The following is a 131,467-nucleotide window of genomic DNA, read 5'->3' on the forward strand; positions in this document are numbered from 1 at the left end:
AACTTTTGAACCGTTTGTCATAGAGAACTATGTGTGGCGACATTGGACTCAGTAAAGACCTAGCAACCGCCTAGAACTCCATAGCAACCCCCTAGCAACACCCTAGCAACCACCTAGAACATCCTAACAACGGCCTAGAACTCCATAGCAACCACCTAACAACACACTAGCAACCACCTGGAACACCATAGCAAATGCCTGGCAACACCCTAGCAACCGGCTATAACGCCATAGCAACCACCTAGCAACACCATAGTAACAACCTAGAACACCATAGCAACCACCTAGCAACACCCTAGCAACCACCTGGAACACCATAGCAACCACCTAGCCGCACGCTAGCAACAATCTGGAACACCATAACAACTGCCTAGCAACACCCTAGCAACCACATGGAACACCATAGCAACGACCTAGCAACACCCTAGCAACCACCTGATACACCATAACATCTGCCTAGCAACCCCCTAGCAACCGCCTAAAACTCCATAGCAACCACCGAGCAACATCCTAGCAACCACTTAGAATACCCTAGCAACACCCTAGCAACCACCTGGAACACCATAGCAACCACCTAGCAACACCCTAGCAACAATCTGGAACACCATAACAACTGCCTAGCAACACCCTAGCAACCACATGGAACACCATAGCAACGACCTAGCAACACCCTAGCAACCACCTAAAACTCCATAGCAACCACGTAGCAACACCCTAGCAACCGCCTAGAACTCCATAGCAACCACCTAGCAAGACCATAGCAACGGCCTAGAACTCCATAGCAACCACCTAGCAACACACTTGCAAACACCTGGAACACCATAGCAAATGCCTGACAACACCCTAGCAACCGGCTATAACGCCATAGCAACCACCTAGAACACCATAGCAACCACCTGGAGCTCAATAGCAACCACCTGAAACTCCATAGCAACCACCTAGAAACACCCTCGCAACTGCCTCAGACATCATAGCAACTACCTACCACTGTTCACTCCGTTCAGCACAAAGTCGACTTTGCGTTGGCGGCAACCACACTTCACAATTTCTGCAGGAATTGTCTAGTTATTATTATTATTATTCCACCCATTTTTTGGACCGCTACTCCTCCCAGAGTTTTCGCACCACATACATGTGCAATATGTCAAATCGAGCGGCCTGATCGGGAATGGTGTGCTATTACTTTGTGGAAAGTTTGGGTGGACGGTTTTTGAAATATTTGAATTTTTGTGGGCAATTTTTCCCATAGAGAATGAATGGCGGAATGTTCACCTTTGTGATGTCACAATGCTCTGTCTTCTCACCCTTGTGATGTCACAGTGCCCTGTCTTCTAGCAGCAGTACTCTGGTCTCTCTCTAGATTTGAACATTCTGCCATTCATCTCTATGGGGAAAAATTACCCACAAATTGTGCAATGCCTCATTGGACATAGTAGAGAATCCTTTGTCCATTGGTGGAGATCAGCCTTGCCCCCCTTCCTGATTGGCCGATGTTTGATATTTCATAACTTTTGAACCGTTTGTCATAAAGAACTATGGGGCGCGTCATTGGACTCAGTAAAGACAACCGCCTAAAACTCCATAGCAACCCCCTAGCAAAACCCTAGCAACCACCTAGAACACCCCGGCAACCGCCTTGAACTCCATAGCAACCACCTAACAACACACTAGCAACCACCTGGAACACCATAGCAAATGCCTGGCAACACTCTAGCAACCGGCTATAACGCCATAGCAACCACCTAGCAACACCATAGCAACCACCTAGAACACCATAGCAACCACCTAGCAACACCCTAGCAACCACCTGGAACCCAATAGCAACCACCTAGCAACACCTTAGCAACAATCTGGAACACCATAACAACTGCCTAGCAACACCCTAGCAACCACCTGGAACACCATAGCAATGACCTAGCAACACCCTAGCAACCACCTGGAACACCATAACAACTGCCTAGCAACACCCTAGCAACCGCCTATAACTCCATAGCAACCACCTAGCAACATCCTAGCAACCACTTAGAATACCCTAGCAACCCCCTAGCAACACCCTAGCAACCACCTAGAACTCCATAGCAACCCCCTAGCAACACCCTAGCAATCACCTAGAACACCCTAGCAACCGCCTAGAACTCCATAGCAACCACCTAGCAACACCCTAGCAACCACCTGGAACACCATAACAACTGCCTAGAAACACCCTAGCAACCACCTGGAACACCATAACAACGACCTAGCAACACCCTAGCAACCACCTGGAACACCATAACAACGACCTAGCAACACCCTAGCAACCGCCTATAACTCCATAGCAACCACCTAGCAACATCCTAGCAACCACTTAGAATACCCTAGCAACCCCCTAGCAACACCCTAGCAACCACCTAGAACTCCATAGCAACCACCTAACAACACACTAGCAACCACCTGGAACACCATAGCAAATACCTGGCAACACCCTAGCAACCACCTAGAACTCCATAGCAACCACCTAGCAACACCATAGCAACCACCTGGAACATCATAGCAAACACCTAGCAACACCCTAGCAACCACCTATAACTCCATAGCAACCACCTAGCAACCACTTAGAATACCCTAGCAACACCCTAGCAACCACCTAGAACTCCATAGCAACCACCTAACAACACACTAGCAACCACCTGGAACACCATAGCAACCACCTAGCAACACCCTAGCAACCACCTGGAATACCACAGCAACCACCTAGCAACACCATAGCAACCATCTAGAACTCCATAGCAACCACCTAGCAACACCCTAGCAACCGCCTATAACTCCATAGCAACCACCTAGCAACATCCTAGCAACAACTTAGAATATCCTAGAAACCACCTAACAATGTCCACCTGGAGCTCCACAGCAACCACCTGAAACTCCATAGCAACCACCTAGCATCACCCTATCAACCACCTAGAATTCCATGAAACCACCTAGAACTCCATAGAACCACCTAGCAACACCTTAGCAACTGCCACAAACATCATAGCAACTACCTACCACTGTTCACTCCGTTCAGCAGAAAGTCGACTTTGCATTGGCGGCAACCACACTTCACAATTTCTGCAGGAATTGTCTAGTTATTATTATTATTCTTTCCGCCTGTTTTTTGGACCGCTACTCCTCCCAGTGTTTTCGCACCACATACACGTGCAATATGTCAAATCGAGCGGCTTGATCGGGAATGGTGTGCTATTACTTTGTGGAAAGATTGGTTGCACGGTTTTTGAAAAATTTGAATTTTTGTAGGCAATTTTTCCCCATAGGGAATGAATGGCGGAATGTTCACCCTTGTGATGTCACAATGCTCTGTCTTCTCACCCTTGTGATGTCACAATGCCCTGTCTTCTAGCAGCAGTACTCTGGTCTCTCTCTAGATTTGAACATTCTGCCATTCATCTCTATGGGGAAAAATTGCCCACAAATTGTACAATGCCTCATTGGACATAATATCGAGTCCTTTGTCCATTGGTGTAGATCAGCCTTGCCCCCCTTCCTGATTGGCCGATGTTTGATATTTCATAACTTTTGAACCGTTTGTCATAGAGAACTATGGGTCGCGTCATTGGACTCAGTAAAGACCTAGCAACCGCCTAGAACTCAATAGCGAACCCCTAGCAACACCCTAGCAACCACCTAGAACACCCTAGCAACGGCCTAGAACTCCATAGCAACCACCTAACAACACACTAGCAAACACCTGGAACACCATAGCAAATGCCTGGCAACACCCTAGCAACCGGCTATAACGCCATAGAAACCACCTAGCAACACCATAGTAACCACCTAGAACACCATAGCAACCACTTAGCAACACCCTAGCAACCACCTGGAATACCATAGCAACCACCTAGCAACACCCTAGGAACAATCTGGAACACCATAACAACTGCCTAGCAACACCCTAGCAACCACATGGAACACCATAGCAACGAGCTAGCAACACCCTAGCAACCACCTGGAACACCATAACAACTGCCTAGCAACACCCGAGCAACCGCCTAAAACTCCATAGCAACCACCTAGCAACATCCTAGCAACCACCTAGCAACACCCTAGCAACCACCTAGAACTCCATAGCAACCACCTAGCAACACCATAGCAACCACTTAGAATACCCTAGCAACCCCCTAGAAACACCCTAGCAACCACCTATAACTCCATAGCAACCACCTAGCAACATCCTAGCAACCACCTAGAATACCCTAGCAACACCCTAGCAACCGCCTATAACTCCATAGCAACCGCCTAGCAACACCCTAGCAACCACCTAGAACTCCATAGCAACCACCTAGCAACACCCTAGCAACCGCCTAAAACTCCATAGCAACCCCCTAGCAACACCCTAGCAACCACCTAGAACTCCATAGCAACCACCTAGCAACACCCTAGCAACGGCCTTGAACTCCATAGCAACCACCTAGCAACACCCTAGCAACCGCTTAGAACTCCATAGCATCCGCCTAGCAACACCCTAGCAACCACCTAAAACTCCATAGCAACCACCTAGCAACACCCTAGCAACCGCCTAGAACTCCATAGCAACCACCTAGCAACACCCTAGCAACACCCTAGCAACCACCTAGAACTCCATAGCAACCACCTAGCAACATCCTAGCAACCACTTCGAATACCCTAGCAACCCCCTAGCAACACCCTAGCAACCACCTAGAACTCCCTAGCAACCACCTAGCAACACCCTAGCAACCTCCTAGAACTCCATAGCAACCACCTAGCAACACCCTAGCAACCACCTAGAACTCCATAGCAACCACCTATCAACACCCTAGCAACGGCCTAGAACTCCATAGCAACCACCTAGCAACACCATAGCAACCACCTAGAACTCCATAGCAACCACCTAGCAACATCCTAGCAACCACTTCGAATACCCTACAACCCCCTAGCAACACCCTAGCAACCACCTTGAACTCCATAGCAACCACCTAGCAACACCCTAGCAACCGCCTAGAACTCCATAGCAACCACCTAGCAACACCATAGCAACCACCTAGAACTCCATAGCAACCACCGAGCAACACCCTAGCAACCGCCTAGAACTCCATAGCAACCACCTAGCAACACCCTTGCAACCACCTGGAACACCATAGCAACCACCTAGCAACACCCTAGCAACCACTTGGAACACCATAACAACTGCCTAGCAACACCCTAGCAACCACCTATGACTACATAGCAACCACCTAGCAACATCCTAGCAACCACTTAGAATACCCTAGCAACCCCCTAGCAACCACCTGGAACTCCATAGCAACCTCCTAACAACACACTAGCAACCACCTGGAACACCATAGCAAATGCCTAGCAACACCCTAGCAACCAGCTATAACTCCATAGCAAATGCCTAGCAACACCCTAGCAACTGCCTATAACTCCATATCAACCACCTAGCAACATCCTAGCAGCCACTTAGAATACCCTTGCAACACCCTAGCAACTGCCTATAACTCCATAGCAAATGCCTAGCAACACCCTAGCAACCGGCTATAACTCCATAGCAACCACCTAGCAACACCCTAGCAACCACCTGAAACTCCATAGCAACCACCTAGCACCACCCTAGCGACCGCCTAGAATTCCATGAAACCACTTAGAACTCCATAGAACCACCTAGCAACACCCTAGCAACTGCCTCAGACATCATAGCAACTACCTACCACTGTTCACTCCGTTCAGCACAAAGTCGACTTTGCGTTGGCGGCAACCACACTTCACAATTTCTGCAGGTTATTATTATTATTCTATCTTTCCACCCATTTTTTGGACCGCTACTCCTCCCAGAGTTTTCGCACCACATACACATGCAATATGTCAAATCGAGCGGCCTGATCGGGAATAGAGCGCTATTACTTTGTGGAAAGATTGCTTATACGGTTTTTGAGAAATATTAATTTTTATGCCCAATTTTTCCCCATAGAGATGAATGGAGAAGGTGACGTCATTCATATGCGAACGGTGAAGTTACAGCATTGGTCGGCTTTGCGCACGTGATGCGGTCAGATCTGTGGTCTCAGCGGGCAGGATAGGACATAGCTGATTGCGGAAGTGAAGGGTAAAACGGTATTCCAACTGAAAAATTACAAATGAAAACGCTGTCAGCTAGGTATATCAACAAACATATGGCTTAGGCATACCCAGAAGTCCTCAATAATAATAGTATTTCAAGAGATATTACGCAAATTCGTTGACGACGTTTCGTCACATGCAGCGTCTTAGAATGCTAGTGCTAACAAACAGTGAATGGCTTTAATGCAATAATGAGAGCACTTTCGGTTGACCTAAAAAAACGATATTAAAAAACCAAAAATAGACGTGCTGTTATACCTGGTTAGAAAGCTTATGCTCTCAGCTACTGAATAAACGAATTTTCAAACAAGCCAGACTTTGCGTATTTGCATGCTAGTGCTAACAATGAGCGAATACGTTCTATGACATGATGACATAGCTTTCGGTTGACCTAAAAAAAACGATATTAAAAAAACAAAAATAGACGTGCTGTTATACCTGGTTAGAAGGCTTATGCTCTCAGCTACTGAATAAACGAATTTTCAAACAAGCCAGACTTTGCGTATTTGCATGCTAGTGCTAACAATGAGCGAATACGTTCTATGACATGATGACATAGCTTTCGGTTGACCTAAAAAAAACGATATTAAAAAAACAAAAATAGACGTGCTGTTATACCTGGTTAGAAGGCTTATGCTCTCAGCTACTGAATAAACGAATTTTCAAACAAGCCAGACTGTGCGTATTTGCATGCTAGTGCTAACAAAGAGCGAATACGTTCTATGACATGATGACATAGCTTTCGGTTGACCTAAAAAAACGATATTAAAAAACCAAAAATAAACGTGCTGTTATACCTGGTTAGAAAGCTTATGCTCTCAGCTACTGAATAAACGAATTTTCAAACAAGCCAGACTTTACTAAAAAGTGCAACAACGCCGTCAACAAAACGTGTGCAGCAGCTTCAGGTCCGGTCTTACTCCAGAAAAAGACATCAGCTTGTAATACCACACATACTGCATTGAGTGTTCTGTAACTTTGCAGTACAAACTGCCTTTATCTACACTTCATCGATCCAACAGGTGATAGAATAAGCTTTCTAACTATGTATAATATGTCACATTTTACTTTTGTAGTACCGTTTTATATTCCAGCGAGTTGGAAACTTTGGTCTCTTTATAACTGCATTGAGGCTAACAGGTAATAGACTATCCTCTGTCTATGAGTTGGTATCTAAGGTAACAGATTAAACTCTGAATTGCAGCCCAGTTAAATGTTTTTAGTTGAATGGTAAAAATGAGCTGAACTTAATGTAAAACCATCAATCAATCAAATTAATCTCCCTAGACCTGACTTGCTTTTTAAAATGGAGCGGTTGTGCAGTGCAGATATAACGTTTTTCCAAGACCGTCTGAAGTGGCCAGCTAGCTTTATGATTCGCCGTCACTCGTCAGCATACCGTGAGTAAATCGCTGATCTCAAGTATTGATGAAGGGTTAATTTAGCTCTGAATATGTGTGTTGCAAATAAACTGGTTGCCGTGATGTTACAGCATGTATATAGCATACCCTGTCTCTGCTTATACTACAGAAACTGTTCGCTCCGTTGAGCACAAAGTCGACTTTGCGTTGGCGGCAACCACACTTCACAATTTCTGCAGGAATTGTCTAGTTAGTGTGGTTGCCTTAGGGCAACTACACTATTATTATTGCACATATTATTATTATTATTCTATCTTTCCACCCATTTTTTGGACCGCTACTCCTCCCAGAGTTTTCGCACCACATACACATGCAATATGTCAAATCGAGCGGCCTGATCGGGAATAGAGCGCTATTACTTTGTGGAAAGATTGGTTGCACGGTTTTTGAAAAATTTGAATTTTTGTGGGCAATTTTTCCCATAGAGAATGAATGGCGGAATGTTCACCTTTGTGATGTCACAATGCTCTGTCTTCTCACCCTTGTGATGTCACAATGCCCTGTCTTCTGGCAGCAGTACTCAGGTCTCTCTCTAGATTTGAACATTCGGCCATTCATCTCTATGGGGAAAAATTGCCCACAAATTGTGCAATGCCTCATTGGACATGGTAGAGAGTCCTTTGTCCATTGGTGGAGATCAGCCTCGCCCCCCTTCCTGATTGGCCGATGTTTGATATTTCATAACTTTTGAACCGTTTGTCATAGAGAACTATGGGTCGCGTCATTGGACTCATAAAGACCTAGCAACCGCCTAAAACTCCATAGCAACCCCCTAGCAACACCCTAGCAACGGCCTAGAACTCCATAGCAACCACCTAGCAACACCATAGCAACCACCTAGAACTCCATAGCAACCACCTAGCAACATCCTAGCAACCACTTCGAATACCCTAGCAACCCCCTAGCAACACCCTAGCAACCACCTAGAACTCCATAGCAACCACCTAGCAACACCCTAGCAACCGCCTAGAACTCCATAGAAACCGCCTAGCAACACCCTAGCAACCACCTAGAACTCCATAGCAACCACCTAGCAACACCCTAGCAACCGCCTAGAACTCCATAGCGACCACCTAGCAACACCCAAGCAACACCCTAGCAACCACCTAGAACTCCATAGCAACCACCTAGCAACACACTAGCAACGGCCTAGAACTCCATAGCAACCACCTAGCAACACCATAGCAACCACCTAGAACTCCATAGCAACCACCTAGCAACATCCTAGCAACTACTTCGAATACCCTAGCAACCCCCTAGCAACACCCTAGCAACCACCTAGAACTCCATAGCAACCACCTAGCAACACCCTAGCAACCGCCTAGAACTCCATAGCAACCACCTAGCAACACCCTAGCAACCACCTAGAACTCCATAGCAACCACCTAGCAACACCCTAGCAACGGCCTAGAACTCCATAGCAACCACCTAGCAACACCATAGCAACCACCTAGAACTCCATAGCAACCACCTAGCAACATCCTAGCAACCACCTGGAACACCATAGCAACCACCTAGCAACACCCTAGCAACACCGTAGCAACCACCTAGAACTCCATAGCAACCACCTAGCAACACACTAGCAACGGCCTAGAACTCCATAGCAACCACCTAGCAACACCATAGCAACCACCTAGAACTCCATAGCAACCACCTAGCAACATCCTAGCAACTACTTCGAATACCCTAGCAACCCCCTAGAAACACCCTAGCAACCACCTAGAACTCCATAGCAACCACCTAGCAACACCCTAGCAACCGCCTAGAACTCCATAGCAACCACCTAGCAACACCCTAGCAACCACCTAGAACTCCATAGCAACCACCTAGCAACACCCTAGCAACGGCCTAGAACTCCATAGCAACCACCTAGCAACACCATAGCAACCACCTAGAACTCCATAGCAACCACCTAGCACCATCCTAGCAACCACCTGGAACACCATAGCAACCACCTAGCAACACCCTAGCAACAATCTGGAACACCATAACAACTGCCTAGCAACACCCTAGCAACCACATGGAACACCATAGCAACGACCTAGCAACACCCTAGCAACCACCTGGAACACCATAACAACTGCCTAGCAACACCCTAGCAACCGCCTAAAACTCCATAGCAACCACCTAGCAACATCCTAGCAACAACCTAGAATACCCTAGCATCCCCCTAGCAACACCCAAGCAACCACATAGAAATCCATAGAAACAATCTAACAACACCCTAGCAACCACCTGGAACACCATAGCAAATGCCTGGCTACACCCTAGCAACCACCTAGAACTCCATAGCACCCACCTAGCAACCACCTGGAACACCATAAAAACAGCCTAGCAACACCCTAGCAACCGCCTATAACTCCATAGCAACCACCTAGCAACACCCTAGCAACCACCTAGAACTCCATAGCAACCACCTAGCAACACCCTAGCAATCACCTAGAACTACATAGCAACCACCTAGCAACACCATAGCAACCGCCTAGAACTCCATAGCAACCACCTAGCAACACCCTAGCAACCACCTAGAACTCCATAGCAACCACCTAGCAACACCCTAGCAACCACCTAGAACTCCATAGCAACCACCTAGCAACACCCTAGCAACCGCCTAGAACTCCATAGCAACCACCTAGCAATACCCTAGCAACGGCCTAGAACTCCATAGCAACCACCTTGCAACACCATAGCAACCGCCTAGAACTCCATAGCAACCACCTAGCAACATCCTAGAAACCACTTAGAATACCCTAGCAACCCCCTAGCAACCACCTAGAACTCCATAGCAACCACCTAGCAACACCCTAGCAACCACCTAGCAACACCATAGTGCCTAGAACTCCATAGCAACCACCTAGCAACACCCTAGCAACCACCTAGAACTCCACAGCAACCACCTAGCAACACCCTAGCAACGGCCTAGAACTCCATAGCAACCACCTAGCAACACCATAGCAACCGCCTAGAACTCCATAGCAACCACCTAGCAACACCCTAGCAACCACCTAGCAACACCATAGCAACCGCCATGAACTCCATAGCAACCACCTAGCAACACCCTAGCAACCACCTGGAACACCATAGCAACCACCTAGCAACACCCTAGCAACCACTTGGAACACCATAACAACTGCCTAGCAACAGCCTAGCAACCGCCTATAACTCCATAGCAACCACCTAGCAACACCCTAGCAACCACCTGGAACACCATAACAACTGCCTAGCAACACCCTAGCAACCGCCTAGAACTCCATAGCAACCACCTACCAACCACTTAGCATACCCTAGCAACCACCTGAAACTCCATAGCAACCACCTAGCACCACCCTAGCGACCGCCTAGAATTCCATGAAACCACTTAGAACTCCATAGAACCACCTAGCAACACCCTAGCAACTGCCTCAGACATCATAGCAACTACCTACCACTGTTCACTCCGTTCAGCACAAAGTCGACTTTGCGTTGGCGGCAACCACACTTCACAATTTCTGCAGGAATTGTCTAGTTATTATTATTATTCTTTCCGCCTGTTTTTTGGACCGCTACTCCTCCCAGAGTTTTCGCACCACATACACGTGCAATATGTCAAATCGAGCGGCCTGATCGGGAATGGTGTGCTATTACTTTGTGGAAAGATTGGTTGCACGGTTTTTGAAATATTTGAATTTTTGTGGGCAATTTTTCCCCATAGGGAATGAATGGCGGAATGTTCACCCTTGTGATGTCACAATGCTCTGTCTTCTAGCAGCAGTACTCTGGTCTCTCTCTAGATTTGAACATTCTGCCATTCATCTCTATGGGGAAAAATTGCCCACAAATTGTACAATGCCTCATTGGACATAGTAGAGAGTCCTTTGTCCATTGGTGTAGATCAGCCTTGCCCCCCTTCCTGATTGGCCGATGTTTGATATTTCATAACTTTTTTACCGTTTGTCATAGAGAACTATGGGTCGCGTCATTGGACTCAGTAAAGACCTAGCAACCGCCTAGAACTCAATAGCAACCCCCTAGCAACACCCTAGCAACCACCTAGAACACCCTAGCAACGGCCTAGAACTCCATAGCAACCACCTAACAACACACTAGCAAACACCTGGAACACCATAGCAAATGCCTGGCAACACCCTAGCAACCGGCTATAACGCCATAGCAACCACCTAGCAACACCATAGTAACCACCTAGAACACCATAGCAACCACCTAGCAACACCCTAGCAACCACCTGGAACACCATAGCAACCACCTAGCAACACCCTAGCAACAATCTGGAACACCATAACGACTGCCTAGCAACACCCTAGCAACCACATGGAACACCATAGCAACGACCTAGCAACACCCTAGCAACCACCTAGAACACCATAACAACTGCCTAGCAACACCCTAGCAACCGCCTAAAACTCCATAGCAACCACCTAGCAACATCCTAGCAACAACCTAGAATACCCTAGCAACCCCCTAGCAACACCCTAGCAACCACCTAGAAATCCATAGAAACAACCTAACAACACACTAGCAACCACCTGGAACACCATAGCAAATGCCTGGCTACACCCTAGCAACCACCTAGAACTCCATAGCAACCACCTAGCAACCACCTGGAACACCATAAAAACAGCCTAGCAACACCCTAGCAACCGCCTATAACTCCATAGCAACCACCTAGCAACACCCTAGCAACCACCTAGAACTCCATAGCAACCACCTAGCAACACCCTAGCAACCTCCTAGAACTCCATAGCAACCACCTAGCAACACCATAGCAACCGCCTAGAACTCCATAGCAACCACCTAGCAATACCCTAGCAACGGCCTAGAACTCCATAGCAACCACCTAGCAACACCATAGCAACCGCCTAGAACTCCATAGCAACCACCTAGCAACATCCTAGAAACCACTTAGAATATGCTAGCAACCCCCTAGCAACCACCTAGAACTCCATAGCAACCACCTAGCAACACCCTAGCAACCACCTAGCAACACCATACCGCCTAGAACTCCATAGCAACCACCTAGCAACACCCTAGCAACCACCTAGAACTCCATAGCAACCACCTAGCAACACCCTAGCAACGGCCTAGAACTCCATAGCAACCACCTAGCAACACCATAGCAACCGCCTAGAACTCCATAGCAACCACCTAGCAACACCCTAGCAACCGCCATGAACTCCATAGCAACCACCTAGCAACACCCTAGCAACCACCTGGAACACCATAGCAACCACCTAGCAACACCCTAGCAACCACTTGGAACACCATAACAACTGCCTAGCAACAGCCTAGCAACCGCCTATAACTCCATAGCAACCACCTAGCAACACCCTAGCAACCACCTGGAACACCATAACAACTGCCTAGCAACACCTTAGCAACCGCCTAGAACTCCATAGCAACCACCTACCAACCACTTAGCATACCCTAGCAACCACCTAGCAATACCCTAGCAACCACCTGGAGCTCAATAGCAACCACCTGAAACTCCATAGCTACCACCTAGCACCACCCTAGCGACCACCTAGAATTCCATGAAAACACTTAGAACTCCATAGAACCACCTAGCAACATCCTAGCAACTGCCTCAGACATCATAGCAACTACCTACTACTGTTCACTCTGTTCAGCACAAAGTCGACTTTGCGTTGGCGGCAACCACACTTCACAATTTCTGCAGGAATTGTCTAGTTGCACATATTATTATTATTATTTCTTTCCACCCATTTTTTGGACCGCTACTCCTCCCAGAGTTTTCGCACCACATACATGTGAAATATGTCAAATCGAGCGGCCTTGATCGGGAATGGTGTGCTATTACTTTGTGGAAAGTTTCGGTAGACGGTTTTTGAGAAATTCCACTTTTTGTTGGGAAATTTTTCCCATAGAGAATGAATGGCGGAATGTTCACCCTTGTGATGTCACAATGCTCTGTCTTCTCACCCTTGTGATGTCACAATGGTCTGTCTTCTAGCAGCAGTACTCTGGTCTTTCTCTTGATTTGAACATTCTGCCATTCATCTCTATGGGGAAAAATTGCCCACTAATTGTGCAAGTGCCTCATTGGACATGTTAGAGAGTCCTTTGTCCATTGGTGGAGATCAGCCTCGCCCCCCTTCCTGACAGGCCGATGTTTGATATTCATAACTTTTGAACCGTTTGTCATAGAGAACTATGGGTTGCGTCATTGGACTCAGTAAAGACCTAGCAACTGCCTAGAACTCCATAGCAACCCCCTAGCAACATTCTAGCAACCGCCTGTAACTCCATAGCAACGACCTAGCAACCACCTAGAACACCCTAGCAACTGCCTAGAACTCCATAGCAACCACCTAGCAACACCCTAGAAACCACCAAGAACACCATAGCAACCACATAGCAACACCCTAGCAACAATCTGGAACACCATAACAACTGCCTAGCAACACCCTAGCAACCGCCTATAACTCCATAGCAACCACCTAGCAACATCCTAGCAACCACCTAGAATACCCTAGCAACACCCTAGCAACCGCCTATAACTCCATAGCAAATGCCTAGCAACACCCTAGCAACCGGCTATAACTCCATAGCAACCACCTAGCAACACCATAGTAACCACCTAGAACTCCATAGCATCCACCTAGCAACACCCTAGCAGCCACCTAGAATACCCTAGCACCCACCTAGCAACACCCTAGCAACCGCTTCAAACTCCATAGCAACCACCTAGCAACTCCCTAGACACCACCTAAAACACCCTAGTCACCACCAGAACATCATAGCAACTACCAACCACTGATCACTCTGTTCAGCAGAAAGTCAACTTTGCATTGGCGGCAACCACACTTCACAATTTCTTCAGGAATTGTCTAGTTATTATTATTCTTATTTTTTTTCTTCGCTAAAAGTGTCTGAGGCTCAGCAACCATAAGTCCTAGAGCAACCAAATTTGGCAGGTTGGTTCCTATGGCCCCCCACTACTCAGGCACTAAAGATCACCTATATCGGCCAGATGGTGGCGCTATAACAAAGAGTCATGTTTAAAAGGTCATAACTCCCACACCGTGAGTCAGATCAACACAAAACTTCATCGACCGATGCATCTGAATGTGCTCTACAACTTTGCTATTGGGAGTACCTATGTCTGCCATATTAGTTGTCTTTTTATTAGTTGGGGTGCGGAAGAGCTGGAGCTCCAAATCTAAACGGTTACGACATCTAGTAAACTTCTTTACGGCAAGCGACATCCATGGCGACGCAAGTAATCCGACACCGTAGGGTCTAGTTTTTATCAGTGAGGGGACGATCTGAATGTCGGGGAAGGAATGGAAGACAGTGCCACCCAGAGTGCGTGCTACGATAACAAAAGTTTGTTAGTAAAAGCGTTTTGAGAGGATGAATAATTACTTTTCTTTGGCATGGATCCATTTGAAGACAGTATCGGGTGAGTTCGTTAAGTCTTTAAATCTGTCATTATGGAGAAATAGCTAAACCATTTTATTGGTAGGTTTTGAGTTTCTGTGCAAACGCGCGAAAACACGCTGGTATAATAAAACAACGACGGTAATACATATATAGTCCGCTTCGTTCCGTTGCTACCATAACATAACACACTATCTTGTGTCTACAGCTGCAGTTTCTCGCTGCAATTTCTAACATTGAATATTCACAAAAGACGCAATTTATGCTGTACTCTGCCAATGACTAAATAAATAATACGCTATGGTAAAGCTTTGAGAGGATGAATCATTACTTTTCTTTGACATGGATCCATTTGAAGACAATAACGGGTGAGTTCGTTTACTCTTTAAATCCGTCATTATGCTGAGAGAAATCTTATTCTCAATTTAATCTCTAAATTGACTGTAAGCTTAGGGTTGTAACTAGGTAGCTGTTTCGTGGGTGACTTAGTTAATGCACTCATCTTAACTATTGCTTGTATTTTTGCATAGACTGCGTTGTTGCTGTTCTTGTTTGTGTTAGTGTTAATCAGTTTAACCTACTGGGTCCAAGTTGAACTATGCAGTTCCCTGCACTTAGAACAGTAGGCTACTTCCCTCTAGGGTTTTCGACACACTAGTTCCTGATTATGATTATACACTTTGTTGCACATCGCTCTAGATAAGAGCGTCTGCCAAATGCCTGTAATTTAATGTAATGTGATATTCCGTAGCAACAAGATAAACCCGACATTAGCCCTAAAATATGCCAATACAGCAGTGAAAACGCTGCTCACTGAATAACGAAATAAGCGAGACTAACTTAAAAAAAAAATTATACTATGTCATTCTATAGTCAATATCTGGGACTAAACATTGAATAAATATACAATCTTACCATTGGTTTTACGCGTAGAGATGTCCCTTTTGCGAATGAGTGGTCATATATTGTGGGTCGGCTATCTTCAATAATAGCTGTGCGTAATACCACACCTGTTGCTTACGGCGTTATCGCCCTTTTTAGTGCAATTTGGCTTGATTGACAACTCATTTATTCCGTAGGTGAGAGTATAAGCTTTCTAACGATGTATAACATGTCTGATTCTGCTTTTGGAATAGCGTTTTATAGGTCAGCATAACCGAAAATTTTCTCATCTGCCAATGTCTAAATAAATAAAACGGTAGGCTGCTCTGCGGCCAGCAAGCAGGTCGCGAGTTAATATTTCAACTTTTGTTTCGTTTTTTCTCAATGTCGTCTTTATTATTTGAAATGCGTATTTATGTGTTATTATTCTATCTGTCTCTGAGGCGCTCTGAAATGTGTATTCTCTGCTAAGCTGAGCAATGGATTGGAATATGTGTCTGACATAGTGTTGCACCGTATACCGAAACTTCAGCACTTTTTCGGTCCTTAAAAAAGAAACTGTTCGGTATTAGAATATTCCGACGTTCGGTAGTTTTGAGTTAAATGTAAAAGCCAGGGAAATTTTTTCTCCCGCGTTACTGATTGAGAGGATGAAAAGTGTCATTTGTCAGAATCTTCGCTAGATGGCAGTAGCAACTAAGGTTGCCAAGTGAGGTGACGTGTGCTTGTGCCTTCACTTCGCTGATACAGCGCAGGCTTCGACTCAGTTGACTTCAGTAGCAATAGCTGTTCTAATTTGTCAATATTTAATTATAGGAAAATGCTGTATTGTTATTGAAATATGCTGTTTTTAGATCTATTTTAAAGTGAAAGACCTGTTTAAAGATAATTTACTTTACAATTGTTTAATTTTTGAAGTATATTTAATATAGTTTTCTATGGTTTAGTGTTGTAACACTATAGTCCTATGCTTATTGATATGTTTAACAGGCTTCAACTTAAATGTTGTTAATAAACCAGGTTTTTAATAAATTGTGAATTCGAAAATGAGATCAACCCTTGTGGATATTACGTTTCTGATCTATTAAGGTAATTTCAGTATCGTTAGGTACCGAGTATTGAATCAGTATCGTTTCAGTATCAATTATCATGATACAAAACCTGGTATCGGTATCAAAGTCAAAATTTTGGTATCGTGACAATACTAGTGTGACACCTTTTTTAGTTGCGGCATAGAAGCGCTGCAGCTGTACATACACGCCGGGCCACATATGTGTTACGACATCCCATCTAAGTGTTGCCACATCCCATCTAAGCGTTACGACATAGTAAATGCTTTCACGGGAAGCAGCCAGGACACATCTATGGCGACGCAACTAAGTCATCCGGCAGCATCCCTTAGCACAAAATTGGCCATAAGTCATTAATCTTTTATACAATCATCATGATATTCAATAGATATGTTGGGTGAAGGCATATGATCACGAGGGAAAAGCCATTTTAAAATCGCTCCATAGGGGGCGAGATAGTGCCAATGCTGGGACCTCTCCCAACGCCGCTTGCGGCTTTAATTTGAATCTGTATTTGTTTCCCTGAAATCTGGATCTTTTTTGAAATATCATAATTTTTGTTTTTGTCATATTCACTGTCAGGGCCCAGGCTTGACAGTGTTTCTCTACCAGAGCCAGGCTCTGCTGCAGTCCATGTTCTGTGGACGATAGCAGAACCAGGTCATCTGCATAGAGAAGGAATTTTATTTCTTTGTCATCAAGGGTGATTCCAGGTGCTGCAGATTGTTCCAATGCTTTGGCCAGTTCATTGATATAAATGTTGAACAGAGTGGGAGTCAAGCTGCAGCCCTGCCTCACTCCCCACCCCTGGGAAAAGAATTCTGTTCTTTTGTTTCCAATTTTGACTCCACATTTGTTTTTGGTGTACGTTGATTTGATTATATCATATACTTTACCCCCCACTCTGGATATGTGTGTAGAACAAACCACTGTGCCAAATTGAATCAAATGCCTTCTCGAAATCTATAAAACAGGCGAAAATTTTGTTTTTATTTTGGTTGGCATGTTTTTCTACTAATGTGTGTAGGGTGTAAATTAAAGCCCGACCGATATATCGGTATGGCCGATATATCGGCCATTATTTGACTTTTTTGACGACATCGGGATCGGCAGTTATGCCGCCGATGTGCCCCGATATTTTAATAAGTATAATAAACAAAAAAACAATGATTATTTATCTGTACTTGTCTGTTCGAACGTTGTAATTGCTATTTACTAGAGTTATCCAGTAGAGGGAGCTCTAATACAAGTGTGAACTGCAGCAGCTGACGCGTTACTTCTCTAATAAGACGTTTGTCACTCATGCCTCATCCAATATTCTCCACTGCAAGACTTGTCTGCACAGATTCGATTGCCGCAATAAAGGTATGTATATTTAGTGAACGTTTTTAATTAAATGCGTTTATACGACCACTATGTTTATCAATCCTCATTATCAAGCGAGCGAGCTAGCTAACATATTTGGTTCACTTTAGCAAGCATTACATTACATTACATTACAGGCATTTAGCAGACGCTCTTATCCAGAGCGACTTACACAACTTTTTTTTACATAGCACTTTACATTGTATCCATTTATACAGCTGGATATATACTGAAGCAATGCAGGTTAAGTACCTTGCTCAAGGGTACAACGGCAGTGTCCTTACCCGGGAATCGAACCTACGACCTTTCGGTTACAAGCGCAGTTCCTTACCCACTGTGCCACACTCCGCTAGCTGGCTAGCAAGCCTTTATGAAGTGGCAGTGAGCACATAAGCAGTGTAGGATCTACATTTCCAGAGGACATCGCTGTATTCTCAAATAAATAACCAGGTTAAAAAAAATGGTGATTGAATGTATCACACATTTGTTTTTTTTATCTGAGATAATGATATTAGCTACTATATGATGCTGTGTAAATAGCCAACGCGTGATTGCAAGCGAGTGTGTCATCTAGTCACTCGTCATCGTAGCAAGCTAACCAGACAGTAAAAACGCAGAAAAAACACTTCTAACATGGATCATTTTAAGCCATGTTATCTAGCTTTGTCGTGATAACATGAGAGAAGGATTACTGCTGGAGAAGTGAATCAACCAACAGTTAGCCCGGGTAACCTGCACGAAAGTGCTTTGTAGTTTTTTTTCATGTAGGCTAATTCATCCAGTCAATTTAATTTCATCTAACGTTACACTTGATTCACTCTTTAGCTCCGCTAGATAATGTCTTACTCTTTGAGATCATGTTGTAGAAATAAAATAAGAAAATATAATTCATTTAACTTACTGAGAATATATAATAAGAAATAATGAGGCTGTGTCAATAGCTAATGCGTTATTGCGAGCGAGTGTGTCATCTAGTCACGCGTCAGGGCGCATTGTAGTTATTTTCACCGCCTAATTCTTATGGACAGGGAAGCTCGCTAGATAGTCTTACTCTTTGAGATCATGTAGTAGGAATAAAATAAGAAAATATAATGAATGTACTGAGAATAGATACTAAGAAATAATAATAACAAATTAATAACAACAACAACAATAATAATAATAATATTCATAAAAATACATGTTTGAAACTGGAAAACTGATTTTTTTAAATTAATTTTTTATAGATGGCTGGAAAAGAAAGGAGTAAAAGCAAGGTGTGGAGTTGTTTTGATTTCACACACTTAAAGATGGTGTTAATATATATATTTAATTTAATATCATCTTTTACTTTTTTTATCTAAAAAGTTCTTTGTGTGTTTATATTTATTTTTATTTGTTTGCTTATAAGTTAAGTGTTCTTAAATATAGAAACTTTAATAAAATACAAGTTTTTCAAATTGATTTGAAAATGTTGCACTTTTTGACAAAATATCGGTCAAAACATCGATAATCGGTGGGCTAGGACTCTCCAAAATCGGGATCGGCATCGGACCCAAAAATCTGGCATCGGTCGGGCTCTAGTGTAAATATGATCAGTTGTACAGTGTTTAGGAAGAAATCCAATTTGACTTTTATTCAAGACATTGTGCTCAATAAGGAAGTCTAGAAGTCTTGTGTTTATTATACTACACAGAACCTTCCCCAGATTACTGTTCACACAAATGCCTCGGTAGTTGTTGGGGTCCAATTTGTCTCCACTTTTAAATATAGGAGTAATTAATCCTTGATTCCAGATGTCAGGGAAATAACCCATGCTCAGAACCAAATTAAATAGCTTCAAAATGGCATTTTGTAATTTTTGGTTGCTGTATTTTAGCATTTCATTTAAAATGCCATCTGGTCCGCTGGCTTTTCCAGATTGGAGCACGTGAAGTTTGTCAATCAATTCCTGCTCAGTGATTGGGGTGTCTAATGGATTCTGATTGTCTTTTATGCTTAACTCAAGTTTGTTTAGTTTTTCACAGATCTCTTTCTGTTCCAGGTGATTTTTATGTGGTATGTTTTTGTAGAGATTTTCAAAATGATCTTTCCATATTTTACCATTTTGGATGGCCAATTCCTCTTGTTTTGTTTGATTTAGTTTTTTTCCAATTTTCCCAAAATTTGTTGGAATTGATTGACTCCTCAGTTATTGTAAGTTGTGCCTGTGTTTGCTGTTCTTTTTTGGTTCTGAGAGTGTGTTTATAGTATTTTAATGTCTCAAAGCAAGGCATAAATCTGGGTTTTGTTGATCTCTGTGTTTCTGATTAGATAATTTTCTAAGTTTTTTCTTATTTCTTTGTCAAACCATGTTTCTGCTTTGATTTTTTAGGGTCATTGTGCTTTTTCTTTAAATTTGATATTAAAGCTGCCTTTTTAAGTAGGCCTATGTTGTTCACATTTTTGGCTGCCATATTTAATCCTTCTTTACTTTGAGGGTATGTAGTGACCAGAAAGGTATCTAATAGTGTCTGGATTTCTTGATTATTGATTGCTTTCTGGTATTCCTCTGTGCTGTTTGGCTCCCATCTGTATGATTGGTTGATGTTGTACAGCGTACTGGGAGGATTGTGGGTGCTGATGTTAGGTTCTGTCCTTTTATAGATTGCTCATAAATATAGATCATTTTTGGATGCAATTCATTTTTTGCTTAATTTAAACCGCCAGAATCTCCACGATTAGTCAGGGGCATTTTAACTGATGGGACAATTGTTTCTTGGTATTCTGGGGGACAGTGAGTAACGGTATTGGCTCTACACCAAGATTCCTGAAGGATTATCATGTCGATGTTTTTTATCGTCTCTTGGAATTCCAGGGTTGAACTTTTTAAGCCAAAAGCAGATGAGTTCAGGCCCTGGATATTCCACATGCTAATGGAAAATGTTTTATGCATTTATTGTACTTAAGGAACTTAGGCCTATTTGTTTTAAAACAGACAAACAATGTTGGAATATATAAATTATTTATATAATTATTGAGATGGTACTAATATTTATACTAATCTACTTAAAATATATTTTTACATTTGTTATTTTAACTATTAGAAATAAAATTGGTACATTACATACAGTATATGAAGTTATTTAGCTCATCAGTCTAGTGCAGATGAGACTGAGGAGATTTCTTATCTTGCCCAGGTCATCTGTCTTCCCTGGGGCCCTGAGTGCTGCTGCGCAGCTGGGGTACCGCTGCTGTGTTAGCCCAGGTCTGGGCTGGCTGGGTTTCTGCTGCCAGGGTATTGGGTGCGGTGAGTAGGCTCCCGGCAATCCTGGTTGGCTGGGCTGGTGTTGCTGATGCTGTGGGTGGGATGGGTAGGCTACAAGCATCCCTGGTTGGCTAGGCTTGTGTTGCTGATGCTGTGGGTGGGATGGGTAGGCTCCAGGCATCCCTGGTTGGCTGGGCTGGTGTTGCTGATGCTGTGGGTGGGATGGGTAGGCTCCAGACATCCCTGGTTGGCTGGGCTGGTGTTGCTGATGCTGTGGGTGGGATGGGTAGGCTCCAGACGTCCCTGGTTGGCTGGGCTGGTGTTGCTGATGCTGTGGGTGGGATGGGTAGGCTCCGGGCACCCCTGGTTGGCTGGGCTGGTGTTGCTGATGCTGTGGGTGGGATGGGTAGGCTCCAGGCATCCCTGGTTGGCTGGGCTGGTGTTGCTGATCCTGTAGGTGGGTTTGCCGAGCTGCAGCAGGCCTTGGAAGGATATGCTGGCCTCTGGGTGGTCCGGCGATGTGGGGTCCAGGGGGATGAGTGCTGGGCGGCCTCCTGTTCCGGGGAGTGTTATTTGAGGGTCTGCCCAAAGCTGTGTCCTTTAGCATTTTGGCAAAGATGGGAACTGCCTGTTTGTGCAGGTGCACATGGTCGTGGAGGTCGTAGGTTGCGAGGGTAGAGTGGTGTGCCAGGTGGATGTTGACTATAAGAGCATATCCTCGTGAAATTTCAGCATTCACCTTGTGGACTGTGATGGGATGAAAATCTCTTCGGGGCAGGAGGGTGGAAATTATAATTTTACTATCTGGGAAGGCCTCTGTTGCCCTCTCTGCCACTTTATCTCTGAGCCAAGTAAAAATTTCATTTCTTTTGATATAGTTTGCCTGCCCATTACAGTTACAACTGGCGATACATAATTCATTGTTATTCATAGTTGGGTTATTAATTGTCATTTCTTAAAATAAGCATAAATGCAAAGAAAAGTCCATATGATCCAAACTAGGAAGTGGCGGAACCATGATACATATATGGTGGTTTTGGAAACATGATTAGATGAGGAGAAAAACAAAAAACAAACAAATACGCACACAAAGACACACAAAAGACATACACAACACATAAAATGTCTAGAGTATTTTAGGCGTAGCATCAGGACGCTCACTGCCGTTTTACAGCAAAGCTGTGCACTTCAGTAAAGCCATGGTGTCCTTTCTGCTTCTCTATACAGCTGACCGTCAATGTATAGTTTGTCAACTATTATGTAAGCGTGCAGCCCTTTCTGGCGGTTCTCTTTTTGAATCGGGTATAGCCGCTTGCGTCTTTCCATTTTTTCTTTTAACTCGCATCTTGTTTTTATAATGCCCGAACTTGGAAATCAGTAGACATGAGTATGCTCTTTCCCACGACGTGCAGGAACTGGCGCCGTGGGCTATGCGTGGCAAATTGTGGTCACTCTCTCACTCACTCACTCACTTACTCACTGACAACCTTTGAGCGAAATTTGGTGGGACGCATGCGCAGGTGGTGCTTTATTTAGTAGGACGCATGCATAGGTGGTATGGCACAACATTTTTAAGCACAGCTTTATCGCCTCACGTTACTTTAGCTATCCCTAACATGTTCGCGTTTTGCCTACTTTAGCTAACCTAGTTAGCGCGTACGGATCGCCTACTTTAGCTAACCTAGTTAGTGTGTACGGATGCTATCCTGCACGCATCAGTAGGAGCTAAGGACACACAGCTACAGCCACCGATACAGATGTATCGACACAAGGAGGACAACAAATAACGTTACAGAGGTGAGGACATGCCATAGCTCACTAGCTATATAGTACGGATGGCAAAACAGAGCTTTAGAATGTCGCCAGCAGTGTATGCGCGTGAGCTTGATAACACATTTCTCAGAGAAAAGGTAGTTTGTAGCCTTTTTTTGTTCATTACAGTGGTGGTAGTGTTGTAAGAAATGGATAGATGCCAGTTTACCATCAGCTGTATTTATTGCAACTCCACCGAGTTGCACACATCCAACATGCCGATAGCTTTTTCCCTAATTACCCCACCTGGTAATATACATCATGACACTGTCCCCGCCTCCCTGCGTATGAACTCACAGGTAAAATAGTCCGCTCATGACATCTCCCTCACTTTGAGTCGAAGACATAGGTATGTACACAAATAATTTACTTTTAGCAGATATCTCTTGCAGTGTCATTTCTAGAGGTAGCCAATGAAGTCATGTCATTACATTAACAATCATGAATTATCATTACTACGATTATTTTACAATTACATTACTAACCCTAACTAACAGTATCTTCAAAATGTTGTTTTTTTTCCCTACAATGTAGAACAATGCATTCATATATATATATATATATATATATATATATATATATATATATATATAGTGGATAGAAAATGAATACACCCCTTTGAACAATTCCAGGCTTTGACCTATAGCCTGGAATTTAAATGCAATAAATCTATGTATTTTTCCTACTAATCTACACACAATATTCTAACATTAAATAAAAATAAACAATTGCAATAACTTGGTTTGATAAGTATACACCCCTTTACTGAAGCACCCCTTAAACTATCTCAGGAATAACCAATTGCCTTCAAGATCAAACAATAACTCATTGTCCTACACCTGTGTGGAATCACAGCAATTAACTTGATGACGTGAATAAAAACAGCTGTTTACCATGGTCCCTCTGTTTGGAAGTGCAGTCTCACACAAAGGCAGCAGCATGGGCTCCAAAGATCTCCCAAAACAAGTCTGTGACAAAGTTGTGGAAAGGTACTGTAAGGAATTAGATTTAGTTGCAGGGAGGGAAAACATGTTTATCTGACTCCATTAACTTCAAATCCTGTAAAGTGAAGATGTATGTGAATACGGGATCGCGTATACGTGCATTGGCTGCTCTGAAAAAGGAAAAAACTGTTTATTATGACACAATATGATCGTTGGCAATAACCAAGGATAGGCAGTTTCAACGATGGAAAACTTTATTTTACAAAGCAAGACAAAAGAATGCTATGAAAAGTAAAGACATACAAACTTACAAACTAGGACAAAGAAAAGGAACACAAAGTGAGTATTGATGAATGCCCAAATATTCTGTACAGCGAAGACTATGGTACCAGGAGAACTGTTAAGCAGATTCTCCTGGTTTCTTTGGACTTCCCTTAAATCCAATCCTGAGAAAGCCTTCCACACCCCACAGCTCCCTGGGTTTGCTCAAATAAGGTCTGGACACGAATAGGCCGGTAACATCTGCCCCACCAAGAAACCCCCCTACTCCTCCAGAAAAAGAGAAACTGCACTTCCCCCCTACTCTGTAGACAAAGGAGAAGTATCAAAATCCAGTGACAGTAATAAGATATTTTGTACAATGGCACATGATCCTATGATTTTACCTATCAATTCTCCAAATACTTCTTTATGGGAGTCCATGGTGGTGACCCATCTGTGACCCAGACACTTGTGTAGGCATACCTATGTATAAATATACTATGCTTTACATACTTGTGATCATAACCCCACATACCATGCCATACCCGTTCAGTGCGCTTGTCTATGTATGATATTATTCACAGTCCCCCACATTTATCATATCATCCTTAGTTATCTGCATGCAAATACATATGATGCATTCTTTCAGTCCATGGTAGTGGTTTTGTCTGACCCAGGAGAGCCTGGGCCATTGTCCATGAATTGCAGAGCAGCCATTTATAGCCCTCAATTGAAATTCTTCTGGACCCTCCACCTTGTATGGCCACAGCTCCAAGAGGGTAATATCCTGTCACCTGATTCCTCTAACTCTTCCAGGAGGATAAGCCATTTGAAGATTGCTTCCCCATGAGTCAAAAAAGACAGGCCCATGCAGCTTTCACCTGCTGTCCCCATCCTGGGGCATTCTATGGCTCCACTCAGCTCCACTCGTATGGCAGTGGAATTTTTACAACTCCACCAGTGTGCGTGCCATGGAAGAATATATCCAGTTGTGAGGGGACAACAGAGTCGATTGGGAAAACTGAAATTTTACCTTACAGTACACGTCAGGTGAGGGATATAAAAAGATTTCCAAGGCTTTGAAGATGCCTTTGAGGACTGTTAATACCATCATTAAGAAATGGAAAGTGTATGGCACCACCTACAGTCTACCAAAATCAGGGTGTCCATCTAAACTAGATGACCAGGAGAGAAGACAATTAGTCAGAGAGGCTACCCGGAATCCAATGGCAACCTTGAAAGATCTACAGGGATTTATGACCAACAGAGGGAAACATGTGCATCACACAACAATATCAAAGATATTGCACACATCTGGCCTGTATGGAAGGGTGGCAAGAAAAAAGCCATTTCTCAAAAAGGTCCATCTGGAGGCCCGTTTTACATTTGCAAAAAAACACCTTGAGGAACCTGCAACAAACTGGCAGAAAGTTTTGTGGTCAGATGAAACCAAAATAGAACTTTTTGGCATAAATGCCAAACGTTATGTTTGGCGAAAACCCAACACTGCCCATCACCAAAACAACACCATCCCAACTGTGAAGGGACTGGGGAACTTGTCAAGATTGAAGGGAGGATGGATGGAGCTAAATACAGGGAGATTTTGGAGAAGAACCTGAAGAGGTCTGCAAAAAGACTGAAAATGGGTCAGAAATTCATATTCCAGCAGTGTTACGTTCCACGTTGTGTGTGTTGTTTTTCCCCCCTCTGTAATGCTGCAGGAGAGCCATTCATCATTTAATTTGCTGTGCCCGCTGTCAATCATCATTAACCTGGTCCCGCCTCCACCAATCACATCCCTCCTCTGGAAGATAAAAGCTGTGTGGCTGCTGCTGCTCGTCGTCTCTCTGTTATTGATCTCTGTTCGTTTTCGCTGTGTGGTTGTGTATGTGCGGTAGAGATTTGAGACCTGTGTGTGTGCGTGTAAACGTTTCCCCTGCTTGTGTATGTGTGGTTGTCTGTGTGTGGTTCAGGCCCTGGGGCAGGTAAGACCAGTGCTACACGCAGGAGGAAACTTGTATAGACATATTAGAAAAGGGGTGGTTGCCAACTGTGTATTTTTGTTTGTAAGAGTAGCTAGACAGTCTTTTGTTATGCTTAGTTAGTCAGATTATCTTTTGTTCTAGCGCTGTTTGGTTTTGTTTATTTCATTTCTTTAGCTACATCCATGTCCCTTGGCCTTGTGACCTAGTTGTGTCTTGCTTTGTGTTAACTTGTACAAATGTAAATATCACTTCACTTGCACTCTTATAATAATAACACCTTTAATATCACCTGCAACTTTGTCTGCCCTGATTATTTATACTAAACGTGCACAACACCTTTTCACCCGGACACTTTATTTCAATATATATGTTACGTACTCCCTCCTACTCCTGGACACATTGAAAGACCTAACACATTGGGGGCTCGTCCAGGATCGCACGTATTCCGTGTGAATAATCGTGTTTTGCAGTGTACATTGTTGCATCTCTAGATCGGTGGGTTGTGTAGCTCTACGGTTGTGTATTGTTGGTGTACTGTGTGTGTATTTCTTGCTGTGCATAGTGAAGGAAATAAAAATGGCATTGTTTGATTTAGGTGAGTTTATTGCAGAACCTTCGGTTATTGTTTTCGACCACTGTCGTAAAGCAGACTTGGTATTTTGGTTTCGAGGAGTCTTATTAAAAGGGAGATTAAAGCCGCATTTCCACCAAAAGTACCCGGAACTTTAGTCCCAGGAACTACTTTTCAAGGAACTAAAAGGTTCCTTCAGCCCATTGTTGTCTGCGTTTCCACCGCGGTCTAAAGTCCCGCGAAGATTAGGCAAATTAGCCCACTGACGTATGAAAAAGCGACGTTGTCGTCGGTCCATCTGTCCTATGATTTCTTCTGTAACCCCATACTACCACCGAAGTAGCCTACATTATTTTCTAATAATCGGGACAGCCCGGAGGGGTTTATTCCACTTATATACAACGGGTTACCAACAATGACTATATATGGTTACTTTTGTATTTATTGATTTTTATCGATTTAATCACCTGAAATTGAAATGTTCTTCCGCGGGCCGTTTGGGCATATTTTACCGTTGTCAAGCAAAACTGTCGTTGGTAGTTGGACTTGGACCGTTGTTATGCAACAAATAGGATATAACAGGCCAATCGTCAGATTGTAACTGTTTTATATATCCTCTCAAACACATTCATTATGTTTTTATGCGAACATTCACTTTCATGTCTTGACATCCGAGGCGACAGAATGTATTCACATTCCACAAATAACTGGCAACAACAGCAGAAAACATGCACACGTCGTAAACAATTTGCTGTTGAATTGATTACTTTCTCATCGTCAATTCCATATAGGCTAATCGCAAAATGACAAGAATAGAACGAAAACTCGGACTTGCGTGAAAATTTAAATTAACAGTGGTACAGCCACTGTTTGTTTTCCTTCAAAGTTACTGCTAGCCGAGCAGCGAAGTGTGCCCTCCAGATGCGAACCATGCACCATAAATTAGTCCATAGTCTTCCTGGTCTTTTTGTGGAATTGAAGAATGGCAGAGTAAAATTATGGCAGTCTGAAAAAGCAAAAGGGACGATTACTAGAATTAACCTGTTATTTTACCCTGACAAAAAGTGCGGAAGGTGATTTCCAGTTTGCTTTTACTGTATCACCAATGTAAATTACGCAGAACTACCGCATACCTCGCATAACTGTATCAAACGTTTTGAGTCAATTACAACGGGCTAACAAAGAAAACCCGGAAGAAAATATTCAGCAACCGAATTAAACCGTTTGAATGTTTTACGTAATATGCTGTCCCAGTACGAATGCTTAACAATTTATAAAACGAATACTAAAGCAAGAAAAGAACAGAAAAGCACACATGTTATAATTCCAAGACGTTGGCAGGCTATAACCAAAAGTAGGCTACTGCGCCCCATAACATACAAGTTTGATTTCAAGTTATTAAGAAAATAAATTGGTTTGCGGCTGCAGATTTTTAAAAATGGCGGTTGAAATAAAACACTACGAGTCATCGACCAATCAGAAATTTTCAGCGCTTGCGCCCCACCCCAAAAGTTCCGGTACTTTTGGAAAGTACTACCCCCCGAGCAGGGACTAGTCCCCGGAACTTAATTTAGACCCTAGTTCCTGCGGTCGAAACGCACTGACTTCCTCAAAAGGTTCCTAGTTCCGGGGTAAAGTTCCTGCGGTGGAAACACGGCTTAAGTCCGTGGTATGGGACAAACTGGTGGAGTTGGGAGTCTTTACCTTGCCTGTCCTGTTACCTCCCAGCCAGCTTGACGTGTCATCCCTGGTGTCTGGGAAAGATCCCAATCCACCGCTGAGCGCTGGGGGTTCCACCAGAACGGAGGTGAAGGCGGAGAATCCCCCAGCTACCTTGCCAAGGTTCGAGGCTTTCTGCCGAGCTCCTCTGGGTCGAGGGTTGATGCACGGCTGAAGGTCCGTTTGGCCCGTCTTCAACTGGAGGCCCAGGAGAGGGCTTGAGAATCCCAGGAAAGAGCTCAGAAACTTGAGTTTGAGCATAGGCTAGCCATACGTACACTAGAAATTGAGGCGGAGACAAAGCTAAAGCTGTGTAAGTTGGAGTTGGAGAACGCCGCTACGCAAGCTGTTACGGCCCCCGCCTCAGGTATGCCCGCACCACTTGCTGACCACTATGATGTGCGGAGACACGTAGCAATTCCCCCATTTCAGGAGACAGAGGTGGACACTTATTTTAATACTTTTGAGCGCCTTGCCACTGTACTTAACTGGCCAAAAGATATTTGGACCACCTTGCTGCAGTGCAAATTAAGAGGTAAAGCGCAGGATGCAGTGGCTGCCTTATCGCTTGCCGACAGTTTAAATTATGAGGTGGTGAAGGCAGCGGTGCTCCGTGCGTATGAGTTGGTGCCGGAGGCTTATAGACAACAATTTAGAAATTACCAGAAAGCCCCGTCCCAGTCCTTTGTTGAGTTCGCTAGCGAGAAGGGAACTCTTTTCGATAAGTGGTGTGTTGCTAGCAAAGCAACAGAGTATAGTTCGCTCCGGGAGTTAATTTTATTGGAGGAGTTCAAAAAGTGCACGCCAGAGCGTTGTGTAGTGTATTTGAATGAGCAAAAGGTTTCTTCCTTAAATGAGGCGGAAATCTTTGCCGATGAGTTTACCCTCACACATAAAAGTGTGTTTGTGACGTCCCGTGGGAAAATTTCTGATGCTGCTCCACCTGTTGCGTCACTAGTTAAACCCCCTAGATCTCCCTCTTCGCGCTTTAAGGAACAACGAGAGTGTTTCTACTGCCACAAAAGGGGCCATGTTATAGCGGACTGTTTTCTAGTAAAAAAGAAAACTCCCGACACCCCAAAACCTACCGATTTTTTTAGAACCGTATCCAAACAGTCCCCCAGTACCCATGAAAAAGGTAATGTTGGCTACGGGCCATTCATATTTGAGGGCTTTGTGTCTTTGGTTGGGAAACCGAATGTCCAAAAGGCAGTCCGAATTCTAAGAGACACTGGGGCATCCCAGTCCTTCTTATTGGCGGAGATCATGCCTTTGTCAGATGCGTCCTCTTGCGGTGCGGACATCATAGTTCAGGGAATCGAGATGGGCTTTATTAGTGTTCCGTTGCATCAGGTACAAATTAAATCTGATTTAATTTCTGGCTGTTTTAACGTAGCCGTGCGTTCTGCTCTGCCAATTCCAGGGATAGACCTCATTATGGGGAACGATATCGCAGGTGGTAAAGTGCACCCTGTACTGGAGGTTTTGAAATACCCCGAGACGCACGCTACGCCAGAGATCTCGAAATTTCCCCCTGATATTTTCCCTGCCTGTGTGCTTACCCGAGCACAAGCACGAAAATGGGGCGAGCAGGTGAATTTGTCTGACTCCCTCCTAGCCACTTCATTTGCTAGCGATGTTCCAGTCCCTGAGTGCCCGACTAAAAAGGTGAATGAGAAAGCATTGTCCGTGGATATGCCTTCGATTAAGCTGCCAGTCACACGTGAACAGCTTATTGTCGCTCAGAAATCGGATCCATCTCTCACTCATTGTTTTAAATCAGCTATCACTCCTGAAGCTGCGAAAGACAGGCCGGTAGCTTATTTCATGGAAAAGGGCCTGTTGATGAGGAAATGGGAGTTACCTGTTGCAGCTGGCATGGATTGGGGTGTGGTGACCCAAGTAGTTGTACCCATACCTTATCGCCAGCAGGTGTTATCGTTGGCACACGAGAGCCCTTGGTCTGGTCACCTGGGTATAACCAAAACCTATAACAGGGTGTTGCAACATTTGTTTTGGCCCAAGTTAAAAACCACGGTTACTCTGTACTGTCGAACCTGCCATAGTTGTCAGGTTACAGGCAAGCCAAATCAAGTAATTCCTCCCGCTCCCCTCTGTCCTATTCCTGTTATGGGCGAACCTTTCACTCATGTGATAGGCAATTGTGTGGGCCTGTTACCGAGAAGCAGAACCGGAAACAAATTTCTGCTTACCCTCATGTGTGCAGCTACACGATTTCCAGAGGCTATTCCCCTCCGTGCAATTACTGCAAAAGCAGTTGTGAGGGCTTTAACTAAGTTCTTCTCTACATTTGGTTTCCCTAAGACTCTCCAAACCGATCAGGGATCTAATTTTCTTTCAAAGATTTTTAAACAGGTTTTAGGTTCCCTGGCAATTAAGCACAAGGTCTCTTCCGCATACCATCCCGAATCGCAAGATGCGTTAGAACGCTGGCATCAGACTTTTAAATCAGTGCTACGCAAATACTGTCTGGAGACCGGAAACAGCTGGGATGAGGGAGTACCTTTTGCATTGTTTGCACTAAGAGAAACTGTGCAGGAGTCACATGGCTTTAGCCCAGCTGAACTGGTTTTTGGGCACACAGTGCAAGGTCCCCTTCAAGTTCTTAAAGAACAAATACTGTCTGATGACTCATCCGCTAAGTCCACCAATGTGTTGGACCATGTTTGTCAGTTTCGAGAGCGCTTACATCGGGCTTGCTCTCTTGCCAAAGAAGCGCTTGCCACCTCTCAAAGCGCTATGAAAAAGCGTTATGACCGGAAGGCTGTTGCACGCTCATTTGGCTGGTCTTAATGCCCGTTCAAGGTTCTGTGCTGTCTGCTCGCTTCTCAGGTCCTTACACTGTGGAGGAGAAGCTAAGTGACACTGACCACGTCGTTCGCACTCCTGACCCCAGACATCAGTCCCGTATGTGTCATGTAAACATGATCAAGTTGTATCATGCCAGAGCTCCAAAGTCGGAGGAGAGTAATGTTTTGCCAGTTTCGGCTATAGGTTCCGTGTCCACGGTGGTTACTTCTGATCCTGCTGGGGATGAGGATGGTCTGCTACTCAGAAATGCGCCACAGAAGTGCGCTAGACTACTGAATTCAGAGGTGCTAGCAGACCTGTTTTCTCCTTTTGCCCACTTGCCCAAAGAGCAACGTTCTGATGTTATGCAGTTAATCACAGAATATCCAATGCTCTTTAATGACACCCCTACTCAAACACAAGTCATACGGCATGACATAGATGTGAATAACTCTGCGCCCATCCGACAGCATCCGTACCAAGTCAATGCTGCCAAACGTGCGGCCATGAAAAAAGAGGTACAGTATCTTTTATCCAACCAGTTAGCCAGTCCTAGTTCAAGTCCCTGGAGTTCGCCGTGTTTGTTGGTGCCCAAGCCGGATGGTAGTCCCAGGTTCTGTACGGACTTTCGTAAAGTCAATGCAGTTACTGTACCTGACTCCTACCCTCTCCCACGGATGGAGGACTGCATTGGCTCCGCTCGGTATGTGAGCAAACTCGACTTGTTGAAAGGTTATTGGCAGGTTCCCTTAACCTCCCGTGCTTCTGACATCTCTGCCTTTGTCACCCCTGACGATTTTCTTCAGTACAACGTCTTAGCTTTTGGTATGCGGAATGCTCCGGCCACCTTTCAAAGGTTGGTCAATATTGTATTATCTGGTGTTCCGAACTGCAACGCATATCTCGATGAACTGGTTGTATATACCAGCACTTGGTCCGAACATATACACATTCTCAGAATGGTGTTTGACAGATTGGCATCGGCTTCGTTAACTGTCAACCTTGCCAAATGCAAGTTTGGGAAAGCCACAGTCACCTACTTAGGTAAGCAGGTTAGCCAGGGTAGGGTTAAGGCCTGTAAATGCTAAAATTATGGCCATTACCGGTTTTCCAGCACCTACGACCAAACGCGAGTTGCGTAGATTCATTGGAATAGCAGGCTACTACCGTAGTTTCTGAAGGAACTTTTCCTCAGTCATAGCTCCCCTGACTAGTTTGCTCAGCTCTACACGACAGTTTATCTGGACCCCCGATTGTCAACATGTCTTTGAAAGCGTCAAAGCTTTATTGTGCAGTGCTCCTGTGCTCGCCGCTCCGGAGTTCGCAATACCGTTTAAGTTAGAGGTAGACGCGAGCGCCTTGGGAGCTGGCGCTGTGTTAATTCAAGAAAGTGCAGATGGAATTGATCTCCCCATCTGTTTCTTTTTGAGAAAGTTCACCAAGCCTCAGATAAATTACTCCACCATCGAGAAAGAAGCACTGGCTTTACTGTTGGCATTACAACATTTTGAGGTATACGTTGGATCCAGCTCTGTCCCTGTCGTTGTATATACGGACCATAATCCATTAGTTTTCTTGTCAAGAATGTACAATCAGAACCAGCAATCAATGCGCTGGTCCCTCATAATTCAAAATTACAACTTGGACATAAAACATAAAAAAGGTACCGACAATGTTATGGCAGACGCATTATATGATGTCTCGTATATGAAGTAGCCTTTTCAGAACGAAAATGATACACTGCAATTGTACATATGAACAAACTTAACTGATAAGTTCGTTCTTGTTGGTGGGTGTGTTATGTTCCACGTCGTGTGTGTTGTTTTTTCCCCCTCTGTAATGCTGCAGGAGAGCCATTCATCATTCCATTCGCTGTCCCCGCTGTCAATCATCGTTAACCTGGTCCCACCAATCACATCCCTCCTCTGGAAGATAAAAGCTGCGTGGCTGCTGCTGCTCGTCATGTCTCTGTTATTGATCTCTGTTCTTTTTCGCTGTGTGGTTGTGTATGTGCGGTAGAGATTTGAGACCTGTGTGTGTGCGTGTAAACATTTCCCCTGCTTGTGTACGTGTGGTTGTCTGTGTGTGGTTCAGGCCCTGGGGCAGGTAAGACCGGTGCTACACGCAGGAGGAAACTTGTATAGACACATTAGAAAAGGGGTGGTTGCCAACTGTGTATTTTTGTTTGTAAGAGTAGCTAGACAGTCTTTTGTTATGCTTAGTTAGTCAGATTATCTTTTGTTCTAGCGCTGTTTGGTTTTGTTTATTTCATTTCTTTGGCTACATCCATGTCCATTGGCCTTGTGACCTAGTTGTCTTGCTTTGTGTTAACTTGTACAAATGTAAATATCACTTCACTTGCACTCTTATAATAATAACACCTTTAATATCACAACTAATATTAATATGCAACTTTGTCTGCCGGACGGAGTGTGGCACAGTGGGTAAGGAACTGCGCTTGTAACCGAAAGGTCGCAGGTTCGATTCCCGGGTAAGGACACTGCCGTTGTACCCTTGAGAAAGGTACTTAACCTGCATTGCTTCAGTATCTATCCAGCTGTATAAATGGATACAATGTAAAGTGCTATGTAAAAAAAAAAAAAAAATTAAAAAAAAGTTGTGTAAGTCGCTCTGGATAAGAGCGTCTGCTAAATGCCTGTAATGTAATGTAATGTAATTTATACTAAACGTGCACAACACCTTTTCACCCGGACACTTTATTTCAATATATATGTTACGTACTCCCTCCTACCCCTAGACACCTTGAGAGACGTAACAAGCAGGACAATGACCCAAAGCACAAGGCCAAAGCTACCATGGAGTGGTTTGCAAAGAACAAGGTGGATGTTCTGGAGTGGCCAAGTCAAAGCCCTGACTTCAACCCAATTGAAAATCTGTGGAATAACTTGAAGGTTGCAGTCCATCAGCGAAGACCAACAAACCTCTCCCAGCTCGAACAGTTCTGCACAGAGGAGTGGGGGAAGATCTCCAAATCAAGGTATGCCAACCTTGTGCAGAACTACCCAAAAAAACTGGTAGCTATAGTTGCTGCCAAAGGTGCTTCCACCAAGTATTGACTCAAGGGGGTGTATACTTAAAAAATGAGGAAATTTCAGTTTTGTTCATTAAATGCTCTCTTTTTTAAATAAAAATTATTTCACTGCATTCATATGGTATGTTGTATACTTTGGGTCAGGGCAAAACAAGTCCCATTTGAATGCATGAAATTTACAGACCACGACACAACAAGATGTAAAAACTTTGAAGGGGGGTGTATTCATTTTCTACCCACTGTATTTTATTAAATTCTTTTTACACAATATATATCAATGAAACAATGTTGCCCTAATCTTAGGTTATGGCGTAGACTGCCCAATCACCTTCATAGCTGCTGGAGATTATTTTGCTGGCTATGTGTTAATTACGTTGTCTTTCAGTCTTTTAGGTAGACGGATGACTCTTCCCCTGGAAGTCACCCATACTGGTTCAGAAGGATGTCCAACAAGCTCTGCCGAGACAGTTTCTTTGATAGGTGAATGCACATGTGAAGGCTGAAGTGTTGTTTGTTGTACAACAGGCTCTGCTGAAACAGTTTCCTTGATAGGTAGCGAGAAAAAGAACAGCAACAACTGAAACAAGCGGAGAACGACAAACAAAAGTGCCGAGAACTAAGTCAAAGGTTTCAGAATGCTGTCTTTGCAAGAAACAGGAACCTGTTTCATCGCTTAGACAAGCCATGACATTGAAACTGAATGATAGACTGAATGAGTGAACTTGAAACCTGGGTGATGGAAGACTGTTGGCAAAGCTCAGTCGGGGAGATGTTGTGGCCCTGGAATTAAAATATCATCCTGCTTGTCTGGTGGCTTTGTACAACAGAGAGAGGGCTCATTTCAGGAAACAAGCTCAGGAAAATGAAAATGAAACACCACAAAATCAAAGCTATAGCATTTTCTGAACTAGTCACATATATAAATGAAACAAAATCTGTTGGTGAGGGTACTGATCCAGTAATATTAAAGCTCACACAGTTGACTAAACTGTATAAATAGCCACTTGAGCAATTGGTATTTAAGGGCCAAAATGTCAACTCTTCCAGGCTGAAAGACAAATTAATGACAGAAATGCCTGAACTAGAGGCTCATCATAAGGAGCGAGATGTACTCCTTGCCTTTCATAAAGATATTAGTTTTGTTTTAGGTAATACTGTTGACTACACTGAAGTGATAGTTCTTGCTAAAGCTGCAAAGATCATAAACAGGAGCATGCTTGGTCACAAGTCCAAATTTGATGGAAGTTTACAAACAGGATGTCTTGAATCAGTCCCTACAACACTTCTCCAATTTATCTGCATGATTGAGCACGGAGCAGACATTAAATCACAGTTGCAATTTGGTGCATCCAAACAGCTATTGCTACGGCCCAATTACTCCAGTATAACTGTCATGTTAGGATCAAAGACGCAGCAGCATGTCACAGGAATTCAAAGCCCGAGAAACACCATTTCCTGTTTATGTTGGTTTGTCTGTCTTTGCAAAGACCAGAAAAAAACATCTCATTGAAATGTTGCATGACAAATGTTTCATATGACAGTGTGCTAGAAATATCAGCACAAGGATGCTGTGACCACCAAGTATGTTGAAGAAGGTGTAGTATGCCCTCCTGTCTTAAGGGTTATTCACAACAGCTGCCATAGACAACATTGACCATAACCTAACTTCCACGACAAAAATGATGAATAAATCCATCCTACAAACCCAGATGTTGCGAAAATAGAATCTCCGTGTTTCAAATCATAGGAAAGTTGAATGTTAAACATATAATAATAATAATAATAATAATAATAATAATAATAATAATAATAAAAACCTGCATCCATTCATGTAAATCAATGAAGCAAAGAGATGGTGGAGGCGGAGCTAAGGCCAATACATATTTTGAGCAACGAGCACTCTTTGAGAAGGCATGAATTTTAAGGCGACAGCTCCTAATTAAGGGGGTTATTAAAATTATGTTTAAAAATTGGCAAAAAACATAGGAATTGACCCCTCAAATATTAATTTTGGACAGTTTGTTTTGATTATATGAAGATTTGCATCCAGTAGCCATAATTTGGTGGCCATCTTGAAAAATGGCGACCATATTGGATTTTCGTTTGGCTAACGTTAATTTCTTAATAAGCAGCCTAAAGGTGAACCACATGCAAGGATTTATGCTTGTAGCACCATCTGAATGATTTTGCACTTAGCTGTCCCACTATAACAGTGGTACCATAGACATATATAGGCCTACATAGACGCCGCATTGGCCTTTAAATCGTACGTCAACGTCACCGCCATATTGGTCCAGGCAAGAATGGCCTGTAAACAAATACAAGTAAACGGGGGAGCTGCGGTTTTTCTGGATAAAAAGCGCTATAACGTTTACATTTCTCAACCGATTTCAATGAGTGATTTTTATATTCAAGGGTTTATGATCTACGTGGAGTACAAAAAAAAGTTTTATCTCCAGTTACTTAGAATCTCGATAGTTAGGCTGCTAGACACTCAAGAGAGGAGTGTGTATCAATGTTAGGTTTACATGAACTGAATTACTTACGTGGTGGAAAATAACTCATTGTCATAAGGAATTGCCACAGTTAACCCTCTGGGGTCGGGAGCTCCGCTGGCGGAGCTCGGCAAGATTAAATGAACTTTCGTTTCTATTTGGATGATTAACTTCACGAGTTGTTATCATACAGACGCAACAAAAACATTCAGAATCAGAATCAGAATCGGGTTTATTGCCAAGTAGGTTTACACATACAAGGAATTTGTTTTGGTCAGGTGGTGCGTAACAGTGAACATAAAATAAGATAAATAGAGTAAGAAAACCTTAGAATCGACAGAAACCTTAGAATCGCGACTTTCCAATGAGCCCATTGACAAATAATATGAATTGTTTTAAAAGTTCTAAATTTGATTAATTAAAGCATGTATGCTTCGTTAATCTTTACTCATTACTATGTGAATTTCGCTCAGCAGGAAGTCCGCCCAAATCGCATTCACATGTTAACGACATTATAACTACTCTCCATAGAAGGAGAGTAGGGGAGGGGCGATGCGAGATCTATTTTTTACAGTCTCTGTGCAAGATCCATGTGAGAAATGCCAAGCCTGCTAAAGCAGGATAGAATGTCAAAGTGTAGCCTAATTCACTTCTTTTGAGGTAAACATTTTGTTTAATTTTGAAAAATGGTCCGTCCGGAAGCCGACATTGATGAAGAGCGGTGTCATTTCGAACAGCGAACTGATCCAGCTTCGGATCAACTTCATGAGTAAGTATATTTCTTATGATCATATTGGTAAATATGTGTACTGTATTGCAACGTATCTCTGTGTTTGTAGGAATATCCAGCAATATGCGCGTTTGTAAATTCCCACACTACGAACGATTCAAACTATTGCATCTCAGAATTATAGGCTAGGCTCTCTGCGTCTGGTTGTGTGTTAGAAGTAGCAGGCAGACTGTATTTTTTTCGATCATATTGGTAATAAATAGCCCATGCCTGGCGTGTAGTGACGTGGCTAGGATTCTAAAACTGATGTCCTCGCACAGTCGATATTAGCATACAGTAAGTAAATTCGGGAAATAGCAATATAATAACCACTTAGCTAAACAGACCTAGCCTACTTCAGATTGAGGCATTGTTATTGATGAGTTGCGTGTAGTTGAGCTGGAATATCAATGTTTATTTAGTTTAGCTAATGTTGTTTCGTTGATAGCTTGCATTATTTGTAAATGTGTGCTGTATTACATTCTCTGTGTGTTTGTAGGAATATTCACTAATATGCGCGCTTGTAAATTCCCACACTACGAACGATTCTAATCTTTGCTTCCAAAATTATAGGCTACCTCTCTGAGTCTGGTTGTGTTTGTTTGGTTCTTTGTTTGTATATTCTGTAACCATGTTTTGTTTTCATTAGTTAGTGGTTTGCCCCTTTTTTGTAAAGCACATTTAATTTTCACCTGTTGAAGGAAATGTGCTATATAAAGTTTGATTTGATGTCCCATTTCCTAACAATTTTATTTTTATCATATTTACAGAGATGCTGATCAGGAAACACGGCCTAGTTCACCACTAGCTAAGAGGCCACGCAAGCGTTGCAAGAGTACACCAGTCTCATCTCATCTTCCATGCGTATAGTTTGCTTCAATAAATGTTCTGAAAATCAAAAGATGTCTTTGTTTCTGTCTTCTAAATGGATCACTGAGTCTTTGTCTTAGTGGTGGGGAGGCATGCTGCCAGGTGTGAATAGCCTACTTAGCTGGCAGGTCCTCCTACCCAATGCATATTCATTACAGAAAGGCCATTTGCCCTCCCATTCTCACCTGGTGTTGAAAAATAGTAGTCACAACACTAACTTTTAGCAATTTATTTTATATTTCTCTTTGGATTTGCTAAAATATTTTGTCATCTTTTGATACCCAAGACCTTGATGAACACATTTCAGTGACCAAAAATCTTAGTTACAATTGTTTAGTGTGTTTCATTACAACATTCCTGTGCATGTTCAAAACTACTGTTTGCAGTTTGTGTGTTTTTAGAGCAATTTGCAATCCACATATGATTATGACCTACTTACTGCTGCCATATTATTGTAGCTGAGTTTGTGCTGAAAACAGAGATATATAACACTTTGGAATCACTGCACATAAAGTTTATGAAATTTACACAAATGTCAGAGCATGGAACATGAGTGTGCCTCATTTTACCCTCAGACCCCAGAGGGTTAATTTTAACCTGGCAAGCTGGCTAGAAAGAAATAAATGCATTGCTAGCTAACTTGAGTAGTATTGTAATAGGGCTGCCACTAACGACTATTTTTCTATCGATTAATCTATTGACTATTTTACCGATTAGTCGATTAATCTAAACGATTAATTTTCCTCAAAAAAAATATCAAATTGACCATTTCAAGTTGCGCGTGTGTTGTAATGTAAGAATGTCAACATGTCCACATGTTCTGGATTTAGGCTAGCTCTTTCCTTCGAAAATTTTCACTACTAACTAACGCTTACATTGCAGCGTGAAATATCCACGTTATATAATACCACTAACCTAAAAACACTCAATTTCAAAAATAATGTATATAACCGAAATATTTTGAGCAGTACCCAGATAGCACACATACGTCTCGCCGATGTCGGCCTGAGATCGTAACGTTACATTACATTCATAACGTCTGACAAGCATCGGCCCATAGGCGGATTTCTTCTAATCTCTGTGCTCTATTTCAAACGTCTCAGATAGGTCGGCCAATAGGCCTCAGAAGTCTGATGTAACGCAGAGCAAAAACCTTGCCCATATATGGAATTCCGGTTCAAAGGGAAATTTCCCTATGGAAAAAATGAATGGATTTTCATATAACCGTCCCTGTCACAGTCTGTGATTTAAGCTGGCGTTTAAAACTTGGACATTTTTATCCGGACACATTTCCCTTTTAAGTGGCACTGGATCCGCTGAATTCCGATGTCGTTTTTCAACCAAAACAATTATTTTGCTAACAAAAAGCTAACACTGCTGCGCATGTTTACGTCACAGCTCTTGCTCTCACTAACGAGAATACCAACGATAACAACAATAGCAACAATAAATATGCTTACAACAATATATACAACTGTAAAAAATAGAAAAATGTATAATGTATTACACTAACGGGAAACAACAGGAAGAAAACGGTTTTCGCTCGTGTATCGAAACAGCTCTGTGTGTGATGTTGTAATTGTGTGACGGGCCATCTCGGGTGGCTAACCACTTAGCCGTTAGCAATTGGCTTTTTAAATTGACACAAAAAAATTTTAGATTATAAAAAATGGGTGAAAAGCATCATTCAGCCCAACATTACTCACCATTTTCCTGACTAAATTGTACCTAGTGCTCTGATTACCTGCAGATTCGTATTATCTAACACTGTATCAAGCCTGGTCTTGAAGAGTTCTATCCAGCATAGAGTCAGATTAGTCTCTGAAACATCCAGGGGCATTTTAAGGAGGGGGGAAACTTACAGGCGCCCTCAAAAAATGTTAAAACACAGGATTTTCTGAGGTGGTGAGGCTCAGTGTGAGATCTTTCATGAGGCCCAAAATCTCCGGTGGTACCCCAGGCCACACCTGGTGGAGTGAGCACACACACCTGGGTTGTGCTAACTAATGAGCCCAGGTGTTTAAAGATGTGGTCCCCTCCGCAGTATGGGGCTGAGAGCTGGGGCACGTACTCCGAGAGAGAGCAGGTCTGTTTTGTGGCAGAAAGATTATTTTTTAAACAACATTTAACGAACACAACTGTCTGTCAAAAATAGGTGACACACCCACAAACAGCCGACTGTGGGGACGCGGCGCGGCCACAGGCGGCCGTCACCGCGTATAGTGTGGCTTCACGGTAGTTCTACGGTACAAATGCGGTCAAAATACAAAGTCAATAATTTTTTCTCATGAAAACAAATAGTCACAATGTGTGTATTTTATTCGTCTTATGACTGTCCATGGGTCAATTTCATGATTTATTGTGTCATTTTGGCACTGTTATAATATTTGTTGTGGACCAATGAGGTACAGTTTGCGTCACTTCCTGATTACTGCAGAGGACTAAGCTACAGTAGGGGCTACAGTCTGTGGTCACTGGGGTGGGAGGTGGCGCCTCTTGGCCTTGACATTGCGGCTCCGACCCAAGCGGCCAAAACCAGACTTCATTTTTGAAGCTCATTTCCTGGTGTTGTAGTTCCTGGTTGCTCACTAGCGCCACTACGGATGGCTCCAGTATATGTGTTTTCATATCCGGTTTCCATGTAAGTCTACGGTACAAATGCGATCAAAATACAAAGTCAATAATTTTTTCTCACAAGAACAAATAGTCATAATAGGTGTATTTTATTCGTCTTATGACTGTCCATGGGTCGATTTCATGATTTATTGCGTCATTTGGGCACAATGCCAATATTTGTTCTGGACCAATGAGGTACAGCTTGCGTCACTTCCGGATTACTGCGGAGGACTGAGCTACAGTAGGGGCTACAATCTGTGGTCACTGGGGTGGGAGGTGGCGTCTCTTGGCCTTGGCATTGCGGCTCCGACCCAAGCGGCCAAAACCAGACTTCGTTTTTGAAGCTCATTTCCTGGTGTTGTAGTTCCTGGTTGCTCACTAGCGCCACTACGGATGGCTCCAGTATAGGTGTTTTCATATCCGGTTTCCATGTAAGTCTACGGTACAAATGCGATCAAAATACAAAGTCAATAATTTTTTCTCACAAGAACAAATAGTCATAATAGGTGTATTTTATTGGTCTTATGACTGTCCATGGGTCGATTTCATGATTTATTGCGTCATTTGGGCACAGTGCCAATATTTGTTCTGGACCAATGAGGTACAGCTTGCGTCACTTCCTGATTACTGCTGAGGACTGAGCTACAGTAGGGGCTACAGTCTATGGTCACTGGGGTGGGCGGTGGCGCCTCTTGGCCTTGACATTGCGGCTCCGGCTACGGTCCGCCTGTGCTAAGTCTGAAAATGCAGGCATCCCATTTCGTGGTGATTTCATTTTATGGCGTGTGCTATTTACAGCTGCACTAGACGACCATAAAATAATCCTCCTCTTAAGTTTTTCGGTAGCCGAGTCATTTTTACTATTTCCTTTAGCCTACTTAACCAAATAATTACTTGGCAGAAAGCGTAATCAGCTTGCTATATTTGGTAGTCCAGTAGTAGCCTATGCTAAAACAGTTCGCAACTTCGGCTACCAAGCCATTTGACTAGCTAGCTAACCTTAACCGACAAACATTCAATCTGTCAGACCTGTTTGGCGGCTTGTCAGTCGTGTACATTCCGTAAATGTCTACCTGGGCCATGCTTCACGCATGTGACAAAGCTACTATAATCCAGATTTTGGGATAAACACTGCAAAATTTTCAGTTTCACGAAGCGAATCTTAAGGTCTTAAGGTTTATTTGCTGAATAACATACAACACACGATGAAATCACACACACAGAATTTAACGAAATTAACCATCTTTGTAAGACTGGCATTTAGAAAGGAACATGTTTTTAGCATTTAAGAAACCGACAAGAGTATTTAAGACAGTGGTTCTCAGAATCGCTCCTGGGGGCTCCTTGTGTATATTGGCTTTTCTCCATTGGTTTTGATGATTTACAAGAAAAAAAAAATAGCCTAATAATAATTAGAAATTCAATGTACATTATTTTTGTCTTCATGCACCAGGTGGAAAACTTGCTGTACAAAGTGCGTTGTCATATTTACACGCCTGCAGATCAGTTATTAAAATACTTGGTAGATTTGTTAATCACCGCTGACAGTATTAATTTTTATTCGGTAGAAAGTGACTTGCGAACGATCTAGCGTCACCCAGCAAGTGAACACCACAAACGGCGATGGAGTAGCCTAGCTAGTAGCAGTTACTGGCTCATTAACTGACTGTGGCGAAAACCTACGACGATAACTTGCTCGGTTAACAGCAGGTCTACCAGACAGTTATACGAAAATTAGCCTAGCCAAATCACCAGTAACCTACACACAAAGGTGGGTAACCCGGCTTCAAAGAGTAAAAAGACTGACCATGTATTTGCTCCATCACCATGCACTAAACCAGCTGATTCTAATTAGCATAACTCTTCAGCATGATAGGAGAACTAATTATTGTAATCAGCTGGTTTAGTGCATGTTGGTGGAGCAAATTGTCAGGCGAGGTGCGGGAATGGACCCAAACGCAGAGTAAAAATGCCAAAAGTCCAAAATGGGGAAAACCAAAGGACTTTAATAAACAGAACAGAGAACAAAGGGAGCAGAACGCCTCGCTGGGCGGCGATAACAAGGGCAACGAAAATCCTCCAAAACAAAGGAAAACAAAAATACAAAATTTCCAAAACACGTGGAGAACAGAGCAGGCAGGGAACAGGCAACAGGTGACAAACAAACAGGCAGGCAGGCAGGTAGCAAACAGGTAACAGACCAAAAAACAGGTACAGAAACAAACAGGTCACGGAAACAAACAGGCAAGGCAGGCAGGCAGGTAGGTAGGAACCAGGAAACAAACCACAAACAGGTAACGAAACAAAAGGATCCAGCGCCTGAGTGAGGGAGAGGGAGACTTAAATAGGAACGACGCAGACGAGACACAGGAGGGCACAATGAGCAATCAAGCCACAGAGAGGGAGGGGAACACGAGACAAAACGCAACTAATAATAGGATAACGAGAACCAATAAAACAATTAACAGAACAGAAAACCGAGGTGCCGCCATCTGGCGACCCAACAGAGAAACAACACAGGGGGAAGACACAGAACCCTGACACAAATACATGGTCAGTCTTTTTACTCTTTGAAGCCGGGTTACCCACCTCTGCCTACACAATCTCTGATTGATTGACCATCAGTGTAGTCGATGTTCTTCCCCCGTGGTTCATATTGCTAATGCGTGAGCTAACCACGGATAGCCTACCTAGCTCACTGGCAAGCTGATATGCTAGCTAAGCATAGGCCTATTCGTTTTGCTGAGAAACATAAATTGAAGATAACTGAACATAATTGTATTATTAATGTCATACATATAACGTGATTACATGACACACAGTCACGGATGAAAATTAAACTCCGTAAACATTTGATAATATATTTTAAAACATAACGGCAGACAGTCAGCTAGAGTCAAGTTCGTTCTGCAATCGTTCGTTCAGGTTGATGGGCTTTTCCGCACCGGACTGTCAATCACATTGTAAAAATCACGAGACCGCTTAACTCTATGGTTTTGGCTCCAAATCGACAACATGGCCGCGCCCGCCATTGAGCTTCAAAACGTGTTTTAGAGACCCACGGAGAGTAAATGGGTGACGTCACAGTAGCTTTGTCCATATTTTTTACAGTCTCTGATCCCGCCACACACCAGCGTTTAGGCATCTTTCTGTCGTTTGCTAGCAGACGAAAGTGACAAGGAGGCACCTTCACACAATACAAAGTCAATGGAGAGCGATGAATCGTTTTCCCCATAGACATATATACATATGTTTTCCCCTCCAGTGTGGGGGGGACTTAATTGCGCTCTGTCTCTAAGGAACCGGTAAACGGAAGCTGTCTCCAGTTCTTGTACATCTCGATCGGCTCTGTAGAGTTCAGTGCTGCCAAACGATGCCTACTCGAACATGGCATTCTTGTCTCCACTCGCCACTGACCCCACGTCGGGCGAGACTCTTTTTTTGGTCTGTAGTATGTTGTTCTGTATGCCCAATCGTATGCAGTTTTTTGACAGGTACATTTAATCTGCTTGTTAAACCGTGACGTATCGACCTTCCGATTATACTGTTTCCGGGTCCAAGCCTGCTCTACTGCGTTGGCTGAGGCTCTCGCTATTTTTATACGGTCTATGGGCTCTCGTCTTTTCAACATGCCACATTGCTGTGTCCCTTGTTGTTTGGATATATCTGAGTCCAAAAAAAACTATTCAATTGTCATTCTACCACTTTTCTTGCGAAGAGGAAATGGCTGCAGTTGATAATTAAGTTACAATTCTTAATCTAATGAAGAAAAACAAAGTTTGGCACCAGTGGGTGCTAACGTTAGCTAGCTGTTTACATCCTGTTCTTACCTGTCCTTATCAGTTCTCATTATGCATCTACATTAGTGCACAACCTGTCTACATTGCAGTTTATCATTACTGTACACCTGCTACCATATATTCTTACCACTGTATTATATGTAAGGAATAAACCACGATGGGCTGTGCCGTTATTGGAAAATAATGGTAGTTCTATTTGCACCGTTGTTAAGCAAAAAAAAAAAATTAATTCTGTGAAACCAACGATTCTATCAAGAAAAATTGTTCCTTCTTGTTTTGTACCATACAAATAACACCAATTTTAGTCATGTTTGCCATTACATTATTTAAGAAAACTACATGAAACCATAACTCAATTGCTTTTTCAAATGTTGCGGTCTAGCAGTGTACATTGCCTTTTTCCAAGACACTCTGACCGGGTTTGAATGCCAGTTAGCTTTATCAACTAGCCAATATTAAAATTCTGGGTTTTAGGTCAGAATGGTCTCACGACATGCTTATTATGCCGGCTAGCTAGCTAGGCTAGCTATGAACTGTATTCAAAACAGCGGTTACTACAAACGGAATTGTTTACGAAGATACAGATGAAAATGCATCCCGTAGCCATGGGTTAAATACGGAACACCTATTCTACTGTCCAAATAAGGGACGATTTTGCGGGATGGTTGGCATCCCTAAATGAAGTAACTAGAACCGTGATTCAACGTTGCCATCTACTGCGAAACTGGACATTGAAAAGGGGAGGGGACAGTGGTGTAGTGGTGCCTGGAGAAGTACTCTTAATTTATGGCCCCAATTTTTTTTTTAAGCGGCCTGACCATAAAAGGATAAATGCCCTGTGTTATAAACAGTGACATGTAAGACTACTCATGCATATTTAGTTCACCCAAAAATGGGCCAGTAGTATTTGCACATTGTCACTTAACTTCTGCTGCTTGACTTCAGGGAGTAAGGATCATTATGAAATTAACATTACCCACAGAAGAGGTGCATATTTTTTAATCAATACTGGCCCACAGACTGTAGGGATAGACAACTACATAATTATGCATTTTGAGTGAACTATTCCTTATTCCTTAGTCCATCCACACATGAAAATTGGACAACTATTCTCTCACCTTGCAAGTAGCCTATGGGCCAGCAGTTTCTTTTGTAAACTGTCTCTTGGAACAGCTGATTTGCAACAGATAGTGTGTGCCACCATTATAAAATTTACATTATTTTTCAAGGGGCAGTTTGCAAATATTACTGGTCCTACACATGCCTAATGCATGAATATAAGATATATTCAAGATAAGGTAAACATGGTGTTTCAGTCAGAGATTAGTTATTTTTACCAAACATTCAAATACCATCATCATTCAAAGAATTCAACAATATATTCAAAACAATATGTTAAAAAATAACAATATTTAGTTACCAATTAACAAAAATATATACATTTTACAACATATTCATGAAAACCACAGTGATATACTCTCTCAACCCAATGCTGGGTTTCTAAATAAGTGCTCATATTTTTGGCTCAAGGGACTTAACATCAGGTAGGTACTTAGGTAAGTAGTGCAATACTTATATGAACATCAAATAACAAATAACTGATTTTGAACACAAGATTTATCGTCAGTGCAGGTTTTTAAACCTGTCAAAAGCCTGTCTACCCCTGTACTACAGTATATTCCAGACAGACTTGCTTTCTGCAGGGGTTTTCACACTGCACTGTCTAGAACGCACAGAGGAGGCAGCACGGTGGCTCTTCAACCAGGTCCTTGTATACTCTCTAGGATCAAACTTCTCTCTAGGAAGTAGGGGGGCCGTTGATGTTTATGTAGTTGCTTGCTGGAATTTACAACGCGCATGTCTCCTTTTCATCGTAATTAAAAAAAATAAAAAAAAAACCATTCGCAAAACTAAAGTTCTTTATGCCACACTGCAGACAACATATTGCTTAAGATATTCATGATAAAATATCCTTGCTCAAACTAGATTTACTGGTCTAGCCATGTCAGGAAACATTTTGGAGAGCCTCTTTGCCGGCATAACTTGGACGGATCAGAATTGAACAATCGGGATGATGAAAAGAGAGGGCTTGACTGTAATTTGAATGACATTTCATTTCACCAATACAAAATCCCTCCTGGGGTTATTTCGAATAAAATAGCGAGCGATTTTTTGGTGCCATTTCGCTTCTAAAGTGGCTGTAGAAGTCCCCCAGGATGCTGGCAGCTGTAATGTTTTTAGGACACCGAAATATATGAAAGTATGAATAAGTAATAGCCGATTAACTTATAATTCATTTCTCAGTGAGTTTTTCTTGTAATAAAATGTGTAAGAATGCCTTCAGTGCGTATAGATTTTTTATAATGACCAACTGATTTCGGTGCAGCGTTAAGTGCATACACAAATGCTCGTAAACAAGGCCAAATTAGCATAATAATTTCTGACTTTCTAAAGAAAGAAAGTGCCATTGCTGAACTGTCAGTGTACTTTGGAAACGATTTAATAGCTTTGTCGACTCTTATTTTGTATATTTCCTTGTTAAATTACTGTTAAAGTGAGCCCAGATGCCAGTTTTGTTTTATGTTTGTGTGTGGAACGCTCATTGTGATTACATTGCGGGCAGAACGTTCGACCTCCCTAATACTGAATGATGCGCATCAGAGGGGATTTAGAAGTGGGTATACGCAATGCCGACTGAAAAATAAGTAGGTATACGCCGTATACCTGCGTATACCCTGCACTACACCACTGGGAGGGGACGTAACAACAATTCAAAATCGAAAGAATAATGTTGCTGTTTTAACTGCTTTAGAATGCTGGATTTTGTAGCGCATTGATTTAATTTGAGTTGAAAGAATTTAGAGCCTTTTTAACCCTCAATAGTGCCTCACTAAAGAAGGACGTGATCGTGAAAAGGTTCACAGGGTCGGGATCTGAAGGAGCGTTTGGATCCGGAAATGGAAAACGTCACGCGTGACGTCAGATTTAATAAGCGGATAATGTCCAATGATAACACGGCTGGTCTGTCTCGTCAGAGGTGTTTGCCATGCGAAGGCGGGTCTTTCCCGATGGCTGGCAGTGTGTGTGTGTTTTGTGACGGGTTGAAAATGGCGGCGAAAGGTAGCTAGAGCCCACTAACTTTGACGGATGACAGCAACAAGATCAGCAATTAAAAACACAAGATTATATGTAAGTGACAACTCCTTGGGCAGAACTGAAACGTATTCCCTCATTTCTTTGAGACAGTGATAAGGAACACAACACCGCAAGAGCTTTCTGTCTGATGTGGTAGAAGGTTAGCTATTAGCTTTGCGTGATGTTAGCCAGCTTGCTAGCCCCCATATAACAACTAGTGGAGCTTGCTGTGAAATTAACCAAGATAGGTTACGTTAGTTAGCCAAATTAACCAAAGCGTCAGCTAACTACCGAGTTATATGGCACACCATGGGTAGCTGGCTCTAGCATCTTCTAACGTCTCAGCGATATAGCTACAGCACTCAGGAAGTGAGTAGGTTAGCCAGCTAGCTATGTAGAAAAGAACATATCCAGCTAACATAAGCGCTGCAAATACATGTTTAAACGGACAGCAGTTGGCCAACTGCGAGACATTCCGTCAGCTAGCTTGGTAATGATGTACTATCAAACGAATGTTATCGCAATTAAATAGCTAACGTAGTGTTTGATAAGTTATCGGTGGCTATAGTCTCGCTTTCGTCGTTATCTTTAGCTGGTAAATTCTAACGAGCTGCACACTTGTTTGGACAAACAATGTTTCTTTTTTAACGAGCTAGCTATCTTGCAACAGTCGCGGCTGTAGAATGGGATACTTGGCTAGCTGGCTCATACTAGTACTAGCCAGCTAATTTATATTTTCACAGTTAATGGGCACCACGTGATATTTTTGTCTTCTTGAACATTCAGTTAACGAATCAGGCTGTATTATTTGCTCATTCGCATTTTATGTGTGATTAGTTTATGTTGATGTCACCTAAGTTGGCTAACTAGTGTTTCCTGTGTGCTTAGCTAACATTCGCTAAATACATTATCGTTAGCCAGAAGTGTTTTGCGGGAGTTGGCTAACTTTAGCTAGCTAACTTAGCTAAATCGTTTTGTAATGTAACCTGTTTATTTAGCCACCTGATAAGGGAATTGCGGTAGCTAGTCAGGTACCGTTAGAGTTCCCTAGCTAGCTAGCTAACTACCAGCTAACTAACTTCGGTAGCTTTGGGTTTAACCATATGTTGTTTTTTTAAGATCATGGTGTTCAGTTGTTTATAATATTTAATCCACCAAAATAAGCGATTTTGGACAACTATTGCGTAACATAGAGTTTGAGCCACGCTTCTTGGTGGTGTCGGTAATTCGCCGTGGGAATAGCTACCACTGTCACCGCAACTTGAACATGGAAGACGCCCGTCCTCGCTACAGCAAGAGATTGGTAAGTCTTCATTTGTCCTAAATTGGTTGGCTAACTTGCGGGAAGTGTTTTCAGGAAGAAAAATCGGATACACTGTCCGCCAGCTCACGTCACTTTATTTACAACTTTTCAGTAACAGTGTTGTCATGGAAATTGGCTGATTATTGTGGAAGACGTGAACTTGAAGTGCAAGATCACGGTCTTAACTGTTAGATATATACATGTTGGCACTCCTCATCGCTTAAAGGTTAAAAATTGGTGAGGCCGGATGAAAACCCTTATTTGGTTGGTCTAATTTGTGTCCGTAAATGCAGTAAGTGCTGCTGTTAAATGTGGCTTTTGCCGTATTCGTAGAAACTTCTACGTACTGTTTTTAATAAATGTGTTTTGGCATACAAAGTTATTTAATATTACGCCGAGGCTGTGCGTACCATTTATAAAACAAAGGTTTGCAGGAAAAACACCTAAATGAATTGTGTCTGGGAGGTGTAATGTGACTGTGTGTGTGAGTGTGATATTCCCGTGTTGTGTGTAGTGGAGGTGCTGGTACTTGATGGGTCTTTAAAAAAAAAAAAAAAACAAGCACGAAACCGTGCAGTACCACGGCGCACCTATACAAAGTGTCATGAGTAAAACTTGGCTAGCTATATAGCTAGCTAGCTAGCTATGGCATGTCCTCACCTCTGTAACGTTATTTATTGTCCTCCGTGTGTCCATACATCTGTATCGGTGGTACTCGCTAAGTAGGTTAACTAAAGTAGGCCAAACGCTAACATGTTAGGGTTAGCTAAAGTAACGTTATGCGATAAAACTGTGCTTAAAAATCTCGTGCCGTGTGAAGTGGTGATTTTGGCAGATGCACCTGCGCATGCGTCCTACTAAACGAAAACTAAAATTTGCCACCATAGCCCACGGCGGAAGTTCCTGCGCACTGTGGGAAAAAGAGTTTTGATACAGAAAATATGATTGGAAATGTCCAAAAGACAGATACAGAGATTTGAATCTTTTTCTCCCACTCTTGAAGATGAAGGGAGAAAAGTCTGTCTTTCTCGGGTGGGGTGGGGTGCCTGAGAGCGGTTGAGAGAGATGATGCTAGTGAGGTGATGGAGAGTGATGGACTGATGCTGAGGAGGATGGAGGGAGGGAGAGATAGACAGTGAGCAGACTGAGCAGACTGGGAATGGTAGAGCTGAAAGAGCATGTGCTCAGCCGCCTCCCCCCTATGATACCAGTGCAACTATGCCCAGGTGTACATCTTCCCTGTAGGTCTGTACAATGTAGTGTTGTATAAGCCATGTTTATTATCAATCTGTTGGAGCCAGATTTAAGTGAGTGAGTGCATATTCATGTTTGTGCGTGAACGTGTGTTTGTTGGCTGGTCTGTGCATGTGCGTGTCAGCCTCCTCAGGGGCGTTGGTTGAGCATCTTGAGTACTTGGCTGCATCTTCAGATAGTAGTGTGTATGTGCACCGCAGTCTTTCTGCCCCAGCATGGTGTCATCGTGCCAGGAGGCTCTGGGCCTTATGTGGTACTCTGACTTGAGACGAACTGCATGATTGGTGGGGGATACTTTTGTGATGTCATTCATTAACTTATCCAAACAAATTAAGACTTGGCTCTCCAGAGCTAAACACTAAGTCTGGGTCTTGTTAGTGACTTGATGGCAAATTGATGGCTATTAAACTGTTTGCAGACCCTTACTAAACATGTAATGGACTGCACTTACAACAATAACCTTTATTTGACTAGGAAGTCACATTGAGATTAAAACCTCTTTTAAATGGGTTAAATGTAGTGCTCTCTGCTGTACTGTCATTATCACTCAGTCATAAGGGATCAGAAACATGAGTGATGCGTAAAAAAAGCTCAGCGTTCCCGACTCACCTGAGCCAGGTGTGGGTGCCTAGAGCCCAGAAACACAAGGGAGTGAGGATGCATGTAATATTTGGGTCTGGCTCCCTCGTTCACCGGGATAGAGAGCTGGAGATGGAACGAGGATGGGGTGGGGGTTGGGGAGCTGGAAGAGGGGACATTGTTGGATGGATGGGGGATTGGGGGTTTATCCCTCCTCCATCTGGCCTGCTAGTCAGAGACCCTGCACATCCCTTTGAACTAACGGCAGCCTACAGAGGAATGCTGATACTTATATGGTAGCCTTTTCCAGAGGGACTTACAAGAACATTACAGCAACATACATTATTCATATTTGGCATTGGAGCAACACATGCAACCAGAAGGATAACAGCAGGGCTGCTGCTTGGCACATCCTGTTAAGGCACTGTGAAAGGATGGGCTCCAGACTGTGATGGTGTCAGCTGTGGGTGGCAACCCAATAGGCCGTCCAGCATCGCCCAGGAGAGGGATTGTTTCAGGTGACCAGGATTATTGCATTTCATTACACGCTAACAATCTTGGTTAGAATAGTGGCAACATGCCTGTCTGTTGAGTTTCACACAAAGTGTCTTCCTCCAGCTTATGTTTTTATGCATCACTTCTGTTTCTCCTCTGATTCCTTGTGAAGGTTAATGTGACTGCAGCAGAGAGCTGCTTTAACCTGCTTTAACAAGTCTGTTAGAAGGTTTTAAGGGTTCACTGTGTTAATGTTTTTTAAAATCACTGTGTTGTTTTGCGATTTAAAAAAAATAGCATGAATAAGTAAGCAGAGCTGTGAAGAGGGTGTTTTGGCCTTTTCCCGTGGGTAACATTCATCCCCATTAATTCTCCTCTGTCCTCCTCAGCGGTCAGGTACACGGCGGCGTTACCAAGATGATGGTATCTCTGATGACGAGATTGAGGGGAAGAGGAGCTTTGACCTGGAAGAGAAACTGCAGAGTGACCAGTTCAGTTCCTGTCTGGTCAAGCGCATGGAGGGCAAAGGTTAAAAAATCACGACAAATGCTGGGATCACTGGCTCCAGTGTGGCAGAGTCAGAAAAGACTTTCACTGCGAACACAGGCCGGGCTCTATGTAGTGGCTCATTCATTAAAGACTTGCCATGACTGCTGGCTGGACTCTATAGAGTGGCTCAATCAGTAAAGTTGTACCCTTGAGCAAGGTACTTAACCTGCATTGCTTCAGTATATCCGGCTGTATAAATGGATGCAATATAAATGCTATGTAAAAGTTGTTCAAGTCGCTCTGGATAAGAGCATCTGCTAAATGCCTATAATGTAATGTAAAGGCTTTCACCATGAGCTCAGGCTGGGCTCTAGAGAGTGGCTCAGTCAGTAAAGGCTCTCACCATGAGCTCTGGCTGGGCTCTATAGAGTGGTTCAGTCAGTAAAGGCTCTCAGCACAAATTCAGGCTCTGCTTTAAAGTTGGTCTTGCTCATCAGCGGTAGGGAGGGTTTCAGTCTGTCGGGTTGTCTCCACAGGCTACCTCATCGTGTTTATGGGAAATATATTGACCTATAGTACTGTGTGACTTGTAGGGTGTAAAATAGTCACTGACTCTCCTGTAGTACTGTGTTTGGACTGTAGGTATAAAATAGTCACTGGCGGTCCTGTATTACTTTGTGCACTGTAGGGTGTAAGATAGTCACTGGTTCTAAGTCTGCATAGACTTTGAGGCCTTCTACATGTGTTGTGTTTCTGCAGGAAGTGTGCTTTGGCTGACTCATAAGGTCTGCTCTGTTCTGCCCCCTGCAGATTTCACTTTTGAGTACATTCAGAGGGAAGGGCTGAGGGACCCCATCATCTTTGAGAAACCAGACGGCCTGGGCATTCAGTATGTACCCCACACACGCAACCACTGACCAGTTTTAATGTATGCTGCCTCCATGAATCCCCCCTAGCCCCCTCACCCCCTCCACCTCTCACTTCATGTGTCACTCTTGTGCTGCCTTACTCTCAGTGTGGAGCAGACTGAGGCACTTCCAGACATATATCTTACTGAACTTGATTGCAGTGAGTGGGCTTGACCCACAGGGGGCTCTTCATCCATATACAGTAAAGCCTGCCACAGTATAGTCTGGTGTGCACTGGCACTGCTGCTACACATTTATGCTCACTCAGTTTGTGAAGAGATGTTTTTGTTGATCTCTCTTTAATATGGTCTCTCTCTCTCTCAGGATGCCAGATACAGATTTTAGTGTGAATGACGTGAAGCTGTTTGTTGGTAAGTTTTGTCTCATAAATTCTAATGCCTCCTTTAGCAGGAAATGCATTGCTTTCAATGCCAAAAGGTACTGAAGTCAAATGAAAGGTGACTACAGGTGAATAAATAATACACAGGAATAATGTAATAGTAATGAAAACTACTATAACTAGAAACAACACTACATTTCCAAAAGTATGTGGACACCTCATCTAATCAGTGGTTTTGGCTATTTCAGCCACACCCATTGATAACAGGTGCATAAAGTCAAACATACAGCCATGCAATCTCCATTGACAAACATTGTCAGTTCGTCAAATTTGTGCCCTGCTAGAGCTGCCCCAGTCAACCGTAAGTGTTGTTATTGTAAAGTGGAAACGTATTAGTGCGACAAAGCACCGCTGGGATGCGATAGGCCACACAAGCTCACAGAATGGGACTGGCAAGTACTGAAGCTTGTAGCGCGTAAAAATCATCTGTTCTTGGTTGGAATACTTACTACAGTTTCAAACTACCTCTGGGAACAACGTCAGCACAAGGTACTGTTTTCAAGAACTTCATGAAATGGGTTTTCATGGCCGAGCAGCCGTTTACAAGCCTAAGATCGCCATGCGCAATACCAAGCATTGGCTGAAGTGGTGTAAAGCACACTGCCATTGGACTCTTGAACAGTAGTAGTCTGGACAAACGCATGTACTTTCCGGGGCAAAAGGGAGGAGCCTCTGCCGCGCGGAGCCAGCAGCGGCTTCCCTATTGGTTAATCGAACTGTCCGTCTCAGTGTGCCGGTTCTCCTCCCCCCCAACACTTCCTCTGTTCCGTGTGTGCTAAGTCCCGACTGAAAACGAAACGGACAAAGCTATCGAGCTAACCCAAATTATCTGCTAAAAACAGAATTATGGACAAATTATGGAAGATTTTAATTCTGTTGTATCGCAGACTTGCCAAATACATGGCGTGACTTCATTGAAAGACCTTCAGTGCGTGTGTTTGGATAAAAGTTTAATTTTTCAAGCGTGACCTACGGTATGCAGTCTGCTATCAAATAAATACCGAGAAAAATGGCCAGAAGAAGCAATGGTTTCGATTGTTTGCCCGTTACAATCAATAATGGAGGAGCAAGTGGAATTGTTGAACCAAAAAGGAATTAAATAAATAAATCATCACCGATAAATAAATTATGTTTGTTTCTTTTATTATCGAACCTCGAACCGCAGACTCTGCATATCTCGGTGATAAACTTTGATGGTGTGGTCGGTACTCTGACGTTAGCGTTAGCCATTTTCCCCAAATAGTGGCAAACTGATGCAGGTCTGTGGAAAAGTTTGCCTCCAATAGAGGTTTTTCGGTGCATGCTTCAGACTATATCTGGCCAAAATTGTCACCACATTTGGAGCGCTGGCTGTCTGCACTTTGATTGTTTGGGAAAATACAACTATCCCGGGAAGCTTCGTTTATGCCTAGAACGTCAAGAACACCAGGCTCTGTTGAACGAAGTGAAAAAAGAGACTAACTCGCGAGGCTAGAGCAGTAGAAACACATTCTGTGGAGTGTTGAATCATGCTTCACTATCTGGCAGATGAATCTGGTGTCCACATACTTTTGGAAATGTTACAACTGCGTCTAATAATAGTGATAATGCTTCCCTTGATAGTACTAACGCTGAATGAACCCCTACAGGCAGTCGGAGGGTAGTAGATGTGATGGATGTGACCACTCAGAAGGGGATAGAAATGTCGATGGCGCAGTGGAGACGGTACTATGAGACTCCACCTGCCCAGCGGGAGAAACTCTACAATGTCATCAGCCTGGAGTTCAGCCACACCAAACTGGAGAACCTGGTCAAGAGGCCTGCATCGGTGCGTTACGTTACATACCTGTGTATAATTGAGTCTTTCTCTCTGTCTCTCACTCACACACACACACACACACACAGACACGTGCGCATGCATACCTGAGGCGCACACACAAAAACAACAAAGCCACCAACCACCGCCCGCGAGGCTCAGGCACACCCACATGTCTGATGCTGAGACACTTGAGGCACACACCTGTTCCATGAGTCAAGTTTTGTGTGCGTGCGTGTGTGTGTGTGTGAGCAGGTGGATATCATCGATTGGGTGGATAACATGTGGCCACGACACCTGAAGGAGAGACAGAGAGACTCCACTAATGCCATCATCGACATGCAGTACCCCAAAGTACAGAAGTGAGTACTGTAGGCCTGTTTGCGCCCGTTTGCCCTCTCACCTGTTAGCACTGTTAGCCCTCTCACCTGTTGCCACTCTGGCTTGCTAGTGCCTAATAGCGCTCTGGTCTGTTAGCTTGTGCTCTCTGCCTTCTCCTCATGGTGTCCTGTGTGCTGTGTGCAGGTACTGTCTGATGAGTGTAGAGGGCTGTTTCACAGACTTCCACGTCGACTTCGGGGGCACCTCGGTCTGGTACCATGTATTGCGTGGGGGCAAGGTGAGCCACACCGACCAACCCATCGTATGCCACTTTCGCTCAGGTGTTTATGAAAGGTGTGGCCCAACCGTGCCCCCACCTCCATACAGGTGTTTTGGATAATCCCGCCAACACCCCGGAACCTTGAGCTGTACGAGAACTGGGTGTTGTCAGGGAAACAAGGCGACATCTTCCTGGGTGACAAGGCCACGGAATGCCAGAGGATTGAGTTGAAGCAGGGGTACACATTTATGATCCCCTCAGGTAAACACACTTCCCCTCTTTCCCACTTCTCTCACTCTCTTTCTGTTCATCCTCTCATTACTCTCTTTCCCTCACTTTCTGTTCCTCCTCTCATTTCTTTTTCTTTCCCTATCTTTCTGTTTCTCCTTGTTCATCTGTTGTCTTTCTCAACCTCTTTTTCTGCTTTCTCTTCCACCTTGTTCCTCTCTTTCTTGTTTCTGTCTTTGTCTCTTTCTGTTCCTCCTCTCATTTCTCACTCTTCCTTTTACTGTTCCTCCTTGGATCCACCACTGAACAAATGAAAGAAGAGAACTGTAAAAAGATGTACTAACGCCCTCACCTGACATTGTTCTTTAGTCTCTCAGGATGATGTATAATGTATTTTTTATCATTGCACATCTGTGATTTCTATGGCCAATCCACACGGAAAAAGCCTTTCACTTTATTGCTCTGCAGAATTACTGAGGGGCATGTCTTTTTGGCTGTTTTCCGTATGTAGCCTATTCGTCACACATTTCTCTCCTACCAGGAAAAAAACGTGTAACGTTCAGACCTGGGTCAAATACATATTTATTGTATTTTAATTACTTTTAAATACTTATTTAATTGTTTGAAATTTAGCATTTACAAATACTGAGTATTTAAATTACAAAATGTATTTGAAAATACATTTAAGGAGCATTTGCATGTATTTGCAATTACTTTCAAATATGTTTCAAACATTTAAAATACCAAATTTTCAAAGACAAAGTGTTTGATTTAATGGAATTATTTGAAAATACTTTCACAACATAAGACCAGTGGTGCAACGTGTGCAATTGCACCAAGCTTTTGAAAGACTTGAAAAACACTGGATATTAGAGCCCGACCGGCTAATATATCGGACATTATTTGACTTTTTTGACGACATCGGGATCTGCAGTTATGCAGCCGATGTGTCCCGATTTTTAAATAAGTATAATAAACAAAAAAAGACTTGTCTGCACAGATTCGATTGCCGCAATAAAGGTATGTATATTTAGTGAAAGTTTTTAATTAAATGTGTTTATACGACCGCTATGTTTATCAATCCTCATTATCAAGCGAGCGAGCTAGCTAACATATTTGGTTCACTTTAGCAAGCTAGCTAGCAAGCCTCTATGAAGTGGCAGTGAGCATATAAGCAGCGTAGGATCTACATTTCCAGAGGACATCACTGTATTCTCAAATAAATAACCAGCCAAAATATAATGGTGATTGAATGCATCACACATTTGTTTTTTTTATCTGAGATAATGATATTAGCTACTATATGATGCTGTGTCAATAGCCAATGCGTTATTGCAAGCGAGTGTGTCATCTAGTCATGCGTCATCGTAGCAAGCTAACCAGACAGTAAAAACGCTGTTGAAACACTTCTAACGTGGATCATTTTAAGCCATGTTATCTAGCTTTGTCGTGATAACATGAGAGAAGGATTGCTGTTGGAGAAGTGAATCAACCAACAGTTAGCGCGGGTAACCTGCACGAAAGCGCATTGTAGTTTTTTTCACCACCGAATTCTTATGGACAAACCTCACTTTACGTAGGCCTATTTCATCCAGTCACTTTAGTTTCATCTAACGTTACACTTGATTCACTCATTAGCTCCGCTAGATAAAGTCTTACTCTTTGAGATCATGTAGTAAGGAATAAAATAAGAAAATATAGTTCATTTAACTTACTGAGAATAAATAATAAGAAATAATGAGGCTATGTCAACAGCTAATGCGTTATTGCAAGTGAGTGTGTGTCATCTAGTCACGCGTCAGAGCGCATTGTAGTTTTTTTCACCGCCAAATTCTTATGGACAGGGAAGCTCGCTAGATAGTCTTACTCTTTGAGATCATGTAGTAGGAATAAAATAAGAAAATATAATTCATTTACTGAGAATAGATGCTAAGAAATAATAATAACAAATGAATAACAACAACAACAACAATCATAATAATATTCATAAAAATACATGTTTGAAACTGGAAAACTGATTTTTTTTTAATTAATTTTTTTATAGATGGCTGGAAAAGAAAGGAGTAAAAGTAACGTGTGGAGTTATTTTGAATTCACACCACTTGAAGATGGTGTTAAAGGAGTACCATGGTGATTTTCACACTTTCTCGGTTTTATTGTGCACAATTTGCACAAGAGGCATTGAAGAAACACAATGAGCAAAGTATTAAATATGTCCGTTCTGTATTTTTTGAGAAATATGCGTTTTAAATTCATCGTCCTATTTTCAACCGGTTGAGAAAGTTGTCATTTTGCTACGTCACGAATACAGTAACCACTCCCATTTCCACACCCCGTAAAGAAATCTGACAGGACACACCGTCCTACTGTTCAGACAATGCAAATATTTGACTAACGTTAGGTTCACTTATATTAGAGTGCCTTTAGATTATTTCTGGTTATATTCATTTAGCTAGCTAGCTAACGTTAGCTAGCTAGGAGGTTTGCTTTCATAAGGCAATGTTATCGATAACGTTAGCTTGCTAGTTTGCTTTTATGAGGACGTTATAGTTGTGCTTTTCTTAACTTGGCTAGCTAGATAGCAAAAATTATAATTGGATATAAGTCAACGTCCTTACCTTAGCTATCTATCGATACTTGATATACTACTAAGCTAGCTAGCTTGTGAAAATTCAGTCTCCCAAAGAGAGAGCGTATCATGGGGGTAGCTATGGTAACGGGGCACGGTCTGTCAATCATAGCTAACTGACGGTTCTCATTACCACGCCCAGACGGTTCGGGTGAATTTTTATAGTGGGAAATTTAGGCTTAGAAAAATACGTTTTAAAGTACATTGAAATGACTGAAGAATAAAAAAATTATGCACATTTGTTTTGTTGTTGCCTGAAGACAACTGGGAAGTGTCACGTTCAACCACCATGGTACTCCTTTAATATATATATTTAATTTAATATCATCTTTTACTTTTTTCTATCTATCAGAAAATTCTTTGTGTGTTTATTTTTATTTATTTGTTTGCTTATAAGTTAAATGTTCTCAAATATAGAAACTTTGATAAAATATAAGTTTTTCAAATTGATTTGGAAATGTTGCACTTTTTGACAAAATATAGGTCAAAACATTGGTAATCGGTGGGCTAGGACTCTCCAAAATCGGGGTCGGCATCGGACCCAAAAATCTGGCATCAGTCGGGCTCCACTGCATATGCGAGAACCTGTCGGCTCTGAAAGTTGAGCATTTTGTTTTATTAGGGGATTTTGATGAAAACACGTCAAGTGACTTCTGACGGCCCCTGTCCAAATGTTTTCCACAGTTAACTCCTTCACGCAAGCACCCTATTGGTTTGGACGCCGGCATGCCTAGATCATGCTCAACTCAGACATTCATTGCTCCTGCAACCAAACTATGAGTTGAAAACACAAACTGTGTTCTAGTTTTATTAGTAGACTATACACAACAACTATACCGAATACGGAGTTTCACAGTGCCACCATTGTCTCTCCAGTCATTCATTTAACAAGCACCCCCTCCCTGCAGAGCACCCCCTCACAGCAGAGAAAACGCTGCTCACTGAATAACAAAATAAATAAGACCACTTTTTCTAAAATTATACCATATCATTCTACTGTCAATATCTGGGACTAAATATGAAATAAATATACAACTTTGCCATTCGTTTTATACATGGAGATGTCCCTTTTGAGACTGAGTGGTCATATATTGTCTTGGACAATTTGTGAAATATACTCGCATTTGTGACGCCTGGGTAACTTCCAAAATAGATGTGCGTAATACCACACATGTTGTTTACGGTGTTGTCACCCTTTTTAGTACAGTCTGGCTTGATTGATAATTAACTTATTCAGTCGGTGACAGTATTAAGCGCCTGACAGATGGAAAGCCTCAATGACGCTCGCGTCAATTGTGGCCACTTGTTCACATCGAAGGCGGGAGAATTTGAAGCATCAGGATTACCTTTCTTCTTCTCGTCAATGCCGGGATGCAATATACACATTGTATTTTGGTGGTCTGTGCCCCGCGTCGATGCTCGAAAATAGAACCGAGCTCTGAAAGGCGCGTCAACAGGTTTTGATGCGCCCACTTGAGGCCTCCAGTTTGTCTACAGTCGTTGAAAACAATGTTTGACGCGAGCATCTGACGCTTAAGCTTTCTAACGATGTATGACATGTCTAATTTTTCTTTTTGGAATAGCCCAGTGTAATCAAAAGTTTTCTCTCATCTTCATTGCCTTACGCATTCACTCTGTGGTAGCTGTAAATGACACTGCACCCAGCTAAATGTTATCGATGATTTTTGTCATTTGTTGGAAAATATTATTACTGAGGACTTTTCAGCATAGGTAAGCCATATGTTTGCTGATCGACCTAGCTGACGTAGTTTTCTGGAGTAAGTCAGAAGGGGAGAGCGACAGTATTGATTTTTTGTCTCTAGTGTTTGTTGGTAGCTAAGTAGTGTTATATTTAATGCACCGGATGTGACGTGAGCTGGAACATAGCCAAAACGTGGTGGACGGTTGAATATTGTTTTAATGTCATCCCATCCCCGTACAAGAAAACATTACATACTGTAGAGTAGTAATGAGTACAGAAAAACGTATGAGAGTTAATGAATACACATTACATTACATTACAGGCATTTAGCAGACGCTCTTATCCAGAGCGACTTACACAACTTTTTTACATAGCACTTTACATTGTATCCATTTATACAGCTGGATATATACTGAAGCAATGCAGGTTAAGTACCTTGCTCAAGGGTACAACGGCAGTGTCCTTACCCGGGAATCGAACCTGCGACCTTTCGGTTACAAGCCCAGTTCCTTACCCACTGTGCCACACTCCGTCCCTGTGGTATAGCACATTTAGGTGCTATACCACATTGTGTGACAATGTTTTGCATTATTTTTAAAACTGATATCAATGTTTCATCTTAAACCTGCTTTATAATGAACAAAAAGGATTTTGAGAGAGAGAGATTTTGGATATGTTTCAGGACCCTAGATATTTTAGACCACTGTATTGACAGAAAGCTTGTAATTCCCACTTGAAAGTGATGCAACAGTGAGTTTTTTGAGTAAAAACGATTGATTTGTATTGAAATGCATGATTATGTTGTGATTTACAGCAATGCATAATTTTAACATTTTGGACAGATTTGGAGACACTGGGTGCACTGCTTACTTTTTGCTTCATAGGAGCAAGGTGTTTTGATCCAAGACATGTATAGTTTAATCTAGTTTAATTTACTTAATGTAAAGTTTATATATGGGATCTCTCAGTATTTCATTGCTAAATAAAAAAGCAAATTCATTTTTGTTTTTTTGGCTAGACAATTGCATCTGCGGCACTTTATTACTTCCTAAATTATGAATATAAACTAATATAAAGTATTGTAAATGGTACAAATGTCTTCATTTAAGCCATTATTCAAGTCTCTGTGGCTCACATCTGGACTTATAAAGCCTTGAATTGGCAAGCCCCCTGAATTGGCAAGGATCGGCAAGGATTGGCCAGATTTGGCATGTGCGCGAATGGGTTAATTGGTAGTGAATATGCACGGCTGAATTCCATTTTATCAGTGTCTTACCGTTTTATCAGTGTTCCAAGATGGAACTGTACGTATGGCTGTTGAACACTGACAACAGAAAAAAAGAGGAAATACAGTAAAAGGTCACTCATTTAAAAAAGATTGCTTTGGTACAAATAAACTGACAAGTAGCTTATCAAGAAGTCTGAGTTTGCCATCCCTCCCATGCAAACACATGTACGGAAATTTAGGCTACTGGCTGTGAGTGGCAGCGCATGGATTGTTTAAAATTGCCAGCATAGGCTACCCTTGCCCATAATCCAAATTCGACCCCTAGCCCATGGTAGTTCCCCTGGAGTGCCCTTGGTGTTATAACTTGCTGAGATCACATTGATGGCCACTCATGGCCACTGTACAAAGAACATTGGGCCTCATTCACTAACGTTGCGTACGCACAAATCTGTGCTTAAACCCTGCGTACACACGTTTTAGGCACAATTATGGGATTCATCAATATGTTCTTACTTGAATTTGTTCTTATTGTGCAAACAAATTTAGAGCTGCCTCAGACCATGCCTACGCAAAAATCATGAAGGCCCCAAGTCTTCGAAAATTATTTAAAAATTGTAAATTCATCTTTGACAAATAGTAAAAATGGGTAAATATTCAATATTTGAAATTGTAAATAATATTTACTAATAATACCTAATAATGTACTTAATAAGAAAATTATTATTAATAATAATAAATATCTTAAGTATTACTTGTAATAATAATAAACTGTATAAGAATAATAATAATTACATCATACTTAATAGTAAAACTTTGTCTTGCTCCCACTCATAGCCAACAATAGGGTACTTTGAAGGTGTAGTAATTTAATTGAGTGTCCGATAATTCGGTCTTTGCGCAATTTTGGGAATACTTGCATTCTACAAAGCTCAATACTGGATTTCCGGTGTAAAGCTAGAGAGTGCTAATGCTTTTTTTTTCCTTCCTGGAGCAAGTTAAGTGCAGTAATGCAATGCACCTTAGCCGGGATTTCCCATCACCGCGTTCAGACGCGAGTACAATGAGCACGCTTTTCATCGATTTCTGGACCCTGCACAGATAGACCCTACACCACTGCAAATCAGACGTGGGACTTTTCCCAAGCAATACGAATGGCTTGCCTGATAAGGGGTGATACATCGCAGGGGAAACTGTAGAATACGTGGAAAATGCAGCAATGCCCCTCTAGTGCAACCGAGTGAAGGATTCCGGAAAAATGGAAGTTATTCTTGTCTGTCTAAAGTAGAGGCGAGTCTTCAAAATCTTAGCGGGCTGAATGATAACACGAAGAACCGCTGAAGTAACTCCGAAATCTGTTCTACCCAGCTGAGATTTAATTTGACATTTACAGAGGAATTACTAGAAGCGTTTGTGTTTAAGCAATTTATTCACGGAAACCTGTATTCATCTGAAGTAAGAAGCAGCGTTTACCCCAGTTGTAATTTGTTCGTATGGTCGGTAAAGTGTGCATATGCTGTTTTGAATATTCTGGAAAAAAAGATGAGCTGATTTGTTTTTTACTGCGTCCCTCAGGCAATTCACTGCCTCAGTTATTGCAGCCAAAGCCTCATTTTTCCTCGCACCAGTCACTTCAGTGGAAACGCTTTGAAAAAGAACGCCTTTTCTGGCTTCAACTTCAATCACTTTTCTTTTCTTTTTTTTACCATTAGGGGGCTATGGTTCAACTTTTCTCTTCACTTCTCTATCTCTCAGCCATGCTCTGAGCCTGCAACAGGACCGTCCTTATATGGAGAAATCCGGCGTTGCATTATGCAAATAGAAAAATTGCGGGCACGCGCCTATCAATTAAGAATGATCCAGATTCACCAACATACGCACGTGGGTAAGAACAAAAGTGCCTGGTCCACAAGTGTCTTGAATCTGGCGGTAATTTTGCTGCCAAGTTTCTGCGCACAAAGAACATTTCTACGCACATATTAGTGAATGAGGCCCATTGTTTCTGTCTCAGTCATTTCTGTTGTCTATCACAGAAATATTTCAAAATGTTTTAAAATTGTATTTGTATTTTAATGTATTTTTAAAAGCCTCTAAATACTAAAGTATTCGGTGAAAAATATTTGTGAAATATACTTAGCTGGAAATGGGAACTATTGTAAAAATGTATCGCACCAAAATATTTGCACCAAATACTGACAAGCTGATACAGAAGGTAATACCTCAGAGCTTTTACATTTTCGGCTGAAATTATTATTTTGCTGGTAAAAATTACATTACCTGATCTCCCCTAGTAAAACTAATCCCATCTGGATAGGACTTATGCCTTTCTGTTTCCCTCCCCAGGGTGGATCCATGCTGTGTACACGCCCGTCGATACGCTGGTGTTTGGGGGGAACTTTCTTCACAGCTTCAACATCCCCATGCAGCTTCACATCAACAACATTGAGGACCGAACACGGGTGTGTGTGTGTGTGTGTGTGTGTGTGTGTGTGTGTGTGTTTCTGTGCATGTATGTGTTCGTGTGTGTTAGTGCATGTATGGAAGGCCAAACGAGTCAAAAACACGAAGGGAAATTGACGTCTGGAATAGCATGTTGTTTGTGCGTTGACAAAGTCATCTACGTGTTGTTTGTGCGTTGTCAGTGCAGCGCAGACAACACATTAAAATTCAACGCATGGACAATGCGGGATTTCAGATATCAATTTTGTTTTTGAGTTTTTGAGCTATCTGGCCACTTGCCCATTTTGACTGTGTCATTATTTGTTATAATGTGAGTATCCTTAGCTTGTTCAATAGTGGCAGGCCACCCCTGGACTTACAGAAATAGTTTTACCGAAGTGCTCAGCAACCAATATGAAATTATGACGCTCAAACATTCAAAATGGGCAACTGTCCAGATAGCTGAAAACCACGCGAAATTAACAACTGGAATCACAAGTTGTTGACGTATTGTCAACGTGTTATTGCGTTGTTAACGCGTAGATTTATAATGTTTTGCACGTTGACAATTATTCAAGCCTGTTACCAATACACAAACATCACGTGACTCCTGATGTCAATTATGCGTGTTTTTGGCTTGTTTGGCCTTCCATATGCATGTGCCTGCATGTGTGTGTTTGCGCGTGTGCCTGCTTGTGTTCACTTGTGTGTGAGAGAGAGAGAAAAAGAAAGAATGTACAGCCCTTTTTCGAGCGCACAATTTCTGGGGTAGACAGTAGAGGGCTTTCTCACCCCTCTCTTGCCTCCTCCCCCCCACCTCAGGTCCCGGCTAAGTTTCGCTACCCCTTCTACTATGAGATGTGTTGGTATGTGCTGGAGAGGTACCTGTACTGCCTGACCAACACCTCACACCTCACACCCGAGTTCCAGAAACACTCACTTGGCGTAGGTGAGAACCGCTCTCTTCTTTGCCTTTTCTCCTCTCTCCATCTCTCCCCTCCTGTCCCATTCCCTCACTGTCTCCTCTTTTAGCTGTTAGTGTCTGTACTGAGTATTGCCCTAACTGTCAGACATCATAACTAGCACGACCAGTTTGTCTCCCCTTGTTTTCTTGCATGGTACTTCAGTCCTCTGCCAGCTAGAGTTAACGATTGCCTCTTTGCAAAGCTCCTTTTCAAATAATTATCCCAGTTGCACCACCTCAAGTAATGTAAGTTTATAAAGTAATTGCAAATAATTAATCACAGACGATGATTGACAGTGATGTTTACAAACAACACTCGTGTGTAAAATCCAGTTTGATTGCTTAATACCATGGACATGCTGCAGTATTTTTACAGGTTGTACAGGAGAATGTCAGTTTTTGTTAGCAGTGGGAAATGCCCAAATTAAAAATGTGAGTAGTTCCATAACATTTAACTTGAAAAAGTTAAGTCAAAAGTTAAATCAAGACTTTAAGTAGAATCTGATGCCTTAGTGCTGGGCTAAAACAAAAACCTGCACACACAGCGGTTGTTTTTTGGATAAGATTGTGCATTCTTGATTTATACAGTACATTTTTTTTTACTGCAGTAGCGCTAAATCCTGGTCCTGGAGAGCCACAGAGTGTTGATTTTTGTTTTTACCTTAAGATCATTGGCCAATTCAGACCCAAGAAGCCAGGTGACCTGAGTTAACTGTTTAATCAATTGCTGTGCCACTTAAGTGCTGCGTAACAACGAAAGCCAACAGGCCCTGCAGGTCTCCATGACCAGGAGTGAAGACCACTGGCTCAAAGACATGCTTTTCTTTTTTAACCCATTCGTGGACGCCACCTAGTGGCCAGGATGCAGGCTTCCTGAGATTGCTCAACTCAGACATTCTGTGCTCCTGCAACCAAACTATGAGTGGAAACAACAAACTGTATTCTAGCTTTATTGGTATACGATATGCAACAACTATGCCAAATATGGTGTTTCTTAATGCAGCATTCTCATGTTGTCAGTTTAACAATGGCTACCTCCCTGTGGTCTCATTTGCAGTTTCACCCCCCATGCATGACATGCTAGACAATAGTGTCTATCTGGGAGTCCATAAAATATTCTTTCACTATAAAAAATTTATATTCCACCATAACAACCAGGTAAAACAACAATCGCCAAGGTATGCCAGTTAAGCGGTGAATAAAAGCATTGAATAGGGAAATAAACTAGAGGACTTTTTCTGGAATTATACAACGTCATTCTATTATCAATATCAGAGACTAAATATAAAGTAAATATACAATCTCACCATTGGTTGAGTAAAGATGTCCCTTTCAAGATTCACTGGTTATTTATTGTCTTGAACAGTTTGTTTTGGAAAATAAACACACACAGAAATTGTATTTATTACAGCCACGCGCAAAACACAGCTTGTTATTTAGCCTGGTGTAACTCGTTTCAGTTCGTTCTGATTGATAAGTGTTTTGTCCAGTGGAGCACAGTGTAAGCTTTCCCATAGTGTATGGCATGCTTCATTCTGAGTTTATAACTAGGATTGATAGCCCCGCGCAAATGGCAATAATGGTTGCTACAGAATTGCGTTGCACAGTTAATCGTGACTTTACACAGTAATATATGAGCACTCATTGCGGTGTAATTTTTTTTTTCCTTCGGTTTTTGGAAGATTTTACCAATTTTGCCAACTCATCAGCATGTCTAAACCAAATTCTCTCGGGGAATGGGTCAGAACAGGAGGAGGAAGCATGAAGTCTAGCCAGGATACATATGAACATGGCAAAGATGTAGGTATTACTGCTTTTAATATTTCAAATATTTTTGTATTTTGTTATATTTGCATTGGCCATAAGAAACAACTGTTCGCCTTTGTTAATAATGCTCAATATTGGGCATTGGTTTTTTAGGAATTTGAGGGCTAACTAATAGGTTTAGCTGTTAGTATAGGGTCATTGTTAGCATGCCCTGTGAACTGTTAGTGCTAACTGCTATGACACCTGTCGTAAGTTTGTGTTTACATTTGTCTCTGCACGTGTGTTTTGTCTTTCCACTTCATCATCTGATTGGCCGTTTCTGTCTCTGGTTACTTCGCTTGGAAAAGTTGTCGTTTTTCACTTAGACTAGCTCTTTGAACTTGTGTTTGGTGTGTTGTGTATAGTGATTGCTTTGTTTGACTTTTCACATTTGACCCTATCTTTGTTTGATTCCGATTCCCGTCTAGCCCTTCTGGTTTGTTTGCTGATTAGATCTCATGTTTGACCCTTTGACTCTGATTCTTTCCTTAGCATTTCTAGTTTGTTTGTCCTGTGATTTTGTGTTTTTGGCCATTCACTCTTGTATTCAGTTCTGATTCTCGCCTAGCGCACTGCTTTTTTTGCTGACTGGATTTCGTGTTTGACCATTCACTTGTTCTCGACCTTGACTCACGTTTTGCCCCCTGCTCCGGTTAGTTAGTGTGTTCCCAGCTGGACTACAGATCCTTCCTTCGGGACTCAAGTTTGTTATTTTGCTTTGTTATTTTTATTATTTTTGAAGGCACTCTGGGTTTTAACACTCAGATTTAACTCAGATAGATTTAACACTCCGTTGGGGGTACGCAATTCAGACGTTTGGTTTCAGACTATCCGTTGACTGTCCAAAGTTCAGCATTCAAAGCCGCCCCGTGCCCAGTGCCCTTCGAAGACTAGCCAGTTTCCAGTTAGATTTGGATAGGCAGAAAGGGACCGGAGGTACTGGTTGGTTTGCAGTATGTTTCCCTTACCCAATCCCCTTATCATTCACCCCATTACGGTCTGACCCAAGACCAGGTCGTGACATAACATAGTGGTTTGTAGTGGCCTGCTTTGTTAGAATTTATACTACTCACAATGAAATTGAGTGTCTTTCAGCGGGTTTGCGCTATTCTCCAATGCGGACGTTTCACATACTGTTGCGTAAGCGTTCATGGTGGCTCAATCATATGTTTTAAGCACCAGTTTACAGTGAAGCTAGAACATCGCCAACATTTTTCTATTGGTGGAATATTATTTTATTGTACTCTTACTGTACGTAATGTCTGGTATTAGTATTTCCATGTCACTTAAGTCATGGAATATTTACTGTGTGTTATGTGCTCGATAAACATAAAACTTTCCTTGGAGTAACATTTGGAAAATGTCATCCCATCCCCATGCAATAAAAGATTACATTCTGTAGAATACAGGAAAACAGACTGATTACATTTTTAGGTATGTGTTCCACAGTATTTCAGTGTTTCTGCATTATTTTTTATTTTTCATTATGTGACATAAGTTTTTCATCTTAAACCGTCATACAGTGCAAATTTATATGCTTTATAATGTTGCCCCCTGCTGATATCTATGACTTTTGCTCAAAAAGCAAGTTTCCCCATTGGGGTCCATTCATTTTGACAGCAAAAATAAAATACTTCCATTCAAATATTGATGTTAACTCTGTGCATTATATTAGGAAGAAAAATCACTTATTAGTTTTTCGAGGTAAAATAATTTTTTCCTACCACACAGACAAAGATATGAATTTTTTATTTATTATTTATATTAGACTATCCTAACCTACACGCGATTAAGTTTGTGACCAAGAACACAACTAAGAATGTCTGTTGAGTGAAAAAATTGTACTTCCTGGTTCTTATGTGCTCCCCATAGGTTTCTATTGGCGTCACTGTCTCTACATATTATATACTCTAAGTTTATAAAAGAAAAAGCATTTTATTCATTTTTTGAGACCCCTAGATATTTTAGACTTCTATACTGATGAAAAGTTATTCCCATTTGAAAATGATGCAAAAGTGAGTTTCATGAGTGAAAACAGTTGATATGTAGTGCAATATATGATTACGTTATGATTTACAGCAGTGCACAATTTAGAAATTTTATATTGATTTGGAGACACTAAGGGCCACCAGGGTACACTGCTTGGTTTTTGCCTCATAGATATTTAGTAGTTCTGCATATCACCCTCAGATTTTGCCTACTTGTGGTCTTGATCCTGGATGTATATAGTTTTACGTGTTATATATATATGTACGTGATCTCTCAGTATTTCATTTCAAACTGAAGGATAACAACTTCATTTTTGCCAAGATAATTGCATTTGTGGCACTTCATGTCTACCTACATTTTGTATATAATCTAGTATTATAAGTGGTACACGTCTTGCGTCATCTAAGCCATTTTTCAGGTCTCTGATCCTCACATCAGGAGCCTAAATGGGTGAGGACAGTCTAGATTTGGCATCTGCAAGGAGTTAAACTTCCATCCATGTTCACTTTCCTTCCTGACTCTCCCCATATTACATGAACTAATTGTTTTTATAAATGTCTCAATGAGAAACTCATTTGTATGATTAGTCACTTGACTGTGGAGTGCCACGGGAACTCAGGAGGATAACCATTGACATACAAGTTTAGCCCCAAAACCCCACTTAAAACCCAGGGCTTTTTTTGTAAGAATACCCCCATTGTCTCAGAAGCACCCTATTATCTCCAATCTTATATACAGTACAGACGTGGTTCAAAGCTTGAAATAAAGAGCACATTTGTACCCAAATGACCAAATCCCTTGATCTTATGGGAGTCTCACTTTGTAAACATATAGGACAGATTTATTCTGAAAAATAAAATTTGATTTGTATTTTCTTAATTATGCAGTGATTATATGTACTTCTGATACTGGATGAAACCAGATTTCTTTTTCCAATCATACTCCAGGATGTATACAACACCAGAATAATACTTTGGAGTGGGTTGAACAAAGCAGTATAATTTGACATTTGTTTTCCCAAAGGTGGACACAAGTGTCCCCAAAACCTCTCCAAATGGCACCTAACCTCTCCAAATTGGAATATTGTGTATATCTTTTTTCCCAGCCATATTCCACTTCCAGAACCTAATTCCATTGGTACCCTCTGGAACCCCACAAAGCAAATATTCTTTATTTACCCATTCTCTCTTTTTTGACTAAGCCCTGTATTTCAGTTAAATGGTGTTTTTTGCTTGTGAAATTCTATTTATGTACATAGAAATGTTCATTTTCAAATGAAACGTATACTTTCTGGGACCTTTTGGAGCGGGATGTAAGATCAGCAGTTCTAACATTATCCTTCCAAAACGTTAGCGTGGAAAAAGAAATGGTTAAACTAATTTAACTGGTCAAACATTTTATGCCAATTTCATGCCTGCAGATTATTTGCTGAGAACACCAGATGGTCTATTTGCGAAGAGGCCAGTGCCAATCTCCTTTTTATTTACTTAATTCAATATCCACTTTATTTTGGGGTGGCAGGTATGCCATCCCGCTAAGTTACGCCTTGGTGGGGCGGCATGCCCCATACCTTTACAGCACTAAGAGTTTGGCGCTTCTCAGGGTTCCCCACAGAAACAATTGCAACAGCCACAGATACTCAGCCCTTAAAAACATTCATTTCGGTACATTCTGACTCCGTTTCAGCAGACATAATTCATTAACAACTTCACATGTCCACACAATAAAGCCTCAAACTAAGGGGATTTAGCATTTTCTCCTTCTTTTTCCTGCCAGAAATGCTCCAAACTCACAAACAAAATGTCTCCCAATTGGACATTTTACCGACACCAGCCAATCCTTCACCTAGACGAGCCAATCAAAATCTCACATACACACGCAAAATAGACGTATCTTTTTACTGTAAAACATTTTCACTCACAACAGCTAGTCTGTTCATGACTGTGTGGTCAATGTCACGGTCTATGGATCATAAGGTCCCAGGTTCAAGCCCCGCCTGGAGCAAGTTTAACCTGCTTTTTTCCTCACTAATAATTGTCTATTACTTCTCAATTACTGCTTTTGCACCACATCTACCCAGCGTTCACCGAATGTACACAGTGCATTATGACATACCATCTGCATGTTCACTTAACCAGCTACAATATCACCAGGCCATATGGATTCAATCGGAGCTCAGCTGTGCTTACTGGCCTGTGTTCTTCTTTAAAACATACGGACAGACAAGTTACACCAGCTGCCATTTCTACTAACTATATTTCTTCACTTGGCTACTGTAGAAAACATTCTTATCAGCAAACGCCACATTTCTGCATTCATGTTACCTCGCCCAGTTCTCTATCTACCCTCATACAAACAATTACTACGTATGTACGTTCTGAAACATTAAAACATTACAAAAATTAAAATCATGACTCAGTCATAATTATAACTGCAATAGATTTCCTACGCAGTATCACACCTTACTTCACTCACTACTTAAACGAGTGACTCGTTATACTGTTGTATATACCGTCCAATAAGGAGACTCATCTCGCTCATGGTCACTTCATTTACTTTTCACTATAGTCTGTGATCTTGTCAAACTTCACCTACATGCCCATTCTGCTAAAAAAAAAATATTGTTTTAACTACTCAGTTTCATCATTTGTCCTCATTTCTCTCGTACTATTGTTATTTTATAATATGCAAAGATTTCTGGGACATATGCGTCTGCTCCTGTTCTCCACTATCAAGTGTTCCGGTTCTACTACTTCCAATTCTCACGTAAGGTCACTGGTCTACCTAAACAAAACAGCGAAGAGGACTCCTACCCACACATAAGCGTATCAAAATGCCTTATAAACCTTACAAACACTAAAAGTGCATCTCCTCGAAATAACAGAAAACAGAGCAGGACAGAAGGGTACACAAGCTGCAACCTAGGGAGCTCTAATTCTACGAGCTTGCTGATAATTTTGTCAATCAAGGCTTGTTGGATGGCCGTCAAATCCGTGAGTACATACACTGGGCATATTTCAGCTGCGTTTCTGATGCGTTTATACTTACGCCACCGCACCGCACCACAGCCACTGTTTTACATATATAGCAAAGCGAAAGTGCTAAACGGTACATGCTCATCAGACTGTACAAATTCACACAAGGATAGCCATAATCCACGGTGGTTTCTTAACAGGTCACTTCGCATTTCTCACTTTCTCATAACAAACACATTGCAAAAAGAAATATCATCTCATAAAAAACACATTTTCAACATACAAAAATACCAAGTTACTCACACATACAAAGCACTGTTTATAACTGGCAAAATCTACGCCTGCCATTAAAAGTATTGATATCAAAATGACGCCAATTTACTGTACTACAAACAATATAGACTATCTTGCCTCACGGAAATTAAATAAGCTGTATTCCAAAGCAGTGCTACCCAATGTTTCCTCAGTTGTTTCAAGTCAGTTGGCCCTGTGTTTTTCAATCTCACCATTTTGCAATGTCATTCAAACTTTGTGTTTGAATGACATTGACATTCAACACTTTGACAAAGTGTCAAATACCTCTAATTGCCTCATGCAACATTTAAATTAATGTACTAAAGCTGCTGGTGAATGCCTACAGGATACATATTCGTCCAGAAAACATATATTTATACTTGCTTGTCAACTTCATTTTACTAAATGTACAAGTTCTTGTATATTTGCTACTTACAATAAATACTGCATGTAAAATACATATTGTAATGTACATACATACATACAATACTTCTTTATCCCCATGGGGACATTTCCCTTGCAGCATGTTACATTCACAATTACGAACACATTTATACCAAGAAACATACAATCATTCACGCAACAGAAAGGCTGGGCAGCTAAATACATACATACCAATACAAATTGGACATAATGATGCCTATTCAATCAATCTTGACTCTTAAAAAACCATCCACACATATGTTTGGCCTTTCCATGTACTGTATGCTTATACACACAGGGCCAACTGACTTGAAACAATTGAGGAAACATTGGGTAGCATTGCTTTGGAATACAGCTTATTTAATGTCGGTGAGGCAAGATAGCCTATATTGTTTGTAGTACAGTAACTGGGCGTCATACCAATACTTTTAATGGCAGGCATAGATTTTGCCAGCTTGAATGAATGAGTTATAAACAGTGCTTTGTATGTGTGAGTAACTTCGCATTTTTGTACGTTGAAAATGTGTTTTTTATGAGATATTATATTCCCAGCAGTGGAAGACGTGTTGTAATAGTGCCAAGAATGAAGTGGAAGTGCCCTGACTTTCATTTTCAACAAAGGAGGTACTAAAATGCAACATTTTTTTTTTCGTTTAACGCAACCCAGGGTGAAAAGGAAACTGCTGTAATAAAGACGCTGCATTTTTTAAATTTCACATTTGAATATTAATTTTCAAGTCAAATGTCTTTTTTTAACAATTTGAATAGTATTTGAAAATTGAACCATTGTTTGACAGCCCTAATCTGTAGTGGTTTTACCGATCGATACAGGGTTTTTTTCTCTCTGTCAAACTGTGAGGAGTCTTAAGCTTTACAACAGTGTAGGTGTTACAGCAGTGCACCTTGAATTAGTGACCGATAAAACCAATAATTTAAGAGAATGCGTCTAATTTGGCTATAAGAAATTAAATCCCTGCTGTTCACATGGTGGAGGCAAACTGGTGACCCTTATCATATCTAATTATCATATCTAATTCCAAGTTAAACTATGCGGTTGTTCCCTGCGCTTGGAACGGTACTTTTCTCTAGGGCTTTCGACACACTTGTTCCCAGTTATGGTTATACACTTTGTTGTACGTCGCTCTGGATAAGAGTCTGCCAAATGCCTGTAATGTAATGTAATTAGACAAATCCAACTTCCCCTGCCTTCTCTCTCTCTCTGGCTGTTTCTCAATATGCGTTCTTGTCTGTACTTGTGTCCTTGTGAAACGTCATCTTTAGCGGCCCAAGTACTGTCCAAATACACAAGTTCGCATTTTGCCAAGAACAGTTAAAATTCCCGGAAGTGTTCTTGACACGCCCATTTTACCGAGGATGCATCGGTTGGTAACTTGTATGAACTTGACCACACAAATATCCCAGCATTCATTGCGCAATGGCAGACGAGACCACTGAACGGTAACAATTTTTTTTTTGTTTTCTCATCTCACTAATAAATGTTACAAAAATCCTTCTAAGAATGAAAATTATGCGAGAAATATATGTTATAATAACTGAATTTCAGCTCATTTTAACCATATATAACTAAAAACATTTAATTTGGCTCTAATTCAGAGTTTAATCTGTTACCTTAGAGAGCAATGTATAGCCAGAGGATAGTAGCCTATTACGTGTTAGCCAAGTCGAATTAAACTTTTTTAGTTTTCATTTCACTAATAAATGTGACTAAAATCTTCCACAAACGAAAATGAGTGACTGTCAGGTAGCGTAACCAGGGGTTAAATTGGGGGTGGACGTGGGTGGACAGTAAGGTGAACCTTAAAATAAATAATTAATTTTGACCGGCAGTTTTACAAATAACTATGACAATCCAGTCCATTTTTCGTAGGCTCCAGTCCATGTGTTCCCTCTAGCCAGTTACTTGCTCAACCAATCAAAAATCCGAAGAAAAAAAAAACTCAGGAGGAACAGTCGTTTATATATCCAGGCACAGAAAGAAAAATATCGTTGATTGTCTTGATTGTTTGGAAGCGGACGCGGTAGGTAATTTCATTAACATGTAATTTCATCTATGCAACATTTTAAAGAGAGATGAATAAACAGCCCCCACGAACGCCGGCTATTATTAACGGCAACTTTGATTGCTTGAGCAAAATCAGCAGGTTGCTGGTCAACAGCTAAACTAGGATTGAATATTTCCCACATACATAACGTTTTATTCAGCGGCGACTGGTGAGCTGAAAATCGGTGGGGCGCAAGACTTTCTTTTAAACTAATCATTGATCTCAACCTGTTTTCATTAGTAATTTTCTTTTATAATCAAGTGTGTCAACGATCGGATTAATAAAATGGCAAGTAGCCTAAAATGCAGCGTCTTCATACCGTGTTAAGGGGGATTAAATAATGAATTCAATTTATCCATTAAAAATCTGTTTTAATCACCAAGTAGTCTACACTTAACAAACAAGACACACCAGTCTGTTATCTATCGTGTTATCTTTCAGAATAACCCAGTAAAAACAAGACCTGCACTTCAATATTGTTTACAGTCTACGCCTTGCAGATATTTGACATGAATAGGCCTACTAGTGCGGAGAAAGAAGTGCATGTATCCGCAAACAATGTTGATTAAAAATGTGCACAATTTCGTACTGCAAATGAAAATAAATGTAGACTATAAGGCCTAGGCTACTTGCTAAAACTGCCTATTTGGGGAGAGCTGGCTATATATGATAGTATTGAGTAGCCTATTTTGTGGATTAATTGTATACTCAAGGAAAATCAGGGAAAGATTCCGCCACTGCTTAGTGATTAAAACGGATTTTTCTAAATCGCGTTTATCATTTAATCTCCCTAAAACAATGCAAATAAGCGGTGTCTCTTTCCAATCGATTAGTCAGATGTTTGCATGCTTGTTAATCACTGAAAAATAATTAGAACAGTTTGAGATCAATGATTAGTTTAAAGGAAAGTTTTGCGCCTCACCAGTTTAAGAAAGATGGATAAAGGAGGAAGAAAGTGAGGACAAGAGGATGACCGATTATTTTCGTGGGTAAAAAAAATTCTCAGCATTAATGACACTCAATAAACTTAAAATATATTATGTAAAAGCTTGCATCAATAGTATACATTCCTTTTAAAACATTGTTTTCCTTAATTACAATTATGTGCACAATACATTAAAGATACAACTATTTTGAGCTGAGACATTCATTGGTTTGTACCTTTTTTCGCCCACCTCCCAAATCCCAATTTAAACCCTGAGCGTAACCATACGTCACAAGCACGCATGGTATCTCAAATACATACGTAGCGTTCTCTGTCCTTGGTGAGCTTGTGAGTTAATTCTTCCAAGAACAACTAGCAAGAACGTTCTCCCCAAGAACACAAGTCCGTTCTTTGCATTCTTGGTATTGAGAAACACCCCCCCCCCCCCCCCCTCTCTCTCTCTCTCTCTCGGCCTCTCTCTTGCTCGCTCACTCTCTCTCTCAGGACTAAAGAGAGAAGATGTTCTTAATCAGTGTGTGAAGGAAGATTCATTGTTGTCATCATCGGGGGAGGAGGAGAAACTCACCCCTACCCCCTCTAAGCCGGGGGTGAAAGTTCATCTGACGCCATTTGAACTGGAGGGGCTGTGGAATCTGTTGGGGAAGCTGGAGTCACTCCCCTCCCACAAGAAGTGTGTTCCAGCTGGAATCCATAATGCTCCTGCCCTGCTGCACGACATAAGGGTAACCACCGCATGACCTTGAGTAGGGCTAACATGCTATTTCTAACAAAGGCTCAGACACAACAGCGCTCTTGGGAAAACGCAAGCATAGAGACGACTGTGCTCTAGGGATAAAGACGCCAACGTAATCAAAATGAAAGTACATTTTGAACAAGAAATGAACAAAAAGACAGTCTTTTGTGTTTGTTCGGTGTGGTGTGTGCAAGACCCCAGCACGAACTGTTCACAAGCAGTTAGCTAAAAGCCCACCAGTTCACAGACTTCCCCCAGTTTGCAATTGGTCCATCTAAATATCACGTGGTTGTTTGCATCACAGTTGAGTTCTTCTCATCACTGTACTGTCCTGTTGTAGCATAGTCTTGGACTATGACTGGAATACTTTCGAAATGGATACTTTTGAACGAAGAGTTGCTGAACTCGTGCAAAGATAATGTCATCTTTTTGATGAATCTCGCAGACGTTTTAAAGATGACAAAATGTTCTGAAACTTGAAATAGCCCAAATTTCCAAGAAGTTGGATGTCAATGATCCTGAATTGTGAAAAGCAATGTGGAACAATCTGTGTGACAAGTTTGCACACCTAGCGACATGGAGTGACGTAAAACAAAGAATAGTTTTTATAGAGTATACTGACAACGATGTTCAGCGATATGTTAGCCGGTGGTTTTTTTTTTTTCAAAAAGTTATCACAGTTATCCGTTGTTTGGAGTATACTGCCTACTTAACTCGGGCAAAGACACGACTGCACGCTAGGGCTAACACAGGCACAAATGTAGCTGAGCACTAGGGCTAATGCAGGCACTACTGCATGCTAGGGCTAACACAGGCACAAATGTAGCTGAGCACTAGGGCTAATGCAGGCACTACTGCATGCTAGGGCTAACACTGCAACTACCATATGCTACCATTAACAATGATAACTAGGGGTGGGCGATATGACAAAAATATCATCACAATGTTTTTCAGGCATGATCACGATCTACGATATGATCACGATTCTTTTTCATGTTGGTATTTAAGACTATTTTGCAAGTTAATGAACAGTGCAATCAAACTAATATCCCTATTTAAGAAAATATTGCCCTTCAAGGAAACGAAACCTAAAAGAAAAAGAATAAGAGACCATTTGGGCCAAAGTACCAGATTTTAATAAAGTGCAATTCTGTAAAGTATTAACATTCAACAATGCTTTCTCTTGAGATGATTAAAAAGGTTTGGCGTGTTGCAGAAAATTGGTGGGGTGCAAAACTTTCTTTTAAACCAATCATTGATCTCAAACTGTTTTAATTAATTTTCAGTGATTAACAAGCATGCAAACGATCTGACTAATCAATTGGAAAGGGACACACAGCTTCCTCGCATTGTGTTAGGGAGATTAAATGATAAATGCGATTAGGAAAAATCTGTTTTAATCACTAAGCAGTGGCGGAAACTTCCCCTAATTTTCCTTGAGTATCAATACAATTAATCTGTAAAATAGGCTACTCAATACTATCATATATAGCCTACATTTATTTTCATTTGCAGTACAAAATTGTGAACATTTTTAATCAACATTATTTTCGGATACATGCACTTCTTTCTCCGCATTCGTATTCATGGCAAATGTATGCAATGCGTAGATTGTAAACAATCTTGAAGTGCAGGTTTTGTTTTTGCTGGTTATTCTGAAAGCTAACACGGTAGATAACAGATCTTGTTTGTTAAGTGTAGACTACTTGGTGTTTAAAATGGATTTTTAACAGAAAATTTTAATTTATGATTTTATCCCCCTAACAGTGTGAAGACGCTGTGTGTTAGGCTACTTGCCATTTGATTAGTCCGATCGTTGGCACACTTGATAATAAAGGAAAATTAATGAAAACAGGTTGAGATCAATGATTAGTTTAAAGGAAAGTTTTGCGTGAACATTTTCTATGCAAACTTTGCAAATAACGGTGTTTTGCGCCCAAACTAGTTCCATATCACAGACGTCAAATTTGTTTTAGGGACCAACTCCTCCGTGGTGTCAGCCATGCCACTATGTTGTCAAATAAAAAAGGGGGAGGAAAATAAATCCAAGGCGCTACATACTGTTTGCTATTATTGGTTTATTGGTGTGTCTGTTAGGGGAGGCGCAACAGGGACTAGTGTAATTTTAGGTTTGGCTGAGAAAACGTTGGATGAGCGTTGTCAGTGCAACTGATAGAATGTGCAGTTTAACTGTAGCCTGATACTCCTGATCTCTCTGGAAAGGCAGATCGTGGAGACATTTTAATCGTTCACGATCTAATATCGTCATATCGCCCACCCCTTTAACCACACCCAATGGCTAACAGAACCATGTGCTAGAGCTCATACAACTGCAATGCCCTGACCCTTCTGACTGGCATAAAGGCCTTTATGGTCATTAAACCAAAGTTATCAGTGTGGATATGAAATCCACACCCCCCCCAGTTTATTTGCCTCTATAAGCTATCACCACTTGTAAATGGGCTGACTGTGTGATCTGCTCAGACCCTGTTGCTGGAACATGCCACTGACGACCCCAAACTGGCCTACACTGGGATACCCATAGTCAGGTGGCCAAAAAGGGTGAGTCTACCTACCCCACGTGCTTGCACACTTGCACACTCATACATTCAATGTTCTTAAATGCTTAGACATTTGCGGACACCCAATACACTAAACATACCTACATGCTAACACACTCAACAGATTTACACACTCAGGCACGTGCATACCCTGCACACTTGCATTCTTACACACTGACTCACAGGTGCTTTTTTAGTAGGCTTCCAATTTTTCACCACACTTTGCATTACTCTGAAGAGGTTTTCATTTCTTATATTTTACTTTAAATGAGACTCCTTTCTTTCTCACCCCACCCTGCCCCTAGCCCTCATGGTACCAACCCCTACCACCACCCCTCCTGCTGCAGCGGCCCAGGCTGTCCAGCCTGCCCCATCCCCAGCCCTCCCGACGTCCTGTCAAACCCCCGTCCTCCATTTCGGCTCTGCGAAGGAGAAGGGTGCGCTGTAAGCGCTGCGAGGCCTGTTTGCGCACTGAGTGTGGCGACTGCAACTACTGCCGCGATATGAAGAAGTTCGGTGGGCCAGGCCGGCTCAAACAGACCTGTGTACTGAGACAGTGCCTCGCTGTGAGTACCTGCAGGGTTGTGTGTGTGTGTACAGTGAGGAATGGCACAGTTAAAAGTTAAATATACTGTGGTGGTACATGACTTCTGTGTGTGTGCACATGCAGCCGGGGCTACCTCTCTCAGCAGTGTGTGTTGTTTGTGGTGAGGGGAATCAGGATGCTGATGAAACTCCCCTTACCCTGATGGAGTGTTCCAACTGCGCCCAGATCACTCACCCTGACTGCCTAAAGGTAAACACCTGTACATATACTAACACCTACACACCTGTTTATATACTAACACCTGCACACCTGTACGTACAGTGGGCTCCATAATGTTTGGAACAAGACGTCTTGTTTTCATTTGGCTCTGTACTCTGCAATTTTAGATTTGTAATAAAACAATTGTTTAAATTGCACATTCTCAGCTTTCATTTAAGGGTATTTGTATGCATCCATTTTTATAAATAGTCCCACAATTTCAGGGCATCATAATGTTTTGGACAATGGCATCATTGGTCTTTCTGATTAGTCCGATTTGTTCAGTTGCTTCCTTAATGCAGGTATAAGAGAGCTTTCAGTATATAGCCTTGGCTCTAGGCTTGGAGTCTGTTATTGGTGTTTATCAACATGAGGACCAAAGTTGTCCCAAAAAAAAGTCAAGGAAGCCATTATTAGACTGAGAAATAAGAAAGAAAAAAAACAGTTGGAGACATGTGCCAAAACTTAGGCTTGAAATCAACTGTTTGGAACATCATTAAGAAGATAGAGAACACTGATGAGCTCAGTAATTCCAAAGAGCCTGGTAAGCCAAGGATGACCTCTATAGTTAATGACTGAAGAATTCTTACCATAATCAGGGATGTGATTTTGCTGGAATTTCCGACCTGAAAATGTGACCCACGTGAATCATGCAGATCCGTAAAAAAAAATATTTTTTTGTGGGGGAGGGGTAGTGTATGAGCTGCCCGAGTGAAATAGAGAGGATTTGAGGGCATCTATAGGCTGAAGTGCGTGAAGATTTTTTTTCCTTTCCAAGTATCCACACGGATGTTTGTTTGCATTCAGCTCGAGCTCAACATATTCCATTTCCAATTCCACACTTGCGTACAGTAGCTGTGTCGTTCTGCGCTCGCGCTTCCCGCCTCTGCTCTAGTCTTCTGCCTTGCGCAAAGCGGATAGTCACACAAATAGTCAAACAAACTGAAGATGGGCTCAATACTGGAGCCGGAGAATTGCTGGTGTTGAGGATATTGATATCCAAGCCAATTTAGCGTACAGATACCCTCCCAAATCCGGTAAGTAGGTGTTTATCCATTTACCTGTTCGTAATCTGAATATAGTTTGTGTGCAATTTAGCTATTATTTCCAAGTGCACGCTGTAGCTAATCAGATGGCTAGATGAATGTAGCTAGCCATAGCTTACCAGTGTTTAACTGCCCAGGCTAGCTAAAATAACAAAACAACAGCCAGTCCTAGAAGTCCAATGTTACTCTATTTAACAATAGTTTGTTGATGTTTGCTTGATAATTAACATGATTAAGTTACTAACTATGCATGCTAGTTAATGACCGTAGCAACGTAGCAAAAAAACAACAACATTTACTACGTGCCTTACATCTAAACGTCATAAAATTTTTCCCGACCGCGAAGAGTGCCTTACTTGTTTACATTTTGAACGGATGTGGCTCCTGGGTAAATCTATCGTTGTTTCCATCGCAGCACTTTCGACACAAGCAATGTTGGAATCGCTATCCTAAAATTTCTTCTTACCGTGGAAAGTGCCTGACCCGCAAGCGTAGACGCGTTAACTCGGTGACACAATTACATCAAGAAATACTATCTTTGAAAAAAAAAGCGCTATATTGTGTAACTGAATTTAGATCAAACCTACCATGCACAAAAATATAAAAACGCTCGTCAATCTGTTTATAATGCCATCATAGCGCGGAGTGTTTAGAACCATAGCTGTGAGTGCCAGATGCAAGTTCCAGAAGAGGCGTGTGCAGGCTGTAATGAAGCTTGCTGCAAAGGCTAAAGAGGCATAAAAAATTGAGGCCTTCTTTTGACTTATAAATAGTTGCATGTTGCACATTTAAACCTTGAAGTTTGTTTTTTTTTTCTTCAAATAAGTTCTTGTCATGGGTCATACTTTACCATCCATATGCTGTAGTAGAGCCGCCACCAGTTTGATCCTACCTGTATTTAAGGACCGATTCTCGATCAGCACTATGGAGCAAACTTGTGGCCCTAGTAAATTTCTGGAAAAGGTATGAAATGTCACTGTGCTTGTGTGTGTGTGCGGTGGGAGGGGGGGGCTGCCGTGCCGTGCCGTGCCATGCTCTGCGCTCTGTATATTTTCATGCTTTTTTGTCCTTTGCCAATCACATGCCTGCATAATAAAGAAAAAACCCCAAACAGCTGTCCAACAGATCAGAAACACTCTTCAGGAGGCAGGTGTAGATGTGCAGTGTTTCCCACACAATTAATTTATTTGGGCGGCCTGCCCAAATAAACTAAGATTAAGACTGCAAAGTTATCACCATTATTTGGATTAATATCAGCATTCACCCAGCTAAAGTTAGCTTAGATAGCTAATGAAAACGTTAACTTTTCACTTTTGACAGAGATGAGTGTTGAAAAATTATTTTAAAAAGAAGGCTAGTGGAGGAGGGAGAACCTGCACCACAGATAGGTTGCCATTACGTTACTGTTAAAGCAACAATTACGGTAAACAGTGTTGGGTCACAGCTGTTGCCTTTTTAGCTGCATTGTGGTATTGGGGTTCAACACCCAGCTATCTAGTGCTGGAACAGAGGTGTTAGTGCTGACATCTGGAGTGACTAGAATAGAGTCGATAGTGGTAGAAGTGCCAGTTGGATTAGTGCAGTAGGAAGTGTTGCGCAAAGCTTTTAGCCACAGTACAAAGGTCCAAACCCGACCCACACCAAGTGGTAGTATTGGCTCTCACTGCAATCACACATGACCATTGCATGGGAAAGCAAGCGGGTGCATGGGCTAAATGGACTGCATTTATATAGCGCTTTTATCCAAAGCGCTTTACAATTGATGCCTCTCATTCGCCAGAGCAGTTAGGGGTTAGGGGTTAGGTGTCTTGCTCAAGGACATTTCGACATGCCCAGGGCGGGGTTTGAACCGGCAACCCTCCGACTGCCAGACAATCGGTCTTACCTCCTGAGCTATGTCGCCCCAGGCTGTGCCTTCAGTATAGCTTTCTGCCCTACTGGAATTGGCACCCCATCCCAGATGATCTCACCCTCGTAGCAGGGGCCGACTACTGACAGGGACCCCACCCTGACCGTCACCCAGGGACCTGGCACTGTTGGCCGCACCCAACCAGGTACATGTGGTGTGAGCAGGTCACCTATCACAGCTGCCACCTCCATGCTGATTTGGCGCCATGCCAGTTCTATACTATTTCAAGCAAATGCTGGAGCAAAAATAGAAATGGCATTCGCTGTGGACCCAGTGGCTCCCCACCAACCTGCAATATCAGATCCCTGTTTCCTAATTACGTCTACTCTATAATAAAGGTAGCCTAACCGAACAATTTTATGTGATACACTTTAATGATTAAATGAGAGTGTCTGATTGATACAGCTACTAGGGTGAGCAGAGGGTCTCCTTCAAAGAACAGTCAAAATTTTGGTCCACTATACAATTTAGGGCATGTGCCAGGCATCTCTGGAGGGCTGCATCGCTTACAGTTCAGGCCAAAAGTTTACATACACCTAGGCTGAAGACATTGAAACAAAATTTTTCACAACTCAACACATTTCATGTTACCATAACTTTCCTGTGTTAAGTCAGTTAGGATATCTACATTATTTCCATGAGATGCCATTTCAAAATAATAGCTAAGATACAGATTTATTTCAGGTTTTGTGTACTATATCAGATTTTCAGTGGGTCAAAAGTTTACATACACTTTGTTAGTATTTGGCGGCATTGCCTTTTAAACCCTTGGACCCGAAATGGTTTTTGGCTGTGTCTTTATTTTTTACAGTTTTTTACATGATAATTAAGAAGAAGCCCCAAGCATTACATACCTGTTTTATCAGACGTCTCTTGGCAACCCAAATTGTACTTCGAGTTAGATAATCAGAAATAGCAGTTCAAAGCAAAACATTTTTCATTTATGTTTTATGAAAAAAATGTTTTTTGGAATATATTTCCAGAAGTACATGTCTCACCACAATTAAAACATCCTGCAATATAAGTCCAGGTTGTATGTAGTACCCACAGCAAATATCATGTCAGTTGAACCTACCATTGCTTTTCAATGTGGCATTATGTATATGAAGAGCCTGGCGCCTGAGCCTTGCACCAGAAAGGACACTAGACCTAAAAATGTTGATGGAAATGTTTTTATTCCAAAAGCACAATTGAAATACTATATATATATATATATATATATATATAGTATATATATATATATACACGCTCACCGGCCACTTTATTAGGTACACCTGTTCAACTGCACATTAATGCAAATATCTAATCAGCCAATCACGTGGCAGCAAGGCAATGCATTTAGGCATATAGACATGATCAAGACGATCTGCTGAAGTTCAAACCAAGCATCAGAATGGGGAACAAAGATGATTTCAGTGACTTTGAACGTGGCATGGTTGTTGGTGCCAGACGGGCTGGTTTGAGTATTTCAGAAACTGCTGATCTACTGGGATTTTCACGCACAACCATCTTTAGGGTTTACAGAGAATGGTCCGAAAAAGAGAAAATATCCAGTGAGCGACAGTTCTCTGGGCGCAAATGCCTTGTTGATGGCAGAGGTCAGAAGAGAATGGCCAGACTGGTTCGAGCTGATAGAAAGGCAACAGTAACTCAAATAACCACTCGTTACAACCGAGGTATGCAGAAGAGCATCTCTGAACGCACAAGACGTCAAATGTTGAAGCAAATGGGCTACAGCAGCAGAAGACAACCAGGTACTAGCAAGGTGTACAAAATAAAGTGGCCGGTGAGTGTGTGTGTGTATATATATATATATATAAGGGCTGTCAATCGATTAAAATATTTAATCTCGATTAATCGCATGATTGTCCATAGTTGATCACGATTAATCACAAATTAATTGCACATTTTTTATCTGTTCAAAATGTAGCTACCTTAAAGGGATATTTTTCAAGTGTTTAATACTCTTATCAACATAGGAGTGGACAAATATGGTTGGTTTATGCAAATTTATGTTTATTTATTATTGGAAATCAATGAACAACCCAAAGCAATGACAAATATTGTCCAGAAACCCTCAAAGGTACTGCATTTAGCATAACAAAATATGCTCAAATCGTAACATGGCAAACTCAAGCCCAACAGGCAACATCAGATGGGCATATTGACCTGCTAAATTTAACATTATTTAGTAATACGAGTACTCACACAATGTAGTGTGTCCAACTTTACGCTTATAAACGTTCACTAAAACATCCCGTTTTTTTAAGCATTAACACAAAACGATACACCTCAATGCATCGCAACGTAATTATGTCCAACCTCACATGGGGAAAATAAAGGCTCACAAAAACATCCCCTTCTACTATGTGGGATCAAAACAGGATGATCCAAAATAAAACAAACAATAAATAAAGTGAGCAGGAAACAGTGGAAAGGGAGTATAATACAGAACTAGGACTCAAACTAGGATATTGCAGTTAGGCTATACTTCCATTTATTTGCACCGAGCCAGTTGCTTAAACAGACAAGCCTGTTTACATTGTCGGACGACAGGACAGGTCCCTTCTGCTGAACAATATGCCCATGAAAAACTGCGTTCGCGCTGTTTTACTCAGGAAAACATGGATTCCCACAGAAAACGCTGCTTTATTTTATTGTTGAGTATATAAAATGAGTAAATCAAGTGAAAACGCGAAACCAGTTAGGCTGCAGTAGTACTGAAATGTAAATATGGTATCACTGTCAGGTGTTTCATTATATCATTTGCAGCATTTATTTCTGAGCAAAATAACATTTTCTAGCTAAGCTGGCTAGTGAAAAAAGTTGCTGATATCGGATATCGTAACTTTTAAATTTCACATATTGCTATAATGAATGGGAAACATAAACAATACTAACGCATATCACATAATCACACACCCAAATAAAAATGCATGAAATACATTTAAATGACTGAATAATAAAAAAATTATGCACATTTGTTTTGTTTTAGCCTAAAGACAACTGCCAAGTGTCACAGACAACCACCATGTTACTCCTTTGTGACGTCACCAATCCAAAATTCGGAGCTCAGAAATGATGCTCAAATTTCCGACCTATAATTCCGAGTTCTACGACCGTTCAGTTGCTTTTTTCACAAGTCGGACCTCGGTTTTTACTAGTTCCAAGTTGTCTTGAACGCAGCATAAGGGTCGGACAAATGTTCATCATAACAGAACATGCGTTATCATGTTAACTATATATATATATAACTAATTTTATGGTATAACAAATTTTCTTTGTTTTTGAACACTAGTAAACTACAAAGAAAACAAAAATATCACTTTATTTTTACATTATTATTACTATATTATTTTAACTGCTGTTGGAGTTACGGGGGAGGGGGGGGCAGGTAGCAGGTGGAGTTGATGGCAGAGCTGAGGGGATTGGAGGCGGGGCAGTGCATTGATGTGCTGATAGCAGTTCCCTGAGAAAAAAAGGTGTCAGACACATATTACAATCCATTGCTCAGCTTAGCAGAGAATGTACATTTAAGAGCGCCTCAGAGAACATTTAGAAAACATTTATTATTTATACAACAAAAAAAAAAACGAAATATCAACTCGCCATCCCTGCTACCTGTGTGCTGCGATTGAGTACCGTATTATTTATTTAGACATTGGCAGACTACAGCGTAAATTGCATCTTTTATTTATATTCAATATTAGTAATTGTAGCAAGAAACTGCAGCTGTAAACACAAGAAAGTTTGTTACATTATGGTAGCAACCGAACACTGCAGACTTTATATATATATTTACCATCATTGTTTTATTATACGAGCGTGTTTTCACGAGTTTGCAGAGAAACGCAAATACTATCAATAAACATGGTTTAGAAAATTCTCAGCACAATGACGGATTCAAAGACTAGAAGAACGCACCCGATATTGTCTTCAAATGGATCCATGCCAAAGAAAAGTAATTATTCATCCTCAGTTCATTACATTAAATTACATTACATTACAGGCATTTGGCAGACACTCTTATCCAGAGCGATGTCCAACAAAGTGTATAACCATACCCAGGAATAAGTGTGTCGAAAACCCTAGAGAGAAGTACCGTTCCAAGTGCAGGGAACAACCGCATAGTTCAACTTGGACCCTGTAGGTTAATCTAACACAAACAAGAACAGCAACAATGCAGTCTATGCAAAAAATACAAGCAGTAGTTAAGACACGAGTGCATTAACTAAGTCAACTAAGAAACAGCTTCCTAGTTACAACCCTAAGCTTACAGTCAATTTAGAGATTACAGGGAGGTAGGGAGGGATGGGGAGTGGTGCAGCCCGGAAGAGGTGAGTCTTCAGTTGTCTCTTGAAGGTGGTCAGGGTCTCAGCTGTTCTGACCTCCAAGGGAAGGTCATTCCAGAACAGACAGGAGACGTGATCAGGAAGCGCAAGTGCGAAGAGGGGGAGGTGCCAGGAGTCCTGAGGTAGCGGAACGGAGGGGTCTGGCTGGCATGTAGGGTTTGAAGATCTTGTGGAGGTATGCTGGGGCTGATCCCTTGACTGCCTGGTATGCTAGGACCAATGTTTTAAATTTGATGCGAGCCATAACAGGCAACCAGTGGAGGGTAGTGAGCAAGGGAGTGACGTGGGAGTGTCTGGGGAGGTTGAAGATCAGACGAGCTGCAGCATTCTGAATGAGTTGCAGGGGTCTGATGGCGGATGCTGGTAGTCCACCCAGAAGAGAGTTGCAGTAGTCCAGGCGGGATAGTACCATTGCTTGGACCAGGAGCTGGGTTGAGAAGGTGGTGAGAAAGGGGCGGGTTCTCCGGATGTTGTACAGGAAAAAATCTGCACGCCCGGCTTACCGCTGCGATGTTCTTAGAGAGGGACAACCTGTTGTCCATCACCACTCCGAGATTCTTGGCACAGGGTGATGTCACTAAGGTGTCCCCTAGGGAAATCAAGGAGAGGAGAGGTTAGAGCAGGAATGAAGATTAGCTCCGTCTTACCCGGGTTGAGCTTCAGGTGGTGATTGTCCATCCAGCTCTGGATGTCCCTCAGGCAAGCGAGGATGCGGGCAGGGACCTGTGTGTCCGATGGGGAGAAGGAGAGAAAGAGTTGTATGTCGTTGGCATAACAATGATAGGAAAAGCCGTGGCCAGAGATTACAGGGCCAAGGGATCTGGTGTATAAGGAGAAAAGAAGGGGACCAAGGACTGAGCCCTGATGAACTCCCGTGGCGAGGGGACGGGGCGGCGATACTCTACCAGCCCAGGCAGCCTGGAAGGAACGATCAGAGAGGTAGGACTCAGTCCAGTCAAGGGCTGTGCCACAGATCCCTGTTACTGTCAGGGAGGACAGGAGGATGGAGTGCTCCACAGTGTCAAAAGCAGCGGAGAGGTCTAGCAGAATCAGGACAGAGGAGAGGGAGGATGCTCGTGCAGCATGCAGTGACTCGCCGACTGAGAGGAGTGCAGTCTCTGTCGAGTGGCCAGGCTTGAAGCCGGACTGGTGGGGGTCAAGCAGGTTATTCAGAGAGAAGAAAGCAGAGAGTTGGTTAGATGCAGCTCGTTCAAGCGTTTTGGATAGAAAAGGAAGGAGAGATACCGGGCAGTAGTTCTGGATGACTGAGGGGTCTAGTGTGGGCTTCTTCAGCAGCGGGGTGATGTGGGCCCTCTTAAAGGATGAGGGGAAACATCCAGAAGACAGGGAGGAGTTCACAAGGGAGGTGACAAATGGGAGGATGTTTGGTGTGATTGCCTGGAGGAGAGATGAGGGGATAGGGTCGAGAGTGCAGGTGGTAGGGCGGTGGGAGAGCAGGAGCTGGGAAACTTCAGAGTCTGAGGAGAGAGAATGTGGAGAAACGGGGCAGAGGGGGCGGAGGGCGCAGAGGACGCAGAGGGGGCAAAGGAGCTGCGGATGTCTGCAATCTTCTCATCAAAGAATACTGCGAAGTCATCTGCAGTGAAGGAAGACTGGGGTGGGGGAGTATGCTGAGGAGAGAGGAGAAAATAGAGAACAGTTGACGAGAGTTAACCGTGCAGGGGGGTAACCGTGAGATTGGAGCTGGAGCAGTTCCTCAGGAAGATCTGATCTTGGAGGTTGCCTGCCTTGTGGGTTGGGGGAGAGTGTTGTAGGGAGAGGTCGAAGGAGTGGAGTAGTGGTAGGAAGGCAGCAGACTGGGAGGCCTCTAGGTGGATGTTAAAATCTCCCAGGAGGATCAGCGGGGTGCCGTCCTCAGGGAAGGAGCTGAGCAGGGTGTCTAGCTCATCCAGGAAACTTCCCAGGGGCCCCGGGGGACGATAAACAACAACAATATAGAGGTTAGTAGGGTAGGTGATAGAGACAGGATGGTATTCAAAAGTGGATATAGACAAGTCAGGGAGGAGGAGAACAGAGAATTTCCAAGTGGGGGAGATCAATAAACCAGTACCACCACCACGGCCAGATAGCCGGGGGGTGTGGGAGAAGGAGTAGGAGGATGAGAGGGCAGCAGGAGTAGCAGAGTTGTCTGAAGAAATAGGAGGGAGGCATAGGCGGAAATTAAGTCAGCCTTGCGCGTAGCAGACTGGCAGTTCCATAGCCCCCCTGTGACCGTGAAGTTCTCACAGGGGGTCAGCGGGGGGTAGCAGAGGTTGGAGAGGTTCCGTTGTCGAGGGGGACCGCGTCGCTGGAAGCGCCTTCTGAGGGGGAGAGAGCAGACTGGAATGGGGAGCTGACACATAAACTAGGAGGGAGCGCCTAATTAACAATTGAAAACCTGAATCAAATAACGCGCTGATTACACAAGTTTCACAGTCAGTAATAATACAGTAATCGCAATCACTAAGCCAAAGTAGCCAATCTATCAATTCTAAGCATCAAAAAGCACCAGATAGTAACCTAACACAGTGAACAGTTAACTCACGGAAACCACAGGGAAAAGTTTAAATCTAACGCAGTACGTAATTCGCAAATGAAAGCAGATACTTAGCCAACTCTAGCGGGATGGATTTCAGCAGCTCTACGCACCTGGACGAATTATACACTTACCGTGTACTGTGGTTCTGCAAAAAAAATTCCACTCTTTTTTGCAGAACCTTAATCTTACTCACTGTGTGTAATAATAGCTTCAAAAGCTTTTTTAGCATCCATGTGTCTCTTCAAACGCATCTTTGGAACTAGAGATGTTAACAATTAATTGATTACCAATTAATTGCTAATAAGAATTTAATCGATAAGATTTCAAATTAAACAATTAACTGAACAATCTGCGGTCTTGTTTTAATTGTATCAACGGGAGTTTTTGTGTGAAATGTAATAATGATTTAAGGTCTCCCCTCCACGCGAGGGCTCCAAATTATTGAAGAGGCCGCGAAGTTTAGCCTACACAAGACACAAAAATGAAGCAGGCAAAACGTAGTCCATTGTGGGAATATTTCACACTGAAAAACGACAATGATGCCCATTGCAGTACCTTTGGTGCTGTTTTGGAGTATAACGACTCAACCACTTCGTTAGTGTACCACCTAAACAGCGTACATCCAACTGTGCTACCAGGGCCAAGTGGATCGCAACCTACCATCACCTCAGTGTTGGCAAAGAGGGTATGTGACGATAGACGAGCGGAGGGTATTACTCAGAGGATCTGCAACATGGTTGAAAAGGACATGATACCAATAAGCACCGTTGACGGCAAGGGATTTCGAGAGCTAATAAACTTCCTCGAGCCAGGGTATCGTATCCCTTCTAGAGGTACCATAACTACCTGCATTGAAGCACGCTACAACGAGACGAAAGCCGAGCTAGAAACACAGCTAGCAATGACAAATGTAGCTTTCACAACCGATTGTTGGACTGCACTAACTACAAAAAGCTACATCACAGTCACTTGCCACTACATTGAGCAGGATTAGCAGGTGAAGTCGGCGGTCCTTCTCACAAAGAGCATGTCCGTGAGACATACAGCCGATAATTTAGTTGAGAAACTGAACCAGGCCGTGGATTCATGGGGACTCACCGGACGAGTAATAGCCTGTGTTCATGACAACTCGCGGAACATTGTCTCAGCGAACAACACGAGTCAGTTGGCACTCAGTTCCATGCTTCGCACATACTTTACAACTGGCCGTCAACAACGGATTCGCTGCCTACCTGAACCGGGTCATTGCAGCAGCTGGCAGGTTGGTAAAACACTTCAACCACAGCACCCCAGCCACCAAAGCGCTGGAAGTGAAGCAACAACAAATGCAGCTTCCCATTTCAAGAGGGATTATGTTAATGCTGCTAGCGCGTAGCGGAGCAATGGTTTCGCTTGCAACAGACGAGACAGAGCGCAATTTTTTTCCCGTTAAAATAGCCTACACGCCTTCATATTCTATTTTGTTATGCTACAAGAATGCCTGTTTCTCAAATGTTATAATAAATCTTTGATTGAGGAATATGACATGCATTTTGTATTCTGTATATCATAAGCTGTATTTAGCGTTTGTTATCAATGAATCGACGATTGTTAAGGTTAACAACTATCGATTAAGGAAATTCCTTTAAATTTGCATCCCTATTTGGAACCATTTCAAAATGAATTCAAAATGAAAAAAGCTTTTACAAACAAACTTTCAGTAGCATGAAGTCTGGCACTGGCCTCCATTGCTTACCTCACGTGAAAATTTGGGCGTGTTTTGTCGACATAGTTAAAGCACCGCACCATAGATTGCACCCAAATGGCTAAAGATGCATGCCACTCAAAGTTCAGACCCTCCCCTCATTGATTTAAAAAAAATAAAATCGAGTCCGCTTCGGAAATTACAAAGATCTTTGTTGACGACAAATTGTAGTGATTTATGACGCCAAAAGGCGTCATCCGGGTCTATGCAGTTAACTGCTTAACTTGAATCAAACGCTTGGTGTAGCCTTGCACAAGCTTCTGACAGTACTTTGCCGGAATTTTTGCCCATTCCTCCTGACAGAACTGGTGTAACTCAGGTTTGTGGGCCTCCTTGCTCTGCTTTTTCATTTCAGTCCACGATTTTTCTATGGGCTTCAGGTCAGGGCTTTGTGATGGCCAGCCCAATACTTTCACTTCACTTTGTTGTCTTTGAGCCATTTTGTTACAACTTTGGAGGTATGCTTAGGATCATTGTCCTGCTGGAAGACCCAGCTGCTACCAAGTTTTAACTTTCTAGCTGATGTCTTGGTGTTGCTTCAGTATTTCTAGATAATCCTTCCTCATGATGCCATCTTTTCTGAATTGCACCAGTCCCTTTTCCAGCATAACACCCCCACAACATGATGCTGCCACCCCCACGCTTCAGTTGGGATGATATTCTTCGATTAAATGCCTCACCTTTTTTCCTCCATACATAGCACTGATCATTATGACCAAACAGTGCAATTTGTGTTTAATCTGACCAGAGAACACTCCTCCAAAAGGCTAGGTCTTCGTCCTGGTGATCACCTGCAAAATTCATTCTGGTTTTTTTATGCCTGCTTTGGAGTAGGGGCTTCTTCCTCGCGCGATAGCCTTTCAGACCCTGGCAATGTAGGATTCTTTTAATGGTGGATGTCGATACTTTGGTACCTGATGCCTCCAACTCCTTCACCAGTTCCTTTGTTGTTGTCTTGGGGTTCAGTTGAACCTTTCTGATCAAAGTTTGTTCAGCCCTGGGAGTTAATTTGTGCCTCCTTCCCTGAACGATGCAGTGTCTGTGTGGGCCCAAGATTTTTATATTTGCATACAATTGTTTGTACAGATGCTTGTGGTACCTTCAGTTGTTTGGAAATTGCTCCTAAGGAGGAACCGGACTTGTGGAGATCGACAATTTTTTTTCTGAGGTCTTGTCTGAGTTGCTTGAATTTTCTGATGCTATCAAGGGCAAAAAGGTAGTGGCTCTAAAGGTAGGCCCTTAAATACAGCCAGAGTTGTCAATTAACTCCTAATTATGACAGTTGGCCAATCAGAAGCTTCTATAAAGTCATCCCTTCAATTTCTGGAATTTTCTAGACTGTTTAAAGAGACTGTCAACTTGGTGTATGTAAACTTTTGATCCACTGGAATTCTGATATAGTGAATTAAAGCTGAAATAAATCTGTCTCTAATCAATTGTTTTAAAATTACCTCTGATGTGAACAAAGCAGATGCCGTAATTGACTTGCCAAAAGAAATGTATGGTAACATGAAATGTGCAGAGTTGTGAAAAGCTGAATTTGAATATCTTTAGCCGAGCTGTATATAACTTTTTGGCCTCAACTGATTGTGCCTCACTTCTTAGCTGAATGGCTATTTGTATATGGCCTTCGGAATGGGACAACCATCTTCCTCCAGTCTTGCAGCAGTTTTATCCTAATTAATGTACAACTTTTCCGATGCTTTAATTGCCTCCTCCCAACCTATTCCTGTATCAGCCCACACTCTCAGATCCTTCCAGATTAATACAACATTACAACATAATGACAAAAATGTCCAACATTACAATATAATGACAAAAATGTCCTTGTGTTTAATAGCTGTGAGGCCATCCCAGATCCAAATGCAGCCTGTAGGGTTTGTGCACATTCCTGTACTGTAGAAACGTGTGTCTGAATGGATACACACAGAGAAATAGCCCCCAGGGGCCAGAAGAGTAGATGGGGATTATTGTGCCCCATGTTGAATCTCAATTATAATAATAAAGGCATACGCACATCCAAAATTTAGCGCAGGTGCCTGGTAAAAGAGAAGAATAATGCAAGATAAGAAAATACTACTAACACACTGCTATTATGCTCCCAAGTGATTTTTATTTAACTAAAATCTGTGAGCAGTGACTCACTGCTCACGGATTTTAGTTAAATAAAAATCACTTGGGAGCATAATAGCAGTGTGCTGGTAGTATTTTCTTATCGTCCCTGTTGGGTCTCACCCTTGTTTTTTCTCAACCATGTAATGCGGAACTACACTGGAGTTCCGGTCACTGGAAACAGCTGATGGAATTGTGAGCAGAACCATGTGTGGTCTGGACCAAATTTGGATCAAATGTCTTCTGATATGTTTTCATCAGGACCTGGTCTCCAGATTCAAGCAGCCATGTTTCAGCTGGGTCTGGTCCAGTTCTGTAATCCTGTGAAACACACTTAGGACAAAAGTCTGCAATATTCAACGAAACAGTCAGCCACAAATGTAATTCACCTTTACCAATACACAAATCACCAGGAGTCCTCATGGTTCGACCTGTAAGAATTTCAAAGGGTAAAAGTTAATCTTAATTACTTGGTCCTGCTTTCACTGAGAGGTGCACCACTGGTGGCTGTGACACCCAGTCTTATCCTAAAATGAAGAACAATTGCTTACTTAGTTTCTTTCACCACTCCCTCATTTTGTATTGGGGCTCCTGCGCTAGTTAGGAGTCTCCTATTCACCCAGAAGCTTGAATATTCATGTACTACACCAAAAGTGTTTGCTTTTAACTAAATCATTGAAAACCTGCACTGTAAGTTTTGGTTTAAATTTTCCCTTAACTTTTTATTATTCCATTTGGTTAAACGCAGCCCATGCCAATATGGAACTACAATCTCTCGGAGCATAGCCAATTTCTCCAGCTTTGTTTCTAAAAATGGGAAGACTACCATCAGTTACCACAGAAAATCACCACTGTCTCTACTCAGTTCATTCCCTGGATTACCGTAAAACACATAGAGTTTAAAATTCTCTTCAGTATATCTCTCAAAAGGCTCATTCTCACCTTGTTCCCTAGTGGAGAACACAGCACACAGATCAGTTCCCGCACCAAGGGCTCGCATTACAGCTCTCTTACATATTTCTACAGTATCACCCATTGCTTGGTGTAGTCCATTCTGAATTTCTGTGATTTGTAAAATCTGTTTCGGGACATTTAGCTCTAGTTAGAGTATACACATCAAAAGGATGCAGACCGCCTACCACCATGTACTGTTAGCTTCTTTCTTTTTTCCATGCAATTCTTGTGGCTGCACCACCACTTACTCATAGCTTGATTAGTTTGTGTTTTCAAAGGGAAATGTGGATTAGCCTTAATTACGGCACTATATCTAGGCACAATCGCTTCCATAGCAGCTTTCCTAACCTCTTCACTTAACATCTTTCACCAGTTCTAGTCCCACGATTGATAACTCTTCCAGGATCTGTAGATTAGCCATTATGAACAATACACAGCTAGTACAAAGGTGTAAAATACATTTCTGTAGTGAAATCCCTGTGTGTAAGAGGGTTGCTAAGGGCAAGGAAAGTAGGCATCTTGCACTTTATCATATTAAAGGGAATATAGGAGAAATTCTTATATGTGTTACTATTATTATCATTAATTCTTTTTTCGCTGCGACCGGCAGCTCTATAGCTGTCTGTCTGTCTGTCGGTCGGTTGGTTGGTCGGTTGGTCCACAAAAAGTGTCCCACCCCGTAGCGGCCACAGTTTTCGCACCAGGAGGCTGAAATTTGGCATGGGCGTTGGTTATGCCCGAAGGTAGAGCTGAGTAACTTTCAAGGCCGATTGACTAAGAGGGGGCGTGGCGATGGGCGTGGCCTATCACAAAAAGGCGCATAACTCCCGAATGTATTCACAGATTTGCACAAGTTTTTGTGGAAAGGTTGGTCATGAGCCAAAGAAGAGGTCACGTGTTTGTGTGAGGGTGTGGGCGTGGATGCATGCGTGTGCGGTCGCAGCTATTGCGGATTCGCACTTGTTAAACTTACTCACTTATTTCGGACTCGTATAGTGTCCACGGACCTTAGGCTATCAGACCAGAATCTCTTCCTGTTTATAGTACTATTTACAATAATTCTATATATAGGCTATTATGTTCTGTATATGATATATTGTGCACACAGTATATAACAAACTAAATCTCATAGGCCTAACACAACAATACGGTGTTATTCTGCAGACAGTCAAGCACTTCATCGCACGCACATAACGTTTCCAAATGCAAGACACAAATTGAGCTCAGCCCATAGCAAAACAGGCCTGACACAACAATACAACATTTTCTGCAGACATTCAAGCACTTCAACTAACACACAAAGTTTACAGACATAAGACCCAAATTGAGTTCGGAACAAGCAAACTGCACTTTCTCTCACGCATTCACTCGCATTGGTGAACAACCAAGGTTCTCTTCTTGCACACACTGGCACACAGCCCAGTTTTTTGCAAGTCGCAGACCAGTCACTAAAGTTTTGTCCTTTTTACCAAAGCGGCAAAAGGCCGAAAACGTACGTTCTACAACTACACTACTGGTCAAAAGCTTGCAGGCTCAAAATGGGGGGCAGCAGCCCCCACACTGCGTACCTCAGCACTGGCCCTTGCATACTCTGCAGCAGAATACTGTGCCCCTGTCTGGTCCATGTCATCCCATACACACCAGGTGGACGCCCAGCTTAACACAACCATGTGAATCATAACCGGGACTATTCGCTCAACAACACTCCCCTGTGGAGTACAAGCAGATGTTTGTGCCAAATTTGAAGAAATTCCCTCAAGGCGTTCCTGAGATATCACGTTCACAAGAGAATGGGACGGATGTGAGGTCACAGTGACCTTGACCTTTGACCACCTAAATGAAAAGATTTAGGAGCACACAAAGAAATTTAGGAGCACAGTGAAAAATGTTCAAGTAACGGAGTTTATTAACAAACAATTTATTGCATACATATTTATACTGTGCGTGCGTGTGTGTGTGTCTGTGCTCCTTCTCCTTGTGTGCAATTATGATGTGAAAACCAGTGGAGGACTATGGAAGTGGAAGACCCTAGTATCTAGACACTAGGCATGGGCCTTAAAATATTGACAAAGCTTTTTGAAACATTGAAACATATTTTCTGAAAATCTGACACATTGAAAACAGCTTTTAAAACATTGACACGGCTTTTTAAAACACTGAAATGTTGAAACACATTTTTAAATAAAATATTGCAAGAGCTTTTTAAAATATTTGAAAGTTTTTTTGTTTTTTTTAAACATTGAAGCACTGAAACAACTTTTTGAAACATTGAAACAGTTTTTAAAATATTGACACTGCATTTTAACAGAGTTGAAATGCAGGTTTCCTGACACAAACTATGAGTTGCCCGCCTGTTTCTGCCCTCTATAATATTTGCAGAACATGACATTGTTTTCGAACTCTAGCCATGGGAACATTTTGTGCCAATTCGCATTAAATCTGTATGTTCTCCCTCCATCAGGTCCAGTGCACGATGAAGTGACAGCGGTAGTCACGGTAGCTTCACTAACGTTGTTCTCAGCCGCCCTGTCGTTACTAGCCGCCATGTTATCTTTAACGTTAGCCGCCTCAGTTAAACCTTGCGAAGCCTCGTTAGTTGAACCTTGTGAATCCCCCTCGGATTCCTCTTTCTCCTTGTCTCTTCTTCGCTCAAAATAAAAATTAATGGGCTTCATTTTTAGCGATGTCTGCACGTATAACGTTAACTTATAGCCTATCATACTGATACTTTTTTCAGTGTTGTTCACCTTATTCTCACTTGACACCAGCTGCGTCATCACAGAAAACTACTGTGATTGGCGCATTGCGGCTTGTGGAATGTGGGACTTGTAGTTTTTGAACGATTAGCAGCGGAGGGGAAAAAAGATTACGGTAGGTTGTAATCTTTACTCACACACTGTGCTCGGAAATTATTTTTCCAGTTCACACATATCTATTTTTAGGGGCAAATGCGAGTGAAATACTTGCCCTGCTGTTAGCCACCTATCACGCAAGTTGTTGACTCTCAGAAACTTGTCTTCTGATTCTGTTGTGGCTTTGGGTCTGCCGGACCTCTTCCTGTCTCTTTCCTCCAGTTTCAAAGTGCCTTTCGATGGTGCAGGAAACTGTACTCACTGACACCGTGGCTTGCTTTGCAATTTCTCAAAAGGAAAGACCTACACTTTTAAGGGTTATAATGGTCTGTCTGTCTTTCTTTGTTAATTGCCTTTTTCTTGCCATTATGATAGTAATATACTACTTCCTGCAGTGCAGTACTGTCCAAATAATGCTTTGGAGGGTGTAGTAATACAGTCTGTTCCAACACTGATTTTATACAGCCAGAGGGTTTGTAAGTAATCAGCAAAAGTTGGGACACCTGTAGGAATTGTTTGCATCCACTTTCAAGGCTTAATTTACTTCCATTCCTGCAGAAAAGCTGTTACTTGTTCCCTGAAAAAGGCCTTTTTTATGATGGATATTTACATTATTTTTCAGTTTTTGGTAACCTAAACTTTTTTTTTTTTTTATAAACCTCTGGCAGTTTACCACTTACCTTTGTAACATTTCAGTTCATTCACTGGACTTGAACTGCTTAAATTTCAATAAAACTGGGAAAATGAAGTTGTTCTAAAACTGGTGAAGTAACACACTGAGGACCACTTTCCAATTGAAAAGGTTTTATTTTTATGCACAAAGGGAGACTCGCCACGGTGCCTTGACAAGCGCTCCATTCGAATCTCACGAGACAGCCGCAAGTGAGGGTTTAAGGCTGCATTCACACCAGATCAGGCAATGCGGCAAAAACGGCAGTCTTTCCATTTATTTGAATGGGGGTAGTGCATTTAGGCTGCGGCAGTGGGGACCGCATGGGGTGCCGAAAAAAAACGCAGCGGCCTGCGGCAAGAATGTTTAACTAGAATCAACTTTTGCTGGAACGTAACCCGACGTCACGCTGCAGTGGCCAATCACGTAAGTTGTTTAAATTACCATGTAGCAGTCCGCTGTTTACTGAGCAACTGTCAGATGAATTACTGACGCGATTCAAGTATTCTGTTGAGAGTTGTGGTGATTGCCAAGTGTGAACGTTCCCAGGAAGGAAAATACATTGCCCCAGACTTCCCGGGGACACCCAAATGGTCTGCTGCAGGTGACACCCCTTTTATCTGTGGCTATTGTATGTCCTTACGAACAATGATTGAACTATATATGTGACCGTCTGTCTCTAACAATGGGATGCTGTTACAGAATGTGTGGGTGTGTGTGTGGGAATGTGTGTTGAGAATGAAGTTAATACACAGAAAGCAACTTAAAGCTTACCTTAATTGTTCAAACCTATCAACAGTATGGCATACTTAAAAATTTATGAAAATCATTGTGTTTAGAAATGAGGGCATTTTGGATATCAGGCACAAATGACTTGAAAGCCCATAACTTTAAATGTTTAGAATTTGTATGTGATTATATTGTCCTCCAAATCATTGTGATGGCATAAAGGTTTGTCTGTAACTGAGATCATTACTGCAAAAATTGTTTTAGTTTGGGTTCCTTTTGTATTCTGTTCATTCTCTTTGACGCCGGTACAAATTTGCGCAAAAAATGCCGTACAGACTTCATTTGAGACACGGCCAAAATAAGTAAATAAATTAAATTTCCCTAGCAAAAAATATAATATATATATATATAAGTGCCCGAACACAAAATGTGAAAACACCAAAATTTAATGATGTCTTAGTCGTTACAATACAATTCAATAAATAGTACAAACAATCCTCCCACAAACATGTACACTGTGTCAAACACCACCAGTAAATTTTCAACCTGTGGGAAACTCTGGATGTGTCAGTAATTTCTGTCCACAGAAAATTTCATGAACAGATGCTACAGAGGCTACACTGCAAGATGCAAACCACGAGGCTGGTGCAAAAACAGGATGGCCAGGTTTCAGTTTGCTAAGAATCACCTAAAAGATTCTGCAGAATTCTTTTGTAGCAGCTCTAATGAAGCAATTGAAGACCCATGACTAATCCAAAGCACGTGATGTCATTTACACATATACTGACACCTACATACACCTGTACATTTACTGACACTGAGTAGATCCTCCCTGTTACAGGCTCTGATTAAATGATTCCCATATCTTCTCCCCCAAGGTACCGGCAGAGGGTGTGGTGAACAGAGACCTGCCCAGCTGCTGGGAGTGCCCCAAGTGCATTCTGGAAAGAGGCTGCACCTCAGTGGTACTGCTCCCCCAGCCACTCCACCACTCTCCCTCTATAGCCGCTTTTCCACTGTAGTGCCGAACCGTTACCAGGGCCACTCCGTGCCGTTCCGCGCTGCTCAGTACTCGTGGGAACGGTTACGGTTTCTGTTTCCACCATCGGGCTGCTAAAACCAGGACTAGGAAGTATCTAGTGAGGTCAGCAAGTGACGCGGTGGATCAGCGACGGCGTCCCGTTGTGAATGTAATATGCGCCAGTTGTTGTCGTCGCTCCCCATACTGTTTTGTTTTTGTTATGTTATGTTTCGTTGGCTGACGAAACGGACGAGGATTCGGTGTATTTTGGTCTGTTTTGAATGTACCCAGACATCAAAAATGCGCGAAATGTATTTCATAAACGGATTGTCCAAGACAATATATGACCACTCGGTCTCAAAAGGGACATCTCTACGCATAAAACCAATGGTAAGGTTATGTAGCCTATTTATTCAATATTTAGTCCCAGATATTGACTGTAGAATGACATAATATATAATTTTTTAAAACTTTGTCCCGTTTATTTCGTTATTCAGTGAGCAGCGTTTTCACTGCTGTATATCTTATGGCTATTGTCGGGTTTATCTTGTTGCTATGACGGAATATGATTTTTGATTGGCATTTTTATTTATATTTGCTTCTCCACTGACCTAGCTTACGGAAGATGACATGAAGAGACCGTATGCGGAGTCACAAAACTGACGTAATGTGAAACCTATCAGTGAAAACGTCATTAAGCCTGCCCACCCGAACGGTTCTGCTGCACTGAGCACGGTTGTCTAACCGTGCCGAAAATATCATGCTGGGCATGGTTTGTAATCGTTCCGCGCCAAACCGTTTCCAGGTGGAAACACCATTGGAACCGTTCCTCTCCGTGCTCAGAACCGTTCGGCCCTGCAGTGGAAAAGGGGCTTATCTCTCTCCCAGACCTGTAGCTTTATCCTGTCTTTCACATTATTCCTCTCTTTACCCCCCTGCCTCTCTTCCTCCTCCCCTCCCTCTTGCTCTTTTTCTGCTCTTAAGTTCATTATGTAACTATGTATTTTCCTCATTGAGTTAAATGTGTTGCTTATCTTGTTTGACAGTAACTGACTCATGCCCCTTTTATTCTCCCTCATTTTCTCACGCTTTCTCTCTCTCCCCCCTCTTTCCCTCCTGTCTCTCCCCCTCCAGTCCTCCAGTAGCAGTGATGATGACAGCATTGCCTCTGCCTACTCTATCTCCCCGTCTGTGCCCCCCCCAGCTAAGCGCTCTCACAGGGATGGTGTTGGGTACAAGGCTGGTGACAGTGGAGGCGGGGTCAGGGTCTCGCACCGCAGCCAGGGTGCTCTGATCTCCACCCTGTCTGAGCCGCGATCACGCCGCATGGTGCCTCCTCCCTCACACCGGCTGCTATTGCAGCAGCAGCAGAACAGGAGGCGGGCAGGGGCTCTGGAGATGCGCCTCAGGAGGCGGGTGAGAAGAGCCAAAATAGCTTCACCGCTCTGATCAGCTACGTTATGGATGACAGTCATTTCTCAGAGGACCAAAATGGAAGAATTGGTTTCATTTACAGCTGCAGGTTTCCTCACTGAGGCCACAACTTGTTTTAAGTTAGGTGATTTAGTTAGTAGCCAGAATCCCATGAGGTCAGTCACCTGTTTCTAAGGAAGTCACTTGTACACATTTTAGCAATTGTTCAATTTAATTACATTAAGGTTTATAACCCTAGATCACTTTTTAACCTTTTTTTTTTTTAGCTGCAAGCGTGTTTGCATGCCTACTTTATAATGAAAACATTTTGATCCATGTTATCATTTCAACATTTTTTAAATAATATAATTTGGCTAAAAAACCTGGTAGAAAACATCTTGATACTGCCCTCTAACATTTGAAAAATGCTTTCTGCATTTCACTCCGGACCTGCCCAGAAACTTAGAACCTGTTCTCATATTCCACCCAGACAGTACACAAACACATGGACTGTAATTTTTGTCTATGTTAAAACTATATAAATAAACTATAATAATTATACATAATCGAGTAATAAAATATAAATTATCTCTGTCTCCCTGTCTCTTTTCCTCATTCCTGCTTTCTTTTATCTTTCTGTCTCTCCCTGTCTTTCTCTCTCTCTCTCTCACACAGAAGAGAAAGGCTTCCTCTCCAGACTCCTGTTCTCCTAAACTCCACCGGCAAAAACAGGACCACGACAGCTACGAGGGCAGTGACCAGCTGGGGCGAGGCCTGAGAGGTCCCCAGTCCCTGAGGGGGTCAGGGAGACGTCTGCACCGTAGGGGCAGGGCCAGGGGATGCTGGTTATGGAGGGGTTCTGCCTACCAGGCGGGGCAGGGGGGCAGGCTTGCCCGAGACCCGCCCTTGGGCCTGAGCCCTCGACTCAGGATGGGTGTACAGAACAGCCGGGGAGAGAGGGGGAGGGGCTGGGTGCGTCTGAGAGGAGGGGGGCGGAGCCAACGGCGCAGGGTGGAGATGGAGGAAGAAGAGAAGGAGGATGAGGAGGAGGGAGATGAGGAGAGGGAGGAGGAGGGGCAACGTAGGGGGAGGCTGGACAAGGAGAACAGGCCACACCGACGGAGAGGGAGAGTGAGGGAGAATGAGGAAGAGGAGAAAGAAGATTGCAATGGAGGTAGGTGCTGGGGCGGAACAGAAGAGGATGAAGAAGAAGGTGAAGACGGCAGAGAGGCCAAGCCCGATCCGGTTCTGCTGGTTTCGGACTTGAGCGAGGGGCCGGTGAATGGGTCTTACCTGACAGTGACTCTGCAGCGCCCGTCAAAAGCCAAACGTGACCCCAGCGCCATCGTGCCCAAGCTGGAGGCAGCTGTGGCCGCCCGGGCCCCCCCTCTCCCTCCTTTGGGACAGGGCTACGTCCAGTGCAAATCCCTGCTGCGGCCCAAATTCAAACTCAAAAATGGGGTGGAGTCAGTGGTGGGAGGCCATGCCACCAGTTCTGCTTTCGGTCGCTTGGAGCAACGGGGGGTCTCTTCTGAGCCTCGAGTGACATTGTGCCGTCTGGACAAGAATAAGGAGGGATCTTGCCCATCCACTTCCTCTTTCTCCTCCTCCACTTTGGCTATGCCTGCCCCTTCCTCCATCCTCTCTCATCCCTTGCTCAGGGAAGTGGGGAATGAGCCAGGATGTGAGAAGGAGGTGTGGGTGTCGGTGTTCCGCTACCTGACACGAGCCGAACTGTGTCTCTGCATGACCGTCTGCAAGAGCTGGTACAAGTGGTGAGTCCTCCCACAACCGTGACCATGTCCTCTCACTGAAAAATGTACAGCAATTTTTAAAGTTCAGAAGCAGAGCGACATGATCACCAAAATGGAGTGCATTATGCATCACACGCAGGCCAGGCTAACAGTGGGGAAAAATAATCTTTTGCACTCCATTTATTACTGGCAGTCGGGGGTTTATCAAGATTATGAAAATGCCGAAATGTTGTGTGGTGGGCTGTACAAAAACAAGGACAAGAACCCAGATCTGAAGTTTTCCGTGCTCCTGTGTAAAAATCTGCTTTTAACTGACGTTATTACGATGGCTACTTTTAACTAACATTAACATTAGTTGAGAGCGGCTATCATAGCTAACTATAATGTAAAGTTTATGAATAAACTTTTTTTGTGGTTGCCTCAGCAGTTGTTTACCTGTTGCTAGATGAATTATTCTTTTTCATGCAACAAATGTTCTATAAAATAAATATCATTATTTAAATTAAAAACATAAAATAATGATGCAGCCACCATCATAATTAAGTAAGCAATGTTTGAATTACTTTTAGTGCTTTTCACTTACTTTATAACGATTTTTATGATAACTGGCTGGCCATATTGACATTTTTGATGTGGAGTTTAGGAATGTACACTCTACAAAGCCTGTTTGTGTTTGTCACAAAATATAGATACTCTGTAAGGAATAAAGAGCCATAGATATGTAAGTATTAGCCTACAGGTAGGCCAGAAACATGACCTACGTAAGTACGTGAACGCAGACGCTTCAAGCAACGCAAAGCCGGTTTCACGTGTCATTGCGTTCTAAAATGTGTTTCCTGAAATTCTTAATTCAACTTGCGAGCGGTAGTTTCAAGCATCACAGCGAGGGGCATTATAGCAGGTAACAACAGGATGAAGCCATCTTATTTCATTTGTGCTTTTTTTTGCTCAGTCTTTTGCAAATGTCCTAGATCACCCCCGTGTCATTGCGTTCTAAAATGTGTTTCCTGAAATTCTTAATTCAACTTGCGAGCGGCAGTTTCAAGCATCACAGCGAGGGGCATTATAGCAGGTAACAACAGGATGAGGCCATCTTATTTCATTTGTGATTTTTTTTGCTCAGTCTTTTGCAAATGTCCTAGATCACCCCCTTGAGTACTCAGGATTATTATCTCCACATGAACATGAGAAAGCATGTTGAGTATGTGCAACTGAGCCATGCGTCTGTAGTGCTTGGCGTTTTGTCATTTGCGTTCGCGTTCATTACATTACATTTATTTAGCAGACTCTTTTATCCAAAGTGATCATCAACCAGGGGGGAAAGAGAAGAAGAGTTGTGTGTCGTCTGCATAACAGTGATAGGAGACCATGTGAATTAATCACTGAACCAAGAGATTTGGTGTATATGGAGAACAGCAGAGGACCCAGTACAGATCCCTGTGGTACTCCCATAACACAGGGATGAGGAGCGGAGGCAGACCCCATCCAGGTGGTCTGCAAGACAGGAAGCGAACCAAGACAGGGCTGTCCCAGAAATGCCCATCTCAGCCAAGGTGGAGAGGACAATTTTGTGGTTGACTGTGTCGAATGCTGCAGACAGGTCAAGGACAGGACAGAGGAGAGGCATGAGGCTCTTGCAGTGGCGAGTGCCTCCGTCACAGCCAGGTGGGCGGTCTCTGTTGAGTGCCCGGATTGGAAGCCAGACTGGTGAGGGTCTAGCAGGTTGCTCTCATGGAGAAAAGAGGTTAGTTGTTTAAGCCCTGCTTGGACAGAAAAGGTAGAAGCGATACGGGTCGATAATTCATTACATCTGAGGGGTCTGAGGTGGGTTTCTTATGGAGTGGGGTAACGCGAGCCATATTAAAATCAGGGAACATGACCAGAGGCAAGGGAGGAATTAACAATGGAGTACTTGCGTGGCGTACTTGCGTAGGGTGTGATTCAGGCCTTATAGTATGGTAAATTGGGCCTTATTCTGGTGAAATTTACAGTGCAGGACATAACACAATGTTGCCTTGGCTTAGGTTATCTGTTCTGAAGTACACAGTACAGATTTTCTAACTAAAACTGGTTGAACTATTGAGGCCTCCATTCTCTCTCTTTGACTAATATCAGTTTAAAAGGAAAACATGTAATTTACTATCAGGAGCTTGGTAAATGGCAACATGAAATGGTACTATTTCCATGTGCCCTATTGGCTGAAATAGCACCGCATGTACTATGGCTCAACATTTGCAATTGTTGCAATTTGCTTTTCATTCCCCATTCATTCTCTATGGGAATTTTTTCCCAAAAAACTTCAAATATTTGGTAAACTATTTGGAATTTCAAAAACCTTTGAACAAGCACACTGCTCTGAACCAAACTGAATATTATGAAGTTGAATGGCATGTCTAGCTTAAGAGCTGTAGGAGGAATAGGTTGTAGAAATGAAGGCGTAAAGAAAATAAGAAGAAGGATAAGATTAATTAAAGCCGCAAGCGGCGTTGGGAGGGGTCCAAGCATTGGCACCATCGTGCCCCCTATGGAGCGATTTAAAAATGAATTTTTCCTGATTATATACCTTCACCCAACATATCTACTGAATATAATGATGATTGTATAAAATATTGATGACTTATGGCCAATTTTGTGCTAAGAGACGCTGTCGGATGACTTAGTTGCGTCGCCATGGATGTGTCCTAGCCGCTTCCCGTAAAGGCCTTTACTATGTCATAACACTTAGATGGCATGTCGTAACACATATATGGCCCGGCTTGTATGTACAGCTGCAGCGCTGCCATGCCGCAACTAAAAAGAGGCGTCACACTAGTGTTGTCACGATACCAAAATTTTGACTTTGATACCGATACCAGGTTTATCACGATACTCGATACTGAAACAATATTGATTCAATACTCGGTACCTAACAATACTGAAAATACCTTAATAGATCAGAAACCTAATGTCCAAAAGGGTTGACCTCATTTTCAAATTCACGGTTTATTAAAAACCTGGTTTATTAACAACCTTTAAGTTGAAGCCTGTTCAACATATTAATAATGTAGCGACTACTTAAAACAAACTAAAAGTCACTGAGAGGCTAAGTGTATGACACGCAAAATTCAGAGACTGAGCAAAATACGTTTATTACTTTAGCAAATAAATCCAAATTGTACCATATAACGATAGCGGCCAACAAAAGAGTACTTGCTCCCCACTCACCCCCTCTCTGTGTCTTCATACAGGTGAACAGGTGACCATATAATTTGCCTTACCGCCACCCATACCCACGTGACAAAACTACCATAACACCCAGTGGTGGTGCACAACACAAAATACAATAGAGAAGGAGACAAAAATATTTACATGGCTCTTACAAATAAGCATAGGCCTATAGTGTTACAACACTAAACAATAGAAACATATATTAAATATATTTCAAAAATTAAACAATTGTAAACTAAATAATCTTTAAACAGGTCTTTCACTTTTAAATAGATCTAAAAACAGCATATTTTAATAACAATACAGCATCTTCCTATAATAACATATTTCCAAATTAGAACACCTATTACTACTGAATTGAACTGAGTCGAAGCTTACGCTGTATCAACGAGGCAGTGCACAAGCGCAACGTCACCTCACTTGGCAACCTTAGTTGCTACTGCCATCTAGTGAAGATTCTGACAAATTACACTTTTCATCCTGTCAACCAGGAATGTGGAAGACACATTTCCCTGGCTTTTATATTTGACACAAAACTACCGAACGTCAGAAAATTCTAATACCGAACCGTTTCCTTTTTTTTTAAGTACCGAAAAAGTGCTGAAGTTTCGGTACACTGTGCAACACTACGTCAGACACATATTCCAATCCATTGCTCAGCTTAGCAGAGAATGTACATTTCAGAGCGCCTCAGAGACAGATAGAATAATAATACATATGTCAAATAATAAATACGACATTGAAAAAAAACGAAACAAAAACGAAATATCAGCTCGTCATCTCTGCAAGCTGCGCGCAGAGTAGCCTACCTTATCATTTATTTCGACATTGGCAGACTACAGCATAAATTGCGTGTCTTGTTTATATTCAATATTAGTAATTGCAGAGAGAAACTGCAGCTACACAAGAAAGTTTGTTATATTATGGTAGCAACGGAACGAAGCGGACTATATATATCGGCTATATTGACCGTCATTGTTTTATTATACCAGTGTGTTTTTGTGCGTTTGTAGAGAAACTCAAATACTATCAATAAAAATGGTTTAGCTGTATCTCAGCATAATGGCGGATGGGGATGGGACTATATGAAAACAATTTTCAACCGTCAACCACGTTTTGGCAATGTTCCAACACTCGTCATCACTGTTGCATGCTTCACAAAAACTATTACACTACTAACTAATGCTTACATTACAGTGTGAAATATCGACTAACTTATTTAAAGACACTCAATTTCAAAAATAACGTATTTAACCAAAATATTTTGAGCAGTAATACTTACATAGCAATGATGAAATTTTATCTGTGTTCAGTAGATAGAGACAGAGACAGTAAATCAGTGGTAGAGTTATATCCGCTTCTGTTTTGAAAACGATGTCAGATAGATCTATCAGCAAACATATGGCTTAGCTATACCCAGAAGTCCTCAATAATAATAATAGTATTTTCCAAGAAATTACAAAAAATCGTTGACAACGTTTCGTTAGGTACAGTGTCTTTTACTTCTACCACATAGTGAATGCATAAGTGAATGCAATGATAACATTTTCAGTTACGCTGACCTAAAAAACGCTATTCCAAAAGCTAAATTGTACATCGTTAGAAAGCTTATACTCTCACCTACTGAATAAATGATTTGTCAATAAAGCCAGATTTGACAATACATTTTACAAGAAAGTATTTTATTATGTTCTCTATTTTTTATATTTTGCAGTACATTCTAATAGAGATGTTACATAGCTGCCTACCTTGGTGATTTGAGTACTAACAGCTCTACCTTATGGAGTATCTTGAGCCAGTATAATGTGAGTTTGGGTGTGCTACACCAGGTGCTTGATTTTTACATAATACCCAGTGATTCTTTGTTGAGTGGTTAATTGAAAAAAAGAAAACTAATTGGGTTTATTGCGTCAGGCACTGTCAAGAACATAGAGGAACAGAAAAATAAAGAAAAAATGATAATACATAGTCTATGAAAAAAAGTTGTGTAAAATTGATCTTTGTAGGTGAAAAGTCGGGGAGCGGGGGCCCACCAATATAATTTCAGGGGGCCCAGAATTCCTAGCAACAGCCCTGCTGATCGCTAAAGTTGTATGCTAATTTCTGTAGTCATGATATACATGGTAAATGCAGGACGAGTCTGGTTTGTTGGCTGGACCGCAACAGTGGGGCCAGCCATACAAATGCGAATGTCTGTGATTGAGTGTCTCAGTGATCTGACTGAGTGATGAAGTTACACCATTGGTCGGCTGAGTTATGAAGTTACACCACTGGTCGGCCGGATCACGTGTGTTAGGTCCAGCCATATACTTGGTTTTAACCTGGTTTAGTTTTAGCTACCATTTAAACTGACTATGACGGGAAGATATCTAAATGAAGAGGAATAAACTAGTAGTTTAAATTGAATCGAGAAATGCATGAAAGAAGCTCAGCGTAAGTCGTTTGGTAGCCTACTACCCCCATAAATAGTTTTTCTTTTCTTTTCTTTTCTTTTGTGAGAAATAAACGGCAAGTTCGCCAGCTAACCGCATTTAACAACAAACATGTTATCACTAACGTTAGCCTTCATGGAGATCACACATCGTTAGACTTAAGGTAAAAGTAGAGTGGGTAATTTACAGACTTTTTGTCCCGCTAACATTTATTTATCTGTTTTCCCGTTGTGACTGATTCATTTTCGTGGCTTGCTAGCAAACTCTGCTCCGACTGCTACTGATGGGTGTGAAGTCAGGGTTACATAAAGTTAACGTTAGTCTATAGGTCCCAAAGTAACGTTTAATTATTGCTAAATATTTCAAACTTGAATTTTGTGTTTTGTAAAGTGTTAGTCTAACTAGTTAGCTAGGTGGTGTAGTTAGTTGTCTGACGCTATCGTTAAGAGGGCAAGAGGTCTAATTTACTGTTGAAATTAGCCCAGTTTAATTTAGCAAACGTTATCCTAATAGTTACAAGCAAGTGAACTAATCATCCAGGTTATGTTAGCTGTATCGCACCACTGTACAACCGTGTCTGTGCTATCGCTGTTTTCTTTGTATTAGTCATGATTTAGCTGTGCACTTTAACCCGAAGTTAGTCTACAATAGACAAGTTTACGAATTAAGTTGGCAATAATGCCGCGATCTGCTTTACTCGAGTGTATAGATTGGACGGCTGATCTATTTATTTATGTAGATTGTTTATTATATTATTATTATATTATATAAAGTATTTGCACTGAACTTTTTTTTGGCTGGACCGCAACAGCGGGGCCAGCCCTACAAACGTGAATGTCTGACTGAGTGACAGACATATACTACATATACTACGACCTGGTCTTGTTTACTGTTGTGCTGCCGCAAGCAGAGAGGTGGACAATGGTTTTCTGTCTTATCCCTCTTTCCCTGGCGCAGGAGCTGTGATAAGCGTCTGTGGACACGGATCGATTTGAGTCGCTGCCACTCCATCAGCCCCCAAGCCCTGTCGGGGGTAATCAAACGCCAGCCCGTCTCCCTGGACCTGTCCTGGACCTCCATCTCTAAGAAACAACTCACCTGGCTCATCAACCGTCTCCCAGGTAACTCCAGTTAGCCTGTCCATCTCATCTGTGCCAGCATTCCTGACCGTGAGTGAGCATTACTGTACATGTGCTTCATATTGTGTCAGACATCCAGGCTGTTTTTGTAATTGTCAGTGAAACATTTTAGCTTCTGTACTGATCCCAAGAGGAAACTGGCCAGGTAGTGTGTTACTTAGCAACGTACCACCCCCATTTTTCTGCTTTGCCCTAGGTCTGAAGGACCTCACGGTTTCGGGGTGCTCTTGGTCCTTGGTTTCGGCCCTCAGCTCCCCCAGCTGTCCCCTACTGCGGACCCTGGACCTGCGCTGGGCCGAGGGGGTGAAGGACATGCAGATGCGAGACCTGCTGACTCCACCAGGTCAGATTTATAAAGCCAGACTGGTGAAGAAATTTCCAGAAACAAGGGAATCTGGGATTCTCTGAAAGAGACATACCTATAGAAATCACATTTTAGAGTATTTACAGGTGTACGAAGAGAGACCAGTTTCTCAGGTAGATTAGTTAAGTTTATGTTTATGTAAAACGGCTGAAACTGGGGCACTGGCTGTGTACTATGTGTGGATGTGGGTGAGTGAATTTGCCGTGCTCTGTCGTCCCTCTGCATCGCAGGCTGCGATAACCGCAGCAAGCTCAGGAACCTGCAGTCGTTCCGGCTGGCGGGGTTGGAGATCAGCGACTCCACGCTGAGACTCATCATCAGGCACATGCCCCTGCTGGCGCGGCTGGACCTGGCCCACTGCCGCGGAATCACTGACCAGTCCATCAACCTGCTGACCGCTGTGGGCTCCTCTACCCGCAACACACTCGCAGAGATCAACCTGGCCGGTAGGGTGCAGAGGGAGAGCTTGCGTGCGTACTTCTACTGTCATTAAAGTTGTAAATTGTTCGATTGAGGATCACCTACTCAGACATTCATGTACATGTTATTAAAATAAATTATAATTAAGATATATTTCCATGAACCCAGCATTTTTCAAACTGTGTACAACATCCACAGTGAATGTATACATTTTATATACATATACCTTGCTCATGCAGGTATACGTGTTTGTGTGTGAATGTGGAGAGATGTATCCATTCCTCTCCATTTTCCTGTGTTTGCATGTGTGGCTCTCTCTAAGGCCCCTCCCCTCTGCCCCGCCTCCCCAGGATGCAGTAAGCTGACAGACACCTGCCTGTCATACCTGCGCCGTGTCACCAGCCTGTCCCTTCTGGACCTGCGGTGCTGCGAGCACATCACACGCCAGGCCTGCGAGAGCTTCATCTACGAGCTGTCTGTCAATGCCCTCTACTGCCTGTCTGAGGACAAGCTCATCCAGAGGATATCATAGAGCCAAAATGGCAGGGTGGTGGCTGGGGATACTTGAGCCAAAATGGTGGCCTGGTAGCTGCATACGGACACAGTAGAGGGAGCAATCTGGCTGAGGGAGGACACACAAGACAAGAGGGCCTCGACTGTCATTTCCCAAACTGACAGAGTGACTACAAATTAAATTGAGGGGAAAAAATGAATGACTCCTTGGAGTGAGAAAGAGTTGGGACGGACCTGGAGAGGGAGAGACTCATGAAGGACCCTACAGTGACCTGAAACTCGGAGAGAAAGGATGAGACTGTAAAGGAGGAGAGAGAGCTCTCCAAGTTGTCTCACCTCTGGGGTGGAGGACTGGCCTGGTGCAAAGGGAATCGGCCAAAATTTATGTAAAAGCCAAGCGATCAGTGACGTCGAAATAGAAGTCCCAAAGAATGATGTGTGACAGGGTAGGGGGAGGGAGGGCAGCGGGAGTTCTACACTCAAGCTGTTTTGTGAGAGAGGCCATTTTACGAGTGGGGGTATTCCCAGAATATTCATCTTTGACCTCATCTAGGGTTCAGCAAAGGTACTGCCGTTACTTTGGGGGGATTCATTCACTGAGCAAGTGACGGAGGCCAGTGATCCTGGTACTGCATACTTTATCAGGCTTGAGCGCAGTGGTGTGACCATATTGTTAATATTTCAGTCATAAAAGCAGCTGTGGGAGGAAAGAAAAAAAAAGTATGAGCAAAAAATATAGGGTGCTACCATTCCTTCTAACATTTCCCAGTACCAAGGAATATTTGGTTTTGAATCTTCAGCTGTTTTATTTTCAAAAAATGTCAGAATTTCTTTTCTTTTTTTTTACAGCACAAGGGCTAAATGTCCCATTTCTCCATTTGTTCTCCTTTTCCTGCCAATAACCTTTTCCTCAATTTTTAGAGGGATGTTTCTTTTTACCCTGCGTGCTCTCAGTCTTTCTAAGTATATAAAAATTGATATAAATATGTACTTTTGTTTATATTTGTTTTCTCCTAGTATACAGTGACTGATAAAAACGGAATTATGTAGCATTATAATTATTTTCTGAATTTGTGTTTTTCCAACAAAATAAAAAAGACTAAATAACAGTTGCTGACATTTGTTTAAAAAAGAAAAAAGTAACTGCAAGAGATTGGTGCTGTGAGCCTGAGGGTGCAGTGGGTCCAACTCGGCCTCAGGAAACACCAGGTTTCCATCATTGGGACGTTTCTTCCCTGTGTACTGAATGTGACTGGCTAAGCAGCACTAAACTCCACTTTCCCCAGAAAATTAAATTTGTTCATAATCCTCTACACCCAGATGTAATCTGTTTCTGGTGGAGGGAGGCACCGTTAACCCACAATGACATGGTACGTGGTGTGCAGGAATTGTGTTCTTCAGCTATGCATCCTCATTTACAGTTAAGGCATTTGGCAGACGCCTTCAGCCTAAGCAACTTACAGTAAGCACATTTAACAGTAAGCAAAGACATAGACATAGGAAAATCTAAAATCAAGGTGCATGCCTCAAGTCTTGCAAGATAAAGGGCAAGAAGGGTTCTTTTTTTAACAGAAACCTTGAGGTGTAGCCTACTGATTTCACAAATTAATTCTAGCTCCCGGTTGAAGATTTGTGCTTATTAGCAATTCCAGGTGATTGGAGCAAAATACTGGGGAGGACTTTTGCTTTCTGAACCTGGATTTTCCACCTCTGATGGCTTGCAAATATTTGCTGTTAGTGTCCACAGCATTGTTAAGACAAGAATTCCAGTTCTGTCTTCTGTGGTGTTTTCTTCTCTCAGTAACTCTCTCTCTCAGATGGGGTAAATGTGTTGATTTTATGTGTTAATAATAATAGCATTTAGCGAATTTCAATACTTTATGAAAGCCCGTCTGACATTGTTTTCTATTGCTGAAAAATGATTGCTACCCATTGGAAAATAAATACTGTGCCTTTAAGAATTGAAGGGAATATTGACATAGTGCTTAGTGGGCATGCCTAGTGGCCTGTTAAGAAAGGGGAGTCCTGTCCGATAGGTTCGCCATGATAGAAAGATTTAATCGTGTCTTTACAAGTTTGCATTTGTTAGCCAAATTAAAAATAAATTGTTTGACAGAAAAGTAGCCAAATTAAATGGGGGGAAACAAGTGAAGTCAGGTAGCTAGCTAGCACTACTACGTTCCCCATCTTTTTTTAGATAATTTCACTACCTTTTATTTTACTACTTTTCTGTCCAAATTATTAATCCATAGTTTGTCTAACAAATATGATCAAACTTTGGTATAATTCTTCTATTGAGGCAAACCTATTGTATAGGACACAACTTCTGAAAATCTGTATCTGGACCACATACACCTGAAATAAACTTTGCTCACACCTTCTCCTGACAGGAGCTGTGAGGGAGAGAAAACTTTGTAGTTCTGTATCAGATTTTCTTACATGGAGGAAGAAACCTAAGATAGATTTACAGACAGCAGTAGATTGGGATGGCAGGTATTCCACCTTGCGAACTTACGGCTTGGTGGGTCGGCATGCCCCATATCTATACAGCACTTAGAGTTTGGCACTTTTCAGGCTTCCCTAAAGAAATGACCACAGCCCTTAAAAACATTAATTTCTGTACCCCCATTTCAACAGATCGAATTCGCTAACAACTTCCTTAGGCAACTTGCCTTAGGCAATCACACTACTATTATTGCACATATTTATTTATTATTATTAGTGTGGTGGCCTTAGGCAATCACACTACTATTATCTCACATATTATTATTAGTGTGGTTGCCTTAGGCAATCACACTACTATTATCTCACATATTTCTCACATTATTTTTATTCTTTCCACCCATTTTTTGGACCGCTACTCCTCCCAGAGTTTTCGCACCACATACACGTGCAATATGTCAAATCGAGCGGCTTCATCGGGAATGGTGTGCTATTACTTTGTGGAAAGTTTCGCTGCACGGTTTTTGAGAAATATGACTGTTTTGGGGGGATTTTTCCCATAGAGAATGAATGGGGAATGTGACGTCATACACGTGTGAGTGATTAAGTCACAGCATTGGTCGGCTTTGCACGCGTGATGCAGTAGGTTTTGACCTGCTTTATCTACTGGGAATTCAGAATCCAGATGCGGTGCATATCTCCCTTTTCGTCGTAATTACAGAAAACACACATTCGTAAACTTCAAATGATTTATACCACAATGTAGATAGAACCTTGACGAAGACGTACATGCACGGATTGTGTTGTTCAAACGAGGTTTCCTGGCGACTTAGCCACCAGAATGAATATAGCTGAATGCGGAAGTGAACGCGATAAAAACGGTATTCCAAATGAAAAATTACAAATGAAAACGCTGTCAGCTAGGTATATCAACAAACATATGGCTCAGGCATACCCAGAAGTCGTCAATAATAATAGTATTTCACAAGATATTATATATATATGCTCTCAGCTACTGAATAAACGAATTTTCAAACAAGCCAGACTTTGCGTCTTTGCGTGCTAGTGCTAACAAAGAGCGAATGCGTTCTATGAGATGATGACATAGCTTTCGGTTGACCTAAAAAAACGATATTCCAAAACCTAAAATAGACGTGCTGTTATACCTGGTTAGAAAGCTTATGCTCTCAGCTACTGAATAAACGAATTTTCAAACAAGCCAGACTTTACTAAAAAGTGCAACAACGCCGTCAACAAAACGTGTGCAGCTGCTTCAGGTCCGGTCTTACTCCAGAAAAAGACGTCAGCTTGTAATACCACACATACTGCATTGAGTGTTCTGTAACTTTGTAGTACAAACTGGCTTTATCTACACTTCATCGATCCAACAGGTGATAGAATAAGCTTTCTAACTATGTATAATATGTCACATTTTACTTTTGTAGTACCGTTTTATATTCCAGCGAGTTGTAAACTTTGGTCTCTTTATAACTGCATTGAGGCTAACAGGTAATAGACTATCCTCTGTCTATGAGTTGGTATCTAAGGTAACAGATTAAACTCTGAATTGCAGCCCAGTTAAATGTTTTTAGTTGAATGGTAAAAATGAGCTGAACTTAACGTAAAACCATCAATCAATCAAATTAATCTCCCTAGACCTGTCTTGCTTTTTAAAATGGTGCGGTCGCGCAGTGTAGATATAGGGTTTTTCCAAGACCCTCTGAACTGGCCAGCTAGCTTTGTGATTCGCCGTCACTCGTCACAGCATACCTTGAGTAAAACACTGATCTCAAGTATTGATGAAGGGTTAATTTAGCTCTGAATACGTGTGTTGCAAATTAACTCGTTGCCGTGATGTTATATCATGTATACCATACTATGTCTCTGCTCATGCTACAGAAACTGTTCACTACGTTCAGCACTAAGTCGACTTTGCGTTGGCGGCAACCACACTTCACAATTTCTGCAGGAATTGTCTAGTTATTATTAGGGGTCCAAGCAGCGAAGCTGGTGGAACCCTATTGTGTTTGTTAGGATTATTATTATTATTCTTATTTTTCTTCGCTAAAAGTGTCTGAGGCTCAGCAACCGTAAGTCCTAGAGCAACCAAATTTGGCAGGTGGGTTCCTATGGCCCCCCACTACTCAGGCACCTATGTAGGCCAGATGGCGACGCTATAACAAAGGGTCATGCGTAAAAGGCCATAACTCCCACACCATAAGTTAGATCAACACAAAACTTCATCGACCTATGCACCTGAACGTGCTCTACAACTTTGCCATTGGGACCACCTATGTCCGGGTGCGGAAGAGCTGGAGCGCCAAATCTAAGTGTTACGACATCTACTAAACTTCTTTACGGCAAGCGACATCCATGGCGACGCAAGTAATCCGACACCGTAGGGTCTAGTTTTTATCAGTGAGGGGAGGGTCTGAACGTCGGGGAAGCAATGGAAGACAGTGCCAGCCAGAGTGCATGCTAGGCTACTGTAAGAAATCTGTCTCTGATGCCAATATGTCTGCTGGCCACACATTCCCTTGATCTTATCATTATCACAATACAGTTGGTACAATGGTAGAATAGCGACCGGGAGTGAGAGATTGGGAACCATCCAAGTCAACAGACGTGCTAATTCAATCACAACAGGACGGCCAATACACTACGGCCTAATTAATAGGTGTTACAAAACTGACTATATCCTTCTTAGTATGTGTATGAAACACTCCTGATCAAAGCTTTGAAAACAAATAAGAAGCAGCCTCTGGAAAGGTTTGTGGTTCAGTCTGACTCTGCTGAATCCAAGGTGTCATTCGTGCGCTTTGTCACTGCCGGTATTGGAAATAAACTTTGTACATTTTCATCACGTTCAAGAGACGTCCTTTTTTCCTTACAACTAGGCTACCAAAAAGTAAAAGCTTTTTGAGAGGATGAATAATTACTTTTCTTGAGCATGAATCCATTTGAAGACAGTATCGGGTGAGTTTGTTTAGTCTTTGAATCTGTCATTATGCTGAGAAATAGCTAAGCCATTTTATTGATAGTGTTTGAGTTTCTGTGCAAAGGCGCAAAAACACGCTGGTATAATAAAACAATGACGGTAATACATATGTACTCCGCTTCCCATCCCTAATTCAGCAAATAATTTAACTAATTATATAATCAAGATCTGAGGCTGGAATGAAAACCTGCATACACACGGCCCTCCATGGCAACGAGTTTGACACCACTGGTCTAGAAGGTCCTGATGAAGGTCTAGAAGGTCTAGAAGATCCTGAAGAAGATCTAGAAAATCCTGATGAAGGTCTAGAAGGTCCTGATGAAGGTCTAGAAGGTTCTGATGAAGGTCTAGAAGGTTCTGATGAAGGTCTAGAAGGTCTAAAAGGTCCTGATGAAAATCTAGAAGGTCTAGAAGGTCCTGATGAAGGTCTAGAAGGTCTATAACGTCTTGATGAAGGTCTAGAAGGTCTAGAAGGTCCTGATGAAGGTCTAGAAGATCTAGAAGGTCCTGATGAAAATCTAGAGGGTCCTGATGAAGGTCTAGAAGGTCTGGAAGGTCCTGATGAAGGTATAGAAGGTCCTGATTAATGTATAGAAGGTACTAATGAAGGTCTAGATGGTCTAGAAGGTCCTGATGAAGGTCTAGAAGGTCCTGATGAAGGTCTAGAAGGTCTTGATGAAGGTCTAGAAGGTCCTGATGAAGGTCTAGAAGGTCTAGAAGGTCCTGATGAAGGTCTAGAAGGTACTGATGAAGGTATCGAAGGACTTAGAATGTCTAGATGGTCCTGATGAAGGTCTAGAAGGTCCTGATGAAGGTCTAGAAGGTCCGGATGAAGGTCTAGAAGGTCCTGATGAAGGTCTAGAAGGTCTAGAAGGTCCCGATGAAGGTCTAGAAGGTCTAGAAGGTCCTGATGAAGGTCTAGAAGGTCTAGAAGGTCCTGATGAAGGTCTAGAAGGTCCTGATGAAGGTCTAGAAGGTCCTGATGAAGGTCTAGAAGGTCTAGAAGGTCCTGATAAAGGTCCAGAAGGTCTAAAAGGTCCTGATGAAGGTCTAGAAGGTCTAGATGGTCCTGATGAAGAGCAAAGAAGGTCTAGAAGGTCCTGATGAAGGTCTAGAATGTCCTGGTGAAGGTCTAGAAGGTCTTGAAGGTCCTGATGAAGGTCTAGAAGGTCCTGATGAAGGTCTAGAAGGTTCTGATGAAGGTCTAGAAGGTCTAAAAGGTCCTGATGAAAATCTAGAAGGTCTAGAAGGTCCTGATGAAGATCCAGAAGGTCTAGAAGGTCCTGATGAAGGTCTAGAAAATCCTGATGAAGGTCTAGAAGGGCCTGATGAAGGTGTAGAAGGTCTAGAAGGTCCTCATGAAGTTCTAGAAGGTCCTGATGAAGGTCTAGAAGGTCCTGATGAAGGTCTAGAAAATCCTGATGAAGGTCTAGAAGGTCCTGATGAAGGTGTAGAAGGTCTAGAAGGTCCTGATGAAGGTCTAGAAGGTCTAGAAGGTCCTGATAAAGATCCAGAAGGTCTAAAAGGTCCTGATGAAGGTCTAGAAGGTCTAGATGGTCCTGATGAAGAGCAAAGAAGGTCTAGAAGGTCCTGATGAAGGTCTAGAATGTCCTGGTGAAGGTCTAGAAGGTCTTGAAGGTCCTGATGAAGGTCTAGAAGGTCCTGATGAAGGTCTAGAAGGTTCTGATGAAGGTCTAGAAGGTCTAAAAGGTCCTGATGAAAATCTAGAAGGTCTAGAAGGTCCTGATGAAGGTCTAGAAGGTCTAGAAGGTCCTGATGAAGATCCAGAAGGTCTAGAAGGTCCTGATGAAGGTCTAGAAAATCCTGATGAAGGTCTAGAAGGGCCTGATGAAGGTGTAGAAGGTCTAGAAGGTCCTCATGAAGTTCTAGAAGGTCCTGATGAAGGTCTAGAAGGTCTAGAAGGTCCTGATGAAGGTCTAGAAAATCCTGATGAAGGTCTAGAAGGTCCTGATGAAGGTGTAGAAGGTCTAGAAGATCCTGATGAAGGTCTAGAAGGTCCTGATGAAGGTCTAGAAGGTCTAGAAGGTCCTGATGAAGGTCTAGAAAATCCTGATGAAGGTCTAGACGGTCCTGATGAAGGTGTAGAAGGTCTAGAAGGTCCTGATGAAGGTCTAGAAGGTCCTGATGAAGGTCTAGAAGGTCTAGAAGGTCCTGATGAAGGTCTAGAAGGTCCTGATAAAGGTCCAGAAGTCTAAAAGGTCCTGATGAAGGTCTAGAAGGTCTAGAAGGTCCTGATGAAGAGCAAACAAGGTCTAGAAGGTCCTGATGAAGGTCTAGAATGTCCTGGTGAAGGTCTAGAAGGTCTTGAAGGTCCTGATGAAGGTCTAGAACGTCCTGATGAAGGTCTAGAAGGTCTTGAAGGTCCTGATGAAGGTTTAGAAGGTCCTGATGAAGGTCTAGAAGGTCTAGAACGTCCTGATAAAGGTTTAGAAGGTCTGGAAGGTCCTGATGAAGGTCAAGAAGGCCTAGAAGGTCCTGATGAAGGTCTAGAAGGTCTCGAAAGTCCAGATGAAGGTCTAGAAAATCTTGATGAAGGTCTAGAAGGTCCTGATGAAGGTCTAGAAGGTCCTGATGAAGGTCTTGAAGGTCTAGAACGTCCTGATGAAGGTCTAGAAGGTCTGGAAGGTACTGATGAAGGACTAGAAGGTCCTGATGAAGGTCTAGAAGGCCTAGAAGGTCCTGATGAAGGTCTAGAAGGTCTAAAAGTTCTTGATGAAGGTCTAGACGGTCCTGATGAAGATCTTGAAGGTCTAGAACGTCCTGATGAAGGTCTAGAAGGTACTGATGAAGGTCTAGAAGGTCCTGATGAAAGTCTAGAAGGTCCTGATGAAGGTCTTGAAGGACTTGATGAAGGTCTAGAAGGTCCTGATGAAGGTCTAGAAAATCCTGATGAAGGTCTAGAAGGTCTAGAACGTCATGATGAAGTACTAGAAGGTCCTGGTGAAGGTCTAGAAGGTCTAGAAGATCCTGATGAAGGTCTGGAAAATCCTGATGAATTTCTAGAAGGTCCTGATGAAGGTGTAGAAGGTCTAGAAGGTCCTGATGAAGGTCTAGAAGGTCCTGATGAAGGTCTAGAAGGTCCTGATGAAGGTCTTGACGGTCTAGAAGGTCCTGATGAAGGTCTTGAAGGTCCTGATGAAGGTCCAGAAGGTCTAAAAGGTCCTGATAAAGGTCTAGAAGGTCCTGATGAAGGTCTAGAAGGTATTGAAGGTCCTGATGAAGGTCTGGAAGGTCTAAAAGGTCCTGATGAAGGTCTAGAAAATCCTGATGAAGGTCTAGAAGGTCTTGAACGTCCTGATGAAGGTCAAGAAGGTCTAGAACGTCATGATGAAGTACTAGAAGTTCCTGATGAAGGTCTAGAAGGTCTTGAACGTCCTGATGAAGGTCTAGAACGTCATGATGAAGTACTAGAAGTTCCTGATGAAGGTGTAGAAGGTCTAGAAGGTCCTCATGAAGTTCTAGAAGGTCCTGATGAAGGTCTAGAAGGTCTAGAAGGTCCTGATGAAGGTCAAGAAGGCATAGAAGGTCCTGATGAAGGTCTAAAAGGTTTTGATGATGGTCTTGAAGGTCTAAAAGGTCCTTATGAAGGTCTAGAAGGTCCTGATGAAGAGCAAAGAAGGTCTAGAAGGTACTGATGAAGGTCTAGAATGTCCTGGTGAAGGTCTAGAAGGTCTTGAAGGTCCTGATGAAGGTCTAGAACGTCCTGATGAAGGTCTAGAAGGTCTTGAAGGTCCTGATGAAGGTCTAGAAGGTCCTGATGAAGGTCAAGAAGGCATAGAAGGTCCTGATGAAGGTCTAGAAGGTCTTGAACGTCCTGCTGAAGTTCTAGAAGGTCCTGATGAAGGTTTCGAAGGTCTAGAACGTCCTGATGAAGGTTTAGAAGGTCTGGAAGGTCCTGATTTAGGTCTAGAAGGTCCTGATGAAGGTCAAGAAGGCATAGAAGGTCCTGATGAAGGTCTAAAAGGTTTTGATGATGGTCTTGAAGGTCTAAAAGGTCCTTATGAAGGTCTAGAAGGTCCTGATGAAGGTCAAGAAGGCATAGAAGGTCCTGATGAAGGTCTAGAAGATCTTGAACGTCCTGCTGAAGTTCTAGAAGGTCCTGATGAAGGTCTCGAAGTTCTAGAACGTCCTGATGAAGGTTTAGAAGGTCTGGAAGGTCCTGATGAAGGTCTAGAAGGTCCTGATGAAGGTCAAGAAGGCATAGAAGGTCCTGATGAAGGTCTAAAAGGTTTTGATGATGGTCTTGAAGGTCTAAAAGGTCCTGATGAAGGTCTAGAAGGTCCTGATGAAGGTCAAGAAGGCATAGAAGGTCCTGATGAAGGTCTAGAAGGTCTTGAACGTCCTGCTGAAGTTCTAGAAGGTCCTGATGAAGGTCTCGAAGGTCTAGAACGTCCTGATGAAGGTTTAGAAGGTCTGGAAGGTCCTGATGAAGGTCTAGAAGGTCCTGATGAAGGTCAAGAAGGCATAGAAGGTCCTGATGAAGGTCTAAAAGGTTTTGATGATGGTCTTGAAGGTCTAAAAGGTCCTTATGAAGGTCTAGAAGGTCCTGATGAAGAGCAAAGAAGGTCTAGAAGGTACTGATGAAGGTCTAGAATGTCCTGGTGAAGGTCTAGAAGGTCTTGAAGGTCCTTATGAAGGTCTAGAACGTCCTGATGAAGGTCTAGAAGGTCTTGAAGGTCCTGATGAAGGTCTAGAAGGTCCTGATGAAGGCCAAGAAGGCATAGAAGGTCCTGATGAAGGTCTAGAAGGTCTTGAACGTCCTGCTGAAGTTCTAGAAGGTCCTGATGAAGGTCTCGAAGGTCTAGAACGTCCTGATGAAGGTTTAGAAGGTCTGGAAGGTCCTGATGAAGGTCTAGAAGGTCCTGATGAAGGTCAAGAAGGCATAGAAGGTCCTGATGAAGGTCTAAAAGGTTTTGATTATGGTCTTGAAGGTCTAAAAGGTCCTTATGAAGGTCTAGAAGGTCCTGATGAAGGTCTAGAAGGTCTAGAAGGTACTGATGAAGGACTAGAAGGTCCTGATGAAGGTCTAGAAGGTCTTGAACGTCCTGCTGAAGTTCTAGAAGGTCCTGATGAAGTTCTAGAAGGTCTAGAACGTCCTGATGAAGGTCTAGAACGTCCTGATGGAGGTCTAGAAGGTCTTGAAGGTCCTGACGAAGGTTTAGAAGCTCCTGATGAAGGTCTAGAAGGTCTAGAACGTCCTGATGAAGGTTTAGAAGGTCTGGAAGGTCCTGATGAAGGTCTAGAAGGTCCTGATGAAGGTCAAGAAGGCCTAGAAGGTCCTGATGAAGGTCTAGAAGGTTTTGATGATGCTCTTGAAGGTCTAAAAGGTCCTTATGAAGGTCTAGAACGTCCTGATGAAGGTCTAGAAGGTCTAGAAGGTACTGATGAAGGACTTGAAGGTCCTGATGAAGGTCTAGAAGGTCTTGAACGTCCTGCTGAAGTTCTAGAAGGTCCTGATGAAGGTCTAGAAGGTCTAGAAGGTCCTGATGAAGGTTTAGAAGGTCTTGAAGTTCCTGATGAAGGTCTAGAAGGTCCTGATGAAGTTCTAGAAGGTCCTGATAAAGGTCTTGAAGGTCTAGAACGTCCTGATGAAGGTCTAGAAGGTCAAAAAGGTCCTGATGAAGGTCTAGAACGTCCTGATGAAGGTCTAGAAGATCTAGAAGGTACTGATGAAGAACTAGAAGGTCTAAAAGGTCCTGATAAAGGTCTAGAAGGTCCTGATGAAGGTCTAGAAGGTCCTGTTGAAGGTCTAGAAGGTATTGAACGTCTTGATGAAGGTCAAGAAGGTCCATGACGTCCTGATAAAGGTCTAGAAGGTCTAGAAGGCACTGATGAAGGTCTAGAAGGTCCTGTTGAAGGTCTAGAAGGTCTAGAAGGTCCTGATGAAGGTCTAGAAGGTCCTGATGAAGGTCTAGAAGGTCTAGATGGTCTTGATGAAGGTCTAGAAGGTACTGATGAAGGTCTAGAAGGTCCTGATGAAGGTCTAGAATGTCTAGAAGGTCCTGATGAAGGTCTAGAAGGTCCTGATGATGGTCTTGACGGTCTAGAAGGTCCTGATGAAGGTCTTTAAGGTCCTGATGAAGGTCCAGAAGGTCTAAAAGGTCCTGATAAAGCTCTAGAAGGTCCTGATGAAGGTCTAGAAGGTATTGAAGGTCCTGATGAAGGTCTAGAAGGTCCTGATAAAGGTCTGGAAGGTGTAAAAGGTCCTGATGAAGGTCTAGAAAATCCTGATGAAGGTCTAGAAGGTCTTGAACGTCCTGATGAAGGTCAAGAAGGTCTAGAACGTCATGATGAAGTACTAGAAGTTCCTGATGAAGGTCTAGAAGGTCTTGAACGTCCTGATGAAGGTCAAGAAGGTCTAGAACGTCATGATGAAGTACTACAAGTTCCTGATGAAGGTCTAGACGGTCCTGATGAAGGTGTAGAAGGTCTAGAAGGTCCTGATGAAGGTCTAGAAGGTCTAGAAGGTCCTGATGAAGGTCTAGAAGGTCCTGATAAAGGTCCAGAAGGTCTAAAAGGTCTTGATGAAGGTCTAGAAGGTCTAGAAGGTCCTGATGAAGAGCAAAGAAGGTCTAGAAGGTCCTGATGAAGGTCTAGAATGTCCTGGTGAAGGTCTAGAAGGTCTTGAAGGTCCTGATGAAAGTCTAGAACGTCCTGATGAAGGTCTAGAAGGTCTTGAAGGTCCTGGTGAAGTTTTAGAAGGTCCTGATGAAGGTCTAGAAGGTCTAGAACGTCCTGATAAAGGTTTAGAAGGTCTGGAAGGTCCTGATGAAGGTCAAGAAGGCCTAGAAGGTCCTGATGAAGGTCTAGAAGGTCTCGAAAGTCCAGATGAAGGTCTAGAAAATCTTGATTAAGGTCTAGAAGGTCCTGATGAAGGTCTAGAAGGTCCTGATGAAGGTCTTGAAGGTCTAGAACGTCCTGATGAAGGTCTAGAAGGTCTAGAAGGTACTGATGAAGTACTTGATCGTCCTAATGAAGGTCTTGAAGGTCTTGAAGGTCCTGATGAAGTTTTTGAAGGTCCTGATGAAGGTCTAGAAGGTCTAGAACGTCCTGATAAAGGTTTAGAAGGTCTGGAAGGTCCTGATGAAGGTCAAGAAGGCCTAGAAGGTCCTGATGAAGGTCTAGAAGGTCTCGAAAGTCCAGATGAAGGTCTAGAAAATCTTGATAAAGGTCTAGAAGGTCCTGATGAAGGTCTAGAAGGTCCTGATGAAGGTCTTGAAGGTCTAGAACGTCCTGATGAAGGTCTAGAAGGTCTAGAAGGTACTGATGAAGGACTAGATCGTCCTAATGAAGGTCTTGAAGGTCTTGAACGTCCTGATGAAGGTCTTGAAGGTCTAGAACGTCCTGATGAAGGTCTAGAAGGTCTAGAAGGTCCTGATGAAGGACTAGAAGGTCCTGATGAAGGTCTTGAAGGTCTTGAACATCCTGATGAAGGTCTAGAAGGTCTAGAAGGTCCTGATGAAGGTCTAGAATGTCCTGGTGAAGGTCTAGAAGGTCTTGAAGGTCCTGATGAAGGTCTTGAAGGTCCTGATGAAGGTCCAGAAGGTCTAAAAGGTCCTGATAAAGTTCTAGAAGGTCCTGATGAAGGTCTAGAAGGTATTGAAGGTCCTGATGAAGGTCTGGAAGGTGTAAAAGGTCCTGATGAAGGTCTAGAAAATCCTGATGAAGGTCTAGAAGGTCTTGAACGTCCTGATGAAGGTCAAGAAGGTCTAGAACGTCATGATGAAGTACTAGAAGTTCCTGATGAAGGTCTAGAAGGTCTTGAAGGTCCTGATGAAGGTCTAGAAAATCCTGATGAAGGTCTAGACGGTCCTGATGAAGGTGTAGAAGGTCTAGAACGTCCTGATGAAGGTCTAGAAGGTCTTGAAGGTCCTGATGAAGGTTTAGAAGGTCCTGATGAATGTCTAGAAGGTCTAGATGGTCTTGATGAAGGTCTAGAACGTCCTGAAGAAGGTCTAGAAGGTCTTGAAGGTCCTGATGAAGGTTTAGAAGGTCCTGATGAAGGTCTAGAAGGTCTAGAACGTCCTGATAAAGGTTTAGAAGGTCTGGAAGGTCCTGATGAAGGTCAAGAAGGCCTAGAAGGTCCTGATGAAGGTCTAGAAGGTCTAGAACTTCCTGATGAAGGTTTAGAAGGTCTGGAAGGTCCTGATGAAGGTCTAGAAGGTCCTGATGAAGGTCAAGAAGGCCTATAAGGTACTGATGAAGGACTAGAAGGTCCTGATGAATGTCTAGAAGGTCTAGAAGGTCCTGATGAAGGTCTAGAAGGTCCTGATAAAGGTCCAGAAGGTCTAAAAGGTCTTGATGAAGGTCTAGAAGGTCTAGAAGGTCCTGATGAAGAGCAAAGAAGGTCTAGAAGGTCCTGATGAAGGTCTAGATTGTCCTGGTGAAGGTCTAGAAGGTCTTGAAGGTCCTGATGAAGGTCTAGAACGTCCTGATGAAGGTCTAGAAGGTCTTGAAGGTCCTGATGAAGGTCTAGAAGGTCCTGTTGAAGGTCTAGAAAAACTAGAAGGTCCTGATGAAGGTCTAGAATGTCCTGATGAAGGTCTAGAAGGCCTATAAGGTTTTGATGATGCTCCTGAAGTTCAATAAGTTCCTTATGAAGGTCTAGAACGTCCTGATGAAGGTCTAGAAGGTCTAGAAGGTACTGATGAAGGACTAGAAGGTCCTGATGAATGTCAAGAAGGCCTAGAAGGTCCTGATGAAGGTCTAGAAGGTTTTGATGATGCTCTTGAAGGTCAAAAAGGTCCTGATGAAGGTTTAGAGGGTCCTGATGAAGGTCTAGAAGGTCTAGAAGGTCCTGATGAAGGTCTAGAAGGTCCTGGGGAAAGTCTAGAAGGTCCTGATGAAGGTCTAGACGGTTGAGAAGGTCCTGATGAAGGTCCAGAAGGTCCTGATGATGGTCTAGAAGGGCCAGAATGTCCTGATGAAGGTCTAGAAGGACTAGAAGGTCCTGATGAAAGTCTAGAAGGTCGAGAAGGTCCTGATTAAGATCTAGAAGTTCCTGATTAAGGTCTAGAAGGTCTAGAATGTCCTGATGAAGGTCTAGAACGTCCTGATGAAGGTCTAGAAGGTCTTGAAGGTCCTGATGAAGGTCTAGAAGGTCTAGAACGTCCGGATGAAGGTCTAGAAGGTCCTGATGAAGGTCTAGAAGGTCCTGATGAAGGTGTAGAAGGTCTATAACATCCTGATGAAGGTCTAGAAGGTCTAGAACGTCCTGATGAATGTCTAGAAGGTCTAGAAGGTCCTGATAATGGTCTAGAACGTCCTGATGAACGTCTAGAAGGTCTAGAAGGTCTAAATGGTCCTGATAAAGGTTTAGAAGGTCCTCATGAAGGTCTAGAAGGTCTTAAACGTCCATATGAAGGTCAAGAAGGTCTAGAACGTCATTATGAAGGACTAGAACGTCCTGATGAAGGTCTAGAAGGTCTAGAAGGTCCTGATGAAAGGTCTTAAACGTCCATATGAAGGTCAAGAAGGTCTAGAACGTCATGATGAAGGACTAGAACGTCCTGATGAAGGTTTAGAAGGTCTGGAAGGTCCTGATGAAGGTCTAGAAGGTCCTGATGAAGGTCAAGAAGGCCTATAAGGTTTTGATGATGCTCTTGAAGGTCAAAAACGTCCTTATGAAGGTCTAGAACGTCCTGATGAAGGTCTAGAAGGTCTAGAAGGTACTGATGAAGGACTAGAAGGTCCTGATGAATGTCTAGAAGTTCTCGAAGGTCCTGATGAAGGTCTAGAAGGTCCTGATAAAGGTCCAGAACGTCTAAAAGGTCTTGATGAAGGTCTAGAAGGTCTAGAAGGTCCTGATGAAGAGCAAAGAAGGTATAGAAGGTCCTGATGAAGGTCTAGATTATCCTGGTGAAGGTCTAGAAGGTCTTGAAGGTCCTGATGAAGGTCTAGAACATCCTGATGAAGGTCTAGAAGGTCTTGAAGGTACTGATGAAGGTCTAGAAGGTCCTGTTGAAGGTCTAGAAAAACTAGAAGGTCCTGATGAAGGTCTAGAATGTCCTGATGAAGGTCTAGAAGGCCTATAAGGTTTTGATGATGCTCCTGAAGGTCAAAAAGGTCCTTATGAAGGTCTAGAACGTCCTGATGAAGGTCTAGAAGGTCTAGAAGGTACTGATGAAGGACTAGAAGGTCCTGATGAATGTCAAGAAGGCCTAGAAGGTCCTGATGAAGGTCTAGAAGGTTTTGATGATGCTCTTGAAGGTCAAAAAGGTCCTGATGAAAGTTTAGAAGGTCCTGATGAAGGTCTAGAAAAACTAGAAGGTCCTGATGAAGGTCTAGAAGGTCCTGGGGAAAGTCTAGAAGGTCCTGATGAAGGTCTAGACGGTTGAGAAGGTCCTGATGAAGGTCCAGAAGGTCCTGATGATGGTCTAGAAGGGCCAGAATGTCCTGATGAAGGTCTAGAAGGACTAGAAGGTCCTGATGAAAGTCTAGAAGGTCGAGAAGGTCCTGATTAAAATCTAGAAGTTCCTGATGAAGGTCTAGAAGGTCTAGAATGTCCTGATGAAGGTCTAGAACGTCCTGATGAAGGTCTAGAAGGTCTTGAAGGTCCTGATGAAGGTCTAGAAGGTCTAGAACGTCCTGATGAAGGTCTAGAAGGTCCTGATGAAGGTCTAGAAGGTCCTGATGAAGGTGTAGAAGGTCTATAACATCCTGATGAAGGTCTAGAAGGTCTAGAACGTCCTGATGAATGTCTAGAAGGTCTAGAAGGTCCTGATAATGGTCTAGAACGTCCTGATGAACGTCTAGAAGGTCTAGAAGGTCTAAATGGTCCTGATAAAGGTTTAGAAGGTCCTCATGAAGGTCTAGAAGGTCTTAAACGTCCATATGAAGGTCAAGAAGGTCTAGAACGTCATGATGAAGGACTAGAACGTCCTGATGAAGGTCTAGAAGGTCTAGAAGGTCCTGATGAAAGTCTAGAACGTCCTGATGAAGGTCTAGAAGATCTAGAAGGTACTGATGAAGAACTAGAAGGTCTAAAAGATCCTGATAAAGGTCTAGAAGGTCCTGATGAAGGTCTAGAATGTCCTGTAGAAGGTCTAGAAGGTATTGAACGTCCTGATGAAGGTCAAGAAGGTCTATAACGTCCTGATGAAGGTCTAGAAGGTCTAGAAGGTACTGATGAAGGTCTAGAAGGTCCTGTTGAAGGTCTAGAAGGTCTAGAAGGTCCTGATGAAGGTCTAGAAGGTCCTGATGAAGGTCTAGAAGGTCTAGATGGTCTTGATGAAGGTCTAGAAAATCCTGATGAAGTTCTAGAAGGTCTAGAACATCCTGATGAAGGTCTAGAAGGTCTAGATGCTCCTGATGAAGGTCTAGAAGGTCTAGAAGGTCCTGATGAAGGTCCAGAAGGTCTAGAAGGTCCTGATGAAGGTCTAGAAAATCATGATGAAGGTCTAGAAGGTCCTGATGAAGGTGTAGAAGGTCTAGAAGGTCCTCATGAAGGTATAGAAGGTCCTGACGAAGGTCTATAACGTCCTGATGAAGGTCTAGAAGGTCTAGAAGGTACTGATGAAGGTCTAGAAGGTCCTGTTGAAAGTCTAGAAGGTCTAGAAGGTCCTGATGAAGGTCTAGAAGGTCCTGATGAAGGTCTAGAAGGTCTAGATGGTCTTGATGAAGGTCTAGAAAATCCTGATGAAGTTCTAGAAGGTCTAGAACATCCTGATGAAGGTCTAGAAGGTCTAGATGCTCCTGATGAAGGTCTAGAAGGTCTAGAAGGTCCTGATGAAGGTCTAGAAAATCATGATGAATGTCTAGAAGGTCCTGATGAAGGTGTAGAAGGTCTAGAAGGTCCTCATGAAGGTATAGAAGGTCCTGATGAAGGTCTAGAAGGTCCTGATGAAGGTCAAGAAGGCCTAGAAGGTCCCGATGAAGGTCTAGAAGGTTTTGATGATGCTCTTGAATGTCAAAAAGGTCCTTATGAAGGTCTAGAACGTCCTGATGAAGGTCTAGAAGGTCTAGAAGGTACTGATGAAGGAGTAGAAGGTCCTGATGAAGGTCTAGAAGGTCTTGAACGTCCTGCTGCAGTTCTAGAAGGTCCTAATGAAGTTCTAGAAGGTCTAGAACGTCCTGATGAAGGTCTAGAAGGTCTAGAAGGTCCTGATGAAGGTTTAGAAGGTCTTGAAGTTCCTGATGAAGGTCTAGAAGGTCCTGATGAAGGTCAAAAAGGCCTAGAAGGTCCCGATGAAGGTCTTGAAGGTCTTGAACGTCCTGATGAAGGTCTAGAAGGTCCTGATGAAGGTCCTATGAAGGTCTAGAACGGTCCTGATGAAGGTCTAGAAGGTCTTAGAAGGTACTGATGAGACTAGAAGGTCTAGAACGTCCTGATGAAGGTCTAGAAGGTCTTGAAGGTCCTGGTGAAGTTTTTGAAGGTCCTGATGAAGGTCTAGAAGGTCTAGAACGTCCTGATAAAGGTTTAGAAGGTCTGGAAGGTCCTGATGAAGGTCAAGAAGGCCAAGAAGGTCCTGATGAAGGTCTAGAAGGTCTCGAAAGTCCAGATGAAGGTCTAAAAAATCTTGATAAAGGTCTAGAAGGTCCTGATGAAGGTCTAGAAGGTCCTGATGAAGGTCTTGAAGGTCTAGAACGTCCTGATGAAGGTCTAGAAGGTCTAGAAGGTACTGATGAAGTACTAGATCGTCCTAATGAAGGTCTTGAAGGTCTTGAAGGTCCTGATGAAGTTTTAGAAGGTCCTGATGAAGGTCTAGAAGGTCTAGAACGTCCTGATAAAGGTTTAGAAGGTCTGGAAGGTCCTGATGAAGGTCAAGAAGGCCTAGAAGGTCCTGATGAAGGTCTAGAAGGTCTCGAAAGTCCAGATGAAGGTCTAGAAAATCTTGATAAAGGTCTAGAAGGTCCTGATGAAGGTCTAGAAGGTCCTGATGAAGGTCTTGAAGGTCTAGAACGTCCTGATGAAGGTCTAGAAGGTCTAGAAGGTACTGATGAAGGACTAGAAGGTCCTGATGAAGGTCTTGAAGGTCTTGAACATCCTGATGAAGGTCTAGAAGGTCTAGAAGGTCCTGATGAAGGTCTAGAATGTCCTGGTGAAGGTCTAGAAGGTCTAGAAGGTCCTGATGAAGGCCTAGAACGTCCTGATGAAGGTCTAGAAGGTCTTGAAGGTCCTGATGAAGGTTTAGAAGGTCCTGATGAATGTCTAGAAGGTCTAGATGGTCTTGATGAAGGTCTAGAACGTCCTGAAGAAGGTCTAGAAGGTCTTGAAGGTCCTGATGAAGGTTTAGAAGGTCCTGATGAAGGTCTAGAAGGTCTAGAACGTCCTGATAAAGGTTTAGAAGGTCTGGAAGGTCCTGATGAAGGTCAAGAAGGCCTAGAAGGTCCTGATGAAGGTCTAGAAGGTCTAGAACTTCCTGATGAAGGTTTAGAAGGTCTGGAAGGTCCTGATGAAGGTCTAGAAGGTCCTGATGAAGGTCAAGAAGGCCTATAAGGTACTGATGAAGGACTAGAAGGTCCTGATGAATGTCTAGAAGGTCTAGAAGGTCCTGATGAAGGTCTAGAAGGTCCTGATAAAGGTCCAGAACGTCTAAAAGGTCTTGATGAAGGTCTAGAAGGTCTAGAAGGTCCTGATGAAGAGCAAAGAAGGTATAGAAGGTCCTGATGAAGGTCTAGATTATCCTGGTGAAGGTCTAGAAGGTCTTGAAGGTCCTGATGAAGGTCTAGAACGTCCTGATGAAGGTCTAGAAGGTCTTGAAGGTACTGATGAAGGTCTAGAAGGTCCTGTTGAAGGTCTAGAAAAACTAGAAGGTCCTGATGAAGGTCTAGAATGTCCTGATGAAGGTCTAGAAGGCCTATAAGGTTTTGATGATGCTCCTGAAGTTCAAAAAGGTCCTTATGAAGGTCTAGAACGTCCTGATGAAGGTCTAGAAGGTCTAGAAGGTACTGATGAAGGACTAGAAGGTCCTGATGAAGGTCTAGAAGGTCTAGAAGGTCCTGATGAAGGTCTAGAACGTCCTGATGAAGGTCTAGAAAGGTCTTGAAGGTCCTGATGAAGGTTTAGAAGGTCCTGATGAAGGTCTAGAAAAACTAGAAGGTCCTGATGAAGGTCTAGAAGGTCCTGGGGAAAGTCTAGAAGGTCCTGATGAAGGTCTAGACGGTTGAGAAGGTCCTGATGAAGGTCCAGAAGGTCCTGATGATGGTCTAGAAGGGCCAGAATGTCCTGATGAAGGTCTAGAAGGACTAGAAGGTCCTGATGAAAGTCTAGAAGGTCGAGAAGGTCCTGATTAAGATCTAGAAGTTCCTGATTAAGGTCTAGAAGGTCTAGAATGTCCTGATGAAGGTCTAGAACGTCCTGATGAAGGTCTAGAAGGTCTTGAAGGTCCTGATGAAGGTCTAGAAGGTCTAGAACGTCCTGATGAAGGTCTAGAAGGTCCTGATGAAGGTCTAGAAGGTCCTGATGAAGGTGTAGAAGGTCTATAACATCCTGATGAAGGTCTAGAAGGTCTAGAACGTCCTGATGAATGTCTAGAAGGTCTAGAAGGTCCTGATAATGGTCTAGAACGTCCTGATGAAGGTCTAGAAGGTCTAGAAGGTCTAAATGGTCCTGATAAAGGTTTAGAAGGTCCTCATGAAGGTCTAGAAGGTCTTAAACGTCCATATGAAGGTCAAGAAGGTCTAGAACGTCATGATGAAGGACTAGAACGTCCTGATGAAGGTCTAGAAGGTCTAGAAGGTCCTGATGAAGGTCAAGAAGGTCTAGAACGTCCTGATGAAGGTCTAGAAGGTCTAGAACGTCATGATGAAGGACTAGAACGTCCTGATGAAGGTCTAGAAGGTCTAGAAGGTCCTGATGAAGGTCTAGAAGGTCCTGATGAAGGTCAAGAAGGCCTATAAGGTTTTGATGATGCTCTTGAAGGTCAAAAAGGTCCTTATGAAGGTCTAGAACGTCCTGATGAAGGTCTAGAAGGTC

The 131,467-nt window shown here is 42.5% G+C and overlaps 1 protein-coding gene across 4 annotated transcripts; it reads left to right on the forward strand.

Annotated features, from left to right (window-relative positions):
* The first annotated feature begins 48,220 nt into the window (after positions 1-48,220).
* Positions 48,221-113,055, forward strand: kdm2ab (lysine (K)-specific demethylase 2Ab). 4 transcript variants are annotated; one of them, XM_035427408.1, is made up of 22 exons: positions 48,221-48,367; positions 49,507-49,616; positions 52,334-52,472; positions 53,244-53,322; positions 53,666-53,712; positions 55,370-55,548; positions 55,792-55,898; positions 56,062-56,155; positions 56,245-56,398; positions 64,265-64,380; positions 65,183-65,309; positions 76,304-76,542; positions 79,038-79,115; positions 79,420-79,680; positions 79,785-79,910; positions 99,705-99,791; positions 100,982-101,263; positions 101,936-103,035; positions 109,611-109,774; positions 109,989-110,135; positions 110,387-110,626; positions 110,927-113,055. In XM_035427408.1, the coding sequence occupies exons 2-22, from the start codon at positions 49,581-49,583 to the stop codon at positions 111,106-111,108; spliced, it is 3,984 nt and encodes a 1,327-aa protein (XP_035283299.1). In that variant the 5' UTR covers positions 48,221-48,367; positions 49,507-49,580; the 3' UTR covers positions 111,109-113,055. The 4 variants fall into 4 exon arrangements, with proteins under 4 accessions (XP_035283299.1, XP_035283298.1, XP_035283301.1 ...); XM_035427407.1 differs by lacking the exon at positions 49,507-49,616 and having other exon boundaries at positions 48,231-48,367; XM_035427410.1 differs by having other exon boundaries at positions 48,232-49,616; positions 110,387-110,602.
* The last annotated feature ends 18,412 nt before the right edge of the window (positions 113,056-131,467 follow it).

Source organism: Anguilla anguilla, chromosome 7 (genome assembly GCF_013347855.1).
Source record: "Anguilla anguilla isolate fAngAng1 chromosome 7, fAngAng1.pri, whole genome shotgun sequence".
NCBI lineage: Eukaryota > Metazoa > Chordata > Actinopteri > Anguilliformes > Anguillidae > Anguilla > Anguilla anguilla.

Coding starts and splice junctions, on each gene's coding strand:
- kdm2ab (XM_035427407.1), top strand. CDS start 48,326: ATGACAGCAACAAGATCAGCAATTAAAAACACAAGATTATAT. Junction 55,899..56,061: donor CAGTACCCCAAAGTACAGAA/GTGAGTACTGTA, acceptor TGCTGTGTGCAG/GTACTGTCTGATGAGTGTAG. Junction 76,543..79,037: donor CCCTGCTGCACGACATAAGG/GTAACCACCGCA, acceptor TGATCTGCTCAG/ACCCTGTTGCTGGAACATGC.